The sequence below is a fragment of the Erithacus rubecula genome, assembly GCF_903797595.1.
Source record: "Erithacus rubecula genome assembly, chromosome: 6".
In the NCBI taxonomy this organism is placed as follows: Eukaryota; Metazoa; Chordata; class Aves; order Passeriformes; family Muscicapidae; genus Erithacus; species Erithacus rubecula.
Genome location: NC_136688.1, coordinates 21,280,505 through 21,424,683, shown reverse-complemented (window position 1 = coordinate 21,424,683; position 144,179 = coordinate 21,280,505). Strand labels below are relative to the sequence as shown.

Genomic DNA, 144,179 nt, shown 5'->3' with positions numbered 1-144,179 from the left:
TGAAAAATACCTTCCTATTTTACCAGTCAAAAATATTTACTTGCCTTTATTTTACTTGACATAATAGCTCGCGAGTATCATTGTATTTACTAAAGAAGAGAACTATTCATGGTTTGGAAAAGGCAACTAGAAATGCCAAAAACAGCTTTAGAATTTTTGTGAGAGTTGTAATATCTTCCAGGATGTTTTCTAAAGTCTGTTTCTGCTAAAAAAAAAAAAAAAAGAAAAAAATCAAACTTAGTTTCATTCTTTTTATTGTTTAAAACTATATTTTGACAACATCATATTTCTTATACATGCACGTTAAAATAAGGGGGACAAATATTGCAATTTATTTTTGAATGTCTGATACGTGCCTTTTGTTGATTTTAAAATTACCAATGAAAAACATAACAAGAAAGCTGTAAAACTCTCTTTAATATGTTACATATTTAAGTAGTGCTCACTTGTCACATTTTAGCTAATACTTATGCAGCCTTTTAAAATGAAAATAAAATATCTTGACCATGATGTTGTAATTATGCACAGCGCGTTCGTTCCCTTTCCAGAATGACTCCCTGCTTTATTCTTCCCTGATAATCTCACAGCAATAGCTTTCCTATTTGGCTATTTATTTTTAATCTTCAATGTATTTCTGCTCTCAGAAGAGTTTGCACTTGTATTGTAGCATGTCCAGACAACAAGCTACAACTATGTATTTCTCTGCCCCCTTGTATGTATGTGCACAGATGGATGGGCAGCGGGTAAAGTTAAGTTTTATAACGAAAAGAAGAAAATCCGACAGGAACCCGCTCCATTATTTCCCTGCCTTCCAGCCATACTGGTTCACTTGTGTGTTTGGCACACAAGTTTCCCCTGAGTTTGTCCTTTAGATTTTTATCTGCTTAAAACGTGGAGTTTTTTTCCTCACAGTGTGAGGTCAGATCTTATTTGTTTGTTCGCTTTGTGTCATCAATTGTCACAAGCCATATTTTCACTAAATTCATTTTGCCGCTGTACAATAGTTATAAATGAAGTGAGGGGTGGGAGGGTGACTGCTGGGGGACTTGTTTTTTCCTCAACTATCTTCATAAAAATAGACAGAGATTTCATTTGAAGAATGAGGGAATGATTTTGTTTAAAAAAAAAAAATGCGAGTAGCAGAGATGTGCTGCCTACTACCCTCAAGAAATTACTAGAAGAGACTTGAGAAAAACATCAGTTATTTTTGCCTTGTGATTCTCTTTAATTTATTGTCTATTATTATGTAGAGATACATCTGTTCATAAATAGATTGCATTACTTGTTTTCCTAATATAGCTCTGCTAATTAAATCAACCTCAAAAAAGAAATATTTTCTCATCACATTTTCAGTTTAATTGCCTCAAACTTGGAATACAAAATTGTTTTAATTTCAGTACACTGGGAAGACTCATATTTAAAAAGAATAAAGTAGCATTCTCTAAACTTATAGTGATTTTCCTTTAGCCCGTTAAACTTTCTAATAATCTTGCCTATTTGGAAATTTTAAAGACAATGCCACTATAAACACAGCTCTTTCTGTGTTGCCAGGTACATGCACATACATATATATATTCCAAAGGCAGGTTATAAACTGCACCCAGTTGGCAGCTGTCGGGAAGGTTATTTGTGGAGCGAGCACTTTAGCCTAGGGACGTAGTGGGCTCTTAATAATAAGCAAGGGGGAAAAAAATTTAATGTTTTCTTTAAATTAAGACTCGAACAGAATTGCTTTAATGAATATTGGAGAAACTCACAGGCTTCAGTTTGCTCCTACTCTAACAAAATTTCCTTTGTGGTTTTCACTGTAAGATCAAAAGGAGCCAATTAACTTTTCTATAAGGTAAACAAACGGGGAACTAGAAATACACCCGCAATGATCCGACCGGAGGGGTCCGGCCTTTTGTTGTTTTCCCTTTATTTTTGGTGCCATTTCCCACATCACCGGGGCAGGGCAGAGGAGGTGTCCCCACCCTGGGCTCTGAGGGGACCTGAGCAGGAGCTGGGAGGCAGCCCATCCCCGTGGGGCTCACGAGAGGAGCCGGGAAAGGCTGACAGCACCCACGCAGGGAGCACAGGGCTGGGCCAGCAATTGCCTTGGTGCACCACAACTTCTGAGATGCACAATGCTTCTCAGCACTGAGGAGGAGATAAATTGAGACCACCATATAATGGGGGAATGGGAGCATTTCCTCACCATCACAAACTGCAGTCCGTCCCCTACTGCTGGATCCTCCACAGCTTGAAAACCCCCACACAGGCATAGGAACCCACAGGGCTGAGGGACCTGGGCACAGCTTGGTCATGCTGCATGGCCCAGGGAGAGACAAGAAGGCACACTCTGGGGTTGCTCTGGAGAAATCTGGGGTAGGAAAGAAGCAACGAGTTCACACAGAGACACAGAGACAAGAGAGGTGGCCAGGGCTGGAGAAATAGAATGCACAAGAAAAACTTTCAGCTAAACACTCCTTCGTTTTCTTTTCACATTGTGAAAAAACTGTGAAAAATAAAACAACATAAAAAAATGCAGGTCCTAACTCCCACCTTGCACATAACCAGGAAACCTTCTCTTTTTAACTTTTTCCTTGCTGGATATTTGCTTGGCTCCCTAACACAGCCATACTTGCCTGGTCAGCCATGGAACAGCTGCACTGCTCTCCCAGTGGGGAAACAGAGCCCTCAGGATTGTGCCTCTCCATTGCTCCTCATCCACACTGATCTCCTAAACTATCTCCAGCTCCAGAGAGCAGCCTCTGCTCTGCACCATCACCCAGACAGGAGAGCCCAGATGACTCCCTGCACCTCAGCAAAGCCTCTCTAGTTTTAGGGAGCACCAGCTATATTTATAAATGTAGAAAATGGAATAAAATCACATATCCTGGGGGAATAAAAGAGGCTTTCTGGAACTCCAGTTTGTTTACTTGAAGTGGACATTTTATCTTTGAAAAAGATACTGAAATTGCATGTATCACAGGTAGGACAGAAAAAGGCTCATTTTTTATTCATTTTCTGATTTTCCATAGAAAAGAAGATAATTCAGGAAGGTGTCAGGCCTTGCTGATGCTCATGCTTTGCCTCCAAGGTAGCTCTGTCTGAATTAACTGGAGTACCTCTGATCCACACCACCTCATGGTGTGGGGCACAGAGGTGCTGCTCTGGAAACAGGGAGGCTGTGTCCCCAACATCCCAGCCCCAGCAGTGGGGCTGTATAGGAGAGCAGCTATCATATCAACCACCAAAATATCAGGGTGCAAAAACCCCCAAAAGCTTCAGAGAGCACAATGTCTTGCCTTTAGCCATGGGGTCAGAGAGCTTGGGTTTGCAAGGCCAAGCAGGTCTTGGTCACCCACGCAATGTGAAGTCCATCAGCATTAATTGCTCTGCAGGGTCACATCTAGAGGTAGGAGTAAACTCAGCAGTAGTGACACCAAATTATAGCTCTTGGGTCAGGTGCTGTGGTCACCAGCACAATGGAAATACTGCAGATTGACAGGCTCAAAGACACCAGCATGCAGATGTGAGTCACACGCTTTATCACTGTATAAATATCTCAAAATACTTCCAAACCCCTGAATAACAGAGAAATGCAGCCAGCTCTGGGATGGAGGCCTGCAGATAGCAAACTGCAGCATTACAGATTAATGGCAGGAAGGAAGGAAGGATTTGGCAGGCTTCACTCACACCAAAAGGCATCCATAGTGTTTGATGCCTATGCAAAAATATCTCCTCTCTCCCAACAGCACCAAAGATCTGCAAAGCCATCTCACCTGCATGCCCATCCTCAGCAGTTCCAGCCCTGGGTCTCCTCCCTGGTGCCTGGGACTGAAAGGCACATTTGCACTCCCACCAGCCATGGGGTTTTGCTGGCTCTCATTCCACAGCCTTGCTGGAAATAAGCAAAGAGGAAAGTGCTGCTCCAAGGGTTCTCCTGGTGCTGCTGCAGGCTGGCTCCTTTATTTGCTGTTCAGGAGCACAGGGAGTTTCTGGCCCTGAAGGTGTGCAGGGGTGACCTGAGCAGAGTGCTCCGGGTCCATGGGCAAAGCATCCCACTGTCCTTATGCACCAAATAATTTGAGGAGAGGGGGGAGCAGAGTGATGACTGCAACTGTGTGAATAGGTTGCTATTTTAACCTTCAAATGGGTTTAATTACTATAATTTTTTTTCCTTGTTGCAAGGGGCAGCTAACAGTTTCTTGGGTTTTTTAGAATAGGCTTTCCTCTTCATGTCACCAGTACATGAAATTAAGAATTTCTCTACCCTCACTCCCAACCCCCACATTTTCCTGTCAGATCCCTTTGGTGGGGAAGGAGAGTTAGCAATATTCACAGATCCCAGTCATTAGGCCTTTCCTGCATAATTTCTAAAATGCACTAAGAGAAAAGTGGGGGGCAGGGATCGGGGGGGGGGCAAAGAAAAACTCCTTTATTGTGCTGAGGCTCATAAATTCACTGCAGGACAATTTATAGCAGCAGAGCATAGCACCTAACTCAAGTCAATGCAAGAGGTTAATATGAAAGGTTAAGGAACTCGGTTCTGGCTGATTTATGGCTGGACTGTCGGCTTTTATCCTGGCCACAGCTCTGCAACTGTAGCTTGGGACTCTACAGAGCACAGGGGGGGTGGTGGTGTTAAAAAAATAATGTGTATTTAGACATTATCCCTGCCTATAAAATAAAGACCCCAAAATTCTTAAATGACCAAGAAGCTTTCCTACCACCACATGCCACTGCAAAAGCAGAGCACCTCCACTCTTCTATCCCCAGGCTCCCAGAGCAGAGGGGATTGCTGTGATCATCTTGTTTGCTTCCTGTATTACACAAGCAATAGGTTTTTCCCACAAGCTGGGTTAAAGCATGTCTTTCTAAAAGCTGCCTAAGCTTAAAATTTCCAGGTGCCAGGGAGCTACAGGACAGAGTTCAGGATAGGCAGAGGTGACTTTGTGACAATAAAATGTCACAAAGGATGCTCCAAGGATGAACTTGCTTGACTCCAGAATCCAGCCACTTCATCACAAAAAGCACTTTTGCTTGCAGGATGGAAAACCCCATGTAGGTGGATATTTCTGTTGCAAGTGCACACCATCAGTGATCTCTCCAACATTTTGTCTCCAATAAAATGACTGGATTATGTTCTACAAAGCCTCCTTCTATGAAAATTATTAGATTGCCTTGCTAAAAATCTTTTCATTCTCCTCCAGCACTGGTCCTGCCAGAGGAGAGCAGAACTGGATGCAACATTTTAGTAGCAACCTTACCAAATGTCATACAAGCTCTGCTCCCAGAAAAATGCATTCCTACTGGTGTCACACTGGGAGTATTTTCATTAAAATACATGAACAAATTTTCTTTCAGTCTATCAAGTTCCATCTTAATTCCACATACTAGAATTTTTTAATCTGGCAATATTAAAACAGGCATCATCAAGATGTATGGGTAGATGGATTTAATGTAAGTTGACTTTACCAAGTAAGCTGTATTCCTGTTTCAGAAGGACAAGCAGCTCCTCTCACAAGACCCATTCCTGTGAAATGGTGTATTGGAAAAGACTTTTGTCCCTGCTGCTTGCCAAAACTGTTTCACTTTTCATGCATGACCAATATCAGACGGCTCAGTCTATAGATCTCTGAATCATCTTTCAGTCCCAGACTTAGCACTGTTTATTCACAAAGGCTTGTGGACTGGCCCTAGTTTTACCTCTGTGTAACTGAGAGCCCAGTCTGGGCACTCAGGAGCAGTTCTGTCTAACGATCCATGCTGGAGAAGGGACACAGCAAGGATACCTTTGCAGTAACATTTTGCAGCAATGATCCAAACCCACAAGAAATTCCTGTGCCTGTAGGTCTATTACTATGTTAGAGAAAAATTGCATTTGTCCTTTGATTTTTTTGTATAAGAGCATCTGTCTGTCAAAGCTTTGGTGAGCTGGGCTGTGTTAAGGCTCCAGCCTGGAACTGGACATGAAGTTTTCCTGCTCAGGAGGGAGGAAGGACTGAGAGCCAGAGGCAACCCTCAAGCACTCAGTTTTCCTTTCTCCGCTTGCAGAACAGGGTGTAACTCAGCTGCCCCTGCCAGGACACAGTGTCCTCTCAGTCCCTGCCAGAGCCCTTGGCCATCCTGCTCTTTGCCCATGGGGTGCACAAACCCCACTCCCACAACTGCCCTTCCCAAGCTGCCCTTCCAGCAGCTGCCCCAGCAAGGCACAGAAAGGATGTTCATGTACCAGCTGGGCACAGCACAGAGGGGACAGTGACCCTGTCTGTTTGCAAATGCTCCTGCACCAAGGATACACTCCTGGCCAAAAATAGCCTTTGGGTTTACATGTGTTGGCTAAACAAATCATGAAGCTTTTAACCCCACTTGAAACCCAGATCTCCTGAGGATTTCTAATCAGAGAGAGAGAAATGTACCCTTATGTGTTTAGGAAATAATTTTTTTTTTCTTAGCTGTGTAACTAAGCTTTTTGTTTTCACTTCATTTTCTTTTTGGTCAATTATTGTTGAATAAGCTCAAATTTTAATATCTGCATATTTGTGGTACTAGCCACTGTTCCTGCTGCTTCTGGAGAATAGAGGGTATTGGTTTATGGCCCATTTGAGGCAGAGAGGGACAGAGACAGCAAGAAACAGAGAGAGAGGAAAGAAGTTAACTCTAGATTCTTCTTTACCCAGTTTTTGAAGAACAACTCATGGGCATATTCCTGCTCTTGGCTCTTAAATGATTTATGATTGTGATTTATACTCCAAGTGCATAAGATGCAGAAGGATCTTAAGGAGCCATTATGCAAGGATGAAGTACAGAGAAACTTTGCCAAGTTATTGTAATCTGGGAAGATAGACATTTGCATAGATCTGTAAGTTTTGTACACAACTAGTAAGATGCTTAAACTCTCAGTGTATAGTATTTCAAGTAAAAAATAAATCGTCTCTCCCTCTCTTCTCGCTTTTCCTATCATCAGTTGACATCAATGGTTAAAGGCCTTGGCAGAAAATCTAAATCACAGATAAAGAAGTAATACAAACAGAAAGCCTAATCCTTCTGCCAAGAAGTTGAACAGCAAAAATTTTATTGACGTTAGCACAGGCCAGATTGGGCCCAGGCACAGAGAAACCAGGAAAAGTTGCTGTCTAGATTGTATGAGCCAACATAATGCAATCCCAAGAGGTTAGGAAGAGTTCCCTTTGGAAACACATCCACCCAAATGCTTGAAATGCTGGAGTTTCATATGACTAAGAGAAGAAGATAACTTCCAAAACTCAAATTCCCTCACAGACCTGGATGTATTCTTGGACAGCTCCAAAAAAATATTTGTATTTCTCTTTTTAGCAAATAGGAAAGCAAACTTTATAGTCCGTATACATGTACTAGTAAAATATATGTGTAGGTGCACTTTTTGTGTAAAGGTGGGCTGAAGAAATTAATATTTTTAACATTTCTCCAGCCTGTTGGATGTTCTTGCACCCTTCGAGCTCAGACATCTTTTTATAGGTTTAATACTGTAAGCAGCCACAGCTGCAGGGAGTACATATTCTTATGAGGAATCTCTCAGGAGATGGAATTATCAGTACAACAACCTTGAACTGGTCTCTGCTTCTGTAAGGAGACTATGTAAGAGGTGCATCCTCCGCAGACCTGAACAGCAACATCACTGCAGCAAACTTTACTGGAGGGCTTTTCCTCCAGGGGATTCATTTAATCTCCAGGTAAATTCAGTTTGCCATAACCACACTTGCCTCTCAAAGCAAGGCATAACCTTGCAGACCCAGTCATAACCACACCAGTTTTCTTTTCCTGCTTTAGTTATTTGGGGTTTTCAGAGGGCAGACCAGAAGGATCAGCTTGGCAAACCCCATCTAACTTCTGACAGCAAACCAAGGCAGTGCCTGGCAGCTTGTCACATGCAGGTATGAAACAGGGTCAAGTGTCCAAGAGGACACCACAATTCATCCCACTGCCTCTTGCACCAAACCTGGGTAGTCACCAAAGCCAGGGCACTGACTGCACCAGTCAAGCCAGGCTTGCACCCAGGCTCACACAGAAATTATGCCCCTGGAGAGGAGGAGCTGGACGAGGCAATGGATGGAGTTCCATTTCATCCCCAGCCATGGAAGTAACTGGATCCATGTTTCTTTGGTATCTGTGAGGTCTCTGTTCATCTGTGCAGTTCAGTGATCTCATCCTTGCTGCTTGTCCCAAGGTAAAATAAATTTATGGATTTAAGGTGACTGAAGGTTTTTAAAACAAATCTCTTCTTGTCCCTCAAGGAACCTAAAAAAAATCATATTTCAGCTTTCTGTTTTGTTTAAATGGCATCACACAACTCCATTGCCCTCCCGGAAATATCACCAAAAACTGACTCAAATATGACCTGGGAGAGTGCTGATGCAGTTGAAGTAAATCATGCCAGTCATCCACAGTGAACTTTTATTCCCATTCTCCTTATAAAAATAATATTAACCAAGGTAAAAAGGAAAAAAATGCTGACTTTCTTGGAACTGGCTATCAGTTGAGTGGGTCAATTTAAGGTTTTTAGTGAAGATATTTCCCTCATGCTGCTTGAGGCCTTGAAGAGGAACTACTATATGTCTTCCAATATTTTTCAGTGTCATGTGTTGTATAAAAAAAAAAGAAATCAGATAGACACACCACTGAACTCTCTCCTTTTGTCCAGGTTGGCTGGAAGTTTTGCTGATTCTGACTGTTGAAATACAATCAACACAAACCCAGGCTGCCCTCCTTCTGAACAGCATTTTTTTTTTTAAACATAAGCAAACTTTCTTTTTTTTTTTTTTTTTTTTTTTATTGAGACAAATACTGAAGAGTCAAATGCCTTCAGTCAACCTGAAGTAAGGAAAAATCTTACATTTTCTAGACATGTTGTGGCAGCAAATATATTTTTGACAATCACTGGCCAGAAGCTGACAGTTGTTCCCATTTCTGTCAGTAGAGTGCTTGTTGGTGGGCAGCTCACCATTGCCATGAGCCTCTTGTGCCCAGTAAAGCAGACATGAGTTCACAATCATGTGCATGCCTCATGCACTCATGACATGTGTGTGTGACTAGGAGTAATTCAAATAGAAATAATCACATTAGCTCAACGATGGAGATCAAAAACCTTATTGACCTTTACAGGCAGTGGCACCTTCCCTGTGACCAGTGTGCTCAGGACCAAGTCTTGATGCTCATTTCATACCACTAAAAAAAACAGAGGCACACTGCAGGATGCCATGGGCAGGAATAATATATTGTGTCTCTTTATGATTTGGGGTTTTTTGCATTTGATGGCAAGATTCAATGCAGAGGTTCACTCACATGGCATGGAAATTTCAGAGAGTCACAGACAGCATGAAGTCCCTTTTAGGAGAATCTGGGTATTGTGAATACTTACAAATTGGTTATTTATGTCAAAACAAAAGAATTAGTGTGAGATAGTAGGAATCCTCCACGTATGGAAGTTGTGAGCACAATATCTAATTTATTATGTACCACTGGCCCAATGAGTCTAATATAAGCCAAACATCAGACAGTCATTTTGCCCATAGAGACCTCAAGTGTTGGGTGTGAACTCAAGAGACACAAGGCCTGAATGCAAAAAGGGGTTGAAGCCACTCTGTGCCACCATAGCAGAACTGTTTGGTGGATTTGGTGCCTTTGGCCCAGGGCAGAGAATCTTTCTGATTTCACTTATTGAAAAATGGGGAGAAATGAATGTCATATAAAAGTACCCAGAAATCAGAGATACTCCAGTGAAAAGGGAGAGCTGGTTGAGCTGGTGGCACCTTCATGAGCCAATGGAATTTGTTCCAAGGGAGTGTATACAGGTAGTGGTGGTTCAGTGAAACATCACAGTATGGTCTCTCTAAATCTACTTGGGGTCTAGGTTGATCTGAGGAGAGGACATCTGAAAAATCAGATCTATCCACAACTGGATTAATACACACCTCAAGGCAGAGCCACAGCCATACCAGTCTGTGTCTGAGTCACTGGACAGGGAATGCAAGGTGAAGTGCCTTGGAGAATGGGCTGTCCAAAAAACTTTTATGACATTTAAATCTGGTAATTCCTTATGCCATAGGCTTCTCCTGGTCTGATGCAAAAAGATGTGTCCCACATGCTCTGGATGTGCAGTTCTCCATGATCAGCCCATGCATACCTCACACACATCTCACCATGGGGCTGGGACACATCTCAGTGGTGAGCAGTCTGGTTACACAGTGCTGCTGCTCTCAGCACTATTTTGTTAATCACATCTGAGTGAGGGTTACTGCTCCTGGGTAAGCAATCAAAAGTTTGAACTGCATTTGCGTAAATATTTACCATCACATGAGGGTTAAAGCTGCTCTCAGCAGAGTCAGGAGTCATCAAGCAAATGCCCATGGCTTGTCTGGGTGTATCACCATCTGTCTGCATGGTTTTGTCCTTTTTCAGTGGCAAATGTGGGCTTAGTGCTGGTGCACGTGAAGGACTGGTGGCTTCGCAGAAAAGCAGGTGCTCTGAAAGCTTTAAATAGCTCTGCCACATACTTCAAACATGACTGGCAGCACTCCTAGTATTCTGCCCTGCATTATTTGGCCAAGAAGCCTCAGCCTTTAACTTTCAGACTTGGCCATTTCAAACTAAAACCTCCATATGTCTCAGTCCCTCAGAGCATCCCACCACTGGACCTTGCTTAACACAGGTATGGCTCCCTGGGGTGCTGTTCAAACATGCCAAGGGAGTGGAACATAATGAGAACCCATGGCATGGCATCTGTAATTTAAGCCAGGATTTGAACCCAGGCCTTGGCAGATGTCTAGGAGAATTTTGCCCAAGTGTGCTTGTTTTCCTCCTCTCTTTTTCCAAGTGTTTGTTTCCCAGTTTGCACTAAATTTTATTGAAAACATCAGGCTAATAGCAATGGGGAGAGTGGTTGAGTAGATTTTGCCTCTTTTTCCCTTTTCTTTCTGGAATGCAGCCATCAAAATAAACATTAAATGCAAAATGCTGGGGCTTGAGTTATTACTTGTGAGGGTGCTGGGAGGGAAATTTATAGCAACATTACTGTGTTTTGCTAGAAATCTCTTAATGCACCAAAGTGGAGAGGTGTGTGTGTTTTTTATTAAAATGTTACACTCTATAAATCTGAGCAGCAGGGAGGACACAGGTGGCCCCGGGGCTCAGCTGACTGGACTGTCATTTTAAACTTGGGGAAGGTCTGTCTGACTGTCCTCCCACCCCATCCCAGCATCAGCACAGCCACATGCTGTCTCCATCACAGACTGCAATGGCTGTGGAGGCTCTGCTTTGCTTCATTGCAGCAATTCCAGTACCTAAAGTGGAAAAAGGGAGAGGGACTTTTACAAGAGCATGTAGTGATAGGACAAAGGGGAATGGCTTTAAACTGAAGGACAGTAGGTTTAGGTTACATTTTAGGGAGAAATTCTTCACTGTGAGGATGGTGAGGCACAGGAACAGGTTACCCAGAGAAGGTGTTTATGCCCCATCCGTGGAAGTGTTCCAGGCCAGGCGGACAGGGCTTTGAACAATCTGTTCTGGTGGAAGATGTCCCTGCCCATGGCAGGGGGATTGGAACTGGGTGATCTTTAAGGTCTTTTCCAACACGAACCATTCTGTGATTCTTTGCTATTATTGTTGTTGCTGTTGGGGTTTAATCTCTCTTTTTGTTCTTCTGATTTTTAAGCCACCAAAAATGACCAGTCGGACTGAGTCATTGCTCCTGATTTGATAGCAAATTTCCTAATGATGCCATTCAAACACTGCTCCTCTTTGGACTTTCTCAGTGACCTTCTCTTGTGGCCTGGCGCCAGTGTGTCCTGATGAGAAGTTTTCATGAGTGGATGACCCCTAAAAGCTGAGCATGGCAGCTGGGCAGAGATCTGTTGCCATGACTGGACAAAATTGTCACCATGCAATTTGGAGACGGGTGCACTTCACCAAGGTTGCTAACTTAGTACAGATTTCTGGATGAGCTGCTGCAGCTTTCTCAGGCTCCAGGGAAAGCTGAATAAGCTCAGGACTTAGAGAGTGACTTAGCAGTCACTTTTGTCCCTGTCTCTGTCAGTAGATAAGGTACTGATATTGCCTGAAATTTCAGAGGCTGGCCAAGTCCCTCACCTGGGCAGGTGGCTGCTTCTGCTGAGCTGCTCACTGGAGGAAGTGACAGAGACACACAGGACTCCTGGGCTCTTTCTCAGCTTCCAATGGACGGCAGATATTGTGGATGACTGTGAGTTCGGGCAATCACTGTTTGACACTCATTTTCTCTGCCTTAAATCGAGGGTCCTTCCCCCAGTGAGAGACATGATATCCTCGTGGGGTGTGCATGCAGGTATCTCCTCAGCTTGCTCCACTGCTTGCAAAATATCTTGGATGCTTTCTGTAAGACCAGTCCTGGACCATCCTGTGGAGGGAATTTGTGAACCCTGTGAACCAATCCCCCTTAATTAGACATGGCTCTGACACAATAAGCCTTGATAGGATTTTTTGCAAGTTAAAAAAATAAGAAATAGCAGTGTTCACGGAAGGCTTTAAAAAATAAACGAGTAACAGGAAAGAAGGGGTCATATCTATGGTCCAGGAGACTGGAAGAGCAGCATGAAGCCCCTGCTAGGAATCACATTTAGTCAGAGATCCCGCCGCTGCGAGACCTGGCCGTGGCGGAAAGCGAAGCCCCCGGGGAGCCGCGGCGGGGCCGGGCATCCCTCGGGCCGGGCGCTGTGCGGATTGTCCCGAGAGAGAACACGCTGCGAAGAAGCCGAACATTTTATTTGCAAATCCCCTTTGCTCCCCTCCCACTTCGGGACAGTTCTGAAAGGGACTTTTCCTTGCCTAAGCACCTCAAAAAGCACAGGTTTCCTTTCCCGTACTCCTCCTCGAATGAACCTGCTGATAAAAGGGGGGTTTCCTCCACGGCGCCAGAGCCTTGGAAACCAGCGCTCTGAGCAGCGAGATGCGGAAAAGCCGCTGCCGTGGCCCCGGGACAAGCGTGGGAGCCCAGCGCGGCCACTCCTGGCCCGGGCCAGGAGCTCAGGAACTCAGGAGCTCCGCGGCGGGTTAAGCGATAGTCCTGAGCGCTTAAACCGTGCTGGGGCAGCAGACTTTGATGCAAATCACAAGGAAAATAAGTTTGTGCGTTGTGCACTGTGCTCTTAACATTATGCTGTGATATCTGTAATTGGTACGCGATTGTTATCAGGGGGAAAAAGGTCGTCACGATTATAACTCCTAGCACTGGGTCAGGAGTTCCTTTATTCGGGAAGATCTCTTTTTGTTTGGTTTAGAGATGGTTTAAGGGAGCTGCTTGGAGATTGCAACGAGAAAGGTGCATTTTTTACAAACAGCCCCGGAAATATCTGCCGGAGAGTAAGGCAAGGAGAGGAGCAAACGAAATTCAAGGGCTGGACAGAACCGGGGCCGGGGCTAAGCCGGCAGCATGAAGGTTCGGAGGTGCCGAGCAGAGCACTGCAGAGTGCGGGAACGGGTGCGGTCTGCCGCCCCTCTCCCAGACATGGAGTGGCCTTGAGTGCCTCATATTTGTAATAAAAATTATCCGCTGTTCTCTGGGAGAGCTTTTCATCCTCCTTTGGCAGCAGGCACCAGCTGCTGTTCGCCGAGGGATGCTGGACGTGGGTCTCCGGGCTGGGCCAGCACCGTCCCCGTCGGCGAGGCCGGGTCTCAACATCAGGGGCGAGCTCCCTTTCGCTCAACCTCCCCCCCTGCCCCAGCGTGTCCTCGTCTCTTCTCCCTCGTCCCCGCCGTCGCGGGCCGTCCCAGATCTGCCCTGCTCATAAAGGTCAGGGGGAGCCGCTCTCGCCGCGCTGACAGGTGCACCAGCTGCCACTGGATGCCTTCGGCTCGGAGCTCCCTCCTCCCCGACCTCTTTGTTTCAAGCGTAGGGCAAGGAGGACATTCCCAGGCCGATGCACCCCAAGGGGAAATGCCTATCCCGCGGCGCATCGCGGCCCCGGCCCCAAAAGGTCACCAGTGTCGGGGGCTGTCCTTGTCCTGTTCCTGGAACCGAAGCCGGGACGCTTGGGGCGGTGGGTCCGCCTGGTCCCGTAGCACATCCCCAGGACAGGAAGGGGGTACCCGGGGCGCGGTGCCGCATCCCCAGGTCTCCACTTCCCCGCCGAGCAGCCCGGTCCGCCGCCTCCCTCAGCTCCCATGGGTGCTGCCGTGCATCCTCCCGCAGAGCCCGGGGCGAGCTCGGCTGCTGTCTCGGTTTTACCGCCCGGACCAGCACCGCTACCTCTGAAGGAAGAGCCGCCCTGTCTTCATTGAGCCCGAACGTCTGACTTAAGCAAAAAATAGCCCCTGATTTCAGAACCCGTGCTGGCAAGGTTACACGCAAAAGGAAAGTATCGAGCAAATTATTAGCAAGTGCATATTTCCTCGCGTGAAGGAATTTACAAACAGCCACCAGGGATGACATATTAAATATAGACACTCTCCCCCCCTCCCCATCCCAGATATGTTCGGGGTGCTTGGAAGCGGGACGAAGTGAGCGGGACGGCTTTAACTCAGCCCGACTTTGCCGTCTAAGCCAGTCTGTGGTCCTCAGACCCGGCTCAACCCGGACCGGGACACGGCCAGCTGGATGCGCTCACCGCGCCTGGCGGGAAGCGGTGCGGAGTGGGGTGCGGTGTGCAGAGAGGGGTGCGGAGCGGGGTGCGGTGCGGGGTGCGGGGTGTGGAGCAGGGTGAGGTGCGGGGTGCTGAGCGGGGTGAGGGGTGCGGGGTGCTGAGCAGGGTGCGGGGGCCGCCCCTGCTGCATCTTCCCATTGGTTCTCACATACTGGCGTCACCCGGGGCCCCGCGAGCGCGATGCCAGAAGAGGTGATTTTCCGTATTTTTCTGGGAACACTGGGGAAAGGACGGGATCGAGAGGTTTATGCTGCTCCGGGGACCCCGAGCTCCGCTGACCATCCGAACAGCGCAGGGCACAGCCCGCCGCGGAGTGGGCTCAGCCACCCTTCTCCGGCCGTGGCAGCCTCGGGGTCTGTGGGCAGGACTGGGTACATAAATGCCCTTCGCTGCCCGCGGCTGGGAGCGAGCTGCACGCTGTCTGGAAAAGAAAACTAAATTTAAAAACAAAAATTAAATTTATAAAAATAAAAAATAAAAATTAAGGTAACATAATTCTCGTCTGGAAAGCTCTTGCAGTCCCCTAAGGCACCCTAGCGACCCCGGCGTCGTGCGAGCGGAGCAGGCTATGCTGGCTCTGGCCCCTCCTGCCACCTCCCCTTGTGCCCGGTGCGGAGAGGGCTGGGGACTTTCGCCTCTCTCCCTTCTCGGAGCACGCACCAAGCCCGCACCAAGCTAAAACCCATCACCATGAGCTGCTCAGTCCGCGGACCGGCAGCGGGGCAGCCTGGCTCCGGCGGGTCCCTCACCCAGAGACCAAGCAGGTGCCCACTTTGGTGGCCACATACAGATACACAGGCATAGGTGGAGCCCTCCGTCCCCGGAGCAGCAGGACTCCGCGCTGCGGAGTGGGGCCGAGAGCCGCTGCCCGCGGCTGCGGGACCACGGCCAGAAAGCAGCCGGGCCGAGGGTGAGAGGCTGCGGGAAGCGGAGATCTCTTGCTGAGGTGGCGGTGAGAGGCAGCAGGGCGGGATATAAGGAGGTGAATGGGAGAGCTTTGCTCGCACAAGCCCAGGGAGGCAGGGGCTAGCCTGGCCAGCATCGGAGCCTGGCCCTTCCTTTTTCCCGGAAAATACGGGAGCGGGTCAGCTTCAGTTCTCTCTGCAAGCTCTGTGGGTACACGAGGAACATGTTTTAACAACATTTGTTGTTTATTCCCGAGGTAAGGCTCAAAAGACAGGACAGCAAAGCCCCCGCAGCGCGCAGCTCAGGCCCCAGCCGGTGTCCGGCAAGGAAGCGGGAGCCAGAGTGTAAGGCGGCAGGTACCGGCCGGCTGGTCACGGAGCAAGCTCCACTCCCGAAATAAAGATGCAGCCTTCGTCCCGCTGGAGTAAAAAAAAATGCTGGGGGAGATTAGCACTAGTACTTTTTTCCCTCACTCCCCCCTTGCAGTGATGTTATAAATAGGTCGCCTTCAGATCTCGGTCCAGTACAAAAGGAGCCCGCAGCTCTGAAGTGACCATACAAACCAATCCGTTGGGGAAACAAATTCGAAACCGTTTCCAAGAGCAAGGTTCTGCCAAAGTACCAGAAGGGAACGGTGTGAAAGGTTCCCCCTCTCTCCGTCCCCCTCTCCAGTGAAATGACCCCACTCCCTGAACCGAGATTTTACTCTCCCACGGTTTAGAGGTGGGGGCAGGACCTGGGGTGCTGGATCAGGCACCCCGGAGTCCTGCCGTGATTCTCCTCAGCCATCCCGCCGCCTCTCTGGCTGAAACCATCGGGAATACCAGGAGGGCGGTAGAGGCTTGAGGGGACAACGCGGGTTTCCCTCGACGGTGGCTGGGAAAGTGGGGAAGAGCATTCTTGCCTCCTCCCCCCGGCCTCCTGCGAGAGCCGGGCTCGTCCCAGCAGCCGTCCCGCCTGCCCGCTCTCCGCAGCCGCGCCCGGCGTGCAGGGACCAGAGGAAACCTCTGCTTCTCCCCTGGACTTGACACAAGCCTGAGTGTTTAAATCACACGGGAATAAAGATTTATTTTTCTTCCCGAAATCGAAATGCAGGATATGCCCGCCATCGCCTGCGCCTCGCTCCGGGTCCTCACCCGGGAGTGACGCCCGCGCTTGCTTCGGCGGAAAAGGAACAGCTCCTCGGAAACAAGTCAGTCAGGGTTGGCCTGGGGTGTCCCTTCTCCCTGGGGTGTCACCGGTAGGCGACACCTGGGACGCCCGAAACTACAGATTCTTGACGATTCTCCCATCTATTACTCGGTCGGCGTGTACTGCCATCCATAAAGGCGGGACCGGTTGGCTCTCACCTGGGCTCCCCCAGCTCTGGGGGAGAAGGAACCCTCAGGAGTGACCCCAAAACCAACAGAGACCGTATCTGAAAATTGTCTCTATAAAAAACCCACGTACACACGGAATTGGCAACAAGTTGCTACGGCGCGCAGCCCTTTCGGCCGCTTTTTCTCCCTTTCCTTTTGGATGCATTTGATGCAGGGACAGGACAGGGTTGGGGTCACTCGGAGGAAAAATTATGAGATCGTGTTTCAAATGGTGTGCGTCCCTTGGTGCCCTTGCTCTGCGGATCCCGGTCCCGCAGCCGGGAATGCGGGGAGACCGGGCGGGCAGAATGCCGGATGGACACGGCCGTGCCGGCTGCGCCGCCGCACGCAGCTCCATCGCCTCGTTTCACGGAGGGCGGCCACAGCCTCCGTGTGCTTTGCTACTCGCAAGGCTCCGCTCCCGGCAAACGGGGGCTGAGGGGAATCCCCCGTCACACTTGCTGAGAGAACTGCACGCCAAACCTAGTCCAGCTAAACGAAAACAGTCAGGAAAAGCGATTTCCCGGTTATTCCCCCCCTCGCCAGCTAGACCGCCAGGTACTTGCGCACATCCTTTCCCCCGGTAACGATTCCCGAATTAACCTTCCGCTTCTAGGGGCGCAAACTGGCTCTCAGACAGACGGTTCCATTGCTGTCCTTTCCGAGCGCTGAGAGTTAGCCCTGATTTGACATTAATGGATTTTTCGTTATAATTTAATGCAAGGAGGGGCCAGCCGAGCGTTCTAACCGAAGGGACACTGGGCAGCCCTCCTTCGGGTCGGCCACGCTTCACTTCCTCTGCGAGCCAGTGCACTGCAGCGTTTCTTTAAAAATTACATATATATATATGTATATGTGTGTGTGTGCGTATGCATACATATATGCATGTGTGTGTGTGTATTTATAATCTCCTGCCCGATCCCCAAATATCTCCGTTTAGGTTTTTTGCTCTTACTGTTGTTTAACCTTGCCGAAGAGAAATCTCGAGGCCGAGTACAACGCTGTAGCATCGAGAACTGCCCTCACATCATTTCTTTCAGGCTTCTTTTTCGTTCCCCCAAAAAATCGCGGAGGAAGGAACAGGGAAACACATTTAAAGCGTCCCTCCACCGTGAGCGACACTGAGGGTCCTTTGCGGAGGAGCTGGGGATGCGGGAGCTGAGCTGCTACCGGTACCCAGGGCAGCTGCCCTTCGGCAGAGCCGCTCGCAGGCTGCCGGTACCGGCAGTACTCAGGCTCCCTTAGCCGCCCAGAAGCGGATTTTAGAAATGCTTTCATGCATAGAGTTGGTTTGGTTTTTATTATGTCGTGGACGAGGGAAAGAAAGGGGCCTGCAGTGGGGTGAGTGAGTTTGGGAGGGGAGAAAGAAAGGACAAGAAAAGAATTAAGTAGAGGTAATAAAGAGAATAAGGAAGGCAAATCCGCTGAAAGCTTTCTTGGACTAGAAAACTCAGCGAGCCCGGCCCTGCTCTGAGGGAAACTCGCAAAATGGTTTAAAATCTCATAAATGAATCCGTCTCTGGCTGTTTTTAACGACGACGTCGCTAGAAATCCCTTCTGCATCTGGGGGGCGAGGGGTGGGCGCCTATTCTTGTCAGATCAGAGCTAATGAAAACGGCGGTGCCGGTCTTGCTGGTGGAGCAAAGGCCTGGAGGGTGGCGGTGGCCACGGGTCCCTCCCGAGCCGCATCCCGGGGGCCGCATTCCCATTCTGCCGTCCCGCTCCCCCTTGAGCCTTATCCCGCTTCCTCCCGCACACACAGTTATACAGTCACACAGATGAAAGCCACGAGTCCCCCCCGCTCTGAGCGGGAGAAGGGAGGACACACGGTCCGGGTCCCGGGAGGAGCCCGCTGGGAGCCCGGAGCAGCCGCCGGTGCCCCCGCTCCCCTCCCGCAGCCGCGCTCCCGAAGGGGTTAAGGTTCTTCTTGTCTTCCCTTTCCATCACTCTTTTTTTCCCCCTTTTATTTCGTTAAACTTCTTTTCTCTTTTCTTTTCTTTTCTTTTCTTTTCTTTTCTTTTCTTTTCTTTTCTTTTCTTTTCTTTTCTTTTCTTTTCTTTTCTTTTCTTTTCTTTTCTTTTCTTTTCTTCTGACGAACTGTGGATTTAGTTTGCGTAATATCTTTATTACTGAAAACTTCAAGGTAAGTGAGCAATAGGAACCAGATGTGGGGATGGGAGGAAGGCAGGGTAAGAGTAAGTATGGGGTAGCAGGAGTTAACTGGGGGAGGAGGGGAATCAGGTTGAATGGGGCGGAGGGGGGGGGGTAAGGACGACGAAAGGTGAGTATTGATTTATTTTTAAGCTCTTTCTGGGTTGTAACTGACCCCTCAAACCAAAAAGGGCTCCTGCCAGCCTCTGTCCGTTTGCTAGTCACCTCTGGCAAACCCAGAAGCTTGGTCCAATTCTGTGTACTTGATGACCCTGTTAAAATCCGTCCCTGCTGCCCTCCCGTTTGGATCCAGTAGTTTTACACCCGAAGAGAGCACGTTTTTAGAGGTAAATAAATAATGACCATCATAAATGTGTGGCGAGACCCGACGGAGAGCTCGCCCAGCTCTGTGCGGGGCGGCCGCGGCACCGCCGTGCCATGGTAGGAAAAAGGCTCACGGCAGCGTAGGGAGAGCTGTTGGCCCTGAAGGGGTTAACGGCAGGGGGGAGGCTTAAAGGCAGATAGCTGCGGGGAAAATCCCTATTGCCTTTAGTAGAGATGTGGGGGTCGCAGAGGCGAGGGTCCCACAGCTGGGGCAGTGAGCAGAGGAGAGAGCCCGAGTGAGCAGAGCGTGTCACGACCATTAAATCGTCCCCGGTGCTTCCGCCGGCGCGGATCCCGCACTCATCCCTTCGTGGTGTTTATGTCATCTGCTTGATTTTCTGTTTTTTAATCATAAAATTTTTGGAGCTGTTTTGTTTTTGTAGTATAGTTTATTTTTTTTTTTTTTTTTTTAAAGCAGAAGATATGACCTCCACCTTCCCTCTGCTTCCACACACTCCCATACACACACACACACTCACACACACCCCTTCCTGGGCCCCCTCCCCTCCACTGTCATCATCTACATATTAATTGGGGGAGAGGTCTCCCTCTCTCTCTCTTTTTTTTTTTTTTCCTATGTGGTGGGGGGGAAAGTGCAGAGAAGAGCCTCTTTAGAGTGTAGTTTGGAGGAAGACACGGAGGGCAAGCGTATGTGAGAGAGGGAGGGAAGGAAAGAAAAAGACCCCTTTTACTGTGTGAGAACTTAAGGGGGTTTGGAGATCTGGTCAGCTTTCACGAACATCTGAATCCTCTTAGAGCTCCCCGGCCCAGCTGTGAGTGTGTGTCTATGCGAGAGGGAGAGAGAAAGAGTGGTTCCTGGTGCCCCTCCAAGCGCATTAAGGACACTCGGGCCTTTTAATTTTAGGAATGAATGCTGATACTTGTGTTTCTTATTGTGATCCGGCTGCCATGGATTCCTACTACAACGCAGCCTCCCAGGACACAGAAGGCTCCTCGCCTTTTAGGGCATTTCAAGCAAGTGACAAGTTCAGCCCTACTTTCCTGGCCAGCAAAGGACAAGGCTTTGGTGACAGCAGCTCTAAGTGCCGGAGCCGCTACAGCCAGCAGGAATGTCAGTCCCTGGATGGCAGCGTGCAGGCTCCCGGCTCTGCCGGCTCTCCGGCCTCCTTTAACAAATACCCGCAGCAGCAGCAGCCGCCGCACCTCTACATGCAGCGAGGCCCCTGCAAAACCCCCCCGGACAGCAACATCAAGCTGCAAGAGAGCAGCGGCCACAACGGAGCCCTGCAGGTCTCCTGTTACGGTGAGTCCTTGGCGTGCGGCGGGGAAGCACTGGAGGCGAAAGTGGAGAGAGGCTCCCGGGCCTGGGAAGCGCCTCCCGGGAGCGTGGGGGGTGGCTGCCTGGCAGGACAAACCCTGCGGGGTCAAGGAGACCTTGCCCGGCTCCGGCGCGCAGCCCCCTCTCGCCGCAGCGGGGGCCGCTGTGCCCCACCAATATCTATCTTCATTCCCAGCCGGGTCTGGAGCCCACGATGCCTGCGGGAAGCCGCCCTTCCCCCGTGTCCCGCTTAGCCGTGGTCTGAATCGTAATTTCGGAATGCGGACGATGGGCTCCCGCAACGCGTCAGCTCTTGAGCAGTGCGGGGAATTCCGCGGAAACCGGGACAGAAACAGAGAGAGCGGAGCGCCAGGCTGTGCAATGTACTCTCGGCGGAGATAGTTTTCCGCAGAAAGAATTTATGAAAAATTTCGCCGAAATCATCACTTTTCGCGGTTACGGACTCTCGTGTCACTCACTTTCTCCCCTAATTGCCACTCCCCTAATTGATTTCTGCCCCGCTGCAGATAACCCCCTCGCATCCCCTCCGTGGGTCATTAGCGGCAATTAAGACACTCCCTCGCGCTGGCGCTCGGCAGTACAGCCGGCAACGGGGGCGCTTCTCATATCGTTTCCGACCGTCGCTTTAAAAGGCTTCTTCGGGAGGTTTCCGCTGTATCGGGGTGGTTAGGGAAAAGTAAAACAAACAAACAGCCCCCCAAAAACAAACAAACAGAAAAATTCATCAGTGAAACAAATATCCCTCTCCCCCCTAAGTTTTCCCAAGAAGAGAAGGTGGAAATGAAAGCTCTTCCTTTCCCTCCCGGTGATCTGTCTGTGGGCAGACGGGCTGCCCTGGTCTAGATTCAGAGCGCGTCTCCGCTGACGGGATCCCGTTCTCGATGCGTTAGTCCCGAAGGCAAGGACGGCTACAGTACCGTGTCCATCCTAGGAGACTCTGAGACCAGTAGTGACTATGGACTGGGGGCACAGAGGAGGTGGAAGAGGTCCGGGTCAGGCCAGCAGTCCCACTTCTCGCCGTCATTTGAGCGCTCTTTGCCCTTTCCCCCCCATCTCTATAATTAAAGAGGGTAGAGGCGCTTTATTTCTGCCCGTGTCCCAAACCCTGGCTTGCCAGGTCGCCTTCAGGCGCCGTCCCTCGCCCCCTGTTTGCAGCTGGGGTATCTCCAGATCCAGGTCCACAGTCCCAGTTCCCGCACGCACAGGTGACTCCCCTCCACAGCCAAAAGACACGAAGTCCTCTCCACACAGACATGCCCGAGAGCTGCAGGCACAGCCCAGCTACGCTGCGCCCGGACGGGCTCCAGCCCGGACCCGCACTGGTCCTTCCCACAGCCGGTGGCACCGCCATCCTCCCGCGGGTATCACCTCGGGCCGCGGAGTGCCATGAGGCCTCTAAGAGCTGTTTGCACACTTCTTCTGGCCAGAACTGGGTCTTTGACCCTCTCCTACGTCCCCTCTCTCCCCTGCCCTTTCCCCGTGGGCGGACAGCCCTCCCCAGCGTCAGGCCCGCTCCGCATCCGCGGAGGCCTTCGGGGGCAGCCCGGCCTCCGCGAAGGACGCGCGGCGGGACCGGGGAGACCCGCGGGTCCGCGGCCCGTGCAGGAGAGGACCGGTCCCGGCTCCCTCCGGGAGTGGGATCGCAGGGCAGTCCCCCGAGCTTTTCCCGCGGCCCTGACGTCCTCTCTCTGTTAACCGGCTCTCTTGTTTTGTAGGTTGCAAAGCCCAGGGCGTCGGCATAGCCTGTGATGACACATTACAACCCCCCGGTAGAATCACGCGAGTTTATTGCCCTCCTAACACCGCCGGGGTTCCCCGGATTTATTTTCCAGGGAGGTTCGGGGTTCTGCTTCAGTGGGAGCCCGGCGGCGGGTGGCCCGGCCCGGCCCAGACCGTGCTCGCTGTGAGCCCCTTGTGATGTGGCTGAGGACGGTGCGCTATAATGAGAGACACATGGTTCGGCAAGGATAATTAATAGCAATAGTGATAATAGTACTGCTTAATGGTTGAAGAGAGAGACTCGCTAATAACAGACAGATCGGGGTTTCGCGGAGCGACTGCAACATCCGTAGGCGCTTCTCCGCCTTTTCCCAAATCGCGAGACCACCGCGCAGGGCGCGGGAGTTGTGCCCGAGGGACCCCGCGAGGGCTAAAGGGACGGGGAAACCTCCGAGTGGGGGCCGATCCCTTCGGCGCGGGGGAAGAGAGGTGTCCCGTTCCCTGGAGCGGGCACAAGCGCGGCCAGCCAGCGCTCACGGCACTCGAGGCGGGTGAGCCGAGCTGTCCGCAGAGCTTCGCTCGGGAAGCCGGGCACAGGCGGCTGTCCCGCTGCTCCCCGCCGACACCCGCTTCAGCTCCGCCGCTGGTGCTGCGGGCGCGCTGGGCAAAGAAGGAGCGCGGCAGGGAGAACTGGCTATCCCCGTCTCCTTTGTCGGGGCCTGTGCAGGATGCTGAACGCTGTGACTGTAAACCCCTCAATTAAAAACAACAAAACCCAAAAAGAAGTGGGGGAAAAAACCCAACTAAGACAAACATAAACCAACCAGCAGGCAGGCTCTCCTGCCAGGTCATACTCAGGCGGCCGGCTTGCCCGCTCTCGTGGCTGCGGCGGGCCCATCGCCCGGCCCGCTCCCCTCCTGGGGGTGCTGCTCCCGCATGGCAGCCCCGGAGCCCTCTCCTCCGCCTTTCCCCCGCTCGCTCTGGAGGCCCGAATGAGCCCAGAGCCGAGCCCGGGCGCTGAGGCGGGGACCGGGCCAGTGAGGCACGGCGGGCCTGGCGCACACGGCGCACACTCCGCGTGATGGAGAAACAGGGTGTCCCCTCCTTTTTTTAGTTGTTTAATTCTATTTTATTTCTTTAATAAACAAGTATTTTCGAGTTATAAAAAGCCCGAGCCTGCCATCTATTGCTCTCGGCTTCTATTTCTAGAGCTAAGACCTTCCACTGCATTGTACGGATAAATATAGGCCAGGGAGAGCTGCGGCCGTAAATACACGGAGGACACGGACGGCAATCGCCGGAGCGCTTCCAGCCCGGCTGCTGGCAGGGACAGTGGCACCGGGTGGCCCTGGCTCTCGGCCGGGCTCCCCGCGGTGCCCTTGCAGAGGTGGCTGCCAGCCTGTCCCTATGGGGTTCCCGGCACGGCTCCTCCCGTGCTGTCCCTGCGCTGCTGCGGGCCGGCAGGCTCGCACTGCTCACCCCGCGTTACCCGCCTCGGATAGGGGTACGGTTATTCCGCAAACCAGCACGGACACTGAAAGCTGAATTCTTAAATAAAGGTCATAGAATCAGAGAATCTTCAAGGTTGGAAGAGACCTTCAAGATCATCTAGTCCTGAGAACAGGTTATATATCTTGGCTTAGGAGGGGAAGAAGCTTTCGGATGATTTATGTGCTGTAGTAATCTGACTTGCTATTTCTACTGTGTGGAGCTGAAGTAAGTTATATTTCTTGAAACATGTACATTCGCATACCCCTATACACACAGAAAGGTATACGTATATTGCTGTCTAGAAACACCGGCTGGAACAAAATCCTTTTGGGAGTGAAGGCGAATGTGATGGGGATATTTGCTCAAAGGAAACAGGAGAAAGGAAACTGTTTTCTCTAACAGAGGAAATTCTTTAAGTACCGTGTTATGCGAATAACGATCTTTTTTTTTAGATTTAGCTAGCAAATAAAAGTGTGGCCGTAAGTGCGTTATTATTAAAAGTACAGAAAGCCACTGCTGTAGGCTCGCTGCGTGCTTTTTAAATTGACACTTTTAATGGATTTCTCCTCCTCCTCCTTCCTTGATGTAATGTAAGCTGCAGGCTCGGCAGGAATGAGATCGCTGGCGGTCCCTCTCCGCCTCCCGCGAGAGACCGCTCGCTGCCAGGCGCTCGGGGCTCCCCGCGGCGCTCGCAGAGCCCCTGCCGATGTTCGAGGGCTCCGGGGAACTCGCCGTACTCCGGGGAGGGCCGGCGGCGTCTGCCCCTTGCCCCGGCTTCCGCCGCAGCCCCCGGGCCGGAGCCGGACGGGGTACCGGGGCCGTGTGCTCGCTCCCCTTGCCGTGTTCCCGTCCGGGCCGCCCTGCCGAGAGTCCCGGCAGGAGCGGCTCTGCCGGGACGGGGATGGCGGTCCCTGCCCCTCGCCCGCCGAGAGCCCGGGCTGCAGGGGACGTGGGGAGAGGTGTCCCGAATGCGGCGGCCCTTCGGTCCTGCCTCCCTTTGATCTCGGCTCCTGCCGGGCTCCTTCGCCGCGGCTGAGAGCGCAGGCGGGGCGGCAGGCGGGGTGCGCGGCCTCCCCCGCGCCTCTCCCGGCCGGGGCGGCGGGATGCTGCCGCCCTGATCCCCGCGGGGAGCAGCGAGCGAGTATAAAGGGGAGAAGTGCGCGGGAGGAAGGCGCGAGTGGGGAAGGGGACCAGGGGGAATGTGATCCAAGCTGGCATCAGGGAGCAGAGCCGGCCAGCGCAGCCAGGAGGGCGGGAGGCGAGGCGAGCTGCAGGGAGCAGGGCGGCAGAGCCGGCCCTTCCCTCCCGCTGATGTGGGACCGGCTGCCCGGCCGGGCTCGGCCGCCGGCTCCCGGCGTGCTGCTGACGCCGCCCTGGCAATAGCCCTCTCTTTTCCACAATAGGGCCACCAGATCTGCCATTCAAGGGTTCCGGCACCCTCCCAGGGAGGGGAGGGAGCTCTCGCCAGGAGTTTGGCTAAGCCTGTGTTTGAACAGACACTCGGAGGTGCGGGATCTCCTCCGCGGAAACCTGCGGGATTTCCTCAGGGAGCCAGAGGCGAAGGTAGGGCTCACGTTCCTTACCCCTAGGGCCGAGCAGGAAGGTTTATTCGCGGCTCTTCCCTAAAGGTGTTTTGCGTTTCTCTTGAATTGGACGGTAGATCTGGCTGGAGGCTTTTATAGGATTCCTGACCCGAGCTGTTTATAACACTTATGTGTCAAAGGATCGGGAGACTCCCTCCCCCTGTATCCCTGCCGCTCCCTCCTCGCAGGAAGATTTCTTTTTGCGCTAGAGTTGTTTATTTTCGACTTGTCCGCTGCTGATTGGAATTAACTCCGCTTTAGCCCTACACTTCAGCAGTGCACGCCTGTAAAACCAGCAGGACGTTACCAGCAACAAGAAGGTGCGGAAAGAGAGAGAAAGAGTCTTAAAACTTTTACTAGTGTTAATTTTTTTGAAAGCAACACAGAGCGAAGCATACGAGAAAAATACTGATGGAGAGAGAGATTTGGAGATGCTTATTTGAGTGCATTTTTTTTCCTAAGGGTTTGGTGTAGGAGTCCTATTAACAATATATGCTGATGCCAGATAGCGCAAATGAGCTGTGTGTGTGTTATCTGGAGCTGCAGGCTGTTTATTTTGTACAGCCTTTTGAGTGTACATTCAGTGTGGTTGCATGACTAACTGGCTGGAGTGATTCACTGGCTGCTTTATGGGTGACTGCTCAAAACAAGTTGTGAATCAAAAGAGATTTCTTTGGCTGTGGTTTCTAACCTCCCAAGTTAAATGCACCCACGGTTTAAGGGGAGCTAATGTGCAGACTTCAATCCCTCAGATCGTGAGGATTTATTCATTTTCCAAGCCCTGCGTTCAAAGCCATGATGACTTTCCCTTGTAAGAAGGAGGTGGTGTCTGAGCGGCTCGGAGCCAAAGTCTGCTGCTAAAGGACATCTCCAGACCTGTCCATTCGGTCACCCTCCTTCCCGACCCTTTTGCCAGTTTTTCTCCCTGGAGTCCTTAAGATGCTTTATTATTTGTTCAGGGCATTTTTGTAGCTTAGCAATTCTCGGGTAAAAAGTGTGAATGTGTCTCGGGGCAGTCAGGCTTTTATTCTCATTTTACCTTTGGAAGAACCGACACTTGGAATCCCCGAGTGGCTTGTGCAAGGTGAAGCTGTGGCCGCTCAGTGGCATCAGTGTCACCTTGGCAGGGCCGTGGCTCCGGCAGAAAGAGGCACTCAGCCGGCTTGAGAAGAAGCCGCTGCTGGAGTCAGGAACTCACGGAGTAGAGGTCCCGTCTGTGATTTTGTAGGAGCTTTTACTCAGGTTTCTCGACAGTCATGTCCTTATTCTGTGCAAAAAGCTGTAAACAATCAGTATGCTCTCGTGTCCTCGGGTTTTTCGGCGTGCAAAAATAGGCTCAACCTGCCAATCCACGTTAATGGTCTAATCTTTAAAAAACAACTCATCAGCGTAGGCAACCTATATTGGCCAACACAAGATATGAGTTGTGCTCTTCAGAAAATGCTGAGCAATCCCTGCCCCAAAAGTCATATGTTTCTGAGGTACTCCTCCTACACATCTGAAAAACAAATCCCATCTCAATTTTTAACCATGTTGGAAAGCACTGGTCTAATATCTTTATATAAATATATTTCCAACTGGAAAAAGGGTTAATTCTAGATTAGGAGAAGCATGAGTGGCAATGCAGCTGATATAGGACCTCTGTGACTTGAGAAACACTTACTAAGATATGGATGGGAATACTTCGTATTAATAAAATGTCAGAGCAATTTATCATAATTGCATTTGTCTCAGCAGCCCCAACTTGTAAAAGAAAGTTCATAAGTAAAGGAAGAAAGCTACTTACACGTAATAAATAAATTACCTCCACTTTATTTTCTGTGTAAGTTCAGAGGATTCAATGTTATTATACATACTGGTGAAACTACTTGGCCATATTTTTCATTCATGCTTGCAAATCGTCTTCACATTTTGACTGTCACATAAGTAGACAGAATTGAAAGAGCAATTGTGTGTCACCATGATAATTCTAAGGTCATTTTTTGGTCAAAGAGAGGAATCAGTGGAAAATAGGGTAAGTGGATGGAGAGAGGAAGGAGAAGAGATTATTGAGGAGAGGCAGGGGAAGAAGAAGAGGAGATATCTTGGATGGGTAATAAGCAGTGACAGACTCAGAACTATTATGGAAGGTAGTCTGCAACTGATTTTATGAACTATCTAAGTATGAACCCACCAGTATAAAATTCTTTATATCTCCCTCAAGAATAGCTGTGATTCTACGTTTTGTAGCTGCTGTTTTCAGGTCCCAGCAGGACTTAGTCATGACAAATTGGTGTATCATGAGATAAGGTCTCTCATCTGCACAAACTGAAGACTGTTGCAATATCCAACTCAGTATTAAATGTTTATTTAAGTCTGTTTGTATCTAATATTTTTTAATGAAAATGCATTTGAAGTGTTATTCTTTTTGCATTTAATCTGCTTATTGGAGACAGATGGTTGAATCGGTATTATTTCTAAAGATATTCTTTATTAGCAAGAACAGGGGTCATTAGCTGTGAGGCAGTGGGTGAGCTGGTGGAGGAGCCTGAGAGGTAAGCTGGTTTACTCACCAGCAGACTGTGTGCTGTGTGCTGAGCCCGGGTGCAAACTCTGTGGGAGTTAAGATAACAGCCACCTTTATTCAGTGCAAGTCTGAAAACCCTACAAAATCAAAGGGCGGGGAGTCAACAGCATCAAGGCCCATCAGAGAAGTGCTATCAATGAGGAATGAGGAAACTGAGGAAGAGAACAAATGCTTTGGACAGACTGGTGTCAGGGGGGAATAAAATAAATTTGTACGGTCTCAGTACAACTCCTATCTGATTGCTGCTGTTCCCCATCTGGGCTCTAGGTGCAAGCACTGCTGCCTAAAAGAAATATCTCATGTTGCATCAGTTTCTCCCTGTAGTGGAAGCAGTTCCCTTGGGATTTTGGATATTGACTGACTGCTTCACCTGGGAGCTGTAACATCGGTTTTAGGGTAGGATGCTGTTTCCAAAAAGGGAAATGGGGAACTGTATTCATTCTTTTGATGCAAGAGAGATCAGATAACAAAAGTGCTTACAGATATCTAATCTATTCAGGAGCAGTGGGAAGTGAAAGAAATTCACAGCAGAATTAAATCAAAACAAACCAAAGTTGTATAGTATGCACAGGGAAAGAGTGCAATATGGAGAATTCTCCATGAAAGTATCAAAAGCAGTCATAGAATGACTCTCTTCTAGGACAGTGCTCAGAGAGATCTGCAAGACCATGACTCTGCAAGGTGTTGAGGAATGTGTGTGACACTGATCAGATGTTGTTTTACAAAACAGGAGAAACAGGAAAATATTGCTCAGCCCAAAACTTAATACGAGATTTGTGCCACAGAGAGGTTTCTGAAAGAAAAGAAAAGCATTTCAAAAACTACATCACAGGCTTACAAAGGTACCAGCCTGTTGGGCATGGAGCTGGTCTCAGGCTGCTGGGTCTGGGATGGGTCACCTATGAGACTGATCCTTTCCAGTGTGTGTGCAAAAGCCCACAGCATCAGGTTTTTCCTGCCCCAGAGATGCCACTCAAGAAACACTGCACAGGAGGCTGATGCATGTCCATTCCCACTGTGCAACTGACTGGAAAAGGAACTGGGCAGAGCCTTGTTCTGCAGAGCTTGTTCCCAGAGAAGAGCCTGAGGCCCAACAGTGGGGCAGGGTATGCCCTAGAGTCTGGACCACAGTGCTGGTCTACAGCTCACTGGAGCACTGTGGGGTTCTGTTCCAGCCTTTCCTGGGATGGTGCATGCCCAGACCTCTTCCTGGAGTAAAGTCAGGAGCACGGCTGTGGCAAGGACCCATAGCTGAGAGCTGAGAAGCACCGTGCTACAGACATAACCTGGCTTATCAAGATTTGGTCTGAACCTGGTAAGCAGATTGGAGCCAGATACCACTCTGAGCTAGACAGGACATAGCCAGATGCTAGGAGGCAAGAGGAAGAAGAACCTACCTAAGTTGGCAGAGGACCTGCAGACATTTTGTGTTTCTTACATCTCTAGGGAGGACTTCCAAGATAAATAGCCAATGGACCAATTGCTAGACAGTTAGGCAGATTATGCAGGAGGCCAGAAACACTCCATGAAGCTGTGGGATTTATGGCAGAGCTTAAATATTGCATTTCAGCTCTTGAACCGAAGTTGGAAAATGCTACTGGAAGAGAGGAAAGCTGGTTGCTTTATATAGGTATGAGGTTTTGTGCTAGAGAAATGAGTATTTCCATCCAGTTCATACCCCTTCAAGCTGTTAGAAAAAGGGACTTATGAAGGATAGAAAGCAATGGGGTATTGGCTACAACATCAAACACAAGTGCAAAAACTCACTTAACTGAGGCTCTGTTGAGGATGGGAAATATCCACAGAGAGTTGATATAAATATATGACTGGTCAGGACAGAGCCTCATAAAAATCTACTGAAAGGCCCAAAGTCAGCTTAGGAAACAGAGGCACCTGTAGCTGCACATGCAAAGTTGGGTGATGCTGGTTTTAAGTTAAAGCTATAATAAGGTTTATTTGTGCCTAGACTTGGATATTATGTTGGTATCCAGACAACCATGATGTTCCCTTGTAGCCTTTAATTAGTTCAATTTGTGACTGGTTGTCCTGGAAATTCCCTTTTCCTTGGCTTGGGTGGTAAAAATTGGAGATCTTGGTTGAACAACCTTTTCTCCATTTGTCAGCAGTCCATCTCAGAGAGTGGGCAATGGGAGTAGCCAAGCAGCACAACAGGAGTTTATCACCTATGTAATTTAAAGGCATCACAGGGGCTCATTCAGGCATGGAATTTAATGATGAAACGTGTAGGAGATGGGAAAATAAAACAACATATTGCAAACACTCGTGAGAGCTCATTATCACCAAAACACTCTAAAAAGTGATGTTTTGCTATGATGTCTCAAAGTTTTAAAATATTTAGTCATGAGAGAACTGCTTTTGAGGAAACTGCAGACAGATGATGCAAAATTCCCACAAGGAGTTGTGATGCCTTTCTTGCATGTGTTGTATTTCTGAAGTGGGTTCCCAAAGATGGGGAGGAACCCTATTGAAGCTGGTCATGGCAGGGAGATGATGGGACAGTCCAATATGTAGACCTCCTCCTTTCATGGGTCTGAGGGAAGGCAGGGACTGAGGAAAGCGTTCTTGCTGACAAAAACTGCAGGCAGAGACCAGACTGCTGGGATCCAGGAAGTTGCTCAGCATAGCTAAAGTGGGAGATGAGCTAACACTGAGCATACACATCTCTGTGACTGGGACCTGGTCAGTCAGCACCAGGGCTTTCAGCCTGTGGTGATTTCCTTCAAAAACATGGCTCATGTGAGAGAAAGAGGTTTGGGCAATCTGCTTATGGTGCCTGCCTCTATGGGCAGGCCCTGAGCTGTCTCTTTCAGCTTCTACACAGTTTGGGACCTCATCAGCTGTCCTGGTTAGAAAAGAAGGCCAGCAAGAGCTTTGCTGTGTGATACATTAACCAGAGGGTGCTTGTGTCTTACCATTACTAGATAATATCTGGAATGTGCCTCACTAGGTTAATTTTGGTTTCCACAGTGAATATCTGGAGGTGAAAATGGTTTTCATGTTAGCACAAGTCCATAGAGCACTGTAGTGTGGGTCTGCCATCCCCTGTGTGCAGCAGCCCTCCCTCAAGAGCCCAAGACAGCAGGCACTGCCAGGCAGCCCCCCAGCTCCTGTGACACAAATGGGATGTCCTGGTGTGGGGTGAGCCCCTTAATAGGAACCAATGGTGTTTTATAAACAGGCTGTCATGAGCTAAATTGAACCCAGAGCAAGGTGAACTGCTGGAGAGAGGCATAGCATGCACCCTGGGTAAACTCAGCCAGGAGCAAAGGGGCAGAGCTTCCCAATGTCAGGGAAGGGAGCACAGAAGTGCCAGCCTGTCTGGCCTTGCAGGGCATGGATCCTGCTTCTGGAGGCTCAGCTGCAGACTTCCCAGGATTACAAAAGCTCCACATGCCCCTTGTGAGAAGAGAAAGCTAGCCTGACAGTGAAAGGAGAGCAGCCAGGCATTTTCAGGGCTGAAGCAGTTTCTATTGAACACAGCTGGGGGTGCCTGTGGGGTCGGAACAGCACTGACACAAGAGCATAGTCACCAAAGACTAGTTCTGCCAGTGCCTTGTTCAAAGGCTTTTTTTTTTTTTCGTGCAGATACCTCCCTCAGCAGGGCAGCAAGAAAAAACTGAGGCTGCATCCTTTTTTTACGTCCTTCTTCCACAATCTGCAGGAATAAAAAGTCTCCTGTTTCATCCATAGATGTAAGTTTGCAAGTGCAGAGTTCATGGAACTAAGAGGGAGTGTTCCTCAAAAAGCTCCTAGTGTCAAACAAGGTGTGATTAAAAAAACCAAACCCTTACTTGGCAACCTTGTCTGCTTTGTGACTCTTTTCAGACTAGCAAGGCAAAAGCCCTCTCGTTATGGTGGGAAAGCTTGGAATTTAAAGATGAAATGTTGTATAGGAGATGGGAAAACAAAACAACCTATGACAAGCACTCATAAGAGCTCATTATCACCAAAACACTCAAAAAAAGTGTTTCTGATGTTTTGCTATGATGTCTTGAAGTTGTAAAGTCTTTAGTCAAGCCATGACAAAGCTGCTTTTGAGGAAAATGCAGACAGATGATGCAAAATTCCCACAACGAGGTGCGATGCTTTTCTTGCATGTGTTGTATTTCTAAAGTGGGTCCCCAAAGATGGGGGACTACTGAGCAGTGTCTCCTGGGGATCTTACTCTATTCATTTTTGTTCATGTTGTTGGGCCTTTGCCTCAGACAGAATCTGCCAGACAATATTTGTTGGTAGCTATGGATTTCTTTAGAAAATGACCTGAAGTTTACCCAAAAAGGAACCAAGAAGCTGTGATAGCAACCAAGCTTCTAAGGGCTGAATTTTTCACCATATTTGGGGACCAAGACACAAAGAGCATGCAACCAGGCAGAGGCTTTGATGCCTAAATATTTCAACAGGTTTACCAGATGCTAGTAAAGGCAAAAGGAGGTATCCAGCATCCTGAAGATGGTAGGGAGGAGAAGCTTGGCTGGTGCTGAGAGAAGGCATTGAGCCAACTGCATGCCACCTGGCCTGGGATGCCTCCATTTACACTCCCTGCTCTCCCTGTGCTGCTCCTCAAGGCTTGGGTGCCTGCCTCGTGTCAGCAGCTGAGAGACTTTAGTGTGTTTTGCACAGCACCAAAACCCCATGAGTGTGCAACCAAATCACCCCCAGATACTTCACAAGAGAGTGACAAAAGGACCAGGACTGATCCAGCCCTTTGCCTATTATGTTGGGGTTTAGTGACTTTCAGTGTAAAGGCAAAGCACTGTCTGAGCACATTTCTCCTTTTCAGACATTAGCCAGGAAATATAGCTCAGTCCTTGGGAGAAATTAATAAATTTGGACTATGTAAGTCTGGTCTATCTGGACTCTGCAGAAATCAAGTGGAACAACCTAGGTTTTTCTAGAGAAAATCTGATTCAAATATTGCCTCAGGCAATGTGAATGCTCTCTGATGTAGGCTTTTGTGTGGACATCTGGTTGATTGCACATCCCACAGAGATGGAGATATTAGGAGCCTGCAGCAGATAAACCATGGTCTCTAGCACTGACTGCATACATGCCTAAACATGAAATAGGCCAGTGGGTCCTGGCCAAGGAGAAGTTATGAGGGTAACTGAGTGGGTCCTGGAAGCCAAGAATACAGCTAAGGGTGTTGTGTCTGGTAGAAATTAGTTCCCCACTGGGGAAAAACAGGGAATGGCCTCATTTAGCCCACAGATTTCATTAAAACCAAGAACTTTGCTGAGAAGTCCTGCTCAAGATTTCAAAGAAAAGGGAGCAGCAGCTGAAAGCCTGTGGTGGCATCCCAGTGGGAGCAAAGTCAATCCAAGCTCTATAAAAATGTCCCAATAGGAAAATGTGATATGAGCATGCTCTTCCTCCCTGTGTGCCTGGTGTGAGGTAGGTCCATGGGTCTGGGCTCTTCTGGAAGGAGGCTGAGCAAGGCATGCTTTTGCAGGGATGCCTGACAGTGGTGAGCAAAGCAGTTCAGTCCTGTGCCAGAAGTATTAACACAGAGCATGGCCACTGAAAACTGCCCAAAGCACATCCCAGAGCATGCCTGGCCCAGGTGGCAGAGGAAAGCAGACCTGGCAGCATGACAGTGATAGCAGTGTAGCACCATGGTTGAGGTGACCTGGTGTGTCCTGCCCAAAGGGATGTCAGACCACCCCTTTTCCAGGCAGGCAGTTCTACTCCACAGCCTTCAGCTCCCCTGCCCAGCTTTCTCCTGGGGAAATTAAACAAAAAGATGGTACAATGGCTTCCAGAAGCATCCAAACACCAGAGTTCATCAGCTGACAGGAGACAAAGTAACCTTTAATTTTCTTGTTTTCTTATTATAATGTTCTTGACAAAGTTACAAACTCATGTTATGTAGCCTGTGGTATACTACAGTTTGAAGCAAATTGGACTGTATAGCAGTTTATAAGCCTCAGCTTCATAAGCTGTAAGAGGTGTCACTGGAAAGAACAATGTGGTTTAAACCAATTCAGGAAGCAGCATCTTTGTTTTGGAAAACTGAGGACATAAGCAGCTCAGAGGGTCTCTGATTCCAGGCAAGTTTCTCATTACCAGCAGGCACAGCCCAGGGATGTGCTCCCTTCCTTGGGATGGAGAGTTTCCTCTAGCACTAAAGCCTTGGCTTTAAAACCCTGCCTCTTGGAAGCTACATACTCATAACTCTGCTCACTGAGGGGGTTTTGGAGTTTGGAGTCCCATTATTTACATCCAACTGTATATTTTCTCCTGAGAGCCCTATAAACAAAATGAATTGCAGAAGAAATCGCACATTCCCACACAGGCATGTTTGCCTCTCATGAATCTGAAGAACCATGACCCAAATGTACTGTGAGATAGTAAATCTGAGAAGGCAGTGTGTGGGAAGCCTAGTCTGAGATGAGAAGGAAGGAGAAAGCAGCCCACTGCATCCCCCAGTATCATTCCCTGGAAGCACTCTGAGCCCATGAGCTGGAAAAGCTTTGGGGAAGCAGAGGCCAGCCGGTGCCTGCAGCCCCACTAATTCCAGGAGCCCTCAGACATTGGAAACTGGAGTGTTTATCTGTTCTGCCTAAATGTCAACCTTTCCAGGCCCTTGCAGACAGGCTTGTTTCTGAAGAGAATAGGAAGACAGCTGGTGAAAAGGGGTTGCTCTTATCTAGGAAACTGAAACAGCACACACCTTTCCAATCAGTACTTTCCAGCCCATGTTTTCTGGTTGTGTATTTTATTGTCCTCTCTAGGCCATCCTGCCTGCAGTCACTCTTTCTACCTGCTTTTAAGGCCTCCTGTTGCTTCCCCCCCTGCTAGAAAAGGCAGCTTTTAAGCACTGAAGCTCTGCTTGTGGCACTGACACCATGATGTCTCTAGGCAGAGACTTTCTAAGTTGTGGTCCATGTCAGCACCCTTATAGATATCAGCTATCTCCCAAAATAAGAGCTCTCCTAAGGAAGTATTTTGGGAGACAGGGAGCAGGAGGGATGCAAATAAACCCTGTGTGGTTTATTTGCAAATTGTGAGCAAGGTATGAGTTTTTGAGGTCTGTCTGGGGCACAGGATTGTTGTTGGGATGATGTTTGTGAGTAATCTTTGATCAGAAGATTGTGTGTGTGTGAGAGAGAATTGATGCAAGAAGCAGGCAGCTGAAAGGGCATCTGTGATGGAGTGGAAGGTGGGTAATGGTGGACACAAATGTTGAGCTCTTGTTCCCTGATTGGATGAGCACTCTGGCAGAAGCAGGTTTCTGGGAAAAATATTCCTTTTCACAAGTTTCTAAAGATGATTTCTGTAAATATTTGAGAATGTTTACTTCACATTTGTAGTCACTCATGTCAATATGATCCCATCCTGGAATGTTAACTGGAAGCAAACACAAAAGTGGGCATGAATTCCACTTCTTAATTTAGGCTGATTTTCATGGTCATTATCTTTCACGTAATCATCCAGTTTGGTTGAGAACTAGTGGCGCTCCAGGAGTTCCTCTCCTTCCAGGAGTCATGATGGTTTTTTTGTTTTCTGTTAGGAAAATGTGTTACCAGAGTCACTGTTGTTTGTGTCTACTGTCTGACACTTCATACCACAATCCCACATCCAGTTTCTTCTAACATAATCAAAACTTAACAATCTTGCCTAAAAGCTCCCACAGCAGTTGTTTGCCTCTGGATGTTTTTATAATACTTTTTTTTTTTAAAGTTCTTCAGAATCAATTAAGCCATTTCCAAGAATGCAACTAAAACTAAGCACATTTTTGTTTTCTCCATGTCAGGAAAAAAAATCTAATGATGATTTTTTCATAAGTTCCACTGCATTGTGCTGTGGAGCAAAATCATCAGATTTACAGTGGAGCTGGGCTTTGGGTAGGAAATGTGTTTTGTGCCTTTCTTCTGAAATAATTCATGAGGAGTTGTGGCTTGAACCCTCTCAGTAGTGACACCTTTGATTTTTACACCTAAAGACACTGCAGATTTCTGATGTTCTAGGAGTGTTTTCGGCCAGGTCTGAACTTACTCTTATTGCAGTGGCCATCTACCCTAGTAATTTGTCCAGCCTTGCTTGGATCCAGACAAAGAAGGGGAGAAAAGGCTGGGATAAGGATAAGGAATTTTTATGTGGCAGAAACTTGTTCTGAAGACTAAGGAGTGTGTTGGATCAAATGGGGGCTTAGATCTACTTGGCTAAGATACCAAGGTATTGCATTATTCAGGGCATCTGAGAGGCACAGAACCTTCACCTCCAGGCTGCAAAAATATTAGATGGTGCTAAATACTTTTGAAAACTCAGGCTTCACCTCACTGGGCTCGTGACTCGGGCATCTCTTCACGACCCTCTGGCACAGCTCAGTGGGGGCTATGGGAAGCCCAGAGGACACTGCTGAATAGGGTGTGGATGCCATGCAGTAGATAATGGTTGCCTTCAAACACTGGATGATGATGATGATGATGATGAGAAAATGGAGAAGTGTTCACCACAGAGAGGGTTCCAGTGTCCATGATCTGAAGATCCAGAGAGCAAGAAGTATTTGGGGAGAAAAGGAAGAGGAATGGCACTAAAGCCCTTCACACAGTGCTCTCACTGCTCATTCTCTGGGGTCAGTAGACATGTTTGTCCTGGCACTGTGTTTAACTGTGGTGTCATGCAGCCAGGGACCATTCCAGTTGGCCAAGGCTCCACACAATGTAATCATTGACAGACATAACAGCACCAGGAGCAACTTTCTCCCTAGAAAACTCTTGTCCCTGAGTGGCTTTATAAATGAATTTAGTGGTGCAGTTGATGGTCAGAGGTCCACATCTTGGCTTGATTTGGCCACCACCAAGTACAGTGAGTGGCCAGACTCTGGTGACTTTGGCCATGTGCATCAGGCAGCTGGAGAGCATCTGCAGGATGGACAGACACTGTGGGAATGTGGCTCACCATGCACAGTCTGGGAAAAGAACTGAAACACTGAGATGGACTAGAAAATAAAGGTCAAATGCTCTTGGCTCATGCAAACCTACTTCTGGGCTTTTTTTGGTTGCTTTGGTTTTTTGGTTTTTTTGTTTAATTTTCCCCCTGGTGACAATTATATGTGTTGCAAGGTGAAGTAGTTCTCAAGTGAAATGAAATCCCTTTCTCTGACCTCAGAGTGCATAGCACTCTGAATTACTTGACAAGCACACTTTACCCTTTGAGCAATTCACTACTCCCCTTTAACAAGTAAGAGCACACTTTTGTGGATGTTTTCCTTGTTCAGTACTACCTAATGGATTTTTTTCCTTAATAACTGTCATTTGACCTGCATCTTGGGTTCAATCCCCATATGAGCCCCTCACTTCAGACTTGGACTCAATGACCCTTATGGGTCCCATCTAACTCAGAGTGATCTGTGAGTCTGTGAATGTTGCTATTCTCAGCTCAAAACTAAAAATTTAAGTTGCTGATTGTGAATATTATTTGTTGTTCATTTACCAAATGAATCTTAGGCACACTCATCCCATTTCCTTTTAGTGCCTCATTATCAATAAACCTTTGCCTCACTGCTTCTGTAAATCATTTTCATCCCTTTCCTTTGGGAACCATGTGTTTGGCCTCTTGCACAAGTATCTCATGAGAGTAATTGGTCAAGTCAAGCAGTATAATTTTTACTCCTTGATGAATTGGCAAAACTTCATTAAAGGGGAATTACTGAACAACACATTTTTTTGGATGAAAAGCATTGCACTTAAACCATGATGCAAACAGGGTTTCCCAGTATTTTTCCAAGCACAGTGGCAAGCAAAAGTATTTTACCAAGCACATCAGATATTGGTATCATTCAAAAGACTTAGATTATTAGATTAAGTTGACTATTCCACATACACCTTCTCTTTTCTGGGATAAGAAGGATATGCAGCTAAAGCTCCAGAGGAGTCCTAAGTGGGTATACATGTTTCAGAGCTGATGACAAATGAGGGAGTGTTTCAAACACTCTTTCCCTACTCCTCACAGCCCCAGCAGAAAAAAAAGTGAGGTTCAAGAGTGTAGCACCCACAACTGATGGTGGTCTCCCATCAGAGGCTGCAGCTCATGGCAAACACCAGTGCTGGACACAGACCCAAAACCAGACTGAGGCAGGGGAGAACTCTTTGCTGCAGAGGCTGGAGGGAACCTACAGAGGCCAAAGGTTTATTAAACTTCAGTTTGACTGAAATATGTGCCTCTACAGCAGGGCAACAGAGGTTCACAGAGTCCTTTCTGTAGACATTTTATGACAGTCTTCGGGGATACATATAAGACTGGGGCATTCTGAGTAATTTAAAAAAATATTTGTTTAGACTGTGTCAGGGTCAACTGGAGTTTCCAAGCAAGCCGGTCTTAGATGGATTTTTCTGTCTTTTCCCTTTCTCCTCACCTATAGTGCAGACACACTGTGGTTCATGGCCAGGCCATGCAGTGCATCCATGTCCCTTCAATACTTCAAAACAACTCTCAAGCTCAGAGAGACTTCGGGGTCACTGTGTACCCCTGCACTACTGTGGGGTGCAGGAGACCACCTGCATCTCATGGAGACCAGGGATGAGAGTCCCTGGTACCAGGCATTTCTGCTGCTACCTTCAGACCCTGCCAGGAATCTGGGCTTTCTCACCCAATTGGCAAGTTCACAGTTTGGTTGTGTTGCCTCTTGCTTCAGTTTGGGATTTTGCTGCCCTATTACTGCCAGTAAAAGCTGATGCCAGTCTGTTACCCAGGCCCAGTGACTGTGAATTAGTGGGTTTGGTAGCCAGAAACCTAATTTCTTTCTGGAATGCTTCTAAAAGTCTAGTGCTTGTAGGAATTTTCCCAGACCTGGCTGGCCTTGAGTTTTGCAATGTGCAGTTGGAATGGAAATGAATTATAGATGTTCTTCCAAGAACAGGCAAGTTTGGGGAAGGCTGAAGGATTTTTCTTCCCTCGTCTGGGCCTTTCTTTACTAATCAGCTGTATAAAACTGAAGAACAACAGAGCTGCTTTGCTAAGAAATCTTGCCCAAACTTTGTCTCAGTGTTTAAACTCAACCCTTTCTGTGGTTCTGTCAGGTTCAGCCAATTTTGGTCGTTTTCTGCTTTCATGCCAGCTTTCCATCACTCCTGCTTTCCAATTTCCAAGTGTAACTGGTAGCACCCAGTTCCCCCTGAGATGTGTATTGGGTTCCAATGGGGTTGCCACAGCATCAGCAGCACAAAACAGGCAACTAGAAGTCACCTCTGGGAGGCAGCTGAACTTCAGCAATGCATGGCTGTCTGTGCTGCAGAGAGGCTGCTTTTGCAAAGCAGACAGAACACAGAGAGAGGCAGACAGACCAACCAACCCAATGATGTGAGCAGCGTCCAGGCAGGCACCGACTCACAGGATGGGTGAATCACTGCAAGCTGGCAGCAGGGAATTAAACTGTGCCAGACATCAGAGCAAGGATCAGCTCCCTCCAGGCAGCTTTGTCTCACCAGCCTTCCTCACCAGCAGGAAGCAGCATCCCCCACTCCCTTCTGGACTGGATGGGTGATTTATACCTTCTGTCACAGGTGATGGCCGGTGGTGCCTCACTTGGCGTGTGGTTAGCATGGAAGGAAACTCACATTGAGATGTGGAAGGCTGCATGACTGCCTCTTACCCTGACAGAGCTGTGTCCTGCTCCTCCAGCACAAAGCCTGGGATGGAAATTATCTGGGGCATGTTGTGGGGAAGAGAGAGGCACTGACTGGTAGCAGGGGAAACCTCTAGCTTGCAGAGAAGAGCCCCCTTTTCTCTTGCGGTGCTCAGGTGAGGGATCTTTTTAGATCCCTGCAGTGGCCAAAGAGCATGGGTGAGATTTAGATGAATTCATAAATCTGCATCTGATGGGAACTCTTATGCTCTTCCTTTCAAAGGGAGAGTTCAGCCTAGGCCCTGCACAGCCTCATCTCCACTCACATCTGAACAGCACTCAGTGCCACTGCAGGCACCGAGTGGCACTGCCTGCTGTCAGCCCCAGAGCTGCACAGCACTTACCTTTCCCTGCTCCAGGTGCAGGGCCTGACTTCACAGAGCCCCAGCACAGGGAGGGGGGTTCAATCCTGGCTACCTTAGCTGCTTCTGTCACTAACTTGGCTGGAGATAGCATCCAAGCATAGGAGGGGCAACCTTGCTGGAGCTAGATTTTTCAAAATACAACACAACAGAGGGATAACTGAATGATCCCAAGGCAAAGTACACCAAGTGGATTGGGCAGATGTTGGTCCAGATGTCAACAGCCAGTAAGGATGTCCTAGTAGGAGAATTCAGCTCAGACAGGAGCAGAACAGAGTTCCCACGTTGGGACAGAGCATTAAGGTGTGCAAAACCCTACAGTGTCTGTCTGTGCAGAGCATAAGTCTTCAGCAAACAGCACTGAGGGTCTGTCTCTCCTGTCTTTCACTTGCCCAAGGATCTGTTGACTTTTCTGGACTGAAATCCCAATAAACAGTCACTAGCCTGTGTGTAGGTATGAGTCCATGATTGAGATGACCATTCAATACTTTGTCCAATATTAGTGATACTGATTTTTATTCTTGACGGAAACACATATTTCATCTATTCAGCATTGAGCCAAGGCTTCAGAGCAGTTAGGTGCTTACATCTGGTTCTGAAGAGCTTAGGAAAAACCAAGATCCTCAGGCAATCATTGGAATGGCAAGGCATGCAGGACTGTTTGGGAAGGAGGAGATTGAGGAACCTGAAAGCCTTTTCAAGCCCCCTTCCCATCCTTGCCTGCTTTGTCCATCTTCCTTGGTTGGTACTCACTGGGGATATATCAGTTCAGAGGTTCTAGATGGCTTTTGGTTCACATGCACTGCTTTAGGTAGAGGCACAAGTAGGATGGAACAGAAATCTACCTCCTTTTTTTTTTTTTTTTTTCCTAGCTGTGTGTGACATGCCTACAGTGGGAAATGAGACATTTAAAATGCAGTAGCTGACCCATCTTGTCTGTCATACTTTCAAGTTTTGCACACAGCCTGGCATGCTGCAAACCTGCTGATCACCCCCAGCCCTGTGCCTGGGAACATCTGTGTGGGATCTAATGAGGCTCTGATGCCACCAAGTTGGTGGTCACTTCCATCTGCTGTCCCTTAAAAAGTCATCTTCTGGCTGATCCTGGCATATTCCAAAGGCACTGTGCTCCCCCCTGCAACACTGAAGACCTTTAGGTGTCAGAAAGGACAAAACCATGTCACTGGGAAATTAATGGGCTCATCAGAGAGAACTGAGATGCCCAACTCCAGAATGTTGGCATAAGCAATAATCTCCCTCCACATTCAGTAGTGAGGAAGCCATGGCATGCAATGGAGCAGTTTCATTTTCTCTCCAGGGAGGCAATGGCAGTACATTTTCTTGCTCTTTCCTTATATCATGTTCTGGGAGCCAGAAAGTCAATTGCAATCCAGCAGGTTGCTAGAAGCATTTTTGTTCCTTCAAAATTTGCTAGTCAGCACTTTCATGCTTTTCAGATGAATGTGCCACATGAAAAAGGACTTGGGGAATGAGCTGTGCCTTTTTCTCTAGCCACAGCTTCTATGCAGAGTTTTCAGAGCTGATTTGTTTATGTAAAAGCCAGTTTTGTTAGCATCCTTTAAAACACATGAAAGAGGAGCAAGCAGCACATGTTGCATTTGAACAGACAATGCTGAGGTCTCTCCAAGTAGCCACAGGGTGTGTGAATCCAGCTAATCAGGCAATAAAGCAACACATGCTCTCAAAAACAGATGTTTGTATTGGGGGGGAAAAAAACTAGTTCAGAATAAAAGTGAGAGGAACAGCAATTTTCCCAAGTAAATAGTGCATATTCCCCAGGCTTGCTATGATGTAAACTTCTCAGCAGCACTAGAGTTAATGTTTATCAAGCTGTCTGTCCCCAAACACGTAGTGATTTAGTCCAGGACAACTAGCCAGCTAGGAACAAGAGGGCTTAAGTGCAGCCAGGGCTGAGGTGAATTTAAGTCCCACAGAAACCTCTCCCAGGCACACAGTGGAGGTAGAGTCACTTATACACTGGCTTCAGGGCCACCAAAAAACCACCCATGGACTTACTGTGTGGGACCTTTGACAGTCTCCAGACTGCTTTTAGGAACAGAAGGAGGTTTTTAGACCTTTCTGCTCCAGGTCTTAGTATCGTTCCTGCTCTATGCTCTGAGTAAAAAAAATTAGTTTCTTCTCAAAGAGGGGAGCCCTAGGTGATCAGGAGGAGCATAGCAGAGAAAAAAAGCTCCTTTCTGCCTTTTATTCTTCAAGTAGGCTTTTCTGTCTGTAAATAGCTCCTCAAGGTGATCAGCTCTTTTTAGTCTGTGAGTTCCACCATGAGTAACCACTGTGTGTCCCCCTTTGCTGAGAACCTCAGGAGGCTGCAGGCAGCAGAGCAGCAGTGCCAGCAGCTTTGACAAGCTCAGCAGAGATGGATGGTGTCCATGCAGATGAGAACATTCATGCAGTGGTCTCCTGAGCACAATGGGTAGTCAGTGAATGCTGTACCATGAGCAGAGGTACAGCCTAGACCATGTTCAGCCTTCCTTCAGGTTCTGCAGGATCAACCAAAGCAGGTCCCTGTCTGGGAGGGATGGACAGGCCATATATTCATCCTTATCCAAACTTGAATTGGAGATGGTCCAACCAGTTTCTGTTTAGCAGCAAATGGTAATTGCAGCTTCCAGAATGAAGCCCATGGTTTGTGTCCTATGTAGAATTATACCTGCATTCAAGAGATGAATGCTGCCCCATTTTACACTTCAGCTGGGCACAAGAGTGAAAGTATCATTAAGCATCTGATAATTGATAATAAAATCAGTGATGCCACATACAAATAAAAAAGTGCTAAAATATTTTCTACATGTGCAGACTGCAAGAGCACTGACTTCCTAAACAGAAATAAACCTAAATATTTGGCTCTTTATATGTCTAAAATTCAGTCACTTTGTTTTGTCCTATATAATCCAAAATGTGAATGTTTTTGAATCATAGTCTTGTGCTGACCTCTAGACTTTAATGACAGATAGGAGGCAGAAGACTGCAACAGACAGTGTAGAAACAAGTATCATGGTTTCAGCACAAGCTGACAAACCACAGCTCCTGCATTTCAAGTTGGGCCCAAAGTTGTGTGTTGGGAATGTCCCAGTCCCCATCCCTTTGGATGCACCAAGATGACTAAATTAAATTCTGTGGATAAGGCTGTATATAGTGAAGATTTTACTTCATCACCCTCTCAAAATAGCACACCTGAGGAACAAAACAGATTCAAGATGTGAATCTAAACACTCTGACAGCATGATAAAGGTGACTTCTCCCTCCAGGAGCGTGTCAGCAGAGCAGTGCAATGCCTGGCTGTCTCAGGGCCTTACCTCATGGTCACAGGTGAACATGGTCTTGTGTCTCCTGCACCCCCTTTCTCCTCTGTAGTATTCCCAGGACAGATGAGGTGAGATTTGAAAAGAATATCCCCTGCAGAAGAAGTGGGAGTGAAGGCATCCCTCCTGCCCAAAAGGAGCTGAAAGATGCCTGGGTCCCACATGCCCAGTTATCCTGGGCTGTCCCTTGGCAGCTGACACAGGGTGACTCAGGGAAGGTCTTGGGAGTGCTGATGGCCTAGCAGGCAGCCAAGGCACAGGGAGAGCAGGGCATAATTGTGGGAAGTCAGAAAATATCCTCCTACTGCTGCTATGAGTGCAAGGATGGATTGGCAGGCAGTGAAGGAGACACCAAGCTGTCCTGCTGGGCTTGTAAGGGTGCACTGGTGCTCACATTAAGTCCTTCCATGGAGATCTTCACAATATGTAACTCAAGGTCTCTCTAGGTTTGATTAGAAACAGACACCCCAAACTTTGCACTGGAACTTTGAGGCCATCTCCAGTTACAGGAAGTCTGGGCACATCCATATGCAGATGTATGCAATTTGTTTCACTTCAGCAGCCAGCGGGACTGTTTTGAGGTCAGGGAGCCTGTTTATAGGGAATGAGAGTTATTTCTTGGGATGCTCAGCTAAGGGTGGATGCGCACCATGCCCTCCCTATGCTGCCATCCTGCCTATCCCATGGGAACAGTTCATCCCTGCCAGGGCCCCCAGGGGCTGGAGGTGCAGAAGCTCAGGTCTGCTGCAGTGCAGGAGCAGGAGAGCAGCATGGCTGAGATGCAGGGAGGGCTCTGGGCTGGCACAGCAGGCATGGCAACACCCACTGGGTGTGCAGCAGGGACAGTCCTTGCTCCTTGGGGCTGATGGTGTGTGATGGAGATAACCACTGCTGAAAGTCCAGGGGCCAGCTCTCAGCTGCAGTTTGAGCTATGCTGTCCACAAGATTAGAACAGATACAGAGCTTCTGTGTGTGTGTGTGTGTGTGTGTGTGTGTGTGTGCAGACCCTTCCCCAGCTAACTGAGCTCCTGAAGCAGATGAAAACCAGCAGAGGAGTTCCCAAGACACTGATGGAGCTGCAAGGGTCTTAGGGAGGCAGCCAGCACAAAGCCATGGGGGAAAATGTACTGAGCTTCCTGACATCATAAATAATAAAATAAAGAGAGAAAGGGAGAAAAAAACTCAACCTCTTGGAATATTTTATTTATTACTCTGTCTCTACTGAGTCTCATAGGTGGTAGTCCATTGCTACAGACTTTCTGAAACTGTTTTATTTTCATTTGTAAAAATTATAAATATCATGTCCATAGCATGTGGTTTACCAAGGCTGCAGGGCAAAGCTGTCCCAGCCCATTTTGGACAGGTCTGTCCACCTGCATCCCCCAGGAGCAATGGGAGAGGTCAGCCAGTTGGAGAAGGCAGGTTCAAAGAGGAGGCAATGTGTTCAGTCACTGCCCTAGACACTGGTCCTGGAACCCAGGGAGCATACATTTTGGCAAAATGTTCCCAAGGATCAAAGCAAGGAGAGCTGAGATAGACATCAAGCTTTGGTAAGCTTTATAGGGAGCTCCTCAAAAGTCTGAAGGAACAGTATTTGAGAAAGCAATAAATCTGAAATCGTAGTGGGGTGAAAGTGGCAAAGGTAACTCCATTGCCCTCATCCAAGGTCTGCTTACAAGCCCTCTGTACCACCTGGGCAATTTTCTTCTCCAATCCCTTTCATAGCTCATCCCCCAAGGGTTAAATCTGGGCCCCTCTTGCTCCCATGCCTGAGGGTGACAGCTACATTTCATCCTCCTGGTTTCATCTCAACCACCTCAGTGCAGCCTTTCAGCTGTGAGAGTGAGAGATGGGCAAGGCCTTGTACACTGCACACCTTCTCACAACACTTTTCATGGGTTTTTGGCTGTGAAGATGTGACAGAGCTCTTCATAGAAGGGCTAAACTGTAAATATACAGTGAATTAGTAAAAGGGTTTTGTAACAAGAGATGAGTATTGCCAAAGACACAGGTTAAGATGCCTAAACTGGCATTAATGACCCTGGCTATCACATTGCCTGGGAAAAGATCCCAGTGGGGACATCACTAAATAGTGGAGCTGTTTCCCAGAAAGACTGATCCTGGCCTGGTAACATTTAAAAATAGATTAAAAAGAAATTTCAAAAAAATATGAGACACTTGATGTGCTCTTGGCTTGGTGAGGCGAGTATGGATAGAAAATACCACAGTATCACTTCCCACACGTTTAGGAACTATGCATAGCAGCTCAAGGTTAAAACCTGCAGTAGGGCTACCATGATTTTTGCACAAATATCCCAGCCAGAAATGTGGCCAGGTGTGACACCTGGCTGTGCACAATATGCCAGGTGGCCAGTCACTCACACAGATCCTCTTGTTGTGTCTTGGGTTCAGCCCATCATGCAGACCAGTGGCATCAGATAAGAGAGAGCCATGGGTGCCCACCAGGGTCCTGCTGGCCAAGCATCACTCTTGCCAGTGAAGAGGACACCACTGTCACTGGAGACAGGAGGTGTGCAGGAGAGGACACACACAGTGCCTGCATCTGAGGAATATATACTGCTTTACAAAGCTCAAAGTTGATTTCACTGTAGTAGCTAAGCCTTACCAAGGAACCAGTTCACCGGTTCAGTGGTTGAAAACTCCTCCTTCAGTGCTGCCATACTCTCTCATATGTCATGACTCATTAATTATTAATTGTTGAGGGCAATCATGCAGGAACAGCCCTGCAGACTGCTGTCACACTCCTCTCAGTTCCCTCTGCCCTGCACAGAGGGGATGCTGTTTCTGCAGGTGTCTCATACTGCCCTTTTCTGTGGCACTAAGCCCCACTCACAACCACTTTGCCAAAAGCAGTGCAAGTCCTGACAGGAGGCTGTGGGGGTGACTGGGGGTGCCAGTCAGGAGCACTTCTGCTGACCCACCACTGCCTGAGGATGAAGGAGCAGAAAACAGACCCTACCGAGCACCACATGTAGCATCTGTGTACTCCTGGTTTCCTACTTTGTGTTACTCAGCAGGGGAGCACAGATGGGCTGGTGGCAGGGGACCTGCATGGTGCCGGGAGCAGATGGGTACCTCTCAGAGAACTTTCCTGTGGCCAGGACCAAAGAATGGAGGGCTCCATGATGTTCAACCCTGATGTGGGAGTTGAGAGGTTGAAGGAGGGCCTTGCTGGGGTGTTTGTACCTGAGTGTGCAGGACTCATCCTCCCACTTGGGTCTCTGAGAGGGAGCAGGAGCTGAGAGAGCTTGCCCCAATCTCCTCTTGTCCATCTGTGCTGGTCAAAAGATTTACATCTGCTTCCTTTTCTCTCTCTCTCTGCCCCCTACCTCTGGTCAAACCTGCCCTCCTCTTCCCTCCCCTACCTCCCACCGAAGCAGGTAAGGAAAGCGGTTTGGGAGAGCCTGAGTTGCAGCCAAGCTCCGACCCTTCAGCAATGGACAGCAGCTACCTCAGCGTGAAGGAGGCCGGGGTGAAAGTGCCCCAGGACAGGGCCAGCACAGAGCTGCCCAGCCCCATGGACAAGGCTGACTCGGAGAGCAACAAGGGCAAGAAGCGGAGGAACCGCACCACCTTCACGAGCTACCAGCTGGAGGAGCTGGAGAAGGTCTTCCAGAAGACCCACTATCCCGATGTCTATGCCAGGGAGCAGCTAGCCATGAGGACAGACCTCACCGAGGCTCGTGTACAGGTATGGGGGAAATCCTGGGCTGGGTGAGGGCTGGATGAGCTGCAAAAACCTCCGAGCTACCCCTGCAACCCCACCATAAGGTGCAGAGAGCTGAGCCCTAATTGGAGCCTGTGGCACAGGGAAAGCACGAGGAGGTACATCCATGTCTGACACTGGTGTCAGCTTCTTCATTGGTCCTGCAATCCAGTGTTCAAAGAACACTTCTTGCTCTTGAGCTAATGGGACAGGCTAAGCCTCACCACCACCCCAAACACAGCTTGCACAAAACCTGCTCTTTTCAGGAGGCTTGCAGGGGATACAGGCTCCTTAGTCCGAGTGGGAGGAAACTTTTCCACACAACAGGCTCTTCCTGGCAGGTAGGGCTGCAGAGGTGACTGGGAGTTCAGTACCAGAGAACATGAGATGATACAAGAGAGGCAGCTCTTGTTGCCTGCTTGGCAGGCACTGAGACTGCATGAAAGCTGGAGAGCTGGAGATCTGGAGGAAAAAAGGTGCACCACCACCTTAGGAGGAGCAGGAGAGTCAAACAGCCATATTCTGTTGACAATCTCTATCACCTCCACACAGGTGCCAGCTTTCATGAACTAACTCCCTTGAACTAACCTGGGGGCCCAGCAGACCCAAAATCCACATCAGAGGAGGGAATGGTTCTCTGACTACTGCTCTTTCCTCTGAGTCAAGGTTAAAGGGAGGCCTGTCAGGGCTCAGAAGCATGTGCAAAAATGAGCACACTGCATGGAGCAGGCATCCCCAGCTAACACCGTGGTGGCCAGCTCCTCCTCCAGCACAGCTAATCCTGTGACTTCCGTCTACAGGCATTTGTCAGCTCACCACCCCCAGAACATGCATTAGCATCAAGAATAATTGGCCCATGGAGACATCTGATTCTATCTTTTATATCAGGAATATTCCCAGCTCTCTGGCAGCCTCTGCTCTAACCTTACAAGCAGTTGCTGCACATAAGGCCTACATCCATGCTTAAGTCCATTTTAGTTCATACATTCACTACTGGATTCAACCAGAAGCCAGATTTTTCTAGTCTGCTTGTCTAAATTGGTATGCAGGGCTGGTGTGCTCCTCTTCCCCACAGCTGTTTCTCTTCAGGCTGGACATGGCTGTGTTTCAGTAGGCAGAGTGTGATTCCCACTGCTCCCGATTGGCATTCCGAGCACCGCAGGGTGGGCAGAGCAAGGCAGTGCTGCAAACATCAGCTCTTTACTTGTGCCACTGGATGCAGCTCTCCATTTCCCAAGAACACACCACAAGTGCTAATGGGGTCTCCTGGGAGGCCAGGCATGGCATCAGGTTACTGGCTGCACAGTGCATGAAATTCCTTTAGCTCAGGAATGAGAATGAGGTGCTGGAGGGTGGCGAGCTCCTCCTGCTCCCTTCTGAGCCAGGGTTTGCAGCTACTGTGTCATCCCAGTCAGTGTGCAGGGCTGGCCATCAGAGCCAGGGCAGGCAAGCCAGATGTAATCTACACATTCCTTACATGTGACCCTTCATTTTGGGGGTTTTCCCCACTTTACCACTGGATCACACTTCAGCTGAGGGCAGAGGAACACCCTAGGCAGCCAGGAGTATCTTTGGCAAAGAGGGGTTTCAGCTTGCTCTGATATAAGTGTGCCAGTAGCCTGCTGCCACAGGCAGCCAAGAACACCTCTCTGCTCTTGCAACTGCCAAGGCACACCTCTCACGGGGATGGTGATGACAGGGCTCGTGTGACACAGATGCTGAAGGGCTTGTCTAAGTGGCCTGGCTGCTCGAGCACTTCCCCCATGGTGAAAGGCGTAAACACTTGAATGTCATTCCCCAGCTCTGCTGGGAAGGGCCTGGTGACGTGGGCCATGGCTGGCCCCAGGCCATGACCTGGTGATGAAGACTGCCAGGCTGTCAGAGCAGTGCAGACTCCATCACTGGAGAGCAAGAGCCAGCAGGCTGGTGCCCAGTGCAGTGGGTACTGGTTGGGCAAATATCTTCCCAGGGCTGAGGCTGTTGATAAGTGAGCTGTTTAGCCTTGGCATGGCAGTGGAAGCCCCTGGGAGGAGCAGTCTAAGGTGGCACAGGGCTCTTCTGCTGATCCTGTGAGTGAGGCTTTTGGAGAGAAAGCCTTAGTGAATCACCCTAGTGCCTGTCTCCACTTCTGGGTTGTGCTATAGTTTTCTAGCCTTGACTTTGGTCTCCCATCCCATGGGCAGTTCTGCTCTGTGGGGTCTTCCAACACCAGCAGTGTGGCATCAAGGGCTATTAGTTCACAGCCCAAGAGTGGGTACAGGCATGAGGCTGCAGCTCAGGAGGCTGATGGCAAAGAAAATGCCTACTGCAAGGGCCAAAAACCAAGGGCTAGAGGGTGGAAATCACAAATTAGACACGAGCCCCTCACAAGCCCCTGCAAGCCAAAGTGCCGCTAGTTACTCAGACACTCTCCACAACTCTGGGAGAGGCTCTAGCTGCTGTGGGGTGCATGGGCACACACCTACTGCAACCCCATGGGTACAGTTGTGCCTCTCCCAAGGAAGATATGGTCATCTAAGGGATAATCCTGCCCTGGAATGATTTTTTTGGAGGTCAGCTTCAGCTGCCTACAAACCTGAAGTAAGCAAAACAAGGCAGCAGAAATGTGAGGCAAGGTTCAAGGTGTGATGCTCCCTCTCACAACTTTTGGCTGGAGGTCACCCCCTCTGGCCAGGCTTGGCTTCCTGGGGAGAATAACCAGCTGCACTGCAGGCAGGAGCAGATGTGGAGCCCAGACAGGCTCTGCAGCTCTGATGTTTTCATCCCTTTCCCAGGCTCACCCTTCATTAGTGAAGTAGCTGTTCTTGGTGCCTGGAGAAGAGCCCATGCCAGCAGCACACATGAGGTAGACCATACTGTCTGTGAAGCAGTGACATCCCATGGACTGGCCCCTCTCCTGCTTCATTTCCCTGCCTGCCTTGGTTTCCAGCCATCTGTACTGGTGTCTGACAAGGTCAAAGCTAATTCCCCCATGATACAATGCAACATTTTCCTGTCTACTCCCTACAACCTTGCCCCTTGTTTCCATTGCACTTCCTTGCCCCATTCAACTGCACTAAGAACATCCCTGTTTTCCAAAGTGGGAGCCATGCATAAGGGCTGTGCAAAGGCACAGCCAGCAAGAGGCAGCTACAGCTACAAACCTGCAAGTGTGCACAGGGGGTGCTGTGCTCATGTAGGTCCTGCACAACATGTACATCACATTCCTTTCTTCTCCTCTTCCCTGTCTGGGGGTGCAGAGCCCCGGGAAGAGCTTCTGCTTGGTATCAGCATCTGCTTGAGGCTCTTCCAGCTCATCCAGGTCTGCAGCAGAAGTCTGAGGCAGTGGCACTAGAAAAAACAAGGTAGACACATGTATTCACCCATTATTCCTTCCCCTTGCATAGAAACACACAGGAACACCCCAAGCCCATGCTAGCCTGGCCCTGGCTGCTTATCTCCCTTGGGTTATCAGTATCTGCCTCCTGGACTGCTCTCTGGGAGAGGAGAAAGGGATGGGACTGGAAGGAGGCTTCCCTGCCAGTATAACCCCTCAGCCAGCCCCCCTCAGAGCCAGCTTTATCATTGCTGGGACCATTAATGAAATGTTTTTGGCAGTGACCCTGTGATGTGGCGGGGGCCTGAAAGTGAGAGGGAAATGTCAAACTCTGCTGTAGCAAAATCACCGCCTTGGAAAAAAAAAAGAAAAGAAAAAAAGCAAAGCAAAGCAAGAAGTAATATATCTTGATCCCTTTTCCCCCATAAAACCCTGGGAGGCTGGTGGAAGGAGCGGAAAGACTGAGCTAAGCCTGCAGGAAATTAAACATGAAATGAAAACAAGCTCGAGTTATTCAATTCTCTCATCCCAGGCTCCAATTTCCCATTCCAGGCCACTGATAAAATGGTGTCCAGTTTCAGCACTCAAGGATGAATTCTGGCTCTGTTCTTGCAGTCTGAAAAGCAAAGGGCTGGTGGCCATCTCTGGCAAGATGGGAGATGGCCTGGTGTTTCACGGGGGGATGGGGTTCTGAGCACACAGATGGAGGATGAGCAGAGAGAGGAGGGTAGCAGGGTGAGAGGACAGGAATGGGGAGAATGGATGCTGTGAGGCTGCCAGAAGAAAGCAAAAGCACAAGAGATTTGAAAGTGATGGGCAGGTCTTACCTGCATCAGAGCAGTGATGCAGTGAAGGGTGCTGAGCACAGGGCATGAGCACAACCCCACAGCTGCCACCAGCCCACCACCACATGAGAGGTCAGCCTCACCCACAGCTGCCATGGTGGGAGTAGGAGACAGGGGAAAACACCTTTCTCTTTAACTTGGAGGAAGGACAAATCAGTGATGCAGTCCCCAGCTATGCAGACATGTTCAGTGGCCTGCGTTAGGTCCCAACAGAGCCCACCCACCTGTACCCTGTGCAGGGCACATGGGGCTTGGTGGCAGGGGCAGACTGGCAGTGCCCACTGGGTGTGAGGGAAGAAGCAGCAAGAGAGTGAGGAGGAGCTTTCTTTCTTTGTCTCAGGCCACTTCTGGCCTCTCCAGCCCCAACAGCACATCAGCTGTCTATGCATATGGATTTAGGTACCAGCATATGGATGAATGTTGATGGAGACATTAAACATTCTCTGGTCCTTAGATTTTTACAGGGCTGCTTTGGTACATCAGGGCTCACCAAAGCATTGTCTGCAGGAGTCAGATACATGACATTACCATACACTCCTACTGTAATTGCTAACACTGAGATTCAGCCCACAGTGACCACTGGCCCCTGCATGAAGTAGCCCATCCTCACCCCAGAAGACATGCTGCACTAGCCACTGCAACCTCCACTGTCACATTCCCACCCTAAAACAGCCGCTCTTGACAAGGAGTGACAGGCAATGAAAGGAAAATGAACTTCTGTTTGGGTTTAGATTTGCTTTTTAAAAGCAGGTGTCTTCTAAGACTGTGGAAATACTAAGGATTAGTTGGGGTTTTTTGCTGACATTTTCACATTATACATTGCCATGCCTGTCTCATTTTCCTCGGAGCACTGTGGAGGTCTGGAGACACCCAACTGCAAGATACCAAGAAGCTTATAAGAATCTGGACCAGAGGAGAAAGGAGAACTGTAAAAAGCATTCCAAACCTTGCCACAAGTGCTTCAGAGCTCACTGCTGTCTCTCAGAGTGTCTCTGCTGCCTGTGACATCAACACTTGGACTGAGGACACTTTTCTTCTTCAGCCTAAAGCAATGACTTGCCACATCCTCCCAGCCCACCAGCCAGGTGGCAATTTGGGAACTGCCAGTTTAAATCACTCTGCTCTGTTCAATCCAATGCACAAATGTGTTAGAGCAGAGGCTGAGACCTCACTCTGCTCTGTCAAGGCAGCTGCTTGCTGTCCTGGGAAGAGGAGGGCACAGACCCTGCACTGATGGCTTCAAAGATCACCCTGCAGAGACACACACTGCTCCCAGGTCCCAGGTGGGATGCTCAGGCAGGCAGGGCAGCCGGTGCCTTCACCACACAGGGAATGGCCACGTATGCCTGGCATATGTTTATCCCAGCCTCGTGCAGAGCCAGCACTCTGCTCCCTACCTGTTCTCCACCCCTCTGTGCACAGCGGGGCCTCCTCTGCCTGAGGAGGAACCAGGTCACCGCCGCTAACTTTGAATCTGCAGATCAAAGCGGCGTGATCCAGGCCAGCCCTGGGACTGGCCTGCAGCTGGGCTGCAGTGGCTGTGCCAAGAAGAGGTAGAAGAAAAACAGACAGATGCCTGAGGCATCAAACCTGCTCCAGTAGGGCGCCCTGCATGTGCAGCATGTGCTCAGCTGGGATAATGTTAGGATACTTCTCCTGGTGCTTTTTGTACCTACTGAACACTCTCACAGGGTTTTTGATTTGGGGTAGGGGGTTGGTTGCTGTTTTGTCCAGCTTGTGGATGTCCCATGCCAGTGGCATTGCCATGGTTATGGGGCCAGGCACTAAGCCCTATGCTATCCACAGCCCACATGTGGAGCACATGCCTGGCAGCTGCATGATCGGCTCCCTGCCCCAAGCAGAACGCAGTGCATGGGCAGACTCTCACTGCCCATTCACACCACAGGCCTGGCTGTGAGAGACCAGCTGCCTGTGTGGTGGAAGGCAGAGACTGAAGCAGGAGAGCCTGCAACAACTCTTCTAGCACAAGCAGGAAAGTCAGCTCAGACCAGAAACCCAAACCCCTTATCCCTCCCCATGGCAGCTTCTGATTCAGGCTGCAGGTGCCACAGCTCTCCTGCCCCTGCAAAAATTGTCCTGCCATCCCACCCTGTGCCCAGCACCTGGCTTTTCCTGCTATCCTCCGGAGACACAAGCTTCCTACCTGGTGTCTGCTTTCCCCAGGTGCCTGGCAAGCAGCAAAGCTGTCCCATGGCCTGGCATGGGAAGGGCCAAGCTGCTTGTCAGCAATACCCCCTCTGGCCCCCTGCAGCGAGTCACCGTGTAAAACTCGAAGCAGAGCTGAGAGGCTCTAGGAGTGCTCCTTTCATGCACTGGCGTGACCTGCACAACCCAGCCCCTGGTGATCACCCTCATCTCTCAGTGCCTTCAAAGCACCTCTTGATTGATGTGTTTCCCTGACTCACAAGCTTCAAGAGGCTTTGAAGACACTGGGCCAGGCTCTGATCTCTCTTAGGCTGATGCAAATCAGGAGCAATGGTGCTGACAACAGTGCAATAATCCACACTGATGTCAAGCCAGTAAAAATAAGAGCAGAAACAGAGTTTTGGTCTTTGCCTTGAAGGGATCTGAGCAGCACTATGCAGCAAAGAGTAGCAAACCCTGCAAAGAAAACTCAGTGTAAACCAAAGGATGCTGGAGAAGGGCACATGTCCTTTCTTGCAGCTAAGGAGGGAAGGAGTGTTCAGCTTTGCATTTCTTTTTGTGGTTAAGAAAAATGAAAGAGTTGGTGAGAAATGCAAGCTGCAGTCAATGGCATCATCACAGCTAGGACTAGTCTTTGGGAAAGCCCCATCACTACTGTTTCCAGCCTGGCTGCAGAACACACGGATTTATTCACACTTCTCTGAGACTGGCTGACAGCAGGAGAGCTAGAGGCAGAGCCTGGGTGACACAGATTTAGGGGTGAGAAGAAGATGGGCTATCCCAAGGCAAATCAGGCTGTGGGAGGCAAGAGCGGGGAGTGACTCCAGAGAGGCTGTGCACCAGAAGATGGGCATTCCCCTTTGCTTGGAGTGCTCCCTCTCTAGGGGCACAGGCTGGCCCCAGACCCTCAAGAGAAGGAGGGAAGGACTGTCTCTCTGCAGAGCATGTGTGTGGAGCCACGGTGCCCTTCTGTGTGCCATACAAAACCACCCACCTGGTGAGGCCCTGCCCTCTGGTGGGCTCTGCAGGGCAGCCAGGCTCCCAGCCCCTGCTGGGCTCCCCTCTCTCACAGCCCTGCTGTCGCCTCCCCCAGGTGTGGTTTCAGAACCGGCGAGCGAAGTGGCGCAAGCGGGAGCGGTTCGGTCAGATGCAGCAGGTCCGGACCCACTTCTCCACCGCCTATGAGCTGCCTCTGCTCACCCGTGCTGAGAACTACGCCCAGGTGAGCATTCCCCTGCCTGGCCACTGCTTGCTGGGCACACTGCCTCTGCTCCCAGTCCTCCCCAAGCCACGCTTCACTTCTCAGGTACATCCACCTGCTCCTCAGCAAGGCTGCAAGGACACCGGGGCTGTACTGTCAGGCACTGAAGGGCTGGCACTTTTAGTCAGGCGTCCTGCTTGTCTCTCTTATGCCCTGGCCCAGAGGACATCTTTAAAGCAGGTAGCAAGCCCAGCACTGCGTGACATTGAGCAGCACCCTTGGGCACAGGTCACCCTGCTCAGCACATCCTATCACGTGTGCTGCTGCCCACTTTCCACTGGTTTGAAAAAGATCCAAAAGACTAATTCTTGCCTAAAGACTAGCAGATCCCAGGCTTCCTGTTACCATGTCTGGTTTCCATGCCCCTTGGACATGGTGGTTGGATAAAAGCACTTTTCCCCTGGCAAATTCCCACAGCCGTCTCCCAGTGATGGGCTGTGGTACGCAAAGCACACTTGGTGACATCTGGGGATGCTTCCCAAGGGAGTTGTAGTTTTATGATCCAAAGGAAGGGAGGGAGCAGCCTTGTTGGTGTACCTGGGGCTGCTTCTGAGTCCTACTGAAACTGTTCCTGGTCTAACCCTGGAATCAAGTCACAGGGCTGCCTCCCCTCTTTAGCTTCCTGTCTTGGAAAACCTGTCAGTACAACAGCCTCCTAAACATTGGGCCAGCCCCAGTTTCACAACACTTGAGATGATGCCAGGCAGACTGGGGTTTGCTAGCTCCAGGGCTAGGCTGTGTCCCAGAAAGCACTCCCTCCATCCTCCACTCCTCTTCCCACCACCCAGAATTTGCTCAAGGGCGCAATTCTGCAGGCATGATGCTCTGAACCTGGCTGTCCTCACAGATCTGCTGGAAGCCCTCCCTCCCTGACACCCTGTCTGTCTGCACAGCTGCCTCCCCAGCCAGTGCTGTACCAATGCTACCCCGCAGCCAAGCCAGGAGTGTTTGACCTCTCTCCTGCTTGGCATCTCCCATAAACTGAACAAGAAACCCTTTTGAAACAGCTGAGATGCCAAAGCAGCTTTTCAAGCAGAGAATGCTCTCAGCAGCCTTTTCAGCATGTCCTTCTCTTGCCTTTGTAACTTACACTGCTCTGTCTCTCAATGCTGCCCTCCTATCCCAGCACAAGAGATCAAAAATTTGAAAAGCAATTTGCAGGAGGTGAGAGATCAGAAAGGGCCCAAGGATGAGCAGCGGAAAGGGGCGGTGGGATGAAGGGCCCTTTGCTCTCTTGCTCCTGCCAGCTGCTCACCTCCTCTCTGCTTTCACCCTGCATGCCCACATGCCGCTGCTCAGCACACCTATTCCCACTGCCAAACATTGAGCCCTCTCTCTTCTACAATATCATTTTATGAGTGACACAGCAGGATCCCAGATGATCTCTCGAGGTGGCCCTGCAGGGCTCTGGGTGATGCTGCCTCGATGGGCACTGCTGGGGAAGAGGGGCAATGAAGCTGTCTGTGCTGGGGGCTGTGGGCAGCTCAGCTCTGGCAGGCACATCTGTGTGGTACAATATAGCCCTTGTCCAGGCAAAACTGCCCCAGCTGGAGAAGGAAGGTGGATGAGGAGCCTCACAGAACCACTTTCCACCTGATCCCTCCATAATGACTGCGACCACAGAAACACTATGGATGGCACAAAGTTTCCTGTGCTGAGAAAAGTGCTCATGGTACCAAAAAATTAAGAGGAGTGTCTGGGAGAGGAATAAATAAACAGATGCTGTGGCAGAGGAGCACAATCCTGCTCCCTGTGAGTAACCCTGCTGCACTCCCTGCCCCTGTCCAGGCCGGCGTGCAGGTTTTGGAGTGGATTTGCTGCCTGCAGCAGGGCTGAGGATGCTGCAGCTGCCAGGGGCCAGCATGCCCATGCCATGGCTGCCCCTCCATTTGCCATGCCGGGGCTGGACACGTTCCATTCCCCCAGCCACCCTGCACACCCCTGACGCCCGTTTCCCACCCGCAGATCCAGAACCCCTCGTGGATTGGCAACAACGGAGCGGCGTCCCCGGTGCCAGCCTGCGTGGTGCCCTGCGAGTCGGTGCCCTCGTGCATGTCCCCCCATGCCCACCCGCACGCGGCCGGCGCCGTCTCCGACTTCCTCGGGGTCTCGGGGCCCGGCGGCCACGTGGCACAGACTCACATGGGCGGCCTGTTCGGCACGGCCGGCATGAGCCCCGGCCTCAACGGCTACGAGCTGAACGGCGAGCCGGACCGCAAGAGCTCCAGCATCGCCGCCCTGAGGATGAAGGCCAAGGAGCACAGCGCCGCCATCTCCTGGGCCACATGACAGGCCTGCGGCCCGGCGCCCGCCAGAGAGCACGGGGGACAGCCCGGCACATCCACCCGCTCGGACTCCAGACAGCAGTGGCCTCCTCGGGGATTGAATGCAGCACTTTTAGCTACCCTAGGCATATAAAGTACATATGGTAACGTAAGTGGAGTGTTTCCAGCATGAGCGTGGCGCCTCCCGGCTTCCTGGGATCAGGCAGGGAGAGGGAGGCTGTGGAGCAGCACCTCTTCCATCAAGATCTGGGATGGGATGCATCCCTTGATGCATTCCTTCTCACTGCCACCTCCCCGATAACCTGGGCATTTTTTCTTCCCGCTGTTTTTTCTGACGCCAGATCTGCTTTTCCAGAGAGCAAGAGCCCACTGGCCCTTCAGCAGCTTCTCCCATCCCACTGCCCACCCACCCACACACATCCTGCCCTGGCCAGAATAGTCCCTTGGATGGGGACTCTGGCACCAGCAAAGAGACTCTCTCACACTGCCAACATCATCTTAGTGGGAGCTACGTCTTCCCACAGCTGAATAGGGAATGGGCTGGGAAGATAATCAAAACTAGAAAAAAGGCAACATTAGCCCATCTCCCTCTCCATCCTGTACTCTGAGATGAAGCACAGAGTTGTAGAGGCCTGAGAAGGGGCTGCCCCTCTGCCCACCACGGCACAGTGTTATCACACTGAGAGTCTTTGCCAGCCCTCTGTGACCCAGATGGAGATATGCCCCAGCAAACAAAAGCTCCCCAGAAAGTGCTTTGCTTTCTGTGGTCATGGTCTATGTTGAGGGTCACAAGCATGATGGTACAGGAAAAGATTCCTCTGTCTTTCACTGGGTTGGGAATTATTAACTTAAATTTAGAGACAGCAGCTCTGGCAGGGAAGCACAACTGCTATGTCAATCTGCAAGTCCCCAGAAAGACTGCTCTAAGAAAGAGCTCAAGCACTAGCACACAGCCACAGTGGCACAAGGCCACCAGATTCCTCACACTCCTCATCCTGGGGTCAGACATGTGCAATGACAGGCGCTCCCTTAGCCCTCCACCCCAGTGCCCTGTTGGACACAATGGCTGTGGGCAACTCTGCTCCAGGGACAGCAAAGGGAACAGGCTGGGAAGGGGCTCAAGGAAGGACAAAGTGATGCTGCCCCATCTCAGATCCTCTTCACTTTGCAGAGGAAGTAGAAGAGACCAGAATTTCTCTGGTTTTTGTGTACCAACATGCCTCTCTGCTTTTCCCTCCCAGTGCTCTTACCTGTGCAGAGCTGTTAAGTAAGCTGTCCTTTGCAATGCTAAATATTTTCCACATTTTTCAATGATCATAGTGCATGGAATAATTTTGGAACATCCTCTTACCTCAAGGAGAAGCTGAAACTCAGCTCATCATTACCACCCATACAGTGTGGCTTGGCAAGTTGGCTTGAATTGGAGTAGCCATCTCAGAGATTTGCAACGGAGTTATAGGATACTATTCCCATAAAAACCGTTTTGTCACCCTGCCCTCTTTCCTCATGCTCAGTGTTAGGAGATCTTGGAGTTTAAGGTCCAGGAATATCTAGTGATCTTGGAAAAGGTTCCAAATAAGCTACAACCAAATGTCAGACTTTCAGGTTAATGAGCCATACAAGTATTGCCACAGTGCCTAGACTGTCAATACACTACCTTAATGATACACTCTTGCTAGGTCAAAAGTAATATATTTACTGGAATAGAAAAACAACAGTAGGACTGTTTCTTTTCTCTCCTCAGAAAAGCTAAGACATGCCTTTCCTACTATGTACAGGGAGCCAGCATGCATTTCACCACACCATCTGCATAATCAGGGCCTCTCCTATCACAAGCAGCCAGGATTTACATCCCAGCCCAAACATTCAGCTGTAGCCTTGGGCACGGTGGCTTAGATGCTGAAAGTGATGCTGATCACTGAGTCAGGCAGGATCATACTGACCTGTTGGAGTTGTGTACATCCCCACTGGGTACCCCAGAAGCCACTGAGCTTCCCAGCCACACAGGGACTGGTGGCAGGAGGCAATTTGTCCATCAGATTTGTGCAGGCAGCTGATCACAGCATTGAGAGCCTTTTCCCAGGGAAAAGCTTCTTGAAGCTTCCCATTGTCAGCAGGCAATCAGTGGAGGGCTGCTGCCTGAACTGCCCAGTACCCTTGCTGACAAGGCAAATTAGCAACAAGCAGAGCTAAGGAGAGGACAGTGGGGCAGGCAGGCATATGGGGACAGGTCTTACTTAGCCTGTAAGTTCTGAAGGCAGCTCCAGTGAGGGCTGTATCTATTCAAGAGCTTAGCTGCATTCCCTACTGAAGTTAAAGGGTAGCTTTTCCTTGCAGACTTCCAGAGGGCCAGTATTTCATCTGAGCTGTTTAACAGCCCAGAGGATTAAGTGCTGTATCCCTGTCTTGTTAGAGAGAGAGAGGAGAGTCTCCTGGCAGCAGACTTGGCATTTAGAGAAGCTTGGCCCCCACTTTCTCCCACCTTAAAATTCATGTGGAAAGCACATGTTGGACTCAGTCTAATCTAAACACCACTGCTCATGCCCAGCCCTCAGCCTGCCTGAAAACACCGTGAGGCAAGGGGAATGTTGTGCCCTGGACCACCTTCTGCAGGGCTCCTTCCCACCTCCAGCTGCAGGCAGCCCCACTGCTCACTGGGCTCTGTCTCCCCTCTCTGGGTGCTGCTGCCATTCCCACACAGTCCCTTGCACCCACACTTCTGGGTACTGCCCCTCCCAAATCTTCAAAAGCAGTTGTTATGGTAGTTTTTAAGCTACATGCATCTGTACTTACACACATTTTAAAAATTAATTTAAAAGGGTTTTTAAAACTAGCTGTTAAATTAACATTAAAAACTGTATAAATATATATATACTTATATATATATATATGTATCTTAACCCAGCCAGCCTGCAGCTACTGCATTTCTTAAGGGTCACAGGGTCAGTGCTGTTCTTGCAATCTCACGTTATCATGATGATACCTTTTTAATTATTATTATTGTTATTATTTTAATACCTTTCAATTCTATTTATGACTTTCTTCTCTATTTATTTCTTATTTAGTATTTTACTCCTGTCTATACATTGAATCACAATTCCCTGGCTTGGACTTGCCTTCAAAGCTGCAATCTTTGTCCCCATCCATCACCAAAATGTCTCAGAGGCATCAGTTATCCCAACACCTGCCATGCCCACAGTGGCATCCTCTGTGGGTGCAGCCCAGCTAACTGGGCTCACCCAGATTCACCCTCCAGCCTCATGGAGGTAGCAAAACATTTCTCCTAAGCAGTCCTGGCCCTGGCTCTGCAGCAGGTATCCTACAAGGTGGCTGCCTTATGGCCATGCCCATGGCTGGGAACTCCATAGATGTCCCAGAACTTTGAGACCAGGAGATGCAAATAGCAAGAGCAGCATGGGTTCCTGGCACTGGCTTAAAAGTGGTTGGGTACCACTTGCTGCCAAGTACTGGGAGGCACTTCTTGCCTACAAGCAGCAGTTAGTGCTTTGGTAGCAATTGCAAACCAGTGGGGAACCAGGCTTGGGCTTGCTGGGCCCTGCGGGGGCCAGACTCTAAGGGCTGCTGTGCCTCAACAAGCTCCTGGAGAGGGGCCAGGTCAGCCCCCTGGCACGTCACCTGCTGCCAGCTGTGCCACCCACCTGCACTCCCATTAGGCTCTCCAGCCAGGCTCCAGCTGCCTCCTCCAGAATATGCTACCCAGTTCAGGTCCCACTGCCCCATCACCTACCTGGGTAGAGCCTGCAGGGAGGAAGACCAAGACAGCAAAATAAAAAGAGAACCACCCTCCCCCTCTTGTCTAAAGCCTGTGGCAAAGGGTGAGCAGGCATCCATCCCTGCTGGAATGCACATCCCTGCCAGATGACACGTCCTTGCAGGACCACGCCTGGCCTGAGCCATCAGCATGGGCAGGCTGTCAGGGAAAGGCCACAGGCAGTGACAATGTGTCACATGTGAGGTCACAGAGCTGCAGCACACATGGCTTCACCTGCCCCTTCAGCATCACCAGCCTGGGCCAGGAGTAGCCTATGTGCTGCCCGCTGGTTTCCTCCTGCAGTGGAGGTGTTTTGGGGTGGGGAGGCACATCCCACTGATTCCCAGAGTACACTCAGACCAGGCAGCACATTGTAAAACACTCTCCAAACAAACTAAGGCAAAAAGGTAGTTTCTTGGAAAAGGATTGAAAAATAATCAAGCAGCGGCAGAACCCCGTGTTTATTTTGCTGCTCTGACTGACACAGCAAAAAGCAAACAGACTGAGGGAGAAATTAAAGCCAAATGGGAAAGGGGTGGAATCGGATGGAAAGTCATTCAGCTCTTTGCATTTCCCAAAGGGAGCTGGGAGGAGGCGAGGGAGCAGCCTTACACCCCCTTAACTCTTTGCTGGTAACTTGGTTCTGCACTCCCCCCACATAGCTAGGTAGGTAGGTAGAGCTAGGACTTTTATACTACTGATTTTGAAGGACAGTTTTCAATGTATAATAATATATCAGTTTAGGTGTGCAGTGCTTGAAAGAGAGACTGGGAGAAAGAAAGAAACAAACCTCAATCAATATTATTGTTTTTTTGTTGTAAAATATTGTAACCTTGTATAAATGCTACCTTTTTTTTTTTCTCTTTAGCTTAAGGGCCTGGGGTAGAACATATTAAAAAAATAAAAAAGTTTAAAAAATGTTCAGGAAAAAAAGAATAAAAAAATAATCATTTAAAATGTTGCCACATGAGGTTTGTGCCATGCAATGTTATTGCCTATGCAACCATGTATTACCAGTTCATTACAGTGGAATATTAAAAAAGAACAAACAGTCATGCAGCTTGATTCTTTTTAACTTTTTTTGAAGTAAGTTATTGCACTTGCAGCTTTTTTTTTTTTTTTTTTTTTTTTTTTTGAGGTGAAGGGCTGTAATTTCCAGTCACCAATTTTTATTTTTCCAGGTTTTGAAAGGAGTGGCATCACTGGGAAGGTCCCTGCTTCCCAGCCACCCCAGCCAAGGGGGCACAAACACTATTGTTGTTTTGGTTTGCAATAAACTCCTTCTCTTCTCTCCTCTCAACTGCAATCTGGCTGGTTTGTTCCTGACTCATGACAGATGAAATGTGATCAGAGGGGCCTCCAAAATCTCACGTTAATTGAAGCTGGCAAAAAATACTAACAGTGCCCTTTTGAACTGCTGACGCAGTCCAGGATGGATTAGCCGGGGGTAGATTAACAACAGGTGGCAGCTCACGGGCTGCTGCCTGTCCCGGCACAAAGAGCTGCTGCAGGGCCAGAGCCGGGCACAGCAGCGTCCAGCAGGGCCAGAGCAGCCTGGGCACCTGGCCAGCACTGAGGGAGCCATGGCCAGCACTGAGAGCACCCTGACTAGCACTGAGAGCACCATGGCCAGCACTGAGAGCACCATGACTAGCACTGAGAGCACCTGGCCAGCACTGAGAGCACCTGGCCAGCACTGAGAGCACCATGGCCAGCACTGAGAGCACCATGACTAGCACTGAGAGCACCTGGCCAGCACTGAGAGCACCTGGCCAGCACTGAGAGCACCATGGCCAGCACTGAGGGAGCCATGGCCAGCACTGAGAACACCCTGACTAGCACTGAGAGCACCATGGCCAGCACTGAGAGCACCTGGCCAGCACTGAGAGCACCATGACTAGCACTGAGAGCACCATGACTAGCACTGAGGGAGCCATGGCCAGCACTGAGAGCACCATGGCCAGCACTGAGGGAGCCATGGCCAGCACTGAGAGCACCATGGCCAGCACTGAGAGCACCCTGACTAGCACTGAGAGCACCATGGCCAGCACTGAGAGCACCTGGCCAGCACTGAGAGCACCTGGCCAGCCCTGAGAGCACCATGGCCAGCACTGAGAGCACCATGACTAGCACTGAGAGCACCATGGCCAGCACTGAGAGCACCTGGCCAGCCCTGAGAGCACCATGGCCAGCCCTGAGAGCACCATGGCCAGCACTGAGAGCACCTGGCCAGCACTGAGAGCACCATGACTAGCACTGAGAGCACCATGGCCAGCACTGAGAGCACCATGGCCAGCACTGAGAGCACCATGACTAGCACTGAGAGCACCATGGCCAGCACTGAGAGCACCATGACTAGCACTGAGAGCACCATGACTAGCACTGAGAGCACCATGGCCAGCACTGAGAGCACCATGGCCAGCACTGAGAGCACCATGACTAGCACTGAGAGCACCTGGCCAGCCCTGAGAGCACCATGACTAGCACTGAGAGCACCCTGACTAGCACTGAGAACACCCTGACCAGCACTGAGAGCACCTGGCCAGCACTGAGGGCACCCTGGCAACACCACGGGCTACTTTGCTGACTCCTCTGGAGCTGCTGCTTCCAGCACAGTTTAAGCCTCCCAGGGCTCCTGCAGGTCCCCCAGCCCCTCTCAAGCAGCCCTTAATGAGGCAGCCCATAATCACAGCTGACACAGGGAGAAGCTGACTTGGCATCAAGAGGCCACAGAGCAGGGGACCTTCAGCGCTCCATGCTGTGGTACCACCACTTTTTGACAGCACAGTCATCCTCAGAGCACAATGCACAAGGTCTCTTGAAGCCCTAGGAAAAGACACCTGGGGCTGGCAGTGTTCCCCATATCCCCACAGGCCATTACACTCCCTCCCCTCCCAGTTCCACTTTAGCAGAGGCATGTAAGCCTCACCCACCCTCTCCTCCTCTGTGGCTCTGCAGGATTCCCCAGAGGTGCCTGCCTGCAGCCAGAAGCTGCTCAGTGGGCTGTGGGGCAGACTGAGCCCTCTGTGCTTCACTTGTCCCCACACAAAGGGAAGGGCTTGTCTGGGCCCCACCAGTTCACAGGGCACAGTTCTTGTCCCACTGCAGGGAAATCTGGGTTCTGTGAGGGCCCTTTCTCTCAATAAACTCAGCTGCAAACCTGTCTCCTTCAGACTACAGACCCACCAGCACTGGGACTAGTAAGAGCTCAAGGCCTGTACCCAGATGCTAAGTGGATGGGAAAGGACCTTTCTTGTTCAGACAAAGCTGAGAAGGTGCCCAGCAGTTGTCAACAACCCACCAAGACCCACAGAGCCCCTCTGGCCTTTCCATCAGTTGTCTGGGAGCATCAACTTGTTTCAGATGGTGCATGGCTGTTTTCTATCTCACAAAGAAATGGATAATGCAGGTGCTGTTGCAAGCTTATCCATTCCTCTCACTTGTAGGAGAAAAATTCCTTCCCTCCCCAAGCACTCAAAGCCAAATTCTCCAGATGTTGGCAGAGTTCAGAGTGTTGAGAGCCTAAAGCCAGTTTCAGTAACATCCTGCTTGTATGGGTTTACATCAGAAATTGCTCCTGGCCTTAATGATGCCAAAGAACTATAAAGTCTCTCTCTCTAAACTAGATAGTGGCAGAACACAGATTAGAAATGTGCATTTTCTTCTTAAGCTGCACTTTCTTAGTGGAGTTACTGGAGTTATTTAAAACACATGGTAAAACTTCTCTCTGGGATATGTGGCTATAGCTCCCAGCTTAACGCGTTCCTTCTCTGCTGCAGAACACAACTTTGAGCAGGGCAAAGTTCGGGCAGTTTAAATGAAAAACAATTTTTTATTCCTGTAAACTAAACAGATTTGCCTTTTTTTCTTCCTCTTTTTAAAAGCAAGTTATTAACCTTTAAGCAGATGGATGTTCAATAATCTTCTCATTGGCAGGGAAGGTAACAGTCATGCAAGGTGCATCTACTTATGGCCAGCTGGAGCCCACATGTAAAGGTGTTGCATTTAATCTGAGACAAACAAGTGTTTATTATTTGTGAAAGGATCTTCCACTTTCTCTTGCTTTACAGTTCGTAACTTACTCACAGGGCAAAGACAGATGCTCTGAGTTAGCAGTCTGCTCCTTTTGCTGTAGCCTTACTGAATTCCTGGATCTCATTTTATGGTACTTTCGCCTTCAAACCTTTTCCCCTCCCTGTTTGTATGAAGTGTGGCAAAGCAGTTATTGCTCCTATCAGGCCTTAACTGAAGGCACCCAGCACTAACTGTGCCCAGCACCCAGCTCAGACCTGGCCCTCGCCTTCAAACACACATTTCACAAAAGAAGGAGCTCTAAGTTTGCAAACAGCCAGCCAAGCAGGTGAGAAACAGTGGTTTTCTTGAGTGTAGGGCACATATACACAAGGAGGGAACATATACATGGGAGGGAACACAGCCTGGGGCTTGAAAAGCCCAGGTATCTTTCCAAGGCATTATGGGCTTATCTCCTGGATGAACATGAGATATTCACACTGGGCAGCTATATATCCATAAGTGACACTTTGTTCACTCAGTCCCAAACTTTTAGTTTTACAGGTTCCCATTACTGCACAGAATGGAGGGGAGGGGCTGGAAGAGGTAATCTTCATCCTTAAAATCACAGTGTGCAACAGAAACCACAGCTCATAATGACACATGGAAAAGCTCATGTGGGTCTGCATATCCCAAGTTCTTCACACCTTCATTGGTCAAATAGTCTAGCTTCGACCTTCCTACAGCCCCCCTCAATTGAAATTTAGGTTAAAAATATAATAGATGTGACTTCATAATTAAGCTGGTATTTTCTTAGTCATAACATCCCCCCCTGCATAGCCTGGTACTGAGCACTGTCACAAGTTTGTAGACCTAATAAAATCATAACCAAGTTGCACTGATCTCTGTCCATGGTCACTGCGGAGTTGTCATGCATGTCTGGAGCAGGAGCACTTCCTGTTTATGCAAGTAAACAGGCATTTAGCATGACTAAAGGAAATTTGAAGGACAATTACTGGATCCTTTTCCAGACAAATGAAGACAGCAAACAGGCAACCTTGCAGGAAGAACCTTTGAGCAGCACTGTTTTCAGTCGGATAACTCCCTTCGTGCTGCTAGCTCCAAGCCAGTCCACATAATTGCCTCAATTGTCCCTGTTATCCTTTAATGGGAAACATAACTCACTTTCAAAGCAACCACAAGAAGCTGCAGACAGGGGAATCCTGAAGATCAGCAGAGGTGGGACTGCATTACAGCCATTTCCATCAGGCTGAAATTACACAGAGTACACCAGGAATGTCTCTAAATGGCTTCAAGCCAGGACCCGCTGAAGCCTGCTGATTCTTAAAGTCAAGGCTAACAGTCCTCTACCTTGGTAGTAAGGAACCCAAAACTCCAAACAAACAACAATTCAGACAAAAGTGTAGCTGTTCTGCTAAATCCCAAGCTTGGGATACTGGTGTTCAATCCTGTTTTTACCCACACATCTCCAAAGGGCATCCAACCACTTCTCTCTGTTTCCTTATCTGCAGCTACAAAGAAGAGGCTGATCTTACCCATGCAGGAGGACCATGAAGCTCAATTTCTTGCACTTGGGTACAGCAGTGGAAGGCACCATAGAAAGAGCTTACACTGTCCTTCAGGCACTCCCAGTAGCATGGGATACAACTTAAGGACCTGTGATCCAATAGCAATGCAAAAGTGTTCTGCCTGAATTTTCTGCTTAGCAAATGCTATCCCTGTCACATGCCAAGGTTAGCAAGAGGTTTGAAGTGGCCACCTGCTCATGGGATAACTTGCAGATCCTACAGAGTATTGTGTTTGGTATTCTCTGGCAGTTTTTGACAGAAATTCTTATTTTCAGCCCAAAAATTGAAATGAAAAAGCAGTAGAGATGGAATACTTGCCAGGATTTGCTTTCTCTTCTCAGCTCTTCAGGATCAGACTGAAGTAGCAAGTGGACCAATTGGAATTGGAAAATTGGCCATTTTCTAGCACAGATTTAATCAAACATAAGTTTGCAGATTTTTTTTTTTTCATTATTCAAGTACACAGACGTCACTATCCACGACTACAAGAACTACACATAGTTTACATTTTAGTTTACAAAAGAACACATTTTGCAGCAGTCATAGTAAAATTTAAGTATGCAAATCTTCAAAGAGAAAAATGTTAAAATTCATACTCACTCTGTCCGATCTCATTTTCTCATCAGCACCACTGATTTTAGTTTTTCTTCTGTGCATCATGCTTCAGTTGTGAGAGCAGCTTCCACCTAAGAGGGCTGGACAGATTTATGCAGTACCCATTAACCATTCTGAAATCTTTCCTGATCAAAAGATGCTCTGTGAGAAATACCCAAGGTATCAGACATTCATTATGGAGGGCATTCATATCAAATCTTGGAGGTTTATTTAACATTAAAATTGCCCATCTAAATCCATTTTGATGTGTCTCAGTATAGCATCTTTCTAGAATGCTCAATACTCACCAATACAGCCTAAAAGCAAAATGAGTCAGAAGTACTGAGCATTACTTAAATCCCACCTCACAATTATTCTGACCTCTGTATCTCCAAGGCCCTTGAGTTTAAAAGGCCCTTGAATGGATAATTAAGAGGAAAAATTTGTTGCTAGAGTAGAGCATATTTGAACCACACTAGTGGAAGCACAATGGATGGCAGGAGGTTCCAGAGCAGGAGCTAGAGAGGGAAGGACAGAGTCATTCAGAACATTAGGGCCTGAATTTTCACATCTGGTAATAAGATGGTAGAGCTGTGAGGAAGGAAAAACTCATACATTATAGGAAGAGTTGGTGATGCTAAAAATGCATCCTTAGGACTCCCCATGACTGGCAGGGCAGCCTCTGCAGCCTGCAGCACATCCCCCTTTACTGTGCATGAGCAACAAGGTGTGCCATGCACACACTGCCCTTTTGCAGCATGATCCACAGGGATTGTGCTGCACTTCTTGAAACAAAAAGCTGCCATCACATTGGATTCCACAATCTCAGTGACTCAGCTGAAGATGTCTTCTCAAAAGCACAGTTATTTAACATTTGCTGTATCTCTTTGCAGAACAGAAAAAAACAAACCTGTTCCACATTGCTCCAAGATAAATGCTATTGTCAAATCTTGGCAGAAAATTAGAGTAACAACTACTCTCCCCAAAAGGTGACTGGGATGAATTCATGCCGACCAAACTTCTGTTTTCAAGACAACCATCAAACTCCAGTTATGGGAAAGACAAAATATTGACAGATCTTTCCAAAGTGCATTGTGGATATTCAAGTTCAACACAGATTTATGTAGTTAAAGAGCTTGTCACTGAAATTCTCCCTTCTGAGTTGATTCATGTTTCCTTGTGCCACTCCAAAAGAGAAATACAATAAACACTCATGTGGTTTAATTTTTAATATACAATTATTAAGCTTTTTTGAATATCATATATACAATGGAAAGTTAAAAATTATCTTAATTTAAAGATTGACAAAAACCCCATTCCAAATCAGACACACAATTTCATCTTACCTTTACAGAATTTGCATCAAGAACATCACAATTATAAATGCAGAGAGCAAGCAAGCAGGCAATTTTACAATTTTTCTTTATGGTCAATTGACCAATTTTCTTCATGGCACTAAACACAGACAAATGGGGTTGCAAATGAGCTAGCCCTATAAAAGCAATTGTAAAAGGCCAAAGGATAAAACATGATTGTTAGGGGTCACTGGGCATTTTGTGCAAGGGGAAACTACTCAGATGCTCCTGGATGCAGACACAAGGACCTGTTACCTTTTTATTGACTGGAGATTATAGCTCAGCTTAGCAGGACTGGTTTGGCTGTCTACACCTAAAAATACTCAACCAACTATTTCAAACCCTCAGTGTCTTTTAAGACTCTGTGCAAAACAAACTTTTTACTGGCTTCCTGAGAAAGAATCAAGGAATCTACAGCAGCTTCACAAGTCTGTAAGGAAGGTGTTTTAACTCAGTGAAACTGCTAGGGCCTGCCAAGCTGAGATCAGCTCCAAAAGGGCAGCTAAAACTGAAGTGACTACTGTACTGTCACAGCTACTCTTTCAAAGCAAACTTCTCAAGGGAATTATGTTGGTATCTCCTGGTGTTCAAGTACCAGCACAGAAATCAACAGGAAGATTCAATAAGAAGGTTCATGTTAATAAACCTGAAAGGCTGCAAGGGAGAAATAATGAGTAACAATCCCTCCTCTCTCTCATGTTAACCACTGTGCAGACAGCAGTTGTCACTGCAACAGCTATGCCTTTAGCTCCCATAGCAACTCAGGAATGAAACAGAGGGCAGCAAAAAAACATTTACTAGTAATTAAACACTCCCAGAGAGTCAGATGATACAGTTTACAGGCACATCCCAGGGAGGCTATGAAGTGAAGCATCCCCTCAAAGCTATTGTTCCAGTATGATTTTCATTCACAGCACATCCACTGCATTGGGCAATAAGATAAGTCTTAGTGGGGGTGAGACAAATAGGAGCAGATGTTTCCTGTTTCTAGCCTGACTTTCATTTGGTTTCTGTCATTGCTGCGTATCCAGCTTAGGAGAGGGGGTGAACCATGATGTCTAACACTTGTCCTATTGTTTGGGGTTTGGCAGATCTGAGGAATAAGGTTGCTTGCACTGTAAGAGAAAAACAGCCCATCAAGTAGGATGTGTCTGTAACCAGCAGCAACAGCAGTTTCAAAAGACAGTGAAATCACACTTATCTAGTAACAAACATTTCATCAGTGGAGCTAGAAAAGAGATTGCTTTCTCGGCCCAACTTAGGACCTTCATTAATACTGAAGGGCAAGAGTAACAGACCAGGCAACTTTATTTCTAACTTTGTTGCATTTCATTTTCTCATTCAGGTTCATTTCAGTATGGAGAAACAATTCCTATGCACCTAAGAAATTCATATCATCTCTCAAAGACTTCCTAAGCTGTATGTTTCAGCCTGTGGCAATGGATTCTTGAAATTACAAGCAAAGACACAATAGTTTTTCCAACAATGGTAACTTACAGGAGTTTGTAAGTGTGCATTCACTGTGTCTTACACATACACATGTGCCTGTACATTGAAGCTGGAACTGGGAATTTCTGCAAATATAGGTGTTTTACCAATTAGTACACTGCTTGCTATGGAGGATTCAGACATGAAACACTTATTTCATACTTCATCCCTATTGATGGCTACAATGTAAAACTGTAACCTGATTGCTGGTTTGATAATGAAAATATAAAATTTAAGACGGTTACAGACAAATCATTTTCTGTATAATACATCTAGTACTGATATAGAGTCAGAGTCTTTTGCATGAGTGCAGCAGAAAACCTGAGATTTACACAGGAAGTGCAGCAATTGCAGTTCTTTCCTGCAGGTCTCTGCTTTGAAGGAGAGTATCCTCCTGGTTGCTGTGTCTCCATCTCCATTAAAATAATTTAAGTAATACAAAGTGCTTTGCTCTTTAAACTAGATGAAAACAGACAGATTTTTGTTTGTGATGTTGTAAAAAAATAAACATTTGTGTCATATTACAGAAGAAAATATTTGTTACAGTTACTTAAGACAAGAATTAAAGCTCAAAAGACAGAACCCCACCAGCCACACAGGAAATAAACTCCTTCCAAAAAAGAACATTGCTGACAGTTGCTTTAAATGGATGGATGCTCACTAATAAGAGAGCCTGCAGCACATTTGATAGAAGAGGTCAGTCATGCCAGTCAGACCACAGAAAGCAAGACCCTGTTTTATTCTTCAGGTGCATAGCCTCCTTTGGACAAAAGTGTTTGTTTGACATTCTTTGGAGAACCCACAAATAGATTTGATTCTCTGTGAGCAATAGAGAAGCAATTGTTCAGATCTCAATTACAACTTTGTGCAATGTAAAAGAAAGACAGTATTAATTTCCATCTCCCTCAGATGCAACCCACTCTCTAGCAAGTTTTGTCTTCAGGGCCTTATATTCCTCATAGCACCTTTTCAGTTGTAGTTTTCCTCACTGAGGTTTGTCTTACTCTTTACAAGCTGCCAATATTGGGAAAACTCTTCAGTTTCTCAGGAAAGTCATCTTTGTACAGGACGGGATCAGCACGATGCTCCACCACTTTGAGAGGCATGGTCCCAAAGACAGAGGCAAACTTATTGATGCATTCAGACCTGGTGAAAAGGAAAGAAGTGTAATTAAGAACTCCAACAACTGGGCTGGCTAGCAACTCCCACACCAAAATTACCGGTAGAAACCTTCCCTCTTGCACTTGGAAGTATTTCAGCCATGCTGGATACTAATAAATAAAAGAGAGCCTCACTGCAGAGAGAACAGAAAAGAAGCTGGTGCTCTTTGATTTATCCATTTAATCACACAGACGAGCAAGGGGATGCTGGCAGCAGCACATGTGCACATGGAGGTCAAAGCTTCCCTTCTCCCTCCCCCTAGAATTCCAGTCATTCTTAAAGCAATGTACATGCTGTAAACCAGAACAGATTAACTGCCAACATGTCTCTTAAAGGGCCACTGTTGGGTCAATTTCATTTATAACGAAGGTTTTGCAAAAACCAAGGCTTTGTGAAAACAGAGTTCTAAAAAAAAAGTCTGTCTTTTTTCAGGCTTCTTCAGAAGCTCTATCTTTTCCCACAAAAAAATAAACATGCCTCAGAGAATAGGCAGAGCTGATTGTACAGTAACTTAAAGGTGAAGCTGAATTAAAACTATAAAATGAAACCAACTAACTAGTTTATTTTCCTTATTTAAATAAAGATATATCGAGCAAAAAGACATTACATTAACAGGAAAAAACTGGACCACTGATGACTCTCAGTTTTAATACTCTCAGGTGTCAGCAATGGGAAAGGCAAAGCCATGTTCTCCAAAAACAAGCAAGCAGATGTTTAACCATTGCATTGCTCCTTTGACTCTTCACTGAAGGGCACGTACCTGTGGAAACAAGGCAGAGGAAACCTGGCTCACCTCACCCCAGCCAATGCCTCAGCTAACATAGCTGCCTGCTACATAAAACAGCTTTTAAGGAATTCAGATACCAGAATCATGACAACAGTAACCTACACATAACAGAGAGCTACAGAAAACAGGTGACATTTCTTTTGCTATTCAAAGAGAAAACAAAGAAAGAAGTGAGCACTTTGACTCAGCTGCAGAGACTGATGTGCTGCAGGCAGGTCGCAGAGCAGGTCTCTCACTCTCCAACCACTGCTCCCTCTCCCGACCCCTTTGAAGGGTTAGGGGGTCACTATGGCTCCAGGATAATTTCCTCATCAGGACCTGGTCAATCACACCAACTGGAGTGTGACAGTTCGATGATGGGGACTGCTCAACACTGCCCCAAACACTCTTTTGAAGTAGACGGGACAGCAAGAGCAGTTTTCAAAATTATTTCTCAACCACATAGCTGTTTCAAGCTATAATGGTCATAATTCAGACCATTTTCTGCCCTGAGAAAAAGTGTCAGAAAACTACTTCATATGAAGTGATACTTGAATAAAATATTTATACAGGTAAATGGAGACGTTTCACTTTCTGCTACCTTCCCATCCTCTTGGACTCTGTCCTACCTCATACCTTCCTGTGTTCAGATTCATTGGGACCATAAACAAAGGAAAAGGAATTCAGAGTGTAAGAGAAAATCATCTACAGTGGGACACAGCCTCTAGTCCTGTGACAAGCACTATCTGCTCCCGTGTAGCACAGATCTGACATAGCAAAGGAGCCATTGGTGAGGACTGAAGACCCAGGTAGCTGTTCAATATCTGCAATAACGGGGTGAGCCATCAATAGAATGAGACTTGGACCTCAGGCACTGAAAGGCTGCAGTGGCTCCTGCAGACAGCAGGAACTGAGTGTTATCTCCAGGAACATTAAGCAGTTTCTGTTGCTTCCATCAGATGCCCACCATGAGATATCTTAAACACAACTGATTTTTGAAAGTCAGACTTTCAAATAATCTCTTATTTGTAAAAAATGGGGTTAACTGATCCATGATGTGTATTGGAGAAGCCTCATGGCAGGAAACCCAAAACTTCACAGGCAAGGAGGTAGATGCACTGGGAGATGTGCATGTGAGAAGTTTGCACAGCTGCTGGCCCTCACTGTTTTCTGGAACACAAGAATACTTATAGTCTACTGGTTCAAATCCTGCCTTTGCCAGTAATGACTGAAAGATATTGTAATGTAACAGCTGCTGGTGGCTGGTGTGAAATGAAATTAGTTTATCTCAGCCTACTGCCTGGTAGGCAGGTGTCCACATCAGACCAACCATTGTCACAACCAGAACTAAGTGGCACCCTTAGAGCAAAAGACAGAACTAAATGGATTGGGAAGACAAAATCAACCTCTCCTCTCCAGAGGTTAACTCTCAAATCAAAAGTGAGGTCTTACGACAAAATATCAAGATGGGATCCTTCTACAGCCAAACTTATTTTGGTCACAAATTCATTTAAGCCTGCAAGTACAATATCTTAAACCACCAAGGAACCATTTAATTGTTAAATAAATGGTAAAAATTGAAAATGGAAGAATTACTATGTTCTAAGCACTCTGGCTGAAGCAGAACTCAAACCTCCACAAACAAATACCAAATTCAAAGATCAGAAACAGGCTTTTTTAAAGGAAAGAAATGTCATGCACAAGGCACAAAATGTGTTTGAAAGAAAGACACTACTTTCAAAAAATTTCATCTCTGGCACTGAACTAAATAACTCAAATTCTGAAGTCCTTGACACTTTTGGACAATATAAACCAGAAAGGATATCTAGAACATTAAACACTGAAAGCTAGGTAGCCAAGAGAATGTAATGTCATCTCAATATGGAGGGAAGGTGTTTGTCTTAGTTGTGTCAATGGTTTGGCACATTTAAAGTAATAGAGGCACGTTTGCTACCAAGAATTATATTTTTCCTTGCTTTGCTGACAATGTGCAGCTGTGCTCAGCTCCATAAGACATTAAGATTGTGTGAACTCAGAAACTGACAGCCCCATTGCCCCTGGATGACCTTGGTGTTTGTTAAGGTCTCTCTTAATCAGGTTGCTCACTGGTATAATCCAAGTAACTTTTTGGCAGGGTAGCCCTGTACCTGCAACCTTTGGCCAACTGTGGCCTGGGCAGTTTGCCTCTCAAGGAAATGGCTTCCTATTTTGACTCTGACAAATACTTACATGTCCTAAAAAAACCACTGCTGTTCTTGTGGCTGCAGAAGCAGCTCAGCCCTTTGCTATATTTACTGCACTGGCACTTGCCCTCTAGATTGCATTTGACAGAGTTCTCCATTTTGAGAGCCAAAGATGCTAAAGGCAGCAAACTTGTTGCTACTTAAATACCTGTAAATACAGGGATTATGAGACCTTCCTGCAGCTTCTTCTGTGACCTGATGTAAAGGCTAACCTCATAGGACCAGAAGGGAATTCTTGATTCAAAGCTTTCTGTATTTTAATGATGGAGTTCAATAACTCTGGGGACTAAAGTCTTCTATTTATCCCAAATAAATTATACAGCACAAAGAATAGCAGAGTTTGCTTTCCCATGATTCAATGTATTGCTAAAAGAATAAAATTTCTTATTAAGAGACAGAGTTCAACTGTACTGTCTTCCTTTGTCTCTACTGAACGAGTCAAAATGCCCAACAAAACCAATTAGCTACACATCTTTCCTGGACAGATCTCCACAAGTGACTTCTCAAACCTTCTCCATTTACAAAACCAACAGGCAGTTGCTGGGCACCTCTCTGCTATTTCTGAACCAGAAACCCAACACTAACTGTTGTGCATGCACGTGACAACCCTGCTAAACTGTTTGTTTCACAAACAGTAGGTTGATCCCTGGATATCCGGGCAAGTAATTAGCTCAGACTACCTGTTTGTTATTTCTGAATGCTAAAAAGCAAGGAGTCAGGCACTTGGGGAAGCTGCAAGTAAAGCTGATAATGGCTCTTTGCCTGACACCTCAGGTATTGCTCTTGATTCCCAACACTGTAAAGTTATCATACAAAGTTATTCTTTTAAAATGACAAGAATTCCCTGATGCATAAATTTTTTCCATTTAGCTTCTCTCCTGACCTTGAAAAGAGTTAGTGAATAAATAGATAGACAGATAGATAGACAGACATGAGAGCCTTACCCACTGCTAAGTTAGGAAAATTTGCTCTAAGAGTTGTTACCATTTATTATCCACTTTAAATTAATATCTAGCTTAGAAGATTCAAAAAATAAACCTTTTCAGATTCTCAACTAACTCCCTTATATTTAGGTAGACGATAACACAAGGCAAGAAGGCATTAGGTGTAGCAAGCAGTTTCAGTATGATATTACGAATTTTCAAGATCAAGTCTCAATATACCTAAACTGTACATCTCTCCAGATTCTCCACACTCAGACTCGATCTCAGCATGTACTTCTTTGGCTGGGCAAATAAAATTATGTGGATTTGCAGACATCTAACACTTCCCATAACACAGTATTCTCCACTTTTCAAAATTTCAAGACAAACCAAACAACAATTTAAACATGTTCTCAATAAACTGTCAATGACACTTTACTCTGAGGATACAAGAACTGCTATAGACATGGAAACATGACCTTTGCCCAGCATCATAATGCACTTCAAGGCAAAGAGCACTTTTTAATCTTCTGTTTTTATAGCATTTACCTTAATGAGAACTTAGTTCGTAACTAAAATTCCCACATGGTGTTGTAGTGCTACTACTATGACCATAAGAAAGCTTAACTGGCTTTGGGTAGTCCATCCTGAAAGCCAGGTCAGAATTGCTAGATAGGGGGAACCTCTTGTGCTTCTCATTCAGTTAACATTTAAGATCTACAAAATTCTCACCCCTTTCTCAAGTATTTTCCTCCAAAGTAATTTTTACCATTTTAATGGGGTATGTTTTACTTCTGAGTTGCATACTCCTTTTTTTAATCCAATCTTATTAAAGCACATACAACACCTTAAATTTTCTGAGTTCTGCAGAGAAGGACAGAGAAAAGCTCACTGTTGAAATGATACCTAGTAAGATAACCCTGTTATAAGTCCCCATGAAAATCTGAAATGGCCTATTTTAAATACAGGTCAGATTTTTTCTGGTCACATCTTACAGTCATAGAATCATCAGTGTTGGAAGAGACCTTTAAGATCATCAAATCCAACTGTCTGTTTCTTCTGTTGACTTCTTCCCCCTGCTTATCTACCCCATCCATTCTATGGAAGCAAATAATTTTTCCCCAAATTTGCAGGAGAGATGCAACAACCTAAGAAGCCTAAAGTGAGATGCCTACATCGTTCTCAGATCTCAAGTAAATTCCACCTAATAATTAGTATGTACATTTGTCACCAAATAGCCCATTTCAAACATGGGTATTGAACAGCTTTGGAAATGAAGAAACTTTCAGTTATTTCACACATTCAGAAGCCAAGGCAGAGAGAAGCCTAGTGCCTTGGTCAAGGCTGGAAAGCCCTTTACTTTAAAACAGGGAATGCAAATCTCATACTTACAAACTTTCAGTGTTTCACTCTAAGCATTCACTGCCTTTCCAAATGCATACTTCATGTCAAAACTAAATTTTCAGAAAAATATAATAATGCTGCCATTGTTATAAAATGCAACATGAAATTGTACAGCAAGTGCCCTTCACTTCTCCCCAAGGATTGTGAAGCATATTCACAATACCAGTTGTGAAGCAGAAGGATTATGAATGTGCTTCACAATCCTTGGAGAGAAGACAGTGCACAAAAATAATTTCAAATTATTTTATTAATAATTTATATCCTTTCTGCTCTTTGGTAAGCTACCAATTGTCTGGTTTAAAAAATAATACTTAGTATAGTTGATATTCTACAGCAAACAGAAATGTGGTATTGCTGACAGTACAGCCAACCAAGAACCTGAACTTCATATATGTGTCCTATAATCTTTACAGCAAAGCTGCTAAAAACTGTACCCTTCTAAAGTCCCTTTTTGTAGTAGTCTGCTTTTCAGTGACACATCACCCATTGTAGGAATGACTTATGCTCATCGAATCCATGTAGCATTCTTTCAAAATCAGTAGTTTATATAAACACTTTTGATCCTAATTTAATGAGACACAGGATGAGATTCGAGAGATCAGAACAGGGCAATCAGAGAAATAAAGAATGGTCACTCACCTTTCCACCATGTGTGTCTGGTCCAGTGATAACCCATCAATTGCTGTGCATTCTGGACATTTGAACTTCTTTCGTGGGGTCACCTGCAGAAAGGCACGCCAGATATTATCAAATATCAACAGAAGGGACATTAATTTCCTTGCACAGAGAGCAGTGCAATACCTCTGCACATGCCTACAGTGTAAGCTGAGCTGCCTCAAAAAGAGGGGGTGTACAAAAAAAAAGAAAAAAAAAGCCACTCTGTTCCTCCATTCAGCTCCATCTGGCCCGGCTGACTGCAAAATTCACAGGGGCCCAATAAAAACGGCTCGGAGGGTTTTTTCCTTCTGTAACCGAAAAGAAGTGGCGATGACAAGCTCCTTAATTCCTGTTTAATGACTGTTTTCTCACTGCCAAGGTCCCTGTATAAACACCATTTGTTCTTGCAGCCATAACAGCGATGAAATATAGCTTCCCATGCTTCACCGGAACGTTAATCCAGCAGGCGCTCCTTCGCTCTCTCCGGTTAAGAGCTGACTGGCAACCCCTGCAAGACTCTCTGAATCCCACAGAGGTGCCAAATTGCTCTGCTGTGCCCTCACACAGCTCAAAAACTTTTTCAGCAAAAGCACACACTTTATCTTCTAAAGGCTTTTCTAGGAAATGCAGCCACCAGTCCCAGTAGATGATGATGGACAGAAGGGAGAACGGGCCCTGCTAATTGAAGGAATGCCTGGTGGCCTCTAAATCTCATTCCAAGCTGACACACTTGGAAATGAATGTACAAAGTGAATGTCTAAACCTGAAAACGTGTCGAAACATGTCAGGAAATTAATTCAGGGATAAAAAGTTCATTTAAAGCTGATCTTGCAATTAATGTTCTTGCAATTAACATTCCTATAAATCAGCTGTTGTCAGGCCATGACAGAGTGAGCTGTGGACAGTTGGCAATTTCTTTCCTCTAGCGATCTCAAATAGTTAAAATATATGTATGTGGGCATTTACATATACACACACACAAGTACAGCTGTCACTTAAATTATCTTTTTTATAGCTCATCTAGATGGCTAAAATAACCACCAGAAACAATTGGTAAAAAACAATTTTCTCTTCTCAGTTAATATAAAAATTTTACTAGAAGGGCTTTTCTATCATGGAAGGAGACCAAGATACCATACTGGGGGAAAATGAGAGAAAAAGGAGGATTAAGCAACATATTGAATCCTACTGAATAAATTTAAGTATGTATTTAATGTTTATTAATTCTGTAAAACTAAACAGCAGAAAAGCCCCACCTTAATGACTGATTTGCCAGTGACATTTGCTACTAGAAAATTCATGGCAATATCTTCACAATTCATATGAGCATCCACCCAATTCTTGATGTCTCCAGGCATTTTATAGGTGTAAAGGTAGTTGAAATACTGCAGAGAAGAGAAAGAGAGAAAGAATATAATATTAAATATAGATATAGTAACTGCAAGTCTAAATATTTCAGTCATGGAATGGCAGGCAGCTAAGTGATAGTGCCTTCAGACAAGAACTACTTCAGCAGATAGAAAATAATTTTTGGGTGCTAAACCGCATAATTATTCCTTTCCTGACCACCATACAAATTTTTTTAAAATTGGTCTTCTTTTCTGAACATGCCAGCTACAAAGCTACATTCCTTGCAAAATTTGCTATGTACTTTCAGGTCCTGCAAACTAGCAGGAGTTTTGTAAGTTCATAAAAGTAAGTAATGATTTTATTTCATGGGCAGAGACAAATCAGTGGTTTTCACAGCAACTGAAAGGTACTACGAAAAGTTTGCAATCAGTTCTCCAACTGCTTTAAAGCACATAATCAAAGCACCACAAAAAAAAAACTCACAGAGCAATGACATAAACACATAGAGATTCTTATTGAGGTAAACACTGTACATTAGTACAGTGCAAGTTGTATATTACCTTGTGATAAAAGGCTGCCCCAGTGAGCACCATTGAGACTTCATTGGTCCATTCTGATTCATATTTCCACTTGTTCATCTCATGGTCCCAAAGATGCAGGCGGCCTGGATATCCAACCAACCTGTCAGGGAACTCACGCCAGACCTGAAGAGAAAAAAAAACATGACATGCTGTTAACCAGGCCTGCACAGAAAGCAAATGCAACACATCTGCTTTGGAAGGGTAGAGTTTCAATGGGGCAAAGATCACTTAAATTCTTCTAAGTCCACATTCTTGGAACAAAAATTGTCAGGAAGAAGTACAAAAAAGAACAAGCTTGCTGTAGAACGACCCTAAAGGCCACTTATGGAATATTAAAATAATTGTTATAGAGAAACACAAATAATTTTCAAAAATACTTTAACTAAATACAAACATGATTAAAATAAAACTTTTGATGTCAGTAGATATGACTACAACTTAACTACTTTCACAGCTGGCTTTGGATCTAACCAGCCTGCTTCCTTTGTCAGGAACTGGCTTAAATTTTAATATTTCTGGTATTCTTTAGTGGGTGCTTGGCTACATGGAAGGCTGCTTTGCCCTTGACTTGTTCCAGACAGCTGGATACAATCAAGATACCATCCTTGTCACTCCATACATTATTTTATAGCTGACTCCAGGATCAAATACAGTAGACAAGAACAAGGAGAAGGGCATCATTAACACAACCCCAGTTCTCCACACTGCTGGCCACATTAAATAATGGATAATTTTTGCATTAGAGAAAAAAGGAGGAAGAATTATAATTATTTAGAGGGCTCTGAATGCTATTTGTTTGCCTGATACAGTTTGTCTGCATTATTTGCAGACAAATTATTCAAAATTTGTCCCTTAATCCAAATAACTGCTAGGTCTATTGGAAGAATAGACTCTAATGAGTCTAAGACACAGTTAGGTTACAAGAGTTTCTGGTTTAGGTCAGTAATGTATAAACAAACAGATGCATACATAACAAAATTTTTGTATGCAAGATCAACAAGAACAAAGAACCTCAAAAATCCCAAGGATCCTTTCACAGTCTCTCTGTTTGTACAAAAGACAAGGGAACCCTACAGTTGAATGTACAGCAAAGAAAGTGTTACCTGGAATTCCACCATTCTGCAAATACCACTCTATCAGCAGTTCACTTTGGGCACTTTTTATGTGTCAGTGCATTTATGTTGTAGGCCTGGACTATAAGGACTCTATGCAAGTGTTTTGTTAAAGTAAATATGATAAAACAATCAGCTCTAAGTTACTGCTTCTGCATCTACACTTCTGTGATTTTGCATTACTGTATACCTTTTCATCTATACATCTCAACACATTTTATTGCTGTCAGCTAATACAGCTTCAGAATCCCATGATGAGAGCAGTTATTATTTCAAACGTCCAGATGAGGAAACCTGCCAAAAATCATACAGGAAACAAGAATGGGAACCAGATCTTCTGACTCCTAGCCTTCTATTTTATCCAGAAATCAATCTTTCTAGACAGTTCTAGGGCACAAGTACTGGGGTAGTTTTTAGATATGACAACGCTCCAACACAGAGGGCTCTCTAAAGCAGAAATAACTTGGAACTGAAGGAAGAGAATTCATAGGACACTTACAAGTTGGTGCCATGAGCTAATTAAAACAATACTCACTTCTGGCAAGCAAGCCACTGAAGGCTTGAGATATCTATTTTGACATGATGCAGAAAACTTCAATAAAGAACACAAAACTAAATGAATGACACTCAAAAATTTATTCCTATTGAGTCCTCTCCAGGACTCAAAAATATTAATGATTTAGTTTTAAACCTGAATATTAAAATGTCTATCTCCCAGCTGTTGGAAGGCACCACCACATAAGCTACTGAGGCTCAACAAAGGATTTGACAGAACACTACAGATCTGCACCGTACTGGGCTAAGAATTCTTGTAGAGGAAATGGCATGCATATTAACAGCAGCTGAAAGAAAGATTAAAGTCAGCTACTGCTTCCCACGGGACTGCAGTGCCTTCTCAACACTGAACCCTGGATTCATATCCCTTCTAGTTTTTGCCCTTGGTGTCATCTTCAAGAGTCCAAATGACATAAAATAAAAGCTAACTATAATGTACATTGCTCATACAGATGTCTTTGTGTCACTCTAAATATCAACCCTACCCTGTAAAAAAATGTGCTGGCCTCTGAAAATTGTCAGTTTGATGCATCTAAAGAATATCTTTGGTGTTTTGAACAAAGATTCCCTGTAAGTAATGCTTTCAAAGTCAGTGGAAAAGCTTGGGTTTTTCATAATGTTCACTGCTAGCTCATTCAATGGTAATTCTGGAAAGGCTCCCACTGGCTCCATCCAGCTCATTGCCCAAATCCATACATATGCTTTGTGCCAAAATTAAAATATACAGCTACTGCTTATAAGGAAGCTTTCAAAATAAAAATAGTGGTAATGATTCTAATACTACACTCTATTTTGTACTACTGTCCATTTGATGGTTGCCTATAATTTATTAGTCTGTTATGAATACATTTCATTTTAGCCAGTGATCTTATTAGCTTTCTCAGACTAAGAAGGATGGCCTGATTTAATATCGGTAAGAGACACATCCAAGGAAAAACATGTTGCCAAGTGAAGAGGAGGTATGCATCTTTGCAGACAAGTCATTCCAAAGACTCTGCTAGTCAACCCTGAAGACAAATATTTTTGGATGAAGCATTTCCCAGATGAAATGTCAAAAAGAAGTTGTGACTTAGTAGTTTTACTAAAAGTCTTGTAAGAAAAACCAAAAGGAAACGATAGTAATTTTGTTTCCAAGTGGAGTTCCCAAGTGCCAGAAGCAGCATAGCTAAAACACCCTCCAGCCTCATGTCTCCAGAGCTCTTTCTGCCTCACAGCCTCAACTATTCTGTGCAATTTGCTGTGCCATCAGAATATCAAACTCTCCATGTAGCCAGAAGGACAGGGAATTTCCTTCTGTAAAACAAACATTCTCAAACATTTCTGCATTAAATTCAGTAGAATATATTAAGTCACATGCAATTTCAGAAATTTAATGAACAGAAGAATAGTCAGCATTTCTAAAGCTACCATGACAACATTTTAAGAATGAAACACTGGCTGCTCTCTATAAATAAAACAAACTCAACCTATCAGTACTCCTTCTGCCTTCCAGAGACCCATCCACTCTTAATTCTTTCCTAGTCCTCAAAGGAATGGCCTGTGCTATTACGTAAAAAAAAAAAAAAAAAAAAAAAGCAAAATGTAAACACAGAGTCCATTAAAAGATGCATGATACTTTGCACACACATATTTTGTAAAATATCACCAATTTGAAGAAGAGCTTTGAATGTGGTCAGCAGTGAATAATTCTTTTGTTAATCAGTTATAGTACTTGTCCTATAAAGGAATGCTGAAAACAAAATGTTTAAAGCCAAAACGAGCAAGGAAGAATTTCAAACTTCATGAAAATTTCAGCCTAGTAAAATAAGCAATTCGACAGAGTAGATTTTTTTTAAGAATGCCTCCAATATGAAGCACTGAAAAACAATTCTGAGACAGAATAAGATCATCTACCAACAGAAGGCCAAAAGTTTTCAACAGAAAAATGCAAATTTAGCAATGCACCAAACTGTACATTTTATGAACAAAAAACATAGGCTCAGAACAATAATCTCCATTTACACTATTTTTACTATTGCTCCAATAGAAATATTTTGTCTCTGTAAGGACAAAGTGCTGCATAAGTAGGTGATAAGAAATTACTTAATGCTGAGACATCTGCCTCAAGGCCAGCTGAGACACAGAGGTGGGAATGCTACAATGTTTGATTTCAGCCTTGTATCCAAACACCAAACACTTCAGAGGTGGCCAGTGGTTCTGCTTTAATTTTTTAAGATTATGATAATCTAAATACTTGTTCCATTTCTTTGGTCTGATAATTTCTCTGTGAACACAAAAGTTTAGTTAAGTGGGAAAAAAAAATTACTGAGACATAACAGTTTTTTTCCAGTGTCCAAGTTTCAAAGTCAGAATGTCATGAGTATTCTTCTGCTACCTTAACACAGCAGCACACAGGGACTATTTTTCTGCTTGCTCCAATAGATTTATGCAAGGTAATAAATCACTCTACCATAATAGTTCACTTTTAACAAGTAAAAAATGCCTGACACTTTGAGTGTTACTATAATTTTTTATGGCTGAAAGTGTACAGAGATCAAAGTTTACTGGGGCTTTTTTAGGCTTGCTCTATGCAGTCAGACAAGTGTGTGACAGAGGGGTTTTTGCCACACGTTTAAATGCAAAGTCTCAAGGATGTCACGAGAGAAAAGAAAATTACTGAATGTCACGTTTCCAGCCCTTCATATGACCAAAGCAGAAGCAGACCTACTTTTAAAAGAAAACTTTCTAGTAACCTTATATGCTGCTACTGTTCCCTCTGGATTCCCCTGCAAATGAGTCAAGAGTTTGAGAGATACTTTTCTGGTAACACACATAAACAGATAAATAAATTATCACAGGCTGAGGACAATTTAAACATCTGGGAGCCAGCTCAGACCTGTCAAGCAAGTCACAGACACTCAAGGACAGGAAAGATCAATCTTCAGCCCCTGATTTCTGTGCCAGAGAGTAGGAATTACATCACCCACCCCCTACACGGGGAAAACTGTGTATTTCTAGAATAAATTGCTCTGCTTCTGTATTCAAAGACATTTCTATTCATTTAATTTACTGAGGGGGTAGGGATGATGAAGCCAAACTCAAAATATAAGAATTCAAATTACTCATAGGTTTTTTTAAACTATTTTCTCAATATGGAACTTTAATTTTCCATCAATATTACTGTGCAGTAAACTAACTTCCCAGAATCAAAAAGGAATAGGATTTATAATAAAATGCAAAAAACTGCAAAATACATAGTTTCCAGTCTGCCAAACTAAACAACCTCATGTCCAAACAGTTATGTTCACACACAGAAAAACGACTGTTACTCAGATAGTCCCTGCAACTAAGGGACATGGCCATAAGGCCAAGAAAGGAGCCAGCACAGCCAACTGTCAGACCTGCTGGACTTAATCCTAGGAGATGAACAGTTGCAGGTCCCAATTATCCCCTACTTGCACTGACTACAGGGGAATTCACATCAAATTTTCTTTGCCTTATTTTTGGTTTCTCTGAGGATAACTCCTTTCCATGTGAGTGACCAGACTCAATATATGTAATGTTACAGATATTGTCCATTGGAGGTATTAAAATTAACAGTTCAGACACATAAAAACCAAGGTTCTGCTTTGCAAAACTTCTTGCTGACACAGCTGGAACTCAGCTGCAGTTTGAATCTTTACTTCAAAGCCCTTCAAGCCTGCTCTGCCATTAGCAGAACTACTTACACAGTCACTTAGGTGACTTCAGTAAGTCACTCCTTACTCTTAGTCACTTTATTTGAGACAGCTTTATGAAAATCAAGCTGCAAATGGGGCAAGGATTTACACAGCATGCACATTATCACATTATGGATCTGCTGTCTTTCATCCCATCAGATCACTCTCAAAATTAGTAGTTATAAGCACCAACACAGGCAAAAGTAAGTCAGCTTGCAGAACTGCCAGCACTTGATTGCTCTGCTGTTGCAGTACTGTGCTTAAAACATTCAGCATAGACAACAAAGTATAGAGAAGGTCTGTGTAGCCAAAATCCCCTTGCTTCAGTTGTCTTCTCTTCCCTCCATCTTTCACACCTCATGTATCAACCCCCTACTCTTAACCTGGCAAGAGAAGTATTTCCTTTCTGGAGACACACATGATAGATGAAACCTCTGTCTCCACTACTTAACATCTTTGTTATTACTTCAGCATACCTACATCAACATAAGACATTTCTGGAGTCCAAAAGCTTGTTTCTTGCTAATAGCCTCTTTTACTCAAGAGGGAGAAAGAGCAGTATTTTACCACACATGTACATAAGTTAAAGAAATACTTCCAACACATTTTTTAAAAACATCATCTTGTTTTAACTGCACTTAAGATTGCTAAAAATTGGGCAACTATTATATTTCACTGGCTTTCCCCACCTTAGAGAAGCAGTTTTCATAATTTCATTCAATTTAGGTAACAGTTTCATGTACTTGCTCTCACATAGGAAGCTCAGTGTTGTTTTGCTGTTGATAATGCATGTACAGGTGTGACTAAATAATTCAAAGCTTTCTTAAAATATGGTATTAAATTTTTTAATGTTTCTGATTTGTTTACATATACAGCATCTATGTCTTAAATACATACATATAAGAGTAATGTTAGATTATGGACTGTGTTATACACTCAGATACAAATGGAAGACAAAAAATCACCTAATTCAAAGGAAGACAACAATGTTGCTTCAAGTGTACTTCTAACAAACAATTCAAGTGCCTATGAAGACTGTCACCTCTTTTTACTGCCATGGGTAACTGATTGGGACAAGCTTTCTTTCATCCATACCCTCATGACAACAGCAGCTGTTGAAGCTTTGCCATTTCAAGCGCATGATCCATGTGTCCCCTCCTTGAAATTCTTCGGTGGTTCTTTTCACTGCACTCCACCTTACTTTGGCATGTCCTCAAGAGGCCTCCTCTGTTCCCAACACTTAATCTCTGAAACTTGTCTTGTCCATCAAGACATGTTCACTTGGCTAGCATTTCTGATTTATCTGAAGCTGTTAAGAAGAATGCAGTTCAGTCTTCAGACTGTTTCCACTACACTAATTCCACTACAACATTTTCTGGAGTCTCTTGGCACTTCTGTGTCAGTTACTGAAAACCTCTTAGCTGGCAGGTTTTTCAATAAAGTAATGACTATCTGTAAAATAATTTCAGTCAGCATTGAACTGTTATGGTAAAGAGAGATGCAACAATTTGAATCAATAGACTGTGCAGTGCTTCCTCCAGTTTATATACACTATATACACAATGTTGAAGTGGACAGCCTAAGAGACAGGGAAAAACCAATTCTCTTACCTCATAGCCAAACTGGAGTTCATCTGAGGTCAGCATAATGATGTCATCATCAATAGCCAACACTGCTTCTGTTTCAATCTCATCATAAGGGAAGAAGCGGTTGCTAAGTTTGTTTTCCGCAGTCCTAACAACTTTCAGGGGAACACGAATCTTTGGCCAGAGGGAATCTAGAGAGAAAAATTAAAAGAAATAGAATTCTGTGTTATACTTTACTTCTGAGTCTGCATATCCATCTCAGCTGCTCTTTAGTCTTTTCTTCTTCTCATCTAAACAAACACTTCTTCATGGTGAATTTATAGCAGTTTCAGGTTAGCAAACATGAGAGCATATGAAGACAAGAGACAGAAGTTCAGCTACACTTCCCCCTGTATTTCTCAACAAAGAGCTTCATGGGCAGCTACACAGAGGATAGCTTGTCCAAAACAGCAACTTGCAACACTCACAGAGCCAATATGTATTGGTTTAGGACACACAGCATGAAAAGATAATTGACTCAACTACAACTGAAATAATTTGAAGCACCAGTATACATGCTATCACTGACTGCAAGTCTAGCGGTCATAAAGAATTTCACTGAGAATGTTTGTTCTATCAGGGGCTGAGAAAAATAAATTTTATTATATCAATTAAATGTTTAGCACTATTGCTACAGAGTACATTCTGTGTCTCAACAATTTCTTTCATCTTCAAAGTCTTAAGTCACAGTGACAATTTAACACTAGATAAATACAAATGGATTCTAACTTGTGCCCTATAGTATTCTTCCAAGTATAATATAGCATTGGAGTACAGAAACATTCAAATTCACAAGTCAAATGAGGATTTAAACAGCAACAAAACCCCCTGTAGACTGGATCCAATTCACTCTACAATGGGATTAATTTCCTTTTATTCCTATATGTTTAACATGTAGCACTTTAAGTGTTAACAGATTCTGCATATATTAAAAAATTTTCACAACTCTATTCTATTCCTACAAAAGAATAACTGTAGGTGCAAGTATGGAGCACCAAGCTAAAGGAAATGGAAGTAAGGGCTGAATATCAAACATTCATTCTAAACACATATAACCATGTAGAGTTTCTAGCACAAAAATTAACAGTAGTCATTATTACAGTATGATGCATCCCAAAAGCAATTATTCATGAAAAAGTATTTTAAATAAAAGCAAGAGAGACGTGGGCAAACTGGAGAAAGTTCAGCAAAGAGCCATGAAGGTAATGATGGCACTGGAGCATCTCCCCTACAAGGAAAGGCTGAGTGCTGTGGCTACTCAGCCTAGAGAAGAGAAGGTTCAAGGAAGGTCTCACCAATATCTACAAATACCTGAAGGAAAGGTGCAAAGAAGATAGAACTAGGCTCCTTCCACTGGTGGCCAGTGAAAGGACCAGAGGCAATGGCACTAACTGAAACACTGGAGCTTTTTTCTGAACATCAGGAGAGACTGTTTCAGAGTGAGTGTGACTGAGCACTAACACAGGATGCCCAATGAGGTTGTGAAATCTCTACTCTTGAAGATATTGAAAGTCATCTGGAGATGGTTCTGTGCACCCTGCTTGAGAGGGGCATTGGACAGCTGATCTCCAGAAGTCCCTTCCAAGCTCAGCCATTCCCTGATTCTGTAGTAAATGCAGTCTAGAGAAACTGATACTGGCCCTGGAGCCACGGGAATTTCCATGTCTGAAATACATATTCATTTCCAGTGCAATCTGCAAGTGACACAAAGGCCTGGAGACATGAAAAACAGTGAGGACAATAAAGTCACACAGAGTTTACTTAAGTCTATATGACTGGACTGCTTAGTAAACTAGGTGTATTTGAACAAAAAACACACTGACACATCTGAAGCAAAGTTAAACACCAGGACCAAGGCAACTTTTTCCCTAAAGGCAGCTTCTGAAAAAGATTAAAGGGACAGAGTGGACATTAGTTCTCAGCATGCTTCTATGGCAGAATGGATTAATCTAATTTTTGTAGATATAGATGGGTATGTAATAGGAAGTGGGGGCAGAAGGCAGGGCAATTTTACCTGTAAGCAGACACAGACAAAGATACCAAAATACTGTTTAATTCTGTTGGTTTTGTATTTCAAACCATGTTAAAACACTGAAAATGGTGCAAAAAAGAATTACATGATTTATCTGAGGTCAGGAGAAAATGCCTTTTGGTAGAACACGTAGATCAATCAGTTTAGTTTACTAAAAGGAACAAAAAGTAGATTTGATTAACATGTACAAGCTTCTACACAAGAAGAAAAACTACATGTATCTTCAACAAACTGGAGAAAGACATAACAAAAAACAATGGCTGGAATCTAAGGCCAGGCAAATTCAAAGCATAAATAAGGCACACATTTTTAATAGTAACAGTGGTTAACCTCTGGCAAAAGTTAAAAAGTACAGCAGTTGATTCTGTACATCTTATCTTTCAACAAGACTGGGTATTATTATAGAAGATATAGTCAAGTTGGAAGTCACTGGACTGAAAAGAAAAGCAATGTGGTGATTCATTCACAGGTCAACTCGAGGGTCTTACAGCACCTTCTGCCTCAAATGCCATGAATAGTAAGATGATTGTCATCAGCATAAGAATAGGAAGTTTGAATAAAGCTACTAGGACACAGGGAGCAAATACAAAAATTCAGAAAAGAGCATAAGGAAATAAGATCCTTGTTTTTGTGTTGTGAGAATGAAAAGTGGAAGCTGAAATAGGTGTCAATGAAAAAAGCTACTGTAAGGACAAAAATAAGAGAAGTTCTAACCTGAGAAAATGGTTTAAGTTTTTAAACAACAACATATGATCATATTCTGGAATTGTTCTCAGCAGAAGGATCTGAAGAATGCTGGCTGACAGACAACATCAAAAATGATGGGATACAATTATGTGCACACACTTCCAATTCCATTATAACCTTGAATCAGATCTGCCTCCACGACAGTTTTGCACTCTTTCCACCATCAGTCTGTTTTATTAGGAAGACAGTACCAGGGAAAGAAGAAAAGCTGCTTCATTCTCACATGTACAAGTAAAATTTGCTCTCAGGAAAAAGTGTCCACCTCCTCATTGCCACTGGGGCTCTCAGACTTAACAGCTCATACAACACTCAAAAAACCCAAAAATCTGTACACTGCTAAAAGACACCAGAGTGCAAACACTACTTCACTCGGGAAAACAAAGCAATATTTCCAAACCACAGCAAGACTTCAAAAGTCAGTTTTTCTTGGAGCTGTATTTTAGAAAAGAGGATGGGCATGCATGGGTGGCCAAAAAAAAAAAAAAAAGAAAAAGAAAAAAGAAAAAAAGAAAAAAAACCCAAACAAACATAAAAACCACATATTTACTGGTAAAATTTGCATTCACTCTCTACCCCAAGTTTTCTCCTGTAAGGTCGAAAATGTGTCTGGAAAATATACTTTTATCTGTGTGATCTTGTAGACCATGGTCTTCATTTGACTCCTATGCATGTTCTTGTCCTGTTTTACTCACCTCTTGTCCATCTAGTAGAAGGCTTATGGCATTAGCCCTGGCACACTAGAGTGGCTTGTGATATTGACCAGTAGTCAGCTGGAAGGATTCAGTCCCATCACTGATGGATCCCAGTGGGAAGCCATGGTCAGCCACCAGCTGAGGAGATACAGCAAGCTCCTTGGGGCCACCACAAAAATGAAGCATTGATTCCAAACAGCATTATGAGCTCATTTTATTCTCAGCATTGTAAGGTCTTTAAAAGCCCTACATGAATCAGAATCTGAAATTATTATTCCAGTAGGAGACCACTGAAATTCCAAAATTTTCACCTTACTAGTCACTGTAACCTCAGAGGCAATAACATTGAATGCCTGGAACTGTTTATTGAAGATTAGTACTCTTGATTTTACCACCACTTTCTTACTGGTTTACCATACAATGGGCAAGTATCATTTTATAAATGATAACACACAGTTGCAGGTACCTCACAAAGACAGATGTCATTGCCTCATAAAGACTACAGACCATGTAATGTTTGCAAGCTTCTTAAAGACCTCTGGATAATTGCCTATAATTATGCAAATGTAACCCCAGGACTGGCATAAAATAATTTTTAACAGCCTGATAGATTCCAAAAATACTGTTACAAGTGTTTTAGTTGCAAGCAGAATTGCCATAGATATTCATGCATTTGTAAATTTGTATTTATATTTAGCCTTAAAGTTTGCATTTGATACATGTTAAACACTCTTTTATTCAGCCTTTTCTTGTTTTATGTCTACTACACGTTGAAAAAATAACAACCAAAGTGCAACAAAGTGCAGGAATATATTGAAACATAGATTGAAATTGAAAATTCTCTAGGATCAAAAAATAATAATTCAGAAAAAAAAGCATGCATTTAAGCAATAAACTTCCAGCTCCTTTGAAAAATCCACTATTTGATAGCTTACTAACAGATGTGCCACTTGCATAAAAATGGTTATAGAAGAAAAAGTAATGAAAAGTGTATGAAAAATGAAGATGTAATCTAATTATAATCAGCACGCATCTCAGATGTCAGCAAATCCTCTTAAATCCACATGATTTACTAAGGTCTTGGAAAGTCTCTCAAAATGACCAATTCTCAACAACTGGGTATGTTACTGTCAAATATTTGTGCTTTGAGAAACATAATATAAAGTTTCTGAATTTAGCCTCAGATTAATGAAAAGAAAATATAAGCATTTTGGAGAAACTTTGAATAAGACATTAGGGTACCAGTTACTCTGCAGCATGCAAAATGTCAAGACTACTTGCTGCCTAGAGGCTGACTTGATACTGGAGGCTGCTGCCCCTACAGAGATGGAAGCACATGGGAGATGTTATGACACAATGACACCAGGGTACCAACTGGCAAGCTGGGCAAAATTGATTATCGTAAAGGACAACAGTCTCCAGTGAGAGATCCAAGTATTAGAAATTAGCTCTGCCACAGAGCTAATTTCCAAAAGAAATATATATAAAAGACAACTGCCACTTCAGAAGTCAAAGTTTTGGAATCCATCAGAAAGGTTAAAATTGTCTATATTTGAAGGACCACAAAAGAAAAGTATTTGTATTTAAAGAGCAATCAGAAACAGGGTGTGCCATTTTTGTAATATCAGACTTTGCATTTTCAGATACTGCTTGGAAAGTTCTGAGAAACCTCAGCATTAGCAAAACCTATATGGAGGACATTCTCAGTTTACTAGACTTTGCTATAACCAAGGTAAAAGCACAGGCTTTATTCTTTCAATATGTCAGACCTTCAACAGATTATGACAAACACAAAAGAAGTTTAAGAATCTTACATCATGGCATGAGATCCTTTAAGCATACAAAAGTAAAAATGCATGTTTGGACTGGGGACTACTCTTAGTTTTTAATAAATCAGTGAGGGCTCTGTGATGCAGCAGAAAATAGAGGCAAATTCTGGAAATAAAGCTCTCTGAAGCCAATACAAGTCTATGTATATAAAGATTCTGAAGAGAATGACAGGCACTTCCTATTGGGTGTCATATTGAAATAATCATGACAGAAGAGTGAATAACACTTATACTTGCTCTCTGATAATGACTCAGGTCATGATTGACATTATGTGCTATTTAGGACTACTGATGCACTGATTGCTGGAGAAGCCCATAGAAAAGAGTGTGTGGTCCTCTAAACACAAAATCAGTAGTTTCCCAGCTTTGCCCAATGCAGCTCCCTCTCCTAATGGGCTTACAGACCCTAAGAGCCACATACATACATGGCTGTTTCTGGCCAGCCCACAATTCCACCATTAAGTCCTGCAAATCCACATCTCCCAGCAAAACTTCCAAGCATGATTTCAAGATTATTTAAACTGTAGGATAAAAAGGTGCCATGGTTATATTCCCAGTTAAAACACTCACATATAAAAGAGCAGCAAAAAATCCCATCTTCTACTGATGCATTTCTCAGCTACTGCTGCCAATGAATTATAAAACATGTAAATAAGAGAAGGGAGGACAGTCATGAGAAAGAGGCAACTACATTAGAACCTAAAGGAATACCCTCTCACACAAAAAACCTCTCTCATTTTCCACACCTCCCTAGGCTTGTGATCAGATGTTTGTAATGAAAATGTAACGAACATAAGCTTGTTTAAACACATTGTTTATATATAAAAACGACTTCTTAGTCTGAAATCCAGCCCTGTTTCTCTGTACTGAATGAACTGTTACATCATACATGAAAGGGGATCATTAAAAATAATAGAGCACAATATTGCCATGGAATGTATTATATCTTTTCAAAGAGAAACAGCACTGTGTCATGGTTTGGGAATGGTACTCCCCATTTCAGTGCCCCCCACCAAGACTCTCCAAACCACACACCTCTCTCACTCTCCCTTCCCCCTTCCTGCTGCAGGAGGATGAAGAGAATTGGAGGAAGAAAAGGCAAGCATCACAAGAAGAGGTAAAATCTTACTGGAAACAGCAATGAGATAAAATGAACAGTAACACTGTGGTTACAGTGGCAACAGTATTAACAACAGGGTACAAGAAAAAAGAATATTCACATGGAAGCCAGACAGCTCCTTCCACCAAATTTTCTCAACCAGGAGGAAGCCCTTCCCCTGGGGAGAGACTCCTTGCCCCCAAAATGAGTGAGGTAGGTACAGAATAGTGAGGTGGTACAGACCGCAAAAATTAACCCTGTCCTGGCTGGAACCAGGGCACACCATCGTGTTGTTAAATTCCCTGTATCCTTGCTTCTGAAAAACTGGAAAGTTAATAAATCTGGACAAGTCCTTTTGCAGCACAGACATTATTGTTGATCTTGTCAGCAGACAGAAGTATATTTACAAAGGAAATTACTTGCTCTGCATACTAATCATCCATTCCTAGTTTTAGCACTCAGCCTAGGAAAATGAGAATCAGTACAGTGACTGTGCAGAGCTAAGCAATATTCTTGGGACACCACTTCTAAGTAGTATCAAGTTCAAAAAATAGCAGGTGATACTTGAATGCATATGGTTTGTTGCATTTGCAGTGGAAGCAGCAGGTAAGGATAATGAGAAACTGGAAATACAGCATACACTCTTGATGGCAAGAATTGAATGCCTGTCAGTATCAAAACCAACATGACAAATTTTAAAAAATCCACTTATTGTCTAAAATCACAGCTTTTTGATGACTCATACAAAGACATTTGTACAAACATTCTTTTTCTGCTTTACTGCCTCAATAACAAGAACTAAGAATACCTCATGACTAGTGATAACCTGAGTCCAGAACATTAATTCATATAATGCTCTGACTTCCCAAAACTTCTATGGAGCCCATTTGCAAATACAAAAAGGAAAAACCTTTCCAGAAGCTGTGCAAGGTAGACAAAGAGTGATAAAAGCCTGACAGAAATCATCTCTAAATATGCTCTGTTTTACCTGCAGTTGCACAGAATCTCATGCAGCATACTCAATTCTCATATCTGAACTTTTGTACAAGCTCTCATCTGATGCTTACTCTAGCTGTAGTTTGAATGAATGCAACTATTTGAACATTGCCAGTGAAACCCAATTAATATTTTTCGGTCTCTAATACTGAATGGTAGAATTTAGCTGGAGCCTGAAGTTTCAAAAAAACTGTCAGAAACAACATCAAGCATACTACCTCTACTTACATCAGAATTTCTTGCATTATGGCTGAGTGAAAAGTCTGTTCAGTGTTCAAAAGAGGTGCTTTCCACCCACATTACAGTGTTTATATTGTTCTACAGAAATGCAGAGAATTCCTTTTGTATATAACAAAACAGAATATTTTCTTCCAGGACACTAGGGCCCAGTTTGACAAAATGGGTTTGAGATGCTAACTTTCTAGATTTCCCTAGGAAGCAATGCTGCAAAATGTTTGTAATATGCCTTATAGAAGACTAAAATCACCATGAATTAGTTCTCTAGCTAATCAAGGAAGATGGCTCCATTGTCAAGAAAGCAAATTAATTCAAAACTTGGAGAGGAGTTTAAAAAAACATCCTTACCAGTGCTAACTACCAAAGGCAAAATATGCAGAAAAACCCAAACCTGTCACTGAAGATGTTTTTAATCACTTTTTTTTAAACATGACACTTTCTTAAGGGACAGCAATCCAAAGGATACTCACTTCCTTTAGCCCCAGCAGTTTATATCAATGTTGTCCATTAACAGCATCAAATACACATATTATTATTTCAGTAATACCATACCAGCAACTTAGCTCCAGGATCCACAGCTAAACAGAAAATGCACACTCTTTAAAATACACTTTTCATGTTTATAAAATTGAACCTGAAACATCATGTGTAGCTTGTTGCATATTTACTAACAGGAATGAATAAATATGTTGTAACATGATTTATGTGGTAGGCAAAGTGGTTTATTCACTCGTCTGAAACAAACATCAGTGGAAATTTCTATCAGACTATTTTCTTGAATTTCAGAATTAACAATTTAGAAAAACACACTGAATGAAAGGAAAAAAAAATATTTGGCTGATGGAGAAAATAATGCTTTCTACACAAATATTCCCAGCACCAGGCACTTGGACCACAATGTTTATTTTAATAGATCTGGAGTGAGTGAGGGAAAAAAAAAAAAAAAGATTTTTTTCCTGTATCATTTCAAGGCTTTTACTATTTTTATTAATGTTACACACACAGTTATGGGCCGAATGACATTACTGCTGCATTGATGAGCTTCTTGTATACAATGCATGGCAGAGAAATTGTGCAAATCTCAGCCAAAGACACAGAGAAGAGATCACAACCCTAAATTCAATGAGCACTTAAGATAACAAGCTGGTTCTATAATGTTTTGAGGTTTCAGATTAGAATCATCATTGTATGTGATATTTTCTTTCTGCTATTTCACATATAAGATTTAATATTTTTATCATCAAAAGCACTGTGTTAACTTCACTTTGTTGTCTTTGCCCAAGACATCTGTGTTTCTCATAAATTCATCTTGTTTCTTTTCACTGATTCTAAAGAAAACACAGAACCATGAGTTCAGACTTCCAGATAGCTCTCAGACATTAAGTTAAAAATATGATCCTTACAAACTCTTAAGACTAAGGAAAAAAAAATCTTAAAATTACAACTGATATCTAGCCTACATACATGTAGCTTTCCAATTTTATATTTTTACAGGCTATTTGGTTGAAAACTTTCCAGTCAAGTGTTTAATTAATCCATTGTCTTCTTACCTGCTCACTTTTTTTATCAACCAGCATAACAAAACATTTCTGTCACATCAGAGATGCATCTGTCCTGAGAGGTCCAGGTTTGAAAGGAGTTTGTTTCCAGACACTTTGCACACTCCCCACACCTGTTACCACTGCACAGCAGCCAAGATCAGCTACAGCCTCTTAGCTGGGATGCTTGGTCTTAAATTTTGTACAATTTTTACAGTATTTAACTTTCAATTGGTTTTGCACTTAAGTCATGAGTATCATTACATAAAGGCATTATTGCAAATGCATAGCATATTGTTTTGATAATAATGATATTTTCAGTTACAATAATTTTCTGGTGTTGACAGAGGAAAGAAAGGAAAGGCCACATGTCACATGTGTGGCACTTTGCCAGCTGCAACCAGGAAACCTAAACCCAATCCTCAATTTAGCACACATACTCACTAAGGAAGGCAATTTGGATGTTCTTCACCCAGCCCTCCCCACTTACACATGCAAAAATCAAAGACACAAAGAGTTGCAATGACAAAAGCCAAGATCTGCTTCTGTAGTGACACATGTCCCTTCCATGGAAAGGACCAAGAAATAGAGCACTTGATGCTCTAGAAGGTTAAGCACCTCTGCTTTACTACAACCAATTAAAAATGAATAGCCATAAAAGTGCAGATACTACTGTAGGGTAATAAACTAGCCTTTATCAGTGACAGTGGTGCACATTACAAACTTCAAACTCATTCCTTGTTCTAATCCATCAGAAACTTCCTGGCTTTAACAGGCTATAAACAGCAGAAGCTTTGAAGTCCCAGGATTAGGATCACTAATAGACAGACTGAACGAGAGACTGGCTGAAGAGCCAAGTGGAATGTCCTGCATGGATCTGGAATAAAACAAGTTCATTTAATCAAACTGACCTCTCTCTAGCCATAGGCCAAGAGATTACAATGGTTGTAACAGCAATAAAGGGACAAGGGACACTAAAAACAAATAGTTATTTGCTTCAATGCAATGCTTAGGCTAATGCAAGGACAAAACTGCTTATGCTTTCAACTGTGCTCTCAAGTCCACAATTTTAAGCTCTACAGGTTGATTTTTTTTTTAAACTAGTTTATGACTTAACAGTAATAAAGACAGAAAAAAAATTGAGCACACTTTAGCTTTCAATATCAATACAATGATTGAAAATAAAAGGTTATTATAATGATCTATTGCTTGAACTCTCCTCTATCTCACACTCATTTGAAGGAAATGTGGAAACAATTCATTTGGGTTGAATCCACCCATTCTCAGTGACCACATAACTGTATATATCACTAAACCTTTTTGCTTTTAAAAAAGAAATACTTACTGCAAAAATTCCTGTTGTTATCAATTTACACACAACAATTTTTACTCTAAAGGGCTGTAAAACATTTAAAATATGACTAAACCTGAGGTATTTAGCCCAGAAGTAATAAAGAACACTTTTAAAAGTAAACAATAAAGCTATTCTGCTTTAAACTGCAGCAAGTTGCCAAAATGGCAAATGATCCAAGTGAATGGTAGCAATAGATTGGCTCAGAGAAGCTCATAGGAGATGGTAAGTTAAGATAAATGGTCAGGGATAAATTTCTACATTTCATCTTGCTGCTATGCAGAATAACTAACCTTGAAGAGTAGAACACAGCAGCAGCTGAAGCCTCTGGAAAGAGAATTATAAAGTGAGGAGTCCTAACAGCACACTTCATTCCCTACAGAAGACAGAAGAATCCACAACACAGCATTTTTTTGGAACATGTATTTCTAGAAGGCAACATTTCTTGTCCCACAAAATCACCACATTTTCAGATGAGAATGACAGATCCATATGTACAGCACATGGGAACCAGGCTCATATACAGCTACTATAGCTACAGTATTTAACCCAGAACGAGAAGAGGAGGCTTTAATTGCCTAGCACAATGCTCAGGATTTTAGTACTGGTGTTCAGAAATTGAAGAAAGTCACCTTAAAGAATAGTAAGCACAGGAATAAAATGAGCAGTGTTGGAGAGTCTGTCTAGCACTGGAGAGGATTACCAAAGGCCAAGCCCAGCTAGCTTCCCTTACATGGGGCAAGGCCTACCATTTATTCCATGGTGATTTCATAATGAAATTCACTAATGTCAGGACCTGTGTTTCCAGCTGAGGACCTGGGAAAAGATTAGGAGCAGCAGGGTCTCATGAGGCAGGCAGCTTGGGGATGGGAAAGAAGGGAGTTGGTTGGACACAGAGCAGCCCATGGAGTGTACATGACACTGCATGGAAGGAGTCAAAAAAATATGAGATCAAGATCTTCAGTTTGAAAATGTAGACAGCAAGCTGTGAGGACTGAGTAGCCTGAGACTGAGGTCCTGGCACAAGGAGACACAGTACAGCAGTATGTCAGGTTGGCAAAGCACACCTCAGCTACTGAAAATAAAATTATTGAGAGATTTACATCACTGAATTCACACTGGAGTAATTAATACACCTTTGAAACCAAAACCTTGCTCCAAAAATCTACACATATAAATAATCTGGGAAATTGCCTGTCCTCGTTTTAAAATAACCACAAATTAAAAAACAGTTTAAAAACCACGCAGATGACACCAGATTCACTCACATACTACAAAGAGCAGCACAGTATACCATATGTGTTGGAAAGAGAAACACTTTAAAATAGGCACTTATGTATTGTCTTACTGGGTAACCATTACCATTTTCACAAGATATTCTAGGGCTATGGAAACTCTATTTTGGACACCTGAAATGTCCCAAATTTTCATCAATCAATCAAAATATTGCCTTATTTTCTAGCTCCAAGCATTCAAACTACTTTGCTCCTTTGAACCACAATTGATCTAGAAACAGTCCAGTAGCAGCAGTATACACATTGTGATAAAAGTCTGTCTACAAAGAAATAAAAGCAACTATTGACAGACCAAAAGTAGGCCTCTCCTTACTACTCCCTCCAAAAATGTTAAGGACAGAAATGTTCCTGTAATATTGTATTTATAACTATTGATTCAGAAGTTAGCAGCATAACCACTGGTATGCTTTTTTTTCTTGTTATTTACTTTGAAAGTGAAATAAGAGAAGCCAAAGACTTTGTCACAAAAAATCCAAACTGATTATTCTGAAAGAACCATGAAATACTTATTGAAAATAAGTGATGTAGAAGAGAGGTCATTCTTAACAGGTGTCAATAGACATGCTATGCCCCTTCTTCCACCACCCCTCCCATGGGTTTTTACCTTCTGGTGGGTTCTTGTTCTGGTTGTTCCAGACTACCAACAATTTGGATAGACTTGGCACCTTAGACACCTCTGTGATAACCCGGAAAAGGCTCTCCACTCGGTCATAGGTCAGAACTACGGCTGTGAAACCCTGGGACTGAGGTGGGATCAGTGGAAGGAAGAGTGGGTTGCTCACACTGCTCCATTTCTGTGAAGGAAAACAAGAAAACAGCAAAATAATTTGATTAAAGTGAATTATCACAGTAGGGAGTAATTCATATAGGCAGGCCCTAACCACTAGGTTTGTAATTTGCTCAGATCAGGCAGTCTGACTCTCCAATTCTGACTTTGGCAATTTCTCAAAACCTTTATTCCAATTTCTTTCTTATTCCAATTTTCATTTTTGTCTAGCTGTTATGTTGTAAACAAATAGAGGGGTTAAGATGAAAACTAAATTGGAAGATGCAAACAGATTTGTGGAGAAGGAAAATGAAGGTGAATTGAGCCCAGCTAGCATGGTTCAATTCTCGTTTACTAGTCATTATTTCAAGACATTTATATCTATAGTCAGGACTCAATGAACAAACTTAATCAGCACAACAATTTCTGAGTGAAAAAGTGTTAACAACAACAAAACCAAATGAACAAACCCATGAACTTGGCAAGAAATGTGTACCCAAGCAAAAAGGGAAAAAGCAGATACAAAGAGGAGCAACGTACTAGCTTCCACAAAGTTTGTTCAATGGGGAAAAAAAACAACCTGTTGCACAAAAAAAACCCCTAAAAATACATGAGATTCAAAGATGAATTTCAGAGTTATCTGCTCCATGTGAATTTTAACTAGGGCATCCCTTTTAAGACTTTAAAGGTCTTACTTCAATACACAGCATAGGGAAGTCAGCCCAGACAGCAAAAGACAAGACAGACAACTAAATTCCCACTGAATGTGCCAACCCCCTTTGGAGCTGACAACATGGGGGAGGAAGCAGTGAAGGGACCATTTGACAAGAATGAAAACACCAGCATTTTAGTCTCAAATTTTCCATTCCAAATGATGTTCCAAGCAGAGGTCGGACAGAGAAGCAAAGGGAAAAACCAAACCCTTTGGGACAAGGTGAAAAGGGGAGTTGGGAAAGCAGAAACTGAGTGATGCTGTTTTGCAAGGAAGTTTTGAATCCTAGCCTGTAAAAACTATGAATACTTGTAAGAGGTTAGCAACTGCCAGCAGCTTACAGAAATACTGTGAAGTTCTCCAGCCAAACTCATACCATAAGCCTGCTTGTACCAGGAGTAAAGCAAGTTTTACAAACTCAGAGTTACAAGGTCATATTTGTGAGAAGCAAACTTTGAAAATTTCTGCTTCCCTATTTAGTCTTTGGTTAACTTTATGCACCCAGCAATCACCTTCCTTGTGTTTAATGGTTAGACACCTCTAACTAGAATGGCTTCAAGGATGAGGAGAATAAAGAGCCTATTTAATAAAAGACATCATAACATTTTGACCATTTTGGTAAAGGATGAAAAAAAAATATGATGCGAATACAATTTCCTTCTATGTACAAATCAAAACTGAAGAGGGGATAAATATCTAAGGTGGAAAAGCTAAGCACAACATTGGCACACTCTTTTGTCCAGGATGGTCTAAGAGTATGTGCCAGGCAAGGACCTGTCAGTAGGAGTAATATGCTTTAGTAGACTTCCTGAAATAGTTGGAAAGACAGACTGGCCTTCAGCTACACACACTTTATCAGGTCTGGTAAAAGCAGCATTAATCTTAAACTGCTTGTGAGGATCCTAATGGAAAACACAAAGTTCTAGTTTTAACCCAAGAGGAAAAATAGAATAATGTAGATACAGTAATGGTACAATATGGAACTCTGATTCATGAAAGAGACATGGCTACCTGTGAAAGCACACTCAGTAATACAGAAAATATACATCCATCACTTCAGCAACTGATATGTGCAGAGAAAAATCTGCTTTCAGATTATTAAATTTTCTAAAATTAAAGCTTTTGTACATACTTTGCTAGTTGTTCAAGATGACTAGTGGCAGATGGGGACAGCCCTCTGATTTTGCTGTAGCTTCAATAATTCCTACAGCAAATCACAATCTAAATGGTACCAGAGCATAATCCACCTCATTAAAGCTTTACTACAGACTTGTTTTCACACAACCCCCACCCCAAGACTGCTATTACCCAAATGACCCTGGTAATGTCAAGCAGCATCTTAACACAACTCTGAGAAACCTCTTTTCATTAATACTTGAAACAGAGGTTTAACATTATAATCAGAGTGCCAAGAAAATATTATGTTTGTGTCCTACAAGAAGAAATAACTGGTAGAGCCATCTGCAGACAATGTTCTATTTTACTTATGGGCAAGAATTGCTACCTGGATTAATGGCTCCCATTTGAAGTTTTTCTAGAAATGTTCTCTCTCTGTTCACAGCACTTCCTAACAAATTGCTTGCTATAATATCTTTTGAAAAGGATTATTCCTTTTCCATAATCTAAGACTATTTTAGGTATTTACAGAAAGAAATATATCATGCATATGTGTGCATACACATGCATATGTACCTAAAATGGTAGTGAATTTCTCTTATAAACCTAAATTTTAGGTACATTCCTTAAATCCCAGCTTCTACTACTTTCAGAAAGGCATGAAAATTTTCTGCTAGTCATAACTTAGGAAAAATAAGGCAACTTTTAAGGAGGTTCTGCTTCTGCATTTACTAAAGGATGATGGAGGGAAAACCCTGTAGACACACACTAATGGATGGGAGAACCATGCCTCTCATTTGAGAAAAACATTTCAAAAAGGCAATTAAGCATCTCTCAAGTGCCATTAAGAGCCAACCCCCTGCTGCCTGCCTGAAGAGTGTGTCTACAGTCTGAGACCTATTGACCCCACTTTCTGCAGGAAATCAGGCAAATTCAAGCCTCCATAATTCGCTAAAGTCTTCCAGATTTCTGCTTGGGAAAAGCAAACCATACAGGCAATTAATACAACAGCAACCTAATTAAATCTCCATTATGGCAGCAAAGCATGAAATGGCTAATGACATAGGGATGGGCTCTCCCAGTCACTGCTCAAGCAACCAAGTGATGAAGGCACATTTGCTCCATTCCCATCTTTATTAACATTCTTGATGGAAAGTCACAGGAACTTTCACTCTCAGAGAAGAGAGCAAACAGCAACAGTAGATTGACCATCCATCACCTTTCTTTGACAAAGTGCTGACACTCAGCTACGGATAAGACAACCCTTTACTATCACCCTCCCAGCTAATATCATTAGAGAGGCCAGGATAATTAATCCAAGATTAATAGGTTACTTGCTGTGAACCATTTTTATAGGCAAAAAGGCTCAAATTGAAATGCTAGTTTCCTAAGAGTAATTTTACGTCCCTTAAGTCTCGCAGTCTCAGTTGTCTGACAGATCCTTGCAGTTCATATGAAAATCCAAAGTACTGCAATGTGAGTGACAGTGAGAACTTGGGAGCAGCCTGAAGCTGGAAGAGAGGAAAAATCAGGAATGGTTATGTATGTACATAAGGATTCAGACTGCTGCACTGTCCTGTGCATGCCTTCTACAAGTGTGCATGTGTAACAATGCCTTAGAAACAAGGCATCTTCCTTTGCTATAGCTCAATCAAATACTGTCCTCCCTCTTGGTTATGAAAAACAACCTGATTCTGCTTTATGAAAAATAAATACATTATGGATGATATATCAAGAGAGCTGAATTCACATGATGTGGGAAGTTTCAGGCTGGACTTGATGTAGAATATTCCAGTTCATCTTAGCAGGGAAATTTATAAGAGATCTTTCTCAGCAGAAGGGAGATAGGTGGGAGCTTCACAACATCAATTAACACAACTGGACTGAGAAATGGACAATCTTAATATTCAAATTCTGTGGAGCCTCAAAGACATTTGAAAAGCATCAGAGACAACAAAGACTCAGTCCTGCCCCAAAACTTCTTAACTGGTTGCTCCCCATTGAAAGAGACTTGAAGAAACATACATTGCACACAGTAGAAACGACATCACAGAATGGTGTCTGGGAAAACAAGGCTGTGTAAAATGTTCCATATTAAAGAAGAATCAAGAACTTCCCAGCTATCATTTAGTGGGAAAACTCAGCAACAGCACTTAAGAAGAATAAAATTTCACTGCTCCCATGAAGAAGACAGTGAGCTTTCCCACCCCTATACTCTATTTTCAACACCTGGCCTGCTTGTTGTAAACCACCTATCAGTGAAACCATAGTCTGAACAATTCAGTATCTTTTAAAATCACAGAGGTAAGGATAGCAGTGTGTTGAACTGAGCAGTCCTATACATCTAAGCAAAACAGAGATATATCCCCTGCCACTGTGGTTAAGGCTTTTTCAGCTGGATGGTTCTTAAAATCAATCTAACCTCAATATGGTTTCAATTATGAATTACCAGACCAAAAAAAGCCGTGATTTATTCTATTTTTCTCCAATTATTTATGGTAAGTTTCTATTAAATACTTTGAGAAAGTATTTCATCCTGCTTCCCATCCCCAAGTGGTCACAGGGCAAACCCAAAGGAATTAACCCTCTTTACTTGTCCAGAGACAACCAAAGAGCTTACACCCAACAGAATTACAAACAAAGTTGCAGTAGCCATCATTTCATGTTTTAAGGAAAATCATAAACCCTCCTCACAAAAAAAAATTAGCCACAAATAGATAGGAACTTCTATCTACTGTAAAATAATCCACTGTGTAAGAACCTAACCTCTGGGTAGGTAAATTAAAGAACCAACTGTTAAGTCATGTTTCACACTCATATAAAAATACCAATACTTTACATCTGAATACACATGGTATATTCAAACAGTCCATAATCCCAACACACACACACACACAAATCAATAAACTGGAATTTATTTAATATAAAAAAGAATACTTATTTTCTAACATAATAAATAAAGCATTATTTGACCCAGCTGATTGAAACCATCACACCAGTAGCTGGAAAATACAGCAGAAACAGAAATCTAATATCGCTCAATGGAAAAAATACCAGATATTCACTTCCCAGAAAAAAGTTAGCTTGTTCTCATTTAAAAGTAGATAAAAGAATGTATGCTAGTATTTGCTTAATGCTTTGGAGATGACAAATAGTGCTAGGAGGGTAGAACACTTATAACAGTAGCATTTTCTGTAGACTGAGGACTATAAAACATTAGTCATAGAGGTTAGGAATAGTTAAATTTTTTAACAAGCATCAAGTGCCTAGTAAATGGAAGGACACACAAAGTATTCAGTAAATGAACATCCTACTTAGGCTTTGCTAAATGAATGGCATTCTGGGCATTAGGAAAATTCTGCTATTTTAGTTTACACCAAATGATGGTGCTGTTTTCTGCCTCACTGGAAGAAATGAAATCTGGTATGTTTATTGTTCACATACTGATATTCTCAAGTGATTATTAAACTCTGGTCTGTATCATCCAAGGTCAGAGCTCAAAAGCAGCCTCTGACAAAAAAAACGATCTAATGTTTCATAGGACTACATTATAAACAGGCTTGAAAGAATTTCAACAAAAGCAGCTGAAGAATTCTGAAAAAAATCTGTCTTACTCATTTTTCAGGAACCCACATATATTAGTGAGGTATAAAGCAAAGAGAAGAATTTAAGCAATCTACAACGAAGCACAAGTGAGGAAGTAATTTACCTCTATCAGAGCATAACAAAGTACTTAATTGAAGGTAACAGATCACATCTCAAGCCCAAGCCATTATTTCTAATCCAGCCCAAACTGGTAACCATCAAAACACACACTGGAGAATCAGTCATTTTCTGGTTTACTTGGACGTAACTGATTGCCTCTGCCTAATGGATAATGGTTGGGCCAAAAAATACAAAATACATTAAACTCTCATGCTTGCAACAAAAGACTGTCTGAGACATAAAGGGCTTGAGTAGTCCAGCAATGAATTTCAGGCCCCCAAAGTATCATTTGCTCCTCTTCATTAAAAGGAGGAAATGTGTCATAGTGCGTTTTTATTCAAAGTACTATTCCATAACATATTAGCATGTTATATGCTACTAGTCTTCCATTTCCTCAACAGGACAGTGAATAAGTAGAAAAATAATCCACTTTATAACTCTTATTTTGTTTGAGAAAGGCCAACAGTCTTCAGTCAGCCCATAAAAACACATAAAAACTGCTTGGATCACTTCCCTTTGCAATGTACTAAGTATGGAACTAACTGTATATGCATTTATCTTCTGCATACCTTATATTCCTTCCTGGAAAAACACCCTCCTGTACCACTGCTGGATTGACACTCTGGTGAAGATACTCAGGCAACAGTCTCACTAATATTTTGAGCCAATATAAGTCAAACCAATGCCAAGAAAAGCAGCCTTCAAGCCATCCAGTCCCTCCTTTGCACACACCCCCACTCTTTATTTTTTCTCTGGCCTGGTAAGTTTTATATAAGGAACATTATTTTGGTTAATTCACCTCAAGTGAAATAGAAATATATAAAAAAAAAAGGTTGCACATGAAAGAAGAAACTGTTGCTCAACTGTAGTAGAGTGCAGGACTGCTGCTTTGGACAGCAGTATCTCCTATAATGGTTTAAAGTGTTTGGGAAACTACAAACTCAACACAGGATGGGCTGATGTTTCTTTGTGTTGGACTTGAGAATTATCTCAGGAACAGGAATAAAGCTTATCCATGAGCAGATCTAGCTATGAGTATGCCTCACTGATTTTAAGGGAGTATCATTTTCATGCTGACTGTACAAGGTAACAGCCATCCCCTCAAATGGAGGATACAAAAGTCAATGCAATCAATTCAATTTTGCAGTAAAAAACAATGTAATCATTATTATGCTAGCAGATGTGTCTTAAGTCCTATTTTGAAGTATCTGAGCTCAAAGAAAAGCAAATAGAAGGCTATAAATCCTACTTTGCAATTGACATGAAGCTTGGGGCAGCCTTTTGTCAAAGATGCAGCTTTCTCAGCTTTTTTTTTCATATGTGCTGCTGTTACAAACTAAATTGAACATTTGAGACCTCTAAAAATCTCTTTTATCTAGCATATTTACATGCTGCCATCTGCTAAGTGTTTGCTTACTCAGTATCTATTCTACTGTACTACAATCAAAATACTGAACAGCAGAACTATAGAAAAAAATAGAAAATAGACTGAAATCAGATGAGGAATCTAATTCTGGAAGCAAACACATGAAGCTGCAATACTTCAACAAAATGCAAATTATAATGTGCACCTGGAGAGTTATGAACCATTTTAATTGTCAAAGTAGAAATTATGGTTATACTGATTCATCTAACACCTGAAGCAGCTGCAGCACAACAATTAGTAACCAGGACATTTTACCCAACTTTTTCTGTTACTTCTCAGGATTCTAGTGACCTGCTAAGCAAAAGTATTCCCTGAAAGCACACACAAAAAACCCCCACCTTAAAAAAAGGAGGCATGCAGGTAAGCAATCATGGCCAAGAGCTCCTTTTAAGTATCCTTCTCTGCATAATCTTGCACAGTAAGTTCTTCTTCCTGTTAGACAGGTGAATTTGTCCTAGCAAGTAAATCCCTTAAAACTGGCATTTTCCTATATAGATATTCCATAGGCAAATCTGTACTCTCATTTTCAAAACCTCACTACTCAGAGCACAGGGATCTGAGGTCTATGAATAGCCTTGTACTGATTAAAGAAATTTCTGGCAAATTTCAGTAAGCCCTTAAAACAGTGATTGCACCTCTGCACCTCTTGTTAACATACCTACAGCTTCTACATACTTTTTCTGCACTTTTGTGTTACTATGAAAACCACGTAACAGGAGCAAAAGCACACAGAAGAGCATGGCACTTAATCCCCACTGACCACAACACCACATGGAACAACAAACAGAGCTGAAGGAACTGCTGCTGAGTCGGCTGAATTTGAAAGTAGAATACACATTGCAAGTTCTGGAGGTTAGTTCTAGCCAGTAACATAAGAATTTATGACAGTTACTCACAATATTCACTGTGGTATTAATGTTAACTCACAGGTGCTTATTTTAACAATTAGCTATACCCTAACCCTGAGTCTGACCTGAAATAATTTTCTTTAAAAGCTTCAGTAATGGAGTTTATTTAGAGAAGAATACAGCAATTTTATTGTAAAGAAAAAGGACATTAGTTCCTTTGCCTTCCTATCAAACTTAGAGGATATAGTTGTCATTTTCTACTACCTCAAATGAATATATGTAAGTCCTTCCAACTCTAATACTTCTCCAGGGTGATGAGAAATTGTAACAGTGCTATGAATGGATATAAGGCAGGAGCTAGATGAGAGAGCCTCAAGCAGATTATTACTGCCCAACAAGCTGACAACTTCACAATTCTGACTATGTGCATTTATTAAAAAAAAATAATAAAAAATCAAAAGTATAGGAGAGAATCCAGGAGACATTTTTAGATTCCCTTTAAAGACTGAGTAATCCCTAAAGTATTTTCTTCATTTCACTTAGTGTGTTTAAAGGTGCTTGGTTCTGCCACCATAACTGTAAAGATGTTAAGATATTCTAATTCCCTTCTTGTGGAGTACACACTCATGTAGATTAATTTCTTCCTTAAATACTAACCAGGGCCACATTTCCTCCCCAAGAAATGACAACAGGAGATTATTAATGTCTTTGGCTAGGCAATGGAAACACAACTTCTGAAGCACAGCAATAAGTTTCTAACTCTTCATCAGCAAGTGTTCACACTCAGTTAGTCTGAAGAGTTTGAAGTAAAACACACTTACCTCCCTACCCAGTACTCCTACCCAGCTTTCTTTCTCTAAACAATCATAAAGCAAGATAGTTAACAAGTTTGGTTTTATTAGTAAAACAAAACTATTTTTTTCTATTTTGACACAGAGAAAATTAACTGATTATGAGTGAAAATCATCTACAGGCTTTTATATAGTAAAAAATCAGAACCAGCTGCTTGGTGCAGGAGGTTAATTAACACTGCACTGTTTTTTCTTAACAGAAGTGAGTTCAACCACTGAAACTTTAAATTAAACTAAAAACAGGCAAAAAAAAAAAAAAAAAAGTAAAACTTTGATCATCAGTTTCTGTATAAAAGAAATTGTTAAGAAATAACATGGAGAAAACTGTAGGCATTAGAACAATTAGCTATTTCAATGGAACTATATGAAAGATCCCTGCAGATTTTTTGAGATCTTCAGGATTTCCACTATTTTCTCTGTAGTCATACAGACTGTGTCCAAATATATACAGTGCTCCAAACTCTCCCTGAATTAAACAGAAATAAAGTGTGTGTGTGTGCATCAAGGAAAAATAAATGAATCAAAATATAAACAAGGAAGCAATTTAATGAGTGCAATAACAAAAGTTAAAATTTCTCATCTTAATGCCAGGGACATAAAAAGAACTGCTAGTTATTTTTTGCCAGTGGTCATAAAATATATTAGCTTCATCTGTGCAAGTTAGCAGCACAACCCATACACACACCAACTCAGAAGCAGAATTACTACCAAGTTTCATAGCACATACCTTTTATATAAGAAAACAAAAACAAAAACCACAATTTGTTTTACAAGTAAATGGAATGAATTTACTTACCACAGCTGGAGGATCATTCCATTCTTCATAAGAAATGGCAGCATATGGGTAAATTCTATCATTGATAATCTGAAGAGTAGCAAGAGCAATCGCTTTCATCGATCGAAAATATGCTTCCCAAAACCACCTTGCCTGTGAAGAGAATAAAATTCACTTTCAGATTGCACAGATCCAGTGCTCAATAATCAATTTTGGCTTGCCATGCACAATCTGTTCCATGCAGCCTACATGTCAGGTGGAAATTAAATTAGGAGGCATGTTTATTGTAGATAGAGTATTTCCATAAAGCCTGAAGGCTTCAAACTCAACTCCACCCCTTAAAAGGACTCACAGCCAATAAAAAGAAGGAGCAGCATTATTTTGCAAGTGATTAAATAGAATGAAAAGATTTGAAGGAATCAAGTATTCTTATATTTTCATCATATGTTTTTCCTCCTGAAAAATGTCAAAAGCAGTTTGACCATAGAACAAATAAATTACTGTTATACCTCATTTTTTCTAAGGCAAAGGAATCTATAGCACAGTTAAATAGTCAAATAAAAGCATTCTGTTTGAAAGGCAGAACTTAGAAGTCACTTTTTAACATCAGTATTAGAGACACTTGATCAGATAGAGAATTTCAGCAGTCATGTACCCCACCAGACTAACAGCTTCCCAAGACTTCCAGGAAACCTATTACTATTTATACAAGTAAATTATTAGGATTTTTACATAAAAGTACATGCACTTGCCGATTTATTACAATCATTAATTTAGGCTAATTTCTAACACAGTGTAAAACTGCTGAAAAGAAGCATGAGATTGTTATACACAGGTGCTCTGAATTTCACAGATGAGTTACTCTAAAACTAAGGTCCTGTAGAAGTTCTCATCCTGTCCCAGGTTCTGTGCAAGACAGAAATGACAGAAGAAAACTAGGGGTTTGGAAATGAAAATGCTGAATTATCTGACTCTCTGTTAAGAGATATAAATAAACTTTTTCAATCCCTAGAACTACCAAATGATCCTGTAGGTTCCCATCCAACCCACAAGGAAACATGCTTAACCAAACCATGTAGTTCAAGAATTCTGGCCCAAAAGATAAGATTTTTTTTAAATCTTACTTTTCTTCAGGAAACTGCAGTGCCATGAACTCTCCAGAAATTAATTTCATTTGTAAACTCCCTATGGTTAATTACCAATTATAAGAGTATGTGTTTGCATCTAGGAGGTAGAACAATTAAAACAAATGCATTTTTTCATTAACTGGAACCTTTAGAAGTTTTCAGAGTCAGAACACAGATGAGGACAATACACAAATTAGGGCAAGTGCTATTTTACTCTTGCTACAGAATTCTTACATAGCAAAAAGGGTCTACAGACAAGCCAGTTTTAATAACATGTTATGAAAATATTAAATAATATTATTTACTTTATTTAGTTATGATATTATTTACGTTATTTAATTACTGAAGGAATACCAAGTTTTCGGACGTACACAACTTAAGATGAACCAAAAATAATTCTTGTTCATCTGTTGTTAACAAATGCCAACAGCTCTCACTCTGCAGTCAATACTTTTTAACAGAAGACACACAGTGATTCCAACATATACACTTCCTTTGGATATCCCTAGGCTAAATAACAATATAGAGGAAAGATTACACAGACTTGCATATACTCATGTTTATGCCACCCTGTAATTTACTTGAGTTTAAGCTATGGGGTTTAGAACTGCAGAACCACCAGTCCTAAAATTCTATTCTGTGAGAAAAGAAAAAAAAAAAATTAAAAATCTGTAATACTGATTCTGCAGAATATTTCTGCAAATTATTAAGATGAAGAAAATCCACGTTACAATTCAAAAAGCAAACTAGGAGAGAGATTAGTGCTCTCTAAAGTACTACCTTCGCTGTGCAAACAGCCATAACTCTGACTATTTCAGGCTATTTCAAAATTTTCCTACAGAGAGTGATAGCTATGTCCAAAATTACTCTGGATCTTGTCATCCAGAGAGAGTGCAAAGTGACTTCAGTTTAGAATGGAATCACTTCCCTCTCCTTATTTCTCTTCCTGATAGGACTTAACAGCTGGATAACAGGCTGATTACCAAGAACATGGAACAAAATTACTACCACATTCAAGTGCAAAAGCAGAAGAATTATATAAATGGGTAAGAATAAGTAAAAAAAGATTAAATAAAGCAAACACCACATGCTAAGCAAAAGCATTAGTAGTTCTTTCTCTGTGTCCTATCCCTTAAGAAAAATATATTCTCAAACACCAAACTAGCTAAAAAGAAAACCAGATGAAGATTAAGAATTAAAATGGACTAGAACAGCTAACTTTTCTGTTCATGTGTGCTAAATAAGAATTCTGAATTTTATTTTCATGCTAGTCAACAGATTAAAACAATTGCTGTAAGCAGCACTAAGTGGGAAGGAGAAACTATTTAATGTAGTCTTTTAGCATATAACTTTATAAGCAATTAAATAACCAGTATAGTGTGAAATACAGGATTAGCTATTCCATTGCTATTAAATGACAGCATTCCTATAATGTTCTAAAATTGTTTATTAATAACACAATATCTATTATTATCTAGCTTCACAAAAAATCAAAGATGGTTTTGTTCCTTCAGCAAAACTAGGATGGATCTGATCTAGCTGTTCTTTGTTTAAGGAATGCTTGTAATGTCAGGGAAGATTACACCTTTATACCAGAAGCAAATCTGGAGAAGAGGGCAGAGGGAATTTATGTTTTATAGACTAATATTTATGTAATTATTTTTTTTCTAAAGAGCCATAAAATGTTCCCACAGTTGGTTGTAATATTTTTGGAGTTGTGTTTCTTTAAGGCAGAACTCAAAACCTTCTAAGGGGATTTGAAGTCCCCAAACAGATGTTTCAGGGTCTCATTACTTCCTCCCCACCTTGTTTGCTTTTATAAAGCAGAACTGATTAACATGGCTTGCTAGTGTCTGCTGCTCTGCATGCTGAGCTACTAAATATTTTGGGAAAGTTTTCTGTTGGGAAGATGTATGTTGATTCCATTTGAAATGTATTTTCTACTTGGTGAGGTTGAAAAGCTTATGTTGGAATGTAAGAAATTGAGGGGATAGAAATTCCATGAACACATTTGTGATACAGGAGAGAGTAACAATAAAAGAAAAAGGTTTCTGTTCCAGACTCCTATGCCAACTTATTCTTCTTACATAGCTTTACTCAGCTCTCTGTTTCTCTTTTCCATATCTATGAATCCAGAAAACTCAAGAGTAACTTTAAGACACTAAGCAATGTTTTCATGGTATGGTAATAGTAATACACTAATTACAGCTACCTGAACACCCTTCAGGATCTTGAAATAAACAATCCTTAAGTCCAGACCTTGGCTTTCACATAGCATTGATTATACACAGACTACAACTATGATAAAGTCAGACTTCTTTCAACTTGAACTGAAATCAGCTTCTAGAAATCTAGAAGCCTGCTTGATGAGGTTTCAAGATTTTTCTAAGCAAGCACACTATGTAGACCACAGACTTGTAGAGAAAGCTAACTTTGCATATACCTAAATATTGCTTAGGCCATGGGTAACCTAGGTGGTTACAAAGATCAAACATCTACTTTGTATGACTGCCAACACAACACAGATCAATGTACATTAACCTGTATGGCTTACAAGGAATTGAAAACAGAAAGAAATAAAATTTCTCTTCTCCTTCTGAATTCCTGGATAAATGGAAAATCTAGGATAGATCCAAAATGAAAGACAGAAAAGCTTTACTTTTGGAAACAGTTTTACCAATGCTTTGAAGAGTCAATTCTAGTGTACTATATGACTTGACTGACAATGAGAAATACATTATATTATTGGGTTGCTCAGTGAGTTGGAATTGACTGGAAGTTCTCATTACACAATTGATTGCCCATGAAACTAGTTAAATTGAATTCAATTTCTGCAGTAAATTTAACAAAGCCATGACAACTTCATTATGGAAGCCAAAGACTGAAGGAATTGGAGACCAAATTCCCTCCTCTCACCAAGCAGTGAGTTCTGCAGACCAAGTTCACAAACAAGTAGCTCTAAGTCGTTGTCCTTCCTTTCTTTCTTCCTCCTGCCCCACTTTCAACTGTTGCATCCTCATTAGATCACTTTCTGTAAAGGCCAAAATTTCTTATAACATAGTGTTATCACTTTATCTCTACAAATACACATGAACACCTTGAGAAAGACTAGCAATATCTGTAAGACATGTTCCTTAAACCAAATAAGCATCCAACTCAAAAGTTCAATTCCACTTGTTTTCAGTTCCAGGGTTTAGTTCAATCAGACTACAAAGAAACTAAGCTGCAATACTCAGTACATACCAGCACAGGCAAGAGCTTGGGAAGGGAGCATTTGCACTTATTTTCATACCACACAACAGGCAGCAGCATGCAGCAACAGGGCAGCCTACTTTATTTAGGTAAGGTGTTATTTTCCTTAGAAATAAACACACTTGGGGGCCTAGCATCTCTTTATAAGCTCTTTACAAGCCAACATAGCATCAGGTTACAGAGTCCATTCATTTAATGTTTATAAATTCTAGTGTTAATGCCACTAATGGTGCTCTGGTGTAGAGTGCAAGACAGATCAATGCAAATCTTTCGATTGGTTTGTGAAAAAAAAAAAAACAACACTGGGCATAAGGCAAGGAAAGGACTCCCTTCTGTAACATTTAGATCAAGGGGAAAACAGTCCATGGAAGGAACTTGCTAGCCTTCTGTCTTTTCACAGCCCATGATTTGGTGGGAGTTCGTAAAAGCAGCAAGAGGGGAAAAAAAAGAAAATTCACAAAAGAGTAGTAAAATTTAACTGCCAATAAACCACCACTTTTCTCAACTTTTAGGTCAGGCGCCATGATGCTGTGAGATTCTGCCCCACTGCAGCAGTTCAGTGTTTCCAAAATGCCTTGAAAGGGTTTACAAGGCCTTGAAGCACAACCATTTTCACACTGCCTATGGTGACTCTACTTAAATGCTTTCCTTTCTTAATGGCTCTTGGTGTTCCTGGTTTTTACTCCCAGCTGGATTAGAGAAGCCTATCCAAGCAAAAGAGTCTGGCCTACCTGAGGCAACAGCACTGGCCTGGAAACTCAGTGATCTTACTTATAATCCTGTTCTGTTACTTATTTACAGATAAAAGTTTGGCATTTATTAGATTTCTTGTTTCTACTTCACACTCTCAGCAGTATGTGTAATATTGACCTCAAAGAGATGCTGTGAGACTTAACCATTCTAAACCTTTCAAATTTTGGGATGGATAGAAGAATAGGGGGAAAACCAAGTAACTTTTCTTTTTATTTGTAAATAGAAACTTTAAACTAATAAAATATTTAGCTAAGTAATTGAAGTAACTAACTGCAGTAATCCTTTGCTAAAATGTGTACCTTCAACAGAGATACAAAAGACACTACAGTAAATATCTACAGCTCAGCTGTGCATCTGACATCTCTGGGCATGGAAGTGCATCCACAAAGACCTGCTAAAGATACATGTCATACTGTAACATAATCAAATGTTTTCTAAGTTACTGAGATATAGCACGTTATTCCCCATCAAGTACAGTACTCAGATTGCTCCAAGGCACCCTCCCCTCCCCCCAGACTATTTACATTGGGTAGTAGGATTAAATGGGCTACTGAGGTTCAAAATAAATTGAATTTTTGTATGTTTGCCCTATACTCAAGATGACTATGAATATAGCTGATGTGATATAACAGTCAGATAGCAAACCTCAGCTCTCAAGAGCCCTACTGAGCTCCCCTGAAAAATGGGACTGAAGAGAAGGCAAGTTACTCTTTTGGAGTAAAAAACTTTTAGAAAAAGTTTCCCAAGATAAATTTTGGGTTCAGACTGAGGACCTTACAGCCCCAAGTTCCCACATTTTTCTGCTTATAAATTGTAATCTGCACCCTCTTTCTGTACTGTATTATTGTTCCTACATCTGGTTCCCTGTTCCAACAGCTTCCTTGCTGATCACACATACTACTTTAGTATGCAGTTCTCCAGCAATGATACCAGCTTGTATTAACTAAAACCAGTGATATGCTTAGGTTTTTTACACAGGCTTACAAGAAAGCCTCAGAAGTCTATATTATTAAGAATTAATCAGTGCAGGAAAAATCTGGGTTATTCAGACAGAAATTTGGACTTCTGGTACCTTCTGAAAAATCCATTCTTCTCTTAGTAAGGGAGCATGAGAGGATAAAATAAGTGACTAACTGTAGGTCATGGTCCTTCTTCCTTAAAGCTCTGTTTTCAATAGTGACCTGAAGTAGTCTCATTTTCCCAGAGAGGCATGAAAATTTGAAATGCAAACCTAGGCTACAGAAATCTTCACAAATGTAGGTCACATTTTTCAAAAACAACTCATGTGTTTCAGCCTATGAATAACAGTAAGAGAGCTGTGATCTGAAAAGTTCTCAGTTGTGGGGTGCCAGTACAATTACCTGAAACTGGAGGTAAACTCTTTAGAAATTGCATCTGAAAGCAAAAATTAATTTCTTGTCCCCATACATGGACTATGTAGGAATTTTAAAAGCTAATCCACTAAATCAATAAAATACTGGTAAAATCATGCTAACTTGCCTAAAACTGAAAAGTTTTCTGATTTTCATGTTTTATAGAATATCAGATTAAAAAGCATCTTTCAAATTCAACCTATACTGGCTCTGTTGCATCTGTTTCTCACTGCAGACCCATCCAACAAAAACAATAGTGCAGACAGTATATAAAGAGTGCTCAGAGTACCAGCATGTCACCTCTAAAGATGAAAAATGGAGGTAAGCAAGGAATTGAAGTTTTGGAGGCCCATGATTACTCCAGATAACCCTGATGCTGAATTATGGATTAGTCTTTATCTAAAACACAAACCAGAAGTTCCTCTGCAAAGGAAAAAAAAGGAATGGGCAGTAGAACATTGCAGGGCACACACTGTTGTTTACAGTTAACTAAGGTTTGTTTCTAATGTAATCTGACATCATTCTTTCAATATTATTTCTGAACTTTCATTCCATGTTATGCACAATTCTCAAGTAAAGCCCCAAAAATACTCAATCTGTCTATTTAACTTACACAAATTATATGAGTGGCCTATAGAGAAATATGCCTTAATTATAAGACACTTCAGCAGTATGAGCAAACAAAACAATAATTTGTATCATTACAGTCAAATATTTTAACAAAGATATTCTAGACAGACATTTCATGGTGCTGATTTTTATTGCAATTCAACTTCAAAAACAATCTCTTCCAAAGTGAAGCAGTAAGTGGATTTAATCCTTTGGCTCAATATTCTCTGCTGCAGTAATTTCAGCTATGAAACAAGCACATTTGCCTCCTTCAGATACAACAGAGAGTGAAAACTGAATCCTTCCATTATCCAAATTTCTTTTTTTTCCTTTTTCTTTTTGAAGCTGCCAATTCATAAGGGGACAGAGGTCAGAGTTCAAAATGCTAATCTTACCCTTCAGATACCAGCCACTTGGGAATCACTCACTTCTACTTACTCTCAGTTTTATTGCTGGAGACTACTTGCTGACTCTTAAAAGAGTTAAAAGAAAATGTTAGTGCAAGCTCAGATATTAAAATTAAGCTTCTTTCACTGCAGCCTTCCTCAGATTCTCATCTTTGGTGCTTTGAAAAGAATCATGTAAATTGTAGTAATTCATACATACAACATATACTGTGCATATATGAGAGTGGTTCTTAGAAGCTTATCTGTTAAAGTTAGCATTTTCACTCTTCCTTCCTCACTTTCACATAACTTTGGGAATTTGAGGGGTTTGTTGATTAGTTTTAGGGGTGGCAGGTTTTGGAGATTTTTCTGCTTTGGTGTCTCTAAGGTTTTCATCTCATGAAGAGTCGTCTTCTGCTTAAATACATGACACAAAACAAGGTATTTTCAAGAAAAGTTCTCATTCTCTCTCATTAGATGCCCACTTTTTATATAGTTTTTAAATCCTGTGTCATCTTTACCTTTAAAATACAGATTTCCACTACTCCTTTTCCTAATTATAGCAACCTAATTCTAAAAATAGCAAGAACATAAGACTTGAATAGATAAAAATATCACTTAGCACTGGTGTTCTCCCCTCCCTCCATATATTTCTGCACCTCAAGCTTGCTTCTTTGATTAATGAGAATGTCAACTTAGCAACTCTGTTGCAGAAGGCAACATTGCACCAGCAAGGAAACCTGACTTACTGTCCTGGCACCTTACAAATCCACGGTCAAAATACTTTTCAGTTATGGAGTCAACAAACAGATACCAGCACTATGAGCACCAAGGAACCCACCCCATTCTCAGCTGTGTCTGGGAATACTGTTGCAAAGTATGGAGACAGAGCCAGCAAAGAAATCAGGAGGAAGAGACAACAAAATCCAAAAAGATCCACAATAAAACAAGACCTGAAAATTTCATGCAGTATTTACAGTTTTAAAAACATGTGATATGAAAAATTACTACCATTTTCTGAGTTCTCTTTGCTCCCAAAGAGCTTTCAGTTTGTCTTCCTATTTACAAGCAAATGGCATGTGTTGACACCATAGAAATAACACAGCTGAAAAAGAGAAATAGATTCTACTCTAGCTTCCACATAAGCCATTATATCTACATAGTCATCAATAATGATGTAAAGACGCAAAAACAGTCCACTCTCTTCTCTCCAGTTTCCAGGAGTTTGCAAGACTCTCTAATTACTCCAATTTCATCAGGCCATTACTGTAAAGGAAGTGGCAGGCACACCTAACCTGGGCAGTAGTCAAAAATACTTGTACCTGTATCATCCTTATCATGATATTCTCTGCACATCCAACATAAAACCAGACCTACAGTGAGCTAGAATTGTGCTATAACTGATTCAACAGCAGTCTGGAAAATAACAGAAAACAAATATACGTATGCAATTGCAGGGAACATGCAACTACTGCATGATTAAAACTTGGGGGGTGGGAAGATGTTTTATCCACATTTCTTGACAAGTGATGGACAGCTCCTGAAACTGAAAGCAATAGGTTTCTAGTCCTAGGGGTATTGCCTTCAAATATGTCTATGTTCTCAGGGTAGATCAGTTTTCCCTGCTGCAGGCATCCTGCTGAGAGGTGAGGTCCCAAGCAAAACACAGGAATCTGACTGCAAGTCTTTGAGGTGGCAGGAGCCAAGGGAGGTTCAAAGACAAGGCTGGCTGGTGGGCAGCACCTCTGAGTACTGCAGAGGTTAGAGGTTAGTAAAGCAGGAGCCACTGGCCAATAAAACAGTGTTTGGAGAGCCCACCCTATAGATAAATTGGGGATCTGTTTACACCTTTCCCAGCTTTCTGTGTTACACACACTGATGCTTCCCACTGTGATCTTGTCCTGTGTCCACCAGTATCTCCCTTCCTTGGCAGCTGCCCTGCTCTCTGCTGGTTGGCTTCATAACATAGCTAAAGGATGCTTGGAAACTTTTAATCAGCATCCAGCATCAAAAATAAATAAATAAAAGCACAACTGCTTTTATTTGTGTCAACTGCTGCAATAAGATCTGGCTTGTTTGAGATTTCCCATGACTGCTGTACTAATGCTGGGAGAATAGAAGCTTAAATTCCCTTGATTAGAGAAGCTAAACACAAAGCAAGCCCAGTGCCAATCACACACATGAAAGGACAGCTTTTTGAAGGAAGAAAAAAAAATCTAGGTAAGGTTACCACCATATTATAGCTGTCAAAAATCAGCACATACCTCAATTTCAGAGCTTAAGCTCAATACCAGGAAGAACTTGCCTTTTTGATGAAGGCATGTTTTGCTCAGTTTCCTGTAAGCTATACAGCTCTGTTTTATATAAGCACAAACATAATACACATACCCCCAAACACAGAGTTCTCAACATTGGACAATTTAACCACAGACATTATTGCCAGCATTGCTTGAATACAAATATATCTTACTGACTTCTCTGAGGATAAAAGCTGAAAGACTGGCAGTCATGAGGTTTTTTCCATATCTACTGGAAAAATTCCATTTAGGACATGGTGCTGCTTTTTTTCCTCCACATCTTAAAAATAACAGAACTTAGCTCAAACTATATAAAAATACCTCATCCTTCATGGCTCAAACTGCCCATGGCTGTATGGCTACCTGAGGAAATGGGGAAGGTGAATATTAACTGCTGGTTGTGATAATACTATGTGGTAGTCACACTACAATGAAACAGGACTGAAAATAAATTTACATAAAAAAAAATAATTGATAGACATCAACAAGAGTTATTTACTTCTTCTTAGTAAACATCTAGAATAGCATGCTATCCTTTACTGGATGAAGCCAAACTTCTATCCATGATTCCCTACTCCAACATTAACACACTGGAACATGTACCCTCTACAATCCTTCTGCACATAGCATCTCTATGGAATTAAGTCACCAGGATTCAAAGACAACTAATGCTAGGTGCCACTTTAATTTCTAAAGAGCATTCAAAACTGTTGCTAATGAAAAAAAAAAAAAAAAGGAAAAGGAAGAAAAGGAAGAAGCCAAACTCAAGACAGAAATCACACCATTTGAAAGCCAAGGAGTACTACAGCATATTCCTAAACCAGTCCACTATTCAGTTTGTAAAAAGGACACATAATTTTCCTACCTCCAGGCATCTAAGAAACTATTCAATACACATGCATAATTTACAGACAAAGATCAAAGGAAAAGCTGGCTAAAGATTATCTGGCAGCAAATTGTTTCTATAGAATATGTAAGACCTTCCTAATTTAAAAGCCAGATGTTCCTACTGTCTTGTAAGATACATTTGATATAGTCATTAAAACAAGCTCTAGTTTTCTAAATTCCATTATTAATAGTATGATTTGACCTTGTGCAAGTTATTTACATATCTATCTACTCAACAGTAAAATGGATACAAGACGAAGGTGTATTTACTATTCTATTTAATATACTCACATACAAATTACTACAGCAATGCAGTGTATTTATGCTATATAGATAAATGCTAAAGTTGTAATACTTTCAATAATTAAAGGGGGTAAACAAAGCAAGCAGATTTGATAATGAATGTGATGTGGTACAGACAATAGAGCAGCAGAAAGAAAGTACAGAGCAACAAAGAAAGAGTGCAACACCAGGAGGTATGGTTAATCATCCATTTGTCTGCAGTTAACTGCCCCATGTGCATGACAGAATATTTTCAAATATTCTTTCTAAAAGTACATGCCTTTCCAATTTCTGGATCATCTGGCTTATCTGTAGTCTATCCAAGTTGTGTATAGCAATCTGCAAAGGGTAAGTACCAAAAATCCACTGTGCAACATGATACAGACTCTTAAGATACAGACTCTTAAAGTCTAATCTGAAAAACAAAAAAAATTGTCTTAGAATAGCATAATTTTCCTCTTACAGTTAAGTTTAACCTTTTACTGCTTAGAAGCTGCCAATGTAGATACAAAAGCAGCCTAAATGTATCCTAGAAATTTATAACTGGAAGTGCTGATAGGTCACAAATTTCGGAGATCTTTCTCAGAGATGCCACGAAGACAGTTTTCTTCATTCTGAAAAACAACAAGGCAGGGCAGGCAAAAAAAAAAAAAAAATCTAGGATAAGGATAGTCTCTGCAACAACTGAAGAGAGAGGGGAGCAATGAAAGTCTCATATATAAATGCCAAGGATTCTACAACTCCCATGGTGATCCTGGCAGTAAGCCAGGAAAAAGTTTTTTCTTTCCTTTGCTGTTTGCAGCAACAAATCTTTCCTCTGGGGGAGGGGTGAGAGGGCTGGAACTAACTTCACTGCATCTGATAAGATGGCAAATTGTCCAGGCCTGACATTTATGGGGGACCCAGAGCTTCACTGAAGCACTCTGGGAGGATTAAAGCAGGGTTAGGCTCTGCAGTCGCACTCCTTAAAATGCTACAAATGGCAGGCAGATGAAAGTTCTCTTAAATTTGATAATGATGATTCTACAGAACCCAGAGACAGAAGCTGTCCCCTGTCAGAGAAAGAACTGCAGCTGTAAGTTTAATATTCTCATTAAAAGGACTTGTAAAAGCCTAAGTATGCTCAAAGAGCATCTAGTGTCCAGATATTGAAATGAATTTCTATTTAATTGGTTAACAAGAACTAAATCCCATCTCTTTCATGTAAGCTGCACCACCCACAGGAAAACTCCACCACCCATTTGCTTTAACTCTATCCAAGACCATTTCACTGCAAGAATGGGATGTTTCACACGCTGGCAGTGATTGCCTGGAGCCAGCAGAAAGGCTCATATAGCTGTCAGCAAGCTGATAAGAGTTGAAATTACTCTACAGAGCCCTCTTTAAAGAAGAGCCAAAGAAGCACATTAAATGAAAGGGAGGAGGGTCAGAAAAGCCAGCCACTCATGTTGTTTTAACGTGGCACTAAAACAAGTCATTGATTTATGCTTGTGTCTTCAGCTCTGTTTGACCTGGAGTCTGAACTTCAGTTCAGGGCTGAGGCACACGGCATGTGCACAAGGAAAACCACAACAGCTTGTCCAGGTATGCCAACTGTGGGAACAAACATTGCAAACTACATGTTTCCTATCCACTTACACTGAATTTACATCCGTTTTAAGCCTTTAATTGTCCACTCAGGCTAAAAATGCAAGAGGTCGTGATTATCTAAAACTTTAATTAATGAAAAGCATGAATGGTACACGGCAACTATTTGAAAGGCTTGTGGGGCTCCAGGAAAGTGAATTACACATTCATTCAAAGAAGGAAACTATACATCACTTTCAATAGTCTCCCACTGAAGTGTTTGGCAGCCAGTGAAGTCAAGGTGCATTTTAAAAACCACTGATTATCTGACAACGTTATTATACAAGGCAATATAATACTAAAGCCTTTTGTAAACATGAGTCCTGAAGCTGCCAGGTCTGACCAAATGGCCTTCTGTTCCCATATTCTCCCTCTGACAGTGCTCCACAGCAGGTACCTCAGGAACCCCCCTCCCACAGACACAGCAGGCATAAGCCACCACTTCCTCAAAGTCCTCTCCAGCTTCCAGAAGTCTGCAATATAGGAACTTTAAAGCCAGAGGGTATATCTCTGCATTCATCTCTGACAGATTTGCCTCCTCTGGATTTCTTCATTCTGCCTTTTATGTCAATAAAACCCCTTCACTCACACAAAATTACGAAGCAGTGATTCTCACAGACTATCTCTTAGTTCTGCGAGATCATCTCCATTTTTTTAGACCAGATTCCAAATAATAAAAGTACTGTCTGACATCAAATGAAATTGTATCAAACAATGTACAGTCACATCCATTCACTTTTTCATTACCTTCTTATTTTACAGTTCTGTATTATATTCCTGCTTCATCACCAATCATCCATTTTCAAGATGAAGAGTCTTAGCCTATTTAACCAGTCTTCTCCTGAAACTTGTGATCACCTTTTTTCTATTATATCATTTTCAAGATGGGAGAACCATAACTACAGACTGTATTTATGGTGCAGACATCCAACAGATTTACATAGTGGCATAGTATTTTCCATCTTGTTCTCTCTTTTCTAAAAATTCTTTGTAATTTTTTTTAACATAACTGACTATAGAATTTATACTTCCACATAACTATTTATTACAGCTGTTATGAATTCTTTTCCAAGTGATTGCAGGTAGTTAAGAGGCCAAAACTGCCTATGGGAAGGCTGTTTTAAATTGCATATATACCCCTTTGTATACAGAATTTAATTTATCACTTTATCATTTGGCCATTTTGTACCTGAATTTCTGTGGCCTAAGGTGTGCCAGTTTCAAATAAAACTTTTCCCAAAGCAGATTATTCATAATGGATAAATGCAAGTGGTTTTCTATGACTGTTAGCTCAAGTTGCAAAGTTTCCCTTAAAAAGCCATGTTATTCTGGGGTGCTTAACTCCTACACAGGTACCTAACTTTATGGAATTTCTTATCACCAACCTCTACAATTCTCTGTAAGTTTGGTTGAAACTGGGTAGCAACAGAAGTCAGAAGAGAAATCAGCATGTACATTATATATGATCATACCCATGTTTCCTTAGAAAACTGGGATGAAAAGAAATCCCAGACTTAAAAATACCAGCTCTTCATCCTTGTGCCATCAGAGTACACACAGTCATCCAGTCTTCCAGACCAGATAGGAATTCAGAAGTTTTATTTCTGGGAGATGGGAAGTTTTACAAAGTCAAAAAGGAATAGGCACACAAAGCCACCTTTTGAAAATAAACTCCTTACCTAAAATCTCTTCAGGGAGAAAGAATGCCTAAATAAACAGAAGAATAAGTCTTCTATTCCCACTACATAGTACTTCCATATTCTGATTCTATGCCTGAATGAATCTATCCATGTTAAAAGAGGCCCATTACATGTACTTCTGCCCCTCCACTTCCAGAAATTTGCTATTACCTGGATGCTGATTAGAGGTGCAGATAAAATGAAAACATAAGGATGCAGCATCAAATCTGAGCAGCTAAGCTGCTTATCAACTTTCCTCTGGGCACTTCTACCAGTGTTTCAGACTCCATATGGAACTATTTGTGAGAGGGGGATGGTTCAAGGAAGCTTCAAAGAAAATTAGAATGACAACATTACTGTAGAAAACAGACAAGACAGCAATCCCAGAGATACATAAGTTTTATCCAGACTGCTATTAATTTTAGCAGCTCAATCAGCAGAGGCTGGTTTTGATGGTCAAAATGTTGCAGTTTATAAGAGCTATTGTACTCAAGAATCTGGTTGTCAGGGACATTGGCTGTATATGCAGTATTGAAAATATGTAGCAATTTTTTGCAACTGTGTAGACTAGGCTACAAGCACAGAAACTATTCCCTTTTGTGAGGACAAACAGGAAACTGGACTGGGAATATCTGGGAGCAAACTGTTCTGCAAATTTGAAGAATAAAGGCATAAGTTAATGTAGCTGATCTCCAGAGATCTCAGTGCAATCAGGTATGACATAGGACAGTAGAATTAATTTTGATTTCCCACACTCAAGCTCTGCTCAAACCAATGAATCTCCTTCCCAGTTTATACCATGTACTGTCTGATAAAAAACTGAGCAAAATAAAACTGTGTTGTTGGAAATCACAGTTCAGGTCATACCAGCCACAGATCCTAGCAGATGATGTCTCCAAAACTAAAACTCCTGTATTTTATCCTCACCATGACAGTGTTAAGTAATATCTATGACAGCTATATAAAATGGCAAAAAACACTCTCGAATACAAGTTCCTATATAACTTAAATGGAATTACTTCTCTCTACAAGATTTCCTCACTTCCCCAGCTGATGTATAGCTAGAAGTATCTCCAGAAACAAAGAAAAAAAATACTCAGATAAAATTTTACTCATTAAAAACAGACAACTTATTTAAATTTGAAAAAAAATAAATACAGGTATATGTAAATATATGCTTTTATATTTATGTCTACATTTTAACCTTGATGTATGATCTTCAGAAAATCTCCTGTGATAAAATACTGCAAAAAAGTGCAAAGTAATCAACAAAGAAAACTGGCAAGCAAACATTTACAGTAATATTTGTTTTAATTGTGATGTTCTCCAAATAAGGATAAGAATCATATAGTAAGAAAATCACTGAAACCAATGCAGTCAGGCAGCAAGGCTCCAATCCCACAAAGGTTATCAGATCCAAAAAGTCTGATTGGTATGCTAAATGCATGCTTCAGCCAGGAGAAATTCAGAGCAAGGATTTGTTCTATTTGCCCAGAAAAATATTATCTCAACCATACATGTCGGGTTACTGGTAGTCCACACAGTATCAGTCATTAAATACTTCCCACCATACCAGGTGGAGCAAGGGAATTTCAGAGACACTTACACAGGGACTTTGCTTTGTAAATAAGGCTGATAGGACATAAAATGTATGGATAACATGTTTAAATATCCTCAATATACAAACAGAAATAAATTCACAAAGAAGAAAAACCTTGTGATTTCAGCCTGTTACTTTTACTATCAAAACACATAATAAAAGCAACAAGATGTAAGAAGAAGGTTTAGAAAAATACATCACACCTTCAGTCAATAGAATCATATTTTCCAATGATGTTCAGTAACATTTTGAACCCAGTGACAAAGATTATTGCAAACCATGTATAATCCAAAAAAATACCCTGAACAGAGGCTTTATCTGTATTATGATCACTAAAATATCATCTATTTTAAGTTAATTTTATAGAGCTACAGGTAATACATATAATATATATATATAAAATCTAAATTAAGGGGGTTATTGTTGGTTTGCTTCCTTGTGAATGTTTAGGGGGTTTGGTCCTTTGTCTTTATTTTGTTGGGTTTTTTTGTTTTACAGGTGAGTTGCCTGATTTCATACTTTAAAGTAAGTGTTTAAGGTGTCTGTGATGTCAAGTGCTTTGTCCATAGCTGGAGAACATTGTCCTGAAAAGATTATTTTATGTTAACAGTGAAATAGACAACAAGGAAGTCATTGCACATTTGGACAGACTATTAATATCAGTTTTAAAGCTTTATTAGGTTAACATTGCTAAACCAAAAACCACATCTCTAGGAGTTGTAACACTAGTTACTTTCTCACCTGCTGGTTTTGGTGGTATGTTGGTGCTGCCAGCAGGACCCATCAAAATGGTTCATTTGTGTGAAGGCACTAAAGAGAAAGGAGACCCCTGATGGCTGCTGTGGTATTTGCAGACTCAGAACAGAATGAAATGAAGCTGGCAATAGAATTCAGGTGTGAAAGATATTGACTTCTAAATTTGAGAGTCTATTTTCTCCCCAGATATGAGTATTTATATACACAAGGTATCTTTTAGTACTGCCTAAGTGGAAATAACTAGAGTGTTGTAGGCTACACTCTAAAAATATGTCTTGGGTCACTTTTTACAAGGACCACACAGAAGATGACTTTGTCACTAAGGTTGTGTAAGGGAATTTCAGACACCTGACTTCACTCATTCATTCATTCTTGCAGAAATTTGGCTACAGAGATCCCATGCATCTTGAAAAGTCACTTGAGATCAGATAGTTAACTTTTTCCTTAAATACCTAGCTCTTACTTCTTGTATGATTTTCCTGATGAGGAACTGAGGCAATGATAGGAGTACCATCCCACCTTATAACAACATAGGCTCAGGTACAATAAGATGTCAAGGATGAAATATTCTAGATACAAGTGTACATTACATGTTAATATCCTCTCTAATGGCCTGACAGTTCATGGTCTCAACTCTTGCAGTCATCAAATAAGAAAAATCTCTCTCAGAGGAATTGTCAATGTGGATAAAACATTTAAAATATTTTGCACTTAATGCTTCCCTCACATTTTAAGTGACTAAAATTTTTCTACAAGCCAAAGCTTCTTTTGAAATAAACACAGATTCTTGAACATCTTTTCTACAATTTAAATACCATGTAAAAAAAACTGAAGCAAATATATGCTGTGATTACATCAGAAATATGTCAACAGATGACAGTAGGCAGTACATTCACATTCAGGGAGAGTTTCCATCCCACTGAAAAGTGATGGCAAATGCAGATGTTTAGCATAAAAAAAGAATAGGTTCAAATAATAAAAACATTAACATGAGAGTATAGTGTGTGTTTCTGCATTCCAACAGCTTTCAGAGCAAGGCAGGTGTATGAACCTACACTCCAACTGTAAAGCAAGGAAAATAATTTGAACATGGCACATTGCTTTACCTGTCTTTGCATCTCTTCAATCTGTCGCTGGGGGATACTTTGCAGAATACTGTACATTTCAGGCATCTTCTCTTCAGGGATGACAACAGAGGCCCTATAAGAAAGGGAAAAAAAAAAAAGAAAAAAAAAAAAAAAAGAAAAAAAAAAGAAAAAAAAAAAAAAAAAAAACTTATGGTAAGGTGAGAAGAAAGAAATTCTACATTAAAAGACAGTGACTGTTTTTTCAACCCAGAATCTTGTCCTATTTTAATAATACATAATCAAAAAGAAGCTGTCTTCTTTCAGTGTAACAAAATACTCCAGCAGTTCCTTTCTAACACCAGTCAGTCTGCCCACAGATAATGCCACTAAAGTCTGTAGACTGATCTGTCCAGACTATCAAATAACTATGGAAGGCAGAGATTCAGAAATCCTGAATTCTCATCTCTGAATTGCCACTGACTTGCAGTCAGAAGAGATTTTTTGAATAATCAAACAGTAATAGCATATACAGTGTTACACATAAAACAAATAATTTTTTTACATATTATCCCTATCCCAAGATCATGTAATTTGGCACAGTGCATGCATAGAAGAATAAACTCCTAATACAGTGTACTCAGTCAAAAAGTAATGATACCTTTCCATCTCAGATAAATTTGGGAATCATAGTGCAATATAGAGAATTAACATCTCTGTGAGGCAATATTTAGCATATATTTTCCTTAAAAGAGCCTGAATGGAGACCAATACTCATTTAATTCAAGCACAAGATTATACAGCAAATCTGTTTTAGAAGAAAAAATTACTGGCTACGGGATAATCAAATGCTTTGTCATAACAGCCTCATTTATTTTCCTCTCCTATTTTTGATACATAATAGATCAAGGGCAAAGACAGTGTGCATCTTACTCTGTATTTCATTTCCTGTAACCCCCAGTACACTTGACTTATCACACAGATTTGATTCAAATCACTGAAGGCCATGAAGTATCTCAGGCAGTGGTTTGATGTACAACAGTGAGGGTACAGACCTCTTCCAGTCCAGAACCTCAGAGAAAGGTAGAATGTAGGAGTCAGCAATGATGACTGGGACACAGCCAGCTTGAAGAACATCACTCAGCACAGCCTGTCCCAGGCGGGCTCCACGTAGAACAACACAGAATGTAGATTCCTGTCAACATCCAACACAAAGATGAGGAAAAAAGGACGTTATATTTGCATTGTGTGTGTGTGTATATGTATATATGCATTATGCTTTCCTGCCCTTCCCTGTATAAAGAAAAAGTCAAAAGGAAAATCATCTTGCTCTGTGCAATCAATATATTCTAAATTTTTAGCTAATTCAAAATAATTTTACATCTTTATCTTCCAGAGGCTAGGAAAAATGTCCTAAGTGGAAGAATGATAAATCAGCTGGTGGGACAATTCTGCACTTTATTTTAATGGCCAAACTTTAGAATTCAGTTGAGAAAACCCAAGGAGAAAAATTGAGTTTAAAATATTTCAAAAGCTTGGCACAAAAAGATGAACAACAATTAAGATGAACTTATTTGAGTATAAACTGTATGGAGACAGCTTCATTTTCTTCTGTTATAAGGCAGTGCAGCTCTCCCTATAGCATAGAAGTAACAGATTTCATATTTCAAGTCATTTGGCATGTTTGTCAGCATTTTCACAGTCAAATTAAGAAATTAGGGGCCAGATAAAGCCCTCACAGGCTTTACAGTTACATAAATTACAATTACAGAACTCCAAGTATTAAGTAGTTAGCAGTGGCTCAAGTGAAACAGTGATAGACCAAGTAATCTTTCCTAAGTGAAGCAGCATTCAGTGTGTCTCTTAGTTAACTGAGCAGCAGAATTAAGACCATACTTATAGACTGACAATACCTATGATTTTGTAGGATCAGCAGGTATAATGGATACCAGGATTAGACTTTGACATCATATGCATAAACCAACTAACACTGATACATAAAGAATTAAACACAGAGAAAAATAGCAAACTGCACAAATAAAAAGCATGAAGTAACTGACTAAGATTTGCACTTTGCAGAAGAGGACATTTCCTACAAAAGAACAGGCAAAGAAAGGGTATTGATATGACAGCAATGTTGTACTGTTGGAAAAACAAACCACTCCACCCACAGGTAGCATTACAGTCCAAAAAGATGTATAATTTAAGAAATCTGAAGGATTCACTTACTCTTCACAGTAAAAAAATACCTCAGAAAGAGCAGGGTTCAGTCTTGGGCGATGCACTTTTAGTGGTAAAGGATGATTACTTACCTTGAAAGTATAATCTACAAGGAAGGATTGCCTCTATCAATGCTACTTATTCTGAAGAACTGAGAGCAGGAAGAAGGGAGCTTCAAAGATAAAAGAAGTTGCCACAAAAAAGAATATAATCCATTTACTCATGTCCACAACACAGAAGTCAAAATGCCACGAGCTTAACCTACTGTAAATAGGGTTTCTTGACTGTGTGCAGTCACCCTGTATTTAGGGACTTTAGTTTTCACTGCCACTGAGAAATCTTGCAGCAGATTAAAGATTGTAAAATAAATGCTGGTGGAGTTCAGATACACAACAGGGAAAAATCCCAAGTTAAAATTATCCCTAAGTTTAAGAAAGAAACACTATAAAATTGATACCAGGGTTCCCACAGATAAGAAAACATTTTTCCAGCTTGTGTTCCATGGCCCAAAGAAAAGGAGCCAGAAGGCTCAGCAGGGGAGCAAAACATCAAGATGGAACTAGGAAATACAAGGTTTTGCTGGCTCTTCACTTATTTCCTGATCCAATTGTAAGACCTGTGTTCATACCCATAGAGTACTAAGAGCCTTGAAAATCTCATCCAAGAAAGGGCTGCAAACAGGAAGTATTAACAACCCAGAAGTCCAAGAGTCTGTCTAGTAGGACATCTGTAAAGGCAGTGCTGGAAAGGATGAACTGTGATCCAATTCCCCCTTCCCCCACTCTTAGACAAGAAGAGAAGGAAAAGAAGGGTGTGGGGAATGGAAGGAGCTGAGAGAATGAACACACATTTTAACCATTGACTCACTAGATCACACAGTGGCAGGTGGAAGAGACTAGTAAGGTCTGGGAGAGAAAAAAAAGAAAAAAAAAAAAGCCCAGATGTGGACACACATGCTCATCTGCCCAGATAACCATTTTTCCTGTCTAGACAAAGGTTACTATAAATACATCTCCTCACATCACCACTGTTATCAGCCAGACATTCCAAAGGGAAATGCAGGGGAAAGTATTTTAACAATCTCTGCATGTGCCAGCTCTCTTCTGAGTTATAAAATCATATATAGCAAGATATAGATATAGATTCCCTGACTTGCTATCCTTTAGCAATTCAGTCTATATTTAAAGAAATAAAGCAAACAAGTTTTTATTACTCAAAGTTTAGGACTCATGATGGTCCTTTCCTCCCTCTCCTCCTCCCCCACATGGAATTTTAAACATATTTCCTACAAAACATAACAGGAGGGGTGGAAACTTTGCCTTTCCTGAGCTTGTTTGTTATTTTACCATCACTTGCTGAAGTTCAAAGACAGATTATATGCTGGTGGCCACAGACAGTGGCCTATGGCATAACTCACTTCACCACACTGCATGCCAAAGCACCTCTGCTAGTGAATTGCCAAGAGACACAGGGGTCTGAGAACACTATCTAGTTTTATCTTCACTGACACATCAAAAGGCCTCTGGAAGTTGGGCCAAGGCCATGAAACACATTTCACCTAGCTGTTTTCATAGCTGCATGCTGACAAGCCTTCTAGCTTCTGTCATATCTACACAGATAGTTTTGCACAATTTAACTACTAAACTGCATACAAAAAATGTAATCTGACTAACACCTCTCCTTAAATGTAACACTCTTTTTTGTGGCCCAAATATAAGAGCATAAGCTCTTTAAAGTTAATTTTAACCTTTTATCCAATTGACAAAGCCATCTTCAGTTTCAAGCTTCATCTAGCAAGGCCCAGACTGCCATATCTGAAAAATCAATTCCAAATTCATTCCTGCTGAAAGCCCTTATGCCAGCTACTTTGGAAGGTGCAAATTCTAATGTTCCTCTCCAGTTTTAAAGCCAGCAGCTTCATCTGCCTCCAAGTTTTTTCTCTCATTCCTCCAGTTTATCATCCCATTGCTGCTGGATTTGGCAGTATCTTTGTGTAATTTTTTTTAAGTTTACATGACACTGCCTCATGTTACTAAACCACCACGACCAGTCTCATCTAAGCATAGTCTGCATATAAGTTTGAGTACATAGTTTTTGGCCCTCTTAGAAATAAGGATAAGTACTCATGGATGTAATACTCAATACTATTGAGAATATATCCTCAATACTCAGGATATAATACTCAAGCTAACATTACAAATTATGTAGTTTTAAAACATATCCAGCACATTAATTAAATATAAGGAAGTACCCTCCCACTGCTAAACAGGAACAGAATCACAGCTAAGACAGACACTGCTGGGAAGAGAAGTCTGCAGGAGAGACAGCCTTACCTGAAGCACTTGAGGATAATCAAAGACTTGATTCTTGTAGCAGCGTTTGCGAACAGCAGGGACCCCATCTGACAGGTTTGTGCATTTGTCCAGGACCAGCACTGATTCCCCATTCTCAGCCTGAAGAGCTTCCAACTCCAAGCGGTATTCGGGGTGCAGAGCCATTTGAGATGACAGGATGAAATACCTGCGAGGACTGAAAAGCACAGCCAGGTTACCTGACAGCACTGCAAGTTTACTTCCAAGATGCTCAGAAGACATTTCCTTCCATCCTGGAAAAGCAGAGCAAGATGAACTAAATGTGGATATGCTGCCAAGACTATATTTTGAGACAAGGCTGGAAAGGATAATGATGAAATATAATTAGATCTGGGATAGTAAGTTCAACATTATTTACAATTCTGAATAAATATGTACTTGATAAGAGTGCTTATTACTTTACAATAGGCACTTGCATTATAACTTCTATTATAAACTTAAATAAACAACATTTAGCTGCATTTTAAATCACCCTGCTACTGATGCCAGGATTGTTTGTGCTTTTGTTTGTGTGCTAAAACAAAGTAGATAGGACACTGAGTGCTTCTAGTTTCTCCTCCCATATATGTTCTCATGAATTTTAATTGAAAAATGATGCTGAACTGACAACTCAGTATTTAGTATTTAGCTTATTTAGTCTCGATATGGTGATGGCAGCAATAGAACAAGTTCGCCTTTTTAACTGTGATTCAGTTCTGTCCCTTGGGGCAATATAGAGACAACATTTCCAAGGAAAAGCTGAAGGTCCATATGGTGTATGTTATCCCATACACTCTCAACTCCTACCGTGCTCCAAAACCATGAATATTTAAAACGTGCTGAACATTTCAAATACTGACGTGTTTAAAAACACAAAGTAACACTGGAGGTAAACCACACAAGAATACAAGTTCAAATTAGGTGCTGGCTGCTTACAAAAGTTATACTAATACTGGAAAATAGCATGTCATGTAATTGTTATACTCATCTACTTGGATTTCCTTTTAAAACAGGTCAGCTAAAGTCAGACTGCTCCACCACTCCCCAGTGAAAGGAACACACATAGTGAGTGAGTGCCCTCGCTGCCAAAAGAACACAGGAAGCACAAGGCCTGCACTTAGGATTCCAGTTCTACTCCACGTGATGCTATCTTTAATTTACAGCTCTGAAAACACAACAACACACACACTTTATAAAGTCAGACCTCTCCTGCTGCTCTTCTCACCTCTTCTACTCATTTTCATGCTGGTCACTTTAGCTGCTCCAATTAACAGATGCATAGTATTTTTTTTAAACATTCTTTCTCACTAGTCTCCAGCTGCTACCAACTTGCTACCAGCAGAATTGGATTTTAAGCAATCCAATTAAAAAGGCAAGTATATCAAACCCCCTCAGTTCAGCTCTGTAAGAAGCCTTTAAAAAAGGAAACAATGATACAGATGAGTGATAATAAATGCATATAACCAGCTTTAAAAAATGCAGGTTTATTTGTGTATATGTTTAAAACAAATTTTGCCTTGAAACTGCCATCACTCTACGACACTCAAAATCCAGCTTATCAAACATTGCTACAGAAGAAAGTACACGCCATCTCCCAATAAATAACACGCTAAGACAGTGTGATGAAAAGGTTTATCTCAAGCAAGCCTGGATTCTGAGGGGCTTGTCCTCGCCCTCCAGCCTCCAGGCAAGGCTGGGAACCCGTCTCACCAGTAACGCTGACTGGCCACTGGATGGCACTCCGGACACCCGCCTGCCCAACACAATTGTCAAAAAAGCACTTTTGAGAAACGGAATCTCCAACACCTTAACTGAACACAAGAACACAAAATCAGAGTTTAGCTGACTACATGGACATGAACAATATTATTATTTCTCTATTTACAACTGGTTCTATACATGCTGGATCCCACCATCACATTCATGCTCTCTGGACAGAAACACAAAGCACTCTGTGTCAGAACGTAGAAACACTTGAGACCTATGAGCAATCAATTGGGATGCAACCAGATGCCACTTGCTGGCCTGGTCCAGGGGCATCACAAACAAGGACATAAAGAGTGTGAGCAAAGTAAAACACTGCTGCACAAGTTTGTCCTAATTCACTGCACTATTGTACTTGGAGCAGCCAAGAGCAACAGCAACAGCACTGCCCTTACCAGAAAAGACAACTGAACCCTAAGACCAATAACTTCTGTGTCCAACAGAGGCTGCACCATTTCAATCAGTTTTTGATTTTGAAAATTAATATTCTCTACAGAATGCAGTAAGAAGAAATAAACATAAAAGTTTCTGCATTTGTCAACTTGATCTTCACAATTTAAACCATAACAGGGATAAGATCTTGTTAAAGTGAAATTTTTTCAGCTGTGTAATTAGAAGGTTTATAAAATATAAAAAGAAGAGCCTTCCATAACCAGTTAAAACATGCCTTCCAGACTTCTACCTCATGTTCTGAAGACATGAACAGATAAGAGAAGCCACCAGGGTAGTTCACTTCAAGGACCAATTAGATGCTCTGAGAAAATCAGTGCATTATTTCCCAACTGTCTTGCTTTACTTCCAGCTGCAAGGTTCAGGGAGGGGAAGGTGGTGCTGTTTGTGTTTATGTCTTACTCCATTACTTTAAAAAAAACAAAACAAATAAAATCAGCATTCCAAGCTCTGGACATATGTATTCCCATAATCACACATACAAGTTTTCATCCTTCTTTTTCATGACAGGTCAGGTGCAAATGGTGGGTGTTACATCAAGCTGGTGACCTGTCAAAGTGGGGTTCCTCAGGGCTCCAGCTTAGGCCCTGAGCTCTTCCACATCTTCATAAACAACTTGGACACTGGACTGGAAGAGATACTACTAAGTTCACCAACAACAAAAAAAATGGGTGGAGCTGTTGGCTCCCTTGAAGGCAGAGAAGCCCTGCAGAGAGATCTCAACAAATCAAAGGGCTGGGCAATCACCAATGGTATGAAGTTTAACAAAATCCCAGGTTGCACCTGGGACAGGGCAAACCTGGATGTAAGGACAGACTGGGAAACGAGAGGCTGGAGAGCAGCCCTGTGGAAAGAGACCTGGGGGTCCTGGCCAGTGGCAAATTTAATATTAGTCAGTAGTTCTCCAGCAGCCAGGAGGGCCAACTGTGTCCTGGGGTACATCAGGCAGCTGGTCAAATGAGGGAATTACTCCCTGTCTGAGTCCTCTGCACAGTTTTGGGCACCATAATATAAGAAAAGTATAAAGCTATTAGAAGGAGCAGTTGACAATTGAACCAAGACCATTAGCACTAGAACCATCAGCATTGAAAGCATCATCCATTTTAATAGCAAAGCTGTTAAAAACAACTCTTACAAAATTACCTAAGCTCACCATAAAGTTAGTAGCTATATTTATATTTCACAATCACCACTATGAAACATGATATTGAATATACTTTGCCCAACTCATGGGAATTACTTTACCCTGGTCCTCTCTCTGGCAGATCTACTTCTCCTGACAATGGGCTGTAGACAGGAATACTGACATCGTAGCCTTGTCGGTAAGTCCAAGTGGAGAAGCCTCCACCAGCCAACAGAGCTCTGGAAAACACAAGAAAGGAAGTTTAAACTGAGGATGTGTAATATTCAAACTCCAGCAATTCACTGCTTGTCATTACCAGAATAAGAAGATGCATGCTCAAAGGTAAGCTTTTCCCTCAGCATTTGTCAGTGGCATGTTTTCTTCATGGTTTTAAGTTGACTTTAGTTTTTGTGATCTTGGTTTACTTTTAAATTTTATTTGGTCACCAACAGAGTGCTTACAATTGTGTATGATCACAGAGGAATGAATTAATAAAGGAAAATCTAATATATTGTTGTTATTGTTGCAATTTACAAGCTTACATATCCTAAAACAATTTTAATCTGGAGAAATACGTTCTGAATTTTTTATACTAGTTAAGATATTCCTTGATGCCTGTATTAAAATTAGCTATAGTACAACTTTCAAAGTGTTCAAGACAAGCTGTATTTCAGACAGAAATCATGGCACAGCAACAGTATTTTAGCACCTTACAGTGATTTTGCACTTCTCAGAATGGAAAATTAAATAATGTTATTTGCAACTGTATTTTCAAAGTTATCATACTAGTGGAATTAATTTCATTTTTATATTACACAAAAGCTCTATGAACAGAAAACATGAGAACAAGAAATCTGTATGTCATGACACTAAATTCCAAGAGTAGAGGTTGCCTGGGACACTATTTGCTAGAGAGCAAGGGAATAACCAAGGACTGATAAATTAAAATGCAATTCAACTTTCCAATAGGATGATCTGCATTGTGCCTTTTCCTAGATGGGACAACATTTTGTCACACAGAAATGCTTCAAGAAACAGAGGAGAACAATGTGTATAGAAGAAAACAGTATATCAATTCCAGAAAAAAAAGACATTTTGCTACTATCTCCTGTAACAAATCAAGCCTCTTTGAAATATGCTAATAGAGGACAACAGTTTTTTCGGTGCCATTTCATGTCCAGGTGGCATCAGGAACACATCATCCTAGTTCCAGAAGAAGCTCAGATTCAGCTTCTTTTGTGAGACTTCTCAAAGAGCTGATAAAACTTTCAGTCCTTTGTCACTCAGCAGAAGGGTGTGCTACACTTTTAGCTGCTTCTGGAATACTGGTTCTGCTTAAGGTATCATATTTCTCAATTCCACTTTGTATCCTTCTCTGTGGAAAGGAGCAAGACACAAATACATTACTAGACAGGGCACTATAGAAAGGATCTTGAGGAGCTGTACTCATTTTTGCAGTTATGATTACAGTGGAAAGCCTTACTATCACACTTCAGAGCAGACACAGGTCTTGTCAGTAATCAGAACACACAGGAACAAAACGTCAACATGAGACTGGAAGAGGCACCAACAATCCATTTGCTAATATTCTTGTTTTCAGATATCACTAAATGAAATCCTTAGTAAGGTGTTTGGACAAGCAGTTTCCCATAAATGTTAGACAATAGATTCTCATTAAACCAAATTATCACCCAAGATTTTTCCCAACAGAACAAGACACCCTGGATGAACACCAGTATGTTGTGCCTGTTCTAATTCCCATCAGATGCCCCACAGGATACTTCACTTCCTCCTCTGACCTGCAGCACAATTGTTCAGCATTTAAACACCATGATCACACTTTGCCATAAATGTGACTCTTCATTCAGAACACAAACTATGATAGGAGCAAAAATCAACTTGAGAACCAGATGATAAATTAAGTACATGCTGAGACTAGAATTTATGTTTCAAATAATTTCTAATTCCTTTCCAATGTCCCCCAAGCCCCTGCTTTTGGTGACACGATCAACGCTGCTACGACTAAGTTTCACCGTTGAAGCTGCGTGTTCTGTGTCTTATCCACGTTAATCCAGTTACAAGAAGAGAAAAAAATTGGCTTGGGTGTTACTGCTCTTGCACTTTATATCTCCCTTCTCCTTTTTTACACTCCCCCTCCCCAAACTGGGAAACCAGAAACAGATTGTTTTAATAGGATCCAGTGAAAACACGACAGCACCTCATCAGCCTTGAGAAAGCAGGTGTGTGTCATGCAGACTTTTACCTAAATAAACCCACAGGGAACCAACACCAGTTAAGTAACTCCACTTGGATTTTCACTGTACAATGCATTAAGAGAGTAGGAATATTAACTCCTAATGTACTCAAGACAAATAATCTTTAAATTGCACTGATCAGCAAGGAATGACTGTCCCTGAGCAACTTTTCACCACTTTTCAAATATTGATCCTTCTTTCTCTCCATGAAGTGCTCCAGCTGGCCTGTACTCTAAATGTTTCTGTCCAACTGCCATCTGCAGCTGCTTTCTGCCAAACTTCACAAGTCACTGAACTCAATTCACGGACTGAAACAGAAATAAATAAAAAGTATCTTAGTTCATAAATTCAATTCTACAGCACCAGAATACTTTTGCAAAAGAAATCCTTTCAACCTCATAATTGTACCAAATCCAACAGCACTAATTAACAGATAATATAGAGCTTATCTTTTAAGTTTTATGGCAGGAGATTACATATGTTATGGCAGCTAATACTAGCAACATAACCTCCATGCCCACAAGGCAAACTTTCACCTTTGAAATTTTGGAATAAAACACTTTTACACTCTCTTTGGAAATTGGATTTAAAGACTTAATAAACAAACAACCTCTTAGTGAAGTACCTTAGCCAAGAACTTTTCCAGATGTAAATTTATTATATAAGTGAACTCCCCCCTGTGTATAAGGTCTTACTTTACCTGGATCAATATTCTGCAGCAAATCATTAGAACACAAGTCTATTAAACCCAATGATCCACTACAGTTCAACTGTGTATGATCTCTCAGATATATTGACTGTAAAAGGCAGACCACACTCCCTGTGCAAACTTCACAAATATTACCTGTGTATTTCACAAGTGATCCACAACTCCCACAAATGCAGTCCTTCTGGAGCTGTCATGGTACAGTTCAGACAAGTCATTCAAAAACCAACTGCACTCTGCCAACACGCCTTTATTTTGCCCAGCAGCTTCTCACCCTGTGATGCTACAAACAACTGTCTTTCCCACTTGGTTAACATTCCTAACACCTTTAGACATTCTCAAATTAAGAAAACACACCCATATTGCTTGCTCTATTAGACATGAACTAAGAACTCAAAGGTCTCCAAAATCATACTGAAAGCTCATTCTGCATCACTCAGGCTGCTCCAGGACTAGGTCAACACTCCCAACTTCTTTCACAGGCCCTTTGCACCTGTGACCTGTAGCATAGGTTCTGTACATCAAACAGTCCAACTGTTGGCTGCCTACAAAAAGGAATTTCCACTTTTTTTTCTATCCCAAGAACAGTTACTGCCTCTCTTATGTATTACAGCTCGTGATCATACAGCTGTGGACTGAATCAGATTGGCTAACTACAACAGCTGAATGCTAAAAAAGACTTTAGTTTTTTACTTAAATTACCCAGTTTTCCATGTTAGCGTGACAAATACTTAGGAGAAACACCTACCAAAATAATAGGTTTCCTGCCTGCTAAGCCAAGGCATGAAAGGCCAAATGTAAGCAGAGATTCGAGATTAAAAAGTAAAATAAAAAAGTTCTACAGCATATCTACTACATTCAGTTAATAAATTCATTCTTTGATAGACACATGTACCCATAAATAAACATGCAGTCCATTTCACTGTCAAATGAAAATTCTCCTTAAGAATAAACCTAAGATAACAAATGCAAGTATTTACTAACAGATTAACACACTTGTTTATATGAGACTGATGTTTGACTGCCCTCTCCAGGCTAACCCATATATAACATATAACATATTTCATACAGAGAAGGAAAAAAATAAAGCCTTACTTCACAGTGATGTAATTACAATGAGCAAATTTACTCTTTAAACATCTGCAGAAAAAAAAATCTGTTCTGGTACTGGTAGATAAAAATTTTTACATTGTCTTTGCTGAAAAGAAGTCAAGATACACTTCACAGACAATCATTATAGCAAAGATCCCATATCTCAGGCAAGATTTTGTTAGTATTTGGCCGAATAAACTTAACTTTGACTTTCAAGAAAAGCACTGGTTACAATGGACCTAACTCGGCAGAACTAATCACTCACAGGCTGATGCATTAGAAACATTTTCAGTAACAGTATCTCCTTCCTCTAATTCCAATGTTCTTTGCCTTAAACCTCCTTTCCTCTTCAAAAATTAACAATCCTGCAAGTGAAATTTGAGCTCAGAATGTTTGCCTTTTAAGTTCCTGGCAAATATTTTTAAAGCACACTTGCCAGAGAATAATTAAGAGCATTTGTCCAATTACTAATAGTCTAATTATTAAGATAACAAAAACTACTGAAATTCAGCATAGTTTCGTTAAGGAGAGCAGCTGCTTTAAAATGCTCTTGAAGCACCTGACTTCTATTGGAAATTTCTAATTTGCATGAAAGGGGACATTTTGTAAAGCATTCATATTCAGCTACACACCAGATCAAGAATCTCCAAACTTAGAGCAAGTCCAAGAGTTAAAAGCAAACTGTCAGCCACATCCCTTACAAAATTAAGGATGGGGCTAAACTATCAGAGTTCAAAAGTAAACACCTCTTCTATACAAGGTTTTACTTTCATTTTTTGAGAAGCAAGCAAGTCATAGTCTAGCTCTGCAAAGGTTAAGGAGCACATCCTTTGCTATCAATTGCCCTTCTGAGCTTGTTGCTTCTTGAGTGGCATTTAAACCCAGACCCGTCCATCACACAGCACAACACATACCTATCTCTAGGAACATCTAGGGCAGTGTTATAATCTGGTGGCCCTCCAGGCAGCATATTGAAGAGCAAATGATTTGTGCCTCGATCCCACCTACAGCAAAAGAAGAAAGAAACTGCAATTAGAAAGGTGTTCTCTACACGTAGCCAAGTTCTGTCATTCTCTTAGCCTTACTTTTTCTCACTTTGTGTTCTTTCCCCTCACACACTGGAGGTTCAGCACGTACCTGGACAGCTGTGCCAAAGCCTGAGCTGTCTCTTTGATACGGAGGGTGTTCTGATTGAGCACATCTATGGAGGGCACAAAAAGGCAGGCCCGGTTGACATCGTCAGTGTAGAATTCACTGTCAGAGATGGCTGTCAGCAGCTCATTGTACTCCCTGGAAATGGTGTTGCTCACCAGCGTCCCATATTCATCCACATACTTTTTCAGTGAATAGATGTACACTTTGATTTTGTTCTTGGGGTTGAAGCCACATCTATAGACATCGAAGCAGGTGTGCATCCTGCAGCTGAGGTCTCCCCGCTCAGGAATGGGGCTATCAGCAGGAAGCTTGACCACAGGCACATCATGGACACTGCGTTTTTCAACAGTCCAGTCACTGGATGATTCAATGGAGTGAGGCCAGAACTGGAACATTCCTGTGGCAATTAGGCCAAGCAGAACTATGGAAAAAAGAGTGATGTAATAGATGCGATGCTTAGTTTTCATCCTTGGGATGAGGGCTGGACCCCGCGTGTTGTATTTGGCCGAGGCACACATAATGGCATCAATTATCTCTTGTTGCTACAAAATAGAGAGAGAGGTTTTAGGATGAACTCTAGAAGAGATACATAGTTACAATGCAGAGAAACATGCAGCTACTCCTTTCAGGGAAGGGTCTTGGCCTCAGCAGATCATAGATTTTCTTCACAGATGCTCCCTGAACACAGGATGCCAGCCAGGACTGCCACTTGGCAGCCAAGTGAGGCTGACCTGCTGGGCCTGGCTGTAAGGAAATGATGTGGGCCAATTAACAACCACAAGCCAGAAAAAGGCACAGCTTGGGCAGAGAGAGGGAGAAGAAATCTCAGACAGTGCAAAAATGGTGAGGCCCCATAGGTCCCACTACAACAAAGTGTATTCAGAGGGAATGCTAATAAAAACCCAAAATGCTTATCTACAGGAGAAAAAAAACAAACTAGATACCTGCAAAGGCCTTATAACAAGGCATCACACAAAACTTAGGACCATGATACTGTTTCTAAGGTAAAGGTGCTTCTAAACTGAATTTCATAGGAGCCCCACTATATGTGATTAGATTAGAATGATGGTAAACTACTTCTGGAAAGAAAAAAGGAATTAATTTGTCATCCTTGTCCATGTGTCTTGTGGGACATAAAAGTGTTTGATGAGCAGCCACATTGAGAAAAGCATTTAAATACTTCACTATAGCCTGAACTACAGTTAAAATGAAAAATATGACATAATATAAAATATCACAAACAACTTTGATATTTCTTACAAGCTCCTACACACAGAATTGTGGTTCCTGCAAAAGACATTTACATTAACTACAGACTGAAAAATTAGCAAGCAACAACTTCAGGTTTTGAACTAAAACTTTCATAATAAATAAATTCAACCTGAACTCCCCATAATGAGAGCTTTTTAAAAGTAGTAAGCATGTTTTCCAAAAACAGAATGTGAGCAGTATAATTATGTGTTTTCCTTTTGGATAAATGGGATGTTTTCTTGCTTTGTGAGCTATAAAGAAAGTCGGACATGTCAACAGTCCAGTAGACAACAAATATGAATAAAAGAAGTATCAATGAATGAAAGGAGCATTGATTTCATTACTAATCAAATGGTGTAACAAACTGAATCATGCTTATTTTGTGTTCTTTACAAAAGACTGCTAGGATGGGGTGGGTAATGCGTGACTTGACTGTACTTACACAAAGCAGCACTAAAATAATCTCAGATGCTAATAAGCATTCCACTTTTACCGGCTCTTCTCATCACTTTACATCCACAATCTCATTCTGGAGGAAGCTTCTAAAATCTCCTGTACAAGGCAATACACGTGTCACGCTGTTATCAGGACAGAAGCCACTCGGCAAATCTGTGCAGACCCGAGCCCGGCTGGAAGAGCCCTCAATGGAAGGTCTCTCTCCATGCATGGAAACGCTCTCTCTTACACGGCACACAACGCACTCGGGCACGGGACGGTGAGCACGGGAAGGAACGGGAGCGAGGGCAGCGGACAGAGAGGTGGCGCAAGGGCCGAGGGACGGGACGGGGACGGGGACGGGACGGGGACGGGACGGGGACGGGACGGGGACGGGCCGCCTTCCGAGCGACGCGGCGGGCCCAAGGCAGCCCGGAACCCGGTGCGCAGGAGCCGGGCCGCCGCCCCGCCGCTCTCCCGCCCGGCCCGCACTCACCTCTGCCCGCAGTCCCCGGGGCCGCTCCGCCGCGCCCCGCCCGCCCCGGCCGCTCCGCGCGGGCCCGCCCGCACCGCCGCCCCCGGCCCGGCCCGGCCGGTGCGCAGGCGCGGCCCCGGCCCCGCGCCGCAGCGCCGCCCCGCGGCGGGAGGGCGGGCGTGCGGCGGGAGCTGCTCGGGCGGGGCGGCGCGGACCGGGACCGCGCTCGTCTGCGAGCGCAGAACCTGCACCCATAAACCACCGCCACCCTGCCTTCCAACACACCTGCCTTCGTGCCTCGCTCTCCTCCAGTCCTGTGTGCCTTTCCAAGACCCTGTCGGGCTTTCTCATTGATCGAGGACCTTATGGTCACATGTCGCTTTCTGCTGGACCACACTACTACAGTGAGGAAATATCCCAAATCTACTCCTTCCCCAAACCCTTCACAAAAGTAACTGGAAGTAGTAACACTTCTTCTTACAGAAGACATTTTTTTTTTTGTTGCACAAAACTCCAGCCGTGTGGGAATCAGAGACACTCATTTCATTCCCAGAAATGGGAGCTGGCTTGATCTGTAGGCCAAATAAAACCCAAACACAAAACAAACAAAGTCGTCCCCCCCCCACAAAAAATAAAAATAAAATAAAAAAAAATAAAAAAAAAAATTAAACACCAAAAATCACTCAAGTAGCTAAGATCATAGAATGGCTTGAGTTGAAAGAGGCCATATTAAAGATCATCTGCTTCCAACCCCACTTCCATAGGCAGGGACACATTCCACCAGACCAGTTTGCTCCACTCCAACACAGTGGCCTTGTGCATTTTTAGGGATGGTACATTCCCAACTTCTCTGGGCCACCTGTGCCTCACCGCCCTCACAGTGAAGAATTTCTCCCTAATATGTGATGCAAACCTTCTTTCAGTTTCAAGCCGTTCCCCCTTATGCTGCCACTACATGTCTTTGTAAGAAGTCCCTCTCCAGCTTTCTTGCAGGCTCCCTCCAGGCTGCTCTAAGGTCCCTCCAGAGCTCCTCTTCTCTAGCTGGACAATCCCAAAATGCTGCAGCTGAACTGTGCACAGTGCAATGGAGACATTCCAGCAGCAGCAGTGTGGTGTCCCTGCATGTGACACCATCTTCTTTATCCTTCTCTGCTCTCCGGGCTGGAACTGCAGACTCTGACTACATTCAGTGCCACCCAGGTGGAAATAGGGCTGACTTTGTATCTCTCATCTGTAAACAATTTTCAGCTGTTAGGACTGTAACTGTTTCAACTGCTACAGTTTAACCAATAAAGTTTTCAACAGTATGTCCTGCCACAAAAAGTTCTCCTGCTGCAGCCCTTTCAGCCACCTGACCTCGGAGCCAGGAGCGTTTCTAGTCTCTCTGCCCCCTGGGATAAAATGCAGGCTAACTCTGCTTCCATCTTGTAATTCTTGGTGATTTAAAAGACTCTTACCATGTGTGTCTCATAGCAGTGTCAGCTTTTGCTGGCCGGAAATGTATTTTTCCTCTTTTCAACTTTTCTTGTAGCCATTTTTATAGATTTGTATCTTACGTATCAATGGTGAAGTGATGATGTCCTAGCCTATAATGTGTGTTTGTGAAAGAATGGGATTTTGCACCTATCCCTTCTCTAAGCCTCTAAACTGAATCTCTCTGTTACACAGAGCACAGTGTCCTTAAACAGCCCTGGCTGCCAGCAATAGATTAGTTCTCTTTCACTTCACCTGCCCTTGGGAAAACTGCTTCTGCAAAGCCATCCACATGCACGCACAGAGAAGCTCGGTACTCCCACAAAAAAGGCAAACCCTGCCACTGCAGTGCTTCTCTTCTTTCTTTCAACTTCTTCTCACACACGTGGCACTGCAGGTGATGTAGCATTCTCCTCCACTCACTGCTACCTTCTTCATCCTGCCCGTGACATTCAAACCAACAGCACTCTCAGATCTTAAAGCATCCTCTGACAGCCGGTACCGGCTTGTTCTGGTACCGGCTTGTTCCTCCTGCAATTCAAGCTATCGAGGTTTGTTAGAGCACATAATGTTTCTGGGCATAACCCATCAGCTTCCAATTGCTGCAAGCTGCCCCATTCATCAATCAGAGGCAGGAATCCTCTTTCAGGAGGATGCTTGGATACTGTCTGATTTTTTGTGAATTGGAAGTCGCCCCATTCATGTGTTGGGGCTGCTCGGATGAGCACTGGCTCTCTGCAGCTACGGGATCCAGCGGCATGAGCAGTGCCTGGATGTGCCTGAGCCAAGGAGAGGGGTCCCCAGCCCTGTGGCGTGACAGGGACACTGGCTGGTCCACGTGCGGCGGCGGGGAGGAGGCGTGGGGGACTCCGAACGCAGCCCGCTCCAGCCCCTGCAGTGCCCGCAGGCGCTTCCTCTGCCTCCCTGCTCTGCCGGCGAGAAGAAAGTGCACCGAATCAATTATAGCCGAAACATTCAAGGAGACTTGATGATCCTTTCATCCCTACAGGAAAATCTGAAAATCAGTGCAATTTTATTAAAAGCTGGTATGAAACAAATGCAAAAGGCATCAGCTATTTTATTTCAAAATACAGCAAGAAAAATGGAGGATGTAGTCTGTCTTGGTAGAGATTTCCCTGAAACCACATCAGGGAGCCTGTTTATATTCTAGTGATGTAGCTAAGCCAGACAAGTCTGCGGCACAGCATCTATTTTTAGACTCCAGGCTGCCATTTATAGCTTGTGAAAATATTCATCAGCATCTGGATAACCGGCCATCAATTTTTATAAATGCACAGGAGAAATCAGATATTTCACTTCTCTTTGCTTTGCCCTTTTATGCCCTGCCTTATGTGGTTCTTTGGGAGTCATTTGGAATTTGGTTTTGGGGGTTTTACCATGACACCATACATTTGCCTGCTGTCGCATACAGCATCCTGCATTTTCTGCCGGAATGATCAGTGTGCAGAGAAGAAAACCTTTTGCTAGCTACTGTGTCTCCACATGTAAGGAAGCTGCATGTGAGGTTATGGTGCACCTTATGCAGTCAGTGATGAAAGCAGCACATTCTGAAAACACCTTTACAATAAAAGGAGGTAATTTAAAAGGCCAAATATAATGAGGAAATCTAATGGTTTGAGGACATCTTTTCAACCTATTTTCCACCTATGGCTTAGCATAACTGAAAACTCATAGCTCAGTTTATTCTTCTGAAAAATTTGTTGTTGGCTACTGCCAATATATAAGGTCCTGAACTAAATTAAAGACCTTCTATTATAAGAGAAAGAA

General features: G+C 43.4%; 2 protein-coding genes across 5 annotated transcripts; one reads left to right on the top strand and one right to left on the bottom strand.

Annotated features, from left to right (window-relative positions):
* The first annotated feature begins 19,219 nt into the window (after window positions 1-19,219).
* ALX4 (ALX homeobox 4) lies at window positions 19,220-58,403 on the top strand. 2 transcript variants are annotated; one of them, XM_079309127.1, is made up of 5 exons: window positions 20,540-20,702; window positions 25,352-25,511; window positions 46,852-47,162; window positions 54,598-54,726; window positions 56,731-58,403. In XM_079309127.1, the coding sequence occupies exons 3-5, from the start codon at window positions 46,908-46,910 to the stop codon at window positions 57,052-57,054; spliced, it is 708 nt and encodes a 235-aa protein (XP_079165253.1). In that variant the 5' UTR covers window positions 20,540-20,702; window positions 25,352-25,511; window positions 46,852-46,907; the 3' UTR covers window positions 57,055-58,403. The 2 variants fall into 2 exon arrangements, with proteins under 2 accessions (XP_079165252.1, XP_079165253.1); XM_079309126.1 differs by lacking the exon at window positions 25,352-25,511 and having other exon boundaries at window positions 19,220-20,702.
* Window positions 58,404-68,230: 9,827 nt separating this feature from the next.
* Window positions 68,231-141,069, bottom strand: EXT2 (exostosin glycosyltransferase 2). 3 transcript variants are annotated; one of them, XM_079308482.1, is made up of 15 exons: window positions 140,940-141,064; window positions 140,451-140,560; window positions 138,740-139,299; window positions 138,517-138,606; window positions 133,672-133,788; window positions 130,195-130,390; window positions 126,697-126,836; window positions 125,684-125,777; window positions 107,971-108,102; window positions 98,355-98,544; window positions 85,920-86,086; window positions 78,924-79,067; window positions 78,270-78,398; window positions 76,996-77,078; window positions 68,231-71,005 (listed from the first exon to the last, which is right to left on the bottom strand). In XM_079308482.1, the coding sequence occupies exons 3-15, from the start codon at window positions 139,273-139,275 to the stop codon at window positions 70,867-70,869; spliced, it is 2,157 nt and encodes a 718-aa protein (XP_079164608.1). In that variant the 5' UTR covers window positions 139,276-139,299; window positions 140,451-140,560; window positions 140,940-141,064; the 3' UTR covers window positions 68,231-70,866. The 3 variants fall into 3 exon arrangements, with proteins under 3 accessions (XP_079164608.1, XP_079164609.1, XP_079164610.1); XM_079308483.1 differs by lacking the exon at window positions 140,451-140,560 and having other exon boundaries at window positions 140,940-141,069; XM_079308484.1 differs by lacking the exons at window positions 140,451-140,560; window positions 140,940-141,064 and adding an exon at window positions 139,702-139,719.
* Between the last annotated feature and the right edge of the window lie 3,110 nt (window positions 141,070-144,179).

What these genes read in the sequence shown, in the direction of transcription:
- EXT2 (XM_079308483.1), bottom strand. Translation starts at nt 139,275, where the DNA reads ATGTGTGCCTCGGCCAAATACAACACGCGGGGTCCAGCCCTCATCCCA. An exon ending in GGAATGATCCTCCAGCTGTG is followed by an intron (nt 98,545 to 107,970) that starts GTAAGTAAATTC and finishes TTTCCTTCACAG; the next exon opens with AAATGGAGCAGTGTGAGCAA. An exon ending in CAGACACACATGGTGGAAAG is followed by an intron (nt 71,006 to 76,995) that starts GTGAGTGACCAT and finishes CCTTTTCACCAG; the next exon opens with GTCTGAATGCATCAATAAGT.
- ALX4 (XM_079309126.1), top strand. Translation starts at nt 20,306, where the DNA reads ATGAATGCTGATACTTGTGTTTCTTATTGTGATCCGGCTGCCATGGAT. An exon ending in TCACCGAGGCTCGTGTACAG is followed by an intron (nt 47,163 to 54,597) that starts GTATGGGGGAAA and finishes CGCCTCCCCCAG; the next exon opens with GTGTGGTTTCAGAACCGGCG. An exon ending in GTGCTGAGAACTACGCCCAG is followed by an intron (nt 54,727 to 56,730) that starts GTGAGCATTCCC and finishes TCCCACCCGCAG; the next exon opens with ATCCAGAACCCCTCGTGGAT.